General features: G+C 41.4%; 1 protein-coding gene and 2 long non-coding RNA genes across 9 annotated transcripts; 2 read left to right on the top strand and 1 right to left on the bottom strand.

Moving 5' to 3' along the window:
- Positions 1 to 47,006: 47,006 nt before the first annotated feature.
- On the bottom strand, positions 47,007 to 91,227 carry LOC134345398 (uncharacterized). 7 transcript variants are annotated; one of them, XM_063046000.1, is made up of 7 exons: positions 83,085 to 83,384; positions 82,444 to 82,710; positions 80,440 to 80,543; positions 79,889 to 80,242; positions 66,402 to 66,680; positions 51,857 to 51,961; positions 47,007 to 50,007 (listed from the first exon to the last, which is right to left on the bottom strand). In XM_063046000.1, the coding sequence occupies exons 2-7, from the start codon at positions 82,488 to 82,490 to the stop codon at positions 49,916 to 49,918; spliced, it is 981 nt and encodes a 326-aa protein (XP_062902070.1). In that variant the 5' UTR covers positions 82,491 to 82,710; positions 83,085 to 83,384; the 3' UTR covers positions 47,007 to 49,915. The 7 variants fall into 7 exon arrangements, with proteins under 7 accessions (XP_062902070.1, XP_062902069.1, XP_062902071.1 ...); XM_063045999.1 differs by having other exon boundaries at positions 82,444 to 82,707; XM_063046001.1 differs by having other exon boundaries at positions 81,541 to 82,707; positions 83,085 to 83,381.
- Positions 83,537 to 120,084, top strand: LOC134345401 (uncharacterized). Its single transcript, XR_010017681.1, has 3 exons — positions 83,537 to 83,701; positions 101,001 to 101,071; positions 119,815 to 120,084. It is a non-coding gene; the product is annotated as an uncharacterized LOC134345401 (long non-coding RNA).
- LOC134345399 (uncharacterized) lies at positions 104,950 to 114,882 on the top strand. The gene is made up of 3 exons (XR_010017680.1): positions 104,950 to 105,062; positions 113,914 to 113,948; positions 114,061 to 114,882. It is a non-coding gene; the product is annotated as an uncharacterized LOC134345399 (long non-coding RNA).
- Positions 120,085 to 144,179: the final 24,095 nt, after the last annotated feature.

Raw genomic sequence — 144,179 nt, 5'->3', positions numbered from 1 at the left:
AACAATCTCTCTGCTCAGCATTTTGTAGGTAGTGATTCGGGATGACAGGGTACATGAAAATGAACATAAAATCATTGGGGTTAAATGGGGTTCTGAGGCTGGGGATTTTTGCTGCCCTATTTGAGTTGGTCCTCCTTAAGGTTGGCCTTGCCTGGTACAAATTTATTTCCATTCAGGAGGGTCAAGAGGAGGGACTGTTAGATCAATTTTTGGGTTTAGCACATTTACATTTAGCAAATGACTTAAGCCACCAGTCTTTGGGTCTGAGTATAAATTGTGGATTTGATTTTAATGCTCTGAACAATATGTTCACGGACCAGGTAGAGCAGGAAACAGGCACTTAGCTGATTGTCTAAATATGCATGAGTCCAATCAACATTCCAACGCATGGATGCACTTATTTTAGGTGTGATGGTGGGAAGATTGTAAATACGGATTTGTTTGAATTGTCCTGAATTTTTTGTACTTTAGCACATAAAGTGTGTGTGGTACTGCCATGGGCAGACATTTCCACTGAAAGTCTCAATATGATGTCTGAAGTACCTTGTTTTGTTGAATAATGAAGCTGCCTCATACCTACCAGTACTTTTGTCTGGCGACTTCATTCAAGCAACTACAAGCTAAGCAACCTCATGTGAAGCACCTTGTCAAAGGCCTTCTAAAAATCCAAGTACACAACATCCACTAATTCTCCTTTGTTTATCCTGCTTATTATTTCTTCAATGAATTCCAACAGATTTATCAGGCAAGATTTTCCCTTAAGGAAACCGTACTGACTACAGCCTATTTTATCATGTACCTCCAAGTACACCAAAACCACATCCTTAATAATCAACTTGAACATCTTCCCAAAAACAGAAGTTAGACTAACTGGCCTAGAATTTCCTTTCTTCCCCCTCCCTCCTTTCTTGAAGAGCAGAGTGACTTTTGCAATTTTCCATCCCTCCAGAACTTTGAATAATGAATTGATTCTGGAAAGATCATTACTAATGCCTCCACAGTCTCTTCAGCCACCTCTTTCAGAACCCTGAAGCGTACGCTGTCTGGTCCAGGTGGCTCATGTACATTCAGACCTTTCATATTGTTTTTAATAATGTCAAGTCCACATACTTCTCCCCCCTGACGCTGTTGAACTTCCAGCAGAGTGCTAGTGTCTTTCATAGTGAAGACTGATGCACAATACTTATTCAGTTCATCAGCCATTTCCTTGTCCCCCATTATAAACTTCCTAGCATTATCTTCTAGTGGTCCGATATCCACTCTTGCCTCTCTTTTACACTATGTATCTCAATAAACTTTTTTGACCAGCCTACCTTTGTATTCCATCTTTTCCTTTTTCAAGACTTTTTCCAGTTGCCTTCTGTTGGTTTTTAAAAGCTTTCCGATCCTCTAACTTCTCACTAATTTTTGCTCTATTATATGCTCTTCCTTTGGCTTTTATGTTGGCTTTGCCTTCCCTTGTCAACCACAGTCGTGTCATTCTGCCTTTAAAGTACTTCTTCCTCTTTGACATGTATGTATCCTCCGCCTTCTGAATTGCTCCCAGGAATTCCAGCCATTGCTGCACAGCCTTCATCCCTGCCAGTGTTTTTTTCCAATCAATGGATGTGTGCTAGCTCCTCTCTCATTCCTCTGTAATTCCTTTTCCTCCACTGTAATACCGATACAGCTGACTTTAGCTTCTCCTTCTCAAATTGCAGGAGAAATTCTATCATTATATGATCACTTGTCCCTTAACCCGTTAGTCAATTTAAGTTCATTGCACAACACCCAATCCAGAATAACTGATCCCCTAGTGGGCTCAACCATGAACTGCTCTAAAAAGTCATCTCATAGGCATTGTAGAAATCTCTCCTTCTTGGGATCCAGCACCAACGTGATTTTCCCAATCTACCAACACATTGAAATCCTCCATGACTTTCGTAATATTGCCCCTTGGACATGCATTTTCTCTCTGCTGTTGTAATTTGGAGACCACGTCTTTACTACTGTTTGGGGTTCTATATATAACTCCCATTAGGATCTTTTTACCCTTGTAGTTGCTTAGATCTACCCACAATGATTCAACACCTTGTGACCCTATGTCACCTCTTTCTAATGATTGATTTCTTTTTGTACTAACAGAGCCACACCACCCCCTTTTGCCTATCTACCTTTCCTTTCCCTATGATGTGTACACATGAACATTAAGCTCCAAGCTTTAATATTCTTTCGGCCATGATTCGTGCAGTGATTTCTGGATTGCTGCCTGTGCCACACACCAGTGAGGATAGAAACAGGATGATTTGGCAGATAAATGTGTGGCTGAGAAGCTAGTGCAGGGGGCAGGGCTTCAGTTCTTGGATAATTGGGATCTTTTCTGGGAGAGGTGTGACCTGTTCAAAAGTCACGGATTGCACCTGAACCCGAGGGGACCAATATTTTTGTGGGCACTTTTGTTAGAGCTGTTGCCGAGAGTTTAACCTAACTGAGCAGGGGGTGGGAACTGGAGTGAAGGGACTTAGGAAAGAACAGATGGTAAGAAAGTAAAGATAGCGTGCAGTCAGATTGTCAGGAGGGGGAGGCAGATGATGGGACTTAGATGCAGCCAACAGGCTGAATATCAAATCATTAGCAATGCAGAGTCAGAAAGGATAGCAAATATGGTACTCAAGGTCTTGTATGTAAATGTGCGTAATATAAGAAATAAGATAGATGATCTTGTTGCAATATTACAGATTGTCAGGTATGATGTTGTGGCCAGTTATATACAGGCCTCCCCACAGTGGCTGGGAGGTGGATCACAGGTTACAACAGGAAATAGAAAAGGCAAGTCAGAACAGCAATGTTATGGTCGACATCCGAGATTTTAACATGCAGGTCAACTGGGAAAACCAGGTTGGTAATGGATCTGGAGAGAGTGTGTTTGTTTAATGCTAAAGAGCATTATTAGAGCAGTTTGTTGTTGAGCCTACTCGGGGATCAGCTATACTGGATTGGGTGTTATTTAATGAACCAGAGGCGATTAGGGAACTTAACGTAAAAGAACACTTAGGAACCAGTGACCACAATATGATTCTGTTCAACCTGAAATTTGATAGGGAGAAAGTAAAGCAGTATTTCAGTGGAGTAAGGGAAACTACAGTGGTATGAGAGAGGCGTTGGCCCAAGTAAATTAGAAGGAGCTGCTGGCAGGGATGTCAGCAGAGCCGCAAAGGCGTGTGTTTCTGGAAAAATCGAGGAAGGTGCAGGACCTCTGTATTCCAAAAATGAAGAAATACTCAAATAGTAAAATAGTACAACTGTGACTGACAGGGGAAGTCAAAGCTATTGTAAAAGCAAAAGAAAGGGCATACAACAAAGCAAAAATTAGTGGGAAGATAGAGGATTGGGAAGTTTTTAAATACCTACAGAGAGCAACTCAAAAAAATCATTAGAAGGGAAAAGATGAAATATGAAAGCAAGCTAGTAAATGATATCAAAGTGGATAGTAAAAGTTTTTTCCAAGTGTGTTAAAAATAAAAGAGAAATGAGAGTGGATATAGGACCACTAGAAAATGAGGCAGGTGAAATAATATTGGGAGACAAGGAGATGGCTGATGAACTAAATGAGTACTTTGCATCAGTCTTCACTGTGGAAGACACTGGCAGTGTGCCTGATGTTGTAGTGTGTGAAGGAAGAGAAGTGGGTGCAGGTACATTAATCACCCAGATCAGAGGAACTGCACCTTAGGGTTCTGAAAGAGGTAACGTTAGAGATTGTGGTTACATTACTTTTTATGCTGTATATAAATTATTTAGATGATGGAATAAATGGCTTTGTTGCCAAGTTTGCAGATGATACGAAGATTGGTGGAGGGGCAGGTGGTGTTGAACAGGACTCCCCAACCTTTTTCGCACTGCGGATTTGTTTCATATTGACAATATTCTTGCGGACCGGCCGACCGGGGCCGGGGGTGGGGGGTGGGGGTAGGGTTGCCAACGAACAAGAGTAGCAGTCAAATATGGTTATATAAGTCACTTATAAGTCAATAGCATCATAGCATTTTAAGTAACGTTTGGATATTAAACACACAGAACATATTTTCCCCGTATGAACATATAAAATCATTGCAACACACCAATATCGCTGAATCAGTGGGAGCCCTAGGCTTGTTTCCCTGCAACAAGACGATCCTATCAAGGGGTGATGGGAGACAGTGATACTCGAAGGGGGTTCCTTATGTCGAGTCTATTCCGCAATTTAGTTTTCATTGCATTCGTTGCAAAGATATGTTGGAAATGGAAGCAACGTTTTCAGCGCTTTCGTGGCTATCTCAAGATATTTAGCCTTGACTTTGATCCGGAATGCCGGCTGAGATGTTATGTCAAATATGCTTTTCAGCCCACCGTCATTTGCAAGCTCGAGGAGTTGATCTCTTTCCCGCGCTGACATGGATGACGCGCGCATTCAAGATCAACAGTGGGCGTGACAGGGAATGAGGAAAGGTGCAGCTGATTCCTATCGCCAAATCATATCGTTTCCTCGCGGCCCGGTGGTTGGGGATCGCTGGTTTACACCATCAGGTAGGAGGTACAGGAGCTGGAGGACCTACACTCGACGTTTAAGGAACAGATTATTTCCATCCGCCATCAGCTTTCTGAGCATCCCATGAACACTTCCCCAAAATGTTAGTCTCTTTGTGCACTACGTATTTATTTTGATATATTTCTTATTGTAACCTAGTAATTTTTAATGTGGTGCGCTGTACTGCAGCCGCAAAACCCCAATTTTCACGACATATGTCAATGGTAATAAACCTGATTCTGAGTCAGAATCCGGAGTTTTCACTATTCTTACAAGTTCCACAGAGGTCGCTGGGTTGCCGTATAAATATTTCACTGTTTCATTTAAAACTTCAGCATGAGCAGAATTACGAGAATTCAGTTCGCAAATATACTCCGATGAAAACTGGTTGGAGCTGTAACGTGCTGGCTTTTTAAAGAGCTGCATAATGAATAACAAATGTTGCATTTCCGGGCATAGAGTAGAGGGTGTGTGCGTTATACCCCGCACACAGATGTTGCACCCCGTTAGGGCAATGACGTTGTACAGGTGCACTGACCAAATTACATAGATGTAATGTTACAATTTTTCCTCTGAAATTTATTGGAGTACATGGAAAAGTAGGCGAAGTCAGAAAAGTAAATTTAAATTATTTCTACTTGTAATTTGTGGAACGTCCCGCTCAGAGATTGTAAAATAGCTTGCAATCCTCAAAACTGAAGGTTACTCTTGGAGATGCCGTCCGTACGTTGACAACGGGCGAGGAAGGTGGAAGCTGGAAGCCTGCCGAGAGTGCACATGTACCCCACTCGCCGTCACCTGCTTTACTCCACCTGGCCGTCTCCGCTGCGAGTTCCCTCGAGTCTCAGCCACACGCTTCTTGCTTTAACCAAATTTCTCCCGACGGGTGAAAAATGAGCGGGTGATAACGTGCCAAGAGTGTTATTCTCACCAGTGGTTTAAAGACTTGTGTTGCGACTTCCTTCCCAAAAACAGAGTAGACTCGTACAAGCTGTCAACCATCGAGGAAACGATCACACTGAATCAGATTTTGCAGTTAAAGTAACAGAGATTACCGTTAGCTTCTCTGTTAGGTATGAGCAAAAGGTAAAGCGGCCTCAAACGAGAGTATGCTGCTATTCATAAATAAAAATGTAACTGTTTTCTATTCCAGCGCTCCATTTTCCAGCACTGTCAGACGGACCCGATACATTCATTGATACCGTCATAGGACACACAGCTCAGTTCCCTGTGGATATTCAGTATGAAGATCAACTTTTAGTGACATTTAAGTTACTGCTGTCCTTGCCTCGCGGGGAACGTACACATCTCAGAGCTGTCACGCATTATAGGAGGACAGACTGTACTGGAGCGCGAACGGCTTCCCGGTGCTGTCCAATATACAGGTCACTGACAATAAAAGATACGGGATTCAGATGGACTGTTACACCCGATACTTGGTGGACACAAGTGAAAAGATCTTCGATTAGCCTGTGTTTGGTAGGTCACTGGTGGGAAAGGAGGCGCTGCTGAGAAGATTGCTAGTAAACTGCAATCCGGAGACCGGGGAACGTCCGATACGGGATGTGAGGATGATCGAGGATTGCGGAGACGATCCTGGGGCACGACCCGGGAATAGTTATACAGCACGGAAACAGGCCCGATGTCCCAACTAGTCCAACCGACTGAGCTCGGTCCCCATAAAAAAGTTCCTCCTCATGTCCCCTTTAGATTTTCGCCACGCAGCTTATGCCCTTTAGTCTTAGACTTTCCCATCTTGAAAAAAAAACTATCATTAGTCACTTTATCATTAGTCCCCGTGATTTTGTAAACCTCTAAGATTACCAACCAGCCCATCCAGGCTCTCTGCAAACATTAATTGATGAAGAGATGTAAAAACACCAAACTGATAAATGCTTGGTAACATCAGTTCAGGAAATACATATAAAACTTTCAATGTAATAATGCTTGCTGTAATATTTTACTATTATTATTTTTTGGTGCATTAATAGGTCATTGAGACAAAAATTTATGGCAACTTCCAAGGATGTTAATGAAGCAATGAACCGAAACACTGAAATAACACTTTAGGGAAAAGGATTCTGCTCGTGTTGTTTGAACGTTACCATTGAGTGACCAGCAGTAACCAGCACTGACTGTGGAAAATTCTGGAAGGCTGGAAGATCAATGTTCACTATTGCATGTGTCTACAGTTAGATGTATATAATTATATGAAGACAATTTTCATCTCAGCATTTTTAACTTCTCTCTAAAGCAGCGTTGTTCAATCTAAAGTCCTCAAGACAATTTGGTTGACCAACAGAAGAACCTGAGATAATCCACAGAGCAGAGTGGGAGGGGAACGTATTGACGTATTGTACTGGTGAATTTCTGTAGATATGGGGGGAATAGAAGGGTGATTTCTGGAGAAAGATCTAAAGTGTGAGATAGTAGGGGGATCCAGCAATTGATTAGCGGTCTGGGGTGAAGCACGTAATTCATGGCAGAGAGGATTTTGTGTGGTGGGAAATAATATGTGTGAGGAATACCAGTAGTGACAATAAGTTAAAGAAGGTATGTAACTGGAGGAAAATGGATGCCTTGTACACTCCAGTGGTCTATTTAGCTTGAAAACCATTAAATCTCAAAACACCCTACTTCAGAGTTTGGAATATTTCAGAAGGAGTATGGCTCAGTGTCATTGCAGTTTGCACCATCTACAAATTGCAGAAGACTTACTTGCACAGTAACAGCAGAAACATAAACCTACATACTTAACCACCAGAAGACCAAAATCAGCATTCAACAAGCGTATAGGAACAGCACCATCTGCTGGTTCACAAGTCACATTTCACAGCTCATGCTCCATCCCTGATTAGAAACCTATCATTGCTTTTTCAACATTCAATATAAATACGAACAACTCCATAAGGATATGGCAATAATGAAGTTCACACACAATTTATGAAGGATTAGTTGGCAATTGCAATCTTACCAATGACACTTCTCCAATAACTGAACTTAAAAAAAAGTAAATGTGCTATGCTCTTGTCAATGTGCATGGCTGCCAATCTCCATAGCTACAATATGTTAATTTTTGCCTGTGGTCCTTTCTTTCTCCAAACCCAAGTTTTAGCTGAACGCCATTGTGTGATGTCTAATTGCCTAGATTATTTTAGATTTTAGATTATGAGGACACTCAGTCCTCGTTTATTGTCATTTAGAAATGCATGCATTTCTAAATGATCATTCCTCCAGAATGATGTCACAAGAAACACAGCACAAACCAAGACTAAAACTAACAAAACCACATAATTACAACATATAGTTACAACAGTGCAAAGCAATACCATAATTTGATAAAGAGCAAACCATGGGCATCAGGAACAATTTTAATTAAAAGAAATTGGAATTATTTTGCACTTCTCAGGATGTGTGAAAATGTCTCAGTCTATAATATTTTGGGCCCCTTATCTCAGCAAAGGTGTCCTGACATTGGAGAGGGTCCTGGAAATGTTCACGAGAATGATCTGAGGAATGAAAGGCTTAGCATATGAGGAGCGTCGGATGACTCTAGGCCTGTACTCATTGGAGTTTAGAAGAATAAGATGGATGTCATTGAAACCTAACAAATATTGAAAGGCCAAAACAAGGAGGATGTTTCCTTTAGTGGAGGAGTCCAGGACCAAGGGCACAGCCTGAGAATAGAGGGACATCCATTTAGGAAGGAAATGAGGAAGATTTTCTTTAGCCAGACGGTAGTGAATCTGTGAAATTCACTGCCATGGACAGTTGTGCAGGCCATGTTACTGGGTATATTTATGGCGGAGTTTGAGGTTTATTATGTTCTTGATTAATCAGACTGTCAAAGGTTACGGGGAGAAGGCAGGAGAATGGAGTTGAGAGAGATGATAAATCAAACGTGTTGGAATGGTGGCATAGATTTGATGGGCTGAATGGCTTAATTCTGCTCCTATGTTTTATGGTGTTCTAAAGTCCTTTTGAATTTGAGTTACTGTGGTAAGACAGGAAAATGGTGAAGTTCATGAATACAAAGTGAGATCCCTCAAACAGATGTGGCAAAGAAGGAATAATTATTGATGTTGTTGTTCTGCCCAGTTACACTTTGTTTGGGAAATTCATAACTGCTTGCTGTGATGTGGAAAATGTTGCAAGTTTGTTCATTTTATCTTGTATTTTCAATCATCAAGGTAATTTTTTAGTTAACAAAGGTTCTGAGGTAACTCATACAGTTCTCCCCACCTTGGTTCACTCACGCATTGTTCCTGCAATGAACATTCATTTTCCCACAGTACAGATAGCTTTGTTTCCACTTCTTAGCTGGCTCCCATCCTTCATCCTACCACATCCTCCAGCACACCAGCTTTGAATTGTATTGACTATCTACAGGGCATGTTTCATCCATCTTTGGCAGTCAATTCCCAACAAAACATTAAGCAAATCAGAATCTGAGAAGGTTTTCCTTAAATAACTTAGAAAAAGAGGAACATCCCATTCTAAATAACCTTGGTTTGTCTGTGCAACTCTCGCCATCACAGGTTACAGTTGGGTAGTCGAAGAAAGTTTACTTCAAAATATCTGGAGTGAACAGAAAACCACTGGGTCTGTAAATTTCGGCACCTAATTATTTATGATTTTTCAGAACACATACATATTAATCTGCTTACACACTGTAAAAGGACTATAAGATTTGAAATATGACTGAAAACCAAAATATAAAGCCACAGATACTGGAAATCTGAAGTAAAATCAGAAAATACGTCAGCAGGTCAGGCAGTATTCGTAGAAAGAGTTATTGCGAAAGTTTCAGGCTCGTGAACTTTCATTAAAGCCTGGACTTAAAATGTAAACTGTTTGTCTTTCCATTGATGTTGCCTGATCTGTTCAATGTTTTCAACATCTTCTGTCTGGATATTTGAATGTAGGCTCCATATAATTCCTAAAATTTGTGTATACTCATTGTTGTGTTTGACGGTCACCTTGTGTTGCCCAAATGGGACGTCAGAGACAATATTATGACACTGGGGCATGCTTCTTTTAATGGCAGCATCAGGGTACAGCAGGCGTTGCTGTAGCTTCAACAGTCTGAGTTCAATCGTAACCTCTGCTGCTGAGTTTGAGTCTATGGAGTTTGCACATTACCCCAGTAACTACTTGGGTTCACACAGATACTCTGGTTTCCTCTCACATTCCAAAGGCTTGGTGTTATTAAGTTAATTGTCATTACTGTAGACAGGTGACAAGAGAACTGGGGTAGAGATTATGAGTATGTGAAAGAATACCTTACAAAACAAAGAAAAGCAAGTAAAGAAATATTTAATGTTAGTCCAATGTCCAAAAAGGTGGGATTCACCACTTGAAAACATGTAACAAAAATAATTCTTTGGGTATGAAAATGGTACAAATGCGTTTATATATAATTCATTTTCTGTGCTCTCTTTCTCATCCTTACCTCCATGAGATTACAGTACCTTTTGTTCAAAGTTTTTATGGATTTACCTTTCTTGAACTTGTAGTGAATTTACTGAATTTGAAGCTCACACTTTTCTCTTGTGAATGCTTAATTTGGAATCAGAATAATTTTAATATCGTTCTGTCAGTTTCCAATTTTGATTTGTGCCACCTTTAATACCCATAGTGCTAAAAGAACTAATACTAATTAACTGCTCTATATTTCTAGAGCAATCCCATGCCCTTTGATCCCATGAAGGACTTGCTGCATTGGAATTTTCTTTTTACCTACGTATTCATTGAACAGACTTCCGCTTCTTGCCCAAAGTTAACTTGTTTCTCCTTGATAAGTTTTCAAAATTGGAAATTGGGAGGAAACTAGAACACCTCTGTAAATCCCACAGGTGTCAGGGAGAGCAGGGAAACTCCACACAGACAGCAATGGAGATCAGGATTGAACCCTGTGGCACAGGTCCTATTATCGCACCAATTTGCTGTCATCTTCAAAATCATAATTAAATACTTTCATTCAATTATTCTTTTAAATATGATTGAATGCAATGTTAAATCATGTGTTGAAATGAAAATAAAGGATTTGCTTGAGACTAACAGAAGAATGTAATTTTAAAAAAATACATCAACACAATTTTTGTATTTTAACAGAATGAGATCATACTTTTACAATTTTAATGCCATAAACTTATTTGATAGGATATTTGATTTATCATGGTGGCAAAAATTAAGAAACTATTGAAACAGCCTAATAAATTCTTCGTGCTATCTTCAATGGCTAATGAGTGGGTCTAACCTTGGCATGCACATCTAACCAACATGATGTGAAAAAGGCCACATTGCACTAACAGGCGATGAGGCCCATGAAGCAAAATCCCAAAACATGGTAACTGAACAGTGAAGAGAAGTAACACAGACACACAATACTGGAGAAACTCAGCAGTGAAAGAAAGTGTAGATTTGGCTTTTGATCATATTGTCTTCAATATGTCACCACTGCTGTTTCCAATGGTCTATTTTAGAGAGGGGGATTTCAAAAATGTATCTGTTTGGAAAACTGACTGGTTGCATTTGATGGATGGATTTTTTTTTAAATTGAAAGTGGTGATCCTCAATCCCATCTTTGCAATAGATCAGTGACTAACAACTCCATCCCCACGGTTTTCTGTGTGGGTGTGTGTATGTACTTACTTATGAGTTTGTATGTAGAATGCTGGTTTTGGGTATTAACTTCTATTTAGTTATCCAATGCTAACGGTATGAAATCCATTATCAGTGGAAGCTTGAAATATCACTGTAGAACAGAAATCCTGTGCTACTGATTCTCATTCTTCAGCTGGTCAGACTCAATTAATTACTTCCAATTTTAGTTAAGCCTGTTATATAGTTTCGAACAGTGCAAGAACCATTTTGCAGGTATTGGGTAGTTTAGCATGAGTCAGGTGTGAAAATCCATCTTGGTATTTTTCCTTGTATTACCCTGAAAAATGCAAGAGTCATATCTTACTTCTTATTCCTTAAACTTGTCAAATGCATGATTGACATACAAACAAAATGCAAATATACAACCAATTACCCAAAGTGTTCGTGCCTTCCTCCTCATCTAATTGTGGCAAGACAAAGTGCTATTTTTTTCTAGCTTGACTGTTTTTAAGTATCTCTGCTGTTTTGCTGAATATACAACCTCTTGTACATGTTTACACAAGCAAAATAATCCCTCTTGTCCACAAAGTAAAACTCATAAATTCATATTCTTTTATTTTTAATTACTTTTCATATCACCACTGAGTTGAATAACCTCTCTGAAATCTTCCTATTTTGGCACAGTTGTGACATGTAAGGACATCAACCCATGTATTGGTAAGTTATCAGTGAAAAAAAAATGAATCTTAGAAAATTTATAACACATAAAGCCTTTTGGACAATTAGCCCAGTTGAAAAGTACCAACTAGGGGTAGACAGGAAGATAAATTTGCTCTTGTGCACGTTGTTTTTATAATTTGTGAATAACAAAAGGCTTAGGGTTACCATGACTATAGTTTAAATATTATAATCAAGAATACAAATATTTCTGCTACAGATTATTATAAAAACATAACACTTACATGATTTGGAATGCAATTCACGGTCACGACTAAATCATGAAATCTTACAACATAAGCAATAAAATACCCACCGTTGAACTAATAAGGACATCAACTCGTGTATTGGTAAATTATCAGAAAAATTTACCAACCCACTTCATACCAGCACCATCGCCCTGGCTTGGATGGTGGAAATGGCTTACTGGATCCTCTTTCCCAATAAAACTAAACTTTCAAATTCCATCTTTTAAATATGATCTGATATTTAACAATCCCCCTAAAAATCCTGTTTGATTTAATGTAACTGTCATGGTTAGCTAGTATTAATCAACTTTGAGTTAGCATCTAGGACCAGGAATGAGTGGGATGCATGCTACCCTGAGGCTCCTGTACCTTCCTCCTGATGGCAGTAATGAGAAAAGAGCACAACCTGGGTGCAACATCAGATGGTTTTCAGGGAATGCCCTCCTTCAAAGAGCAGGGTTTCCCTTCCTCTACCATTGATACTGCCATCACCCACATTGCCTACATTTCCCAAACACTAGTGCTCACTCCATCTTCCTGCCACCTTAACAGGGACCGAGTTCCATTTGTCCTCAACCCTGATGGTAGATGCTACTTTCTTACAAACAACACTCTCTGTAGATGTGCGTAATGTTGGGGAGGGCTTTACCCGTTATGAACTGGGCCATATCCACTACTATTTGTAGGATTGGCCATTCAAGAGCATACCAGGCTGTGATGCATCCAGTTAATCTATTCTCCTCACTCCCAGCTCGTCCCAACTACAGTCATCTTGGGGGCAGGATGCAGTGGGAATGAGGTTATGGGCATGCAGGGAAGAATTGACTGGGAGAATCACTCTCACTGCCAGCTAGGCAGGGTCTTGGTGCCTGTTGCTGAGATTTGGTGACGAGGTGATGCTATACATGGATAAAGTGCCAACATCAAAGCTACTTTACCTTGGATACACTGAGCTTGTTCCAGGCTGCAGTGTACTGTACATAATCACACCAGTGGAGAGTGTTCTTTCACATTCCTGGTTTTTATTTTACAAATGGTCAGTGTTTTGGAAAGTCAGGAGGTGAATCACTCAACACAGGATATCCAGATATGAACCTGCTGAGTAACTGCAGTAATTATGCTTCTGGTTCAATTAAAATTCTGCTAACTGTAGATTCCAGAATGTGCATGAGGGAATGACAAAGGAAATTTTGTTGACGGGCAAGTAGTTAGACTATGTTATTGACTGATACTTAGGTGTCATGAATTTTACTTGTCACTGGCCAATAGTGTGCAGGTCTTGTAACACATGGGCAATATCTGTAAGAGGAATCATAAAGTTTGTTACCATCTGCAAACATACACATTTTTGACATGCTGAGCAAAGCTCTGAGCATTCTTGATTCTGACGGTGATTTGGTGTGATTTAGCCTGAATTCCCCACTTTCCAGCAGACACCACAGTACTCACTGTAAAATTCCCTTTGCATTTGTGACCCGGCCTCACTATTATTCATTACACTCAGTGTTTCATGAAAAGTGAGAAGACGTTGAACAAGGCTGAACTTAATTGTAAATCTTTGTAAATTGTAATTATTATGCACCATGTCCACTTTATTGAAGTTCCTTTTCTTTGCAGTTCTCATTGGTAACATCAGTGTTATTTTGTTATTTTGTAAGGTTCTAAGTTGTAAGGAAATGTAGAGCAGGCTTGAACCAAAAGCAGAGCAGCGGAGCTGATTCAGCAGTAAATAATATCTTTCATAATAGACTGTAAAACAACAAGCTACATCGGAGTGGGGGGGCACAAAACATGAGAGAATAGAAGCTAAACAAGGCAGACCACAAGGTAAACTTTAAACTGGGAGGGGCCCGCTTGAGCAGACTGGAAGGTGTCAGCAGGAGTAGGCCTGATGAAAGGCAAGCCAGATCACAACCATAGGTTCATTAAGTTGGTGGCATCAAGGAGATAAGAGGAGTTTTTCACAAGGTTGTGTAGTGGAGCTATAGAGATATATAGAGTGGAAACAGGGCCCTAGGCCCCATTTGATCATGTCAATTAAGTTATCTCCCTGTGCTACTCCATTTTTCGGCATTTGACTGATATCCCCCTTTACATTTCCAATCCATGTACGTGTCATTTCCAATCCACGTACCTGTCTAAATTTCTTTTACACATTGTAATTGTACACACCTTTACCATTTTTTGTGGCAGCACATTTTACACACCCATCACCCTCTGTTGTCGCTCAAGTCCCTTTTAAATCTTTCCTTTCTTATCTTAAATCAATGCCATCTAGTTTAAGACTCCCCTATCCTGTGAAAAAAACAGTGATCATTTATCTCATCTATTCTGCTCATGATTTTAACCACATTAACCCCCCTGCTCTCCGGGAGAAAATGCTTGGCCTACCCACACAGTCCACATAACTCAACCCTTCCAGTACCAGTAATATCCTTGTGAAATTTGTTTCTATAGCCTTTCCAGTGTAGCAACATCTTTCTTATAGTTAGGTGTTCAGAATTAAACTGAAGTGCTTCGAGAGGTTGGTCACAACTCATATCAACACCTGCCTGAGCAAACTTCAGTCTTACAATATTATTCATGGATATTAAAATCATGGATACAGACACCATTCCTGGCTATCAGTTTGTTCATGAAAGGAAACAGAGATAACCCTAGGAATTATAGACCGTTGAGTCTTACAACAGTGGTTGGCATACTATTAGAGAAGATTTTTAGAGACAGAACTTATGAGCATTAAGAGAAGTAGAGTCTGATTAGGATCGTCAGCAAGGCCTTGTTACGGAGCAAGTTGTCCCTCATAAGCCTGATTGAACTCTTTGAGAATGTGACAAAACAAATTAATGAAGGTAGAGCAGCGGATGTGGTGTATATGGATTTTAGTAAGGCATTTGACAAGGTTCCCATGGTAGGCTCATTCAGAAAGTCAAGAGGCATGGGATACAGATGAACTTCACTCTGTGGATTCAGAATTGGCTTGCCCACAGAAGGTAGAGGATGGTAGGAGATGGAGCATATTCTGGCTGGAGGTCAGAGGCCAGTGGAGTTCTACAGGGCTCTGATCTGGGAAATAGCAAATGGAGTTCATTCCACGAAAGTGTGAAGTAACACTTTGGAAGCTCCAACTGGATGGTAGAATACAGGGTTAGTGACTGGATTCTTAGAGGTGAGGAGGAAGCGATGGTATAGATCCCTCAAAGTTGTTGTGGCTCTAGAACTCAATCCTACAAATAATGAAGCCTAATACTCCAAATGCCTTCTTGACAATTCTATCAAATTGATAGGGTGGTTAAGCCTCTTCATTGGCTATGTAGAACAAGCCCTGTTCCAAGTCCTCCCTGGTAATTCTCTCCAACTCTTCCTCAGCTACATTGATGGCAGTATTGGTGCTGCTCCATACACCCATGCTGAGTTCATCAATTTCATCAACTTTGCTTCTAACTTCCACTCTGCTCTTAAATTCATTTTGTCCATTTATGACATCTCCCTTCCCTTTCTCAGTCTCTCTGTCTTCATCCCTGGAGTCAAACTGTCAACCATCATCTTATATGAATCTACCAATTTCCACAGTTATCTTGAGTATAGCTCTTCCCACCCTATCTCTTGTGAAAATGCTTTTCCCTTTTCTCAGTTACTTCGTCTCTGCTGAATCTGTTCCAAGGATGCAGCTTTCCTTTCCTTGACATCAGAAATGTCCTTCTTCAAAGAGTGGGGTTTCCCTTCCTCCACCATAGATGCTGGCCTCTCCTACATCTCATCCATTTCCTGAACGTCCATGCTCACCCACCTTCCTGCTGCTGCAACAGTGATAGAGTTCCTCTTGTCCTTTCCTACCACTCCATGAGCCTCCACATCTATTACATCATCCACCACAATTTTCACCATCTTCAAGTGATCCTACCAACAAACACATCTTTCCCTCTTCCCACCCTAACCCCTTTGTGATTCCCTTGTCCATTCATCCTTCCCCACTAATCTCCCTCCTGGCACTTACCCCTGCAAGTGGCCAAAGTGCTACACCTGTCCATTCACCTCCTCCTTCACCTCTATTCAGGGTCCCAAACAGCCCTTCCAGGTAATACAACACTTCAGAGTTGAAGTGATGTCAGAATTAAGTTTTTACACAGAGTGTGGTAGGTGCATGGTATATACTGACAGGATTGGTGGGAGAGGCAGATACGTTAATGACACTTAAGAGACTCTTAGATAGGCACATGGATGAAAGAAAAATGGAGAGCTAAGTGGGAGAGGAGGGTTAGGTTGATCTCAGATCAAGTTAAAGGTTGGCACAACATTGTGAGCTGAAGGGCCTGGTCTCTGCTCTATGTTCTATGTGCAAAATGATAGACCCATTTACATTTGTTATATGGTCATATAAACGGTGATCAATTTGCATGAGGGAATGGAAATTTTGCAAATACCATCAGTGCCAGAACGAGCTTGGGACTTTGCAAGCAGAGCAGTGTACAGATGAAACTAGTTATTTTAAATACATTGTAGTTATCACATGAATGCAAAATGGATGTGTTGATATGAAGTCAAGCTTTTGACACAGTTCTTTACTTAAGTCATAAAGAGTTTAAAATAATCGAACAGCATTAAGTTTTCTTCTATTAATCATCTTTCAGGTCATGGATGTATTTGGCCAGGCCAGCATTTGTTAACCACTCCCATCTACCCTCAAGATTGACAAGACTTCATGATTGTTGTCCACTGCCGCTCCCCAACTAATAAGGCATAGCTTGAGCAATTTTGCAAGGAGGACGGGCCAAATCTCGCTCCACCACATTATCCATCTATCTAATAGAAACTTATCCAAAAAGGACTACTGGCCGTAATTGCTGCAAGAGGTGGTTTAAATAAGTGCCAAGCAAAGGGGTTGAATACATTTGAAGTGTTGACAATTCAGGTTTTTTAAATTTTTGGTTTCTCATGTTTTACAATTTTCCATTTTGGGGCTGTGCTGTAAAAAAAATGAGCAAATGAAAATTCTCAGTTAATTTCATCAAAGTCTCTGGTTGTAATGCCTCCTATGTGAACAAGGCTGAATACTTTTTCAAGCCACTGCAAGTGAATTTCTTGAAGAGATTCTGAATGCTCTGAGTATCCTGCATCAGCCTAAACTTAACGATAGAAGTCTCCTTTAAGTTCTCCCATAGTAGCCTTCGTGGTTATTTTGAATGAAAAATAACTTTTACATAAAACGTGATAGCTGTGTCTGCCTTGTCATAGAGCCTACAGCAACACAACATGGCTACAGGACCTTCAACCCAGTGAGTCCATTCTAAACACAATGCTCACTCAGCCAGTTCTAATTTCCTGTGTTCTACTCAGATTCCTCAGAGCTCCACTCCTCCATGTACGTAACCAAGTGCTTCTTAAAGTATATCATTGTACCTGCCATAACTACTTCTGATAGCTCGTTTCCAGATGCTGACAACAGCTCTGTTGTTGGCCATGTCAAAGGCGATGATGAATCAGCATAAGGGGCGAGATTGAAAATATGGCTGAGTGGTGCCACAGCAACAATCTCTCACTCAGTGGCAGCAAGACCAAGGAGTAAATCAGAAATTCATGAGCCAATCCTCCATAGGGAATCAATGGTGGATAGGGTCAACAACTTTAAATTGCTCAGCATTGTCATTTCAGAGAATCTGTCCTGGGTCCAGCACGTAATTGCTATTACAAGGAAAGCACAGTAGCATCTCTACTTCCTTAAAAGTTTGCAAAGATTCCACATGTCATATGAAACTTAAACAAACTTCTATAGATGTGTGGTGGAGAGTATGCTGACTAGCTGTATCATGGACTGGTATGGAAACACTAATGCCCTTGAATGGAATGCCCAAAAAAAAAATTGTGGATCCAGCCTAGTCCATCACAGATAAAGCCCTCCCCACCATTGATCACATCTACAAGAAGTACTTTTGCTGGTAAGCAGCATCCATCATCAAGGACCCTCACCATTCAGACCATGTTCTCTTCTCACTATTGCGAGCAGTAAGGAGGTACAGGAGCCTCAGGACCTCAACTATATTAAGCAGGTTTTGGTTGTTGGTTGAAGGAATATTATTTACAGTATATATTATAAATAAAGTATCCCATACAGAGCTTTAAATTGTTTTATTTTTCATATACACCTGTAACTTTATATTTAACCTATAATAAAACCTCTAACCCATTAAAACATAAATATTGACCATATATTAGAATTATTAGTATAGTTGAGCAACTTTAACAATTAACAAAGACTATGGAGGGTGGGTGCCACAGAGGTAAATGGAAGTGGGCCATGAGCAGAAAAATATTGAGAACCACTGAATTAGGGAATCAACAATTAACTCACTGAAGAACAGAACAAGTTTTAGGGATGGTGTGGACTGCCTTTGGTTCCAGTTTGGAGAATATTCCACTCTTAATGACTGATCTGCCTGCTTGCTACCAGTATTCATGATGGATGCAGCAATGAGTTTATATCTGTATCAGTATGGAGACAATCAGTGTTTTACTGGCTGGTCAGTGTTAGTGACTAGCTGTTCCTTGAAACTGGACCAGGATTGGAGAGCTGTTAGAGGAAGCAGTCAAGAATATTTACCAGTTTACTTACAAATTTACTTCATGGCTGTTTTTTGCCCTCCTACTTTATTTTTTAAATTCTCTCCTACACATTCTATATTGCTCAAAGAAACTTCCCTCATTGCAGTTGTCTATACCTGTCACATGGTTCCTTTATTTTATTTCTCTCTCCTCCCCCTCTTCACACAGCTGCAGACCCTCCCCACTGTTTGCCATTGTTCTTCTTGCTCCTACAAGTCAAACCCTAACCCTGGCGTTCTGCCCTACCACCACCCAGTTCATCATCCCCACTATCCCAACTCAATGATCACCAGCCTTCCCTCCATCAACTTTGTCTACACTTCTTGAAGCCTCAGTAAAACAACCAACATAATAAAAGACCCCACTCACCCTGGAATTCTCTCTTCTCCCTCCTCTCTTCGGGCAGAAGATACAAAATCCTGAAAGCATGAACCACCAGGCTCAAGGACAGCTTCTATCCCACTGATACAAGACCACTGAACAGTCCCATACACAAGTAGATGGATTCTTGACCTCACACTCTACCTCCTTATGGCCTTGCACCTTATCATCTTCCTGCATTGCACTTTCTCTGTAAATGTAACACTTTGTTTTGCATTCTGTTATTGTTTTCCCTTGTATTACCTCAATGCATTGATCTGATGAAATGATCTGTATTGATGGCATGTAAAACAAAGTTATTTATTGTACCTTGGTACATGTGAGAATAATAAATCAGTTTATCAATCTACACTCCACAATGAGACTCCCAGTTGACTACCAACAACCCGCTCACACTACATCCTCTCTCTGCCTCCTGTTTCTGAACCAGTACAACCCAAGCCACCCGTAATCCCAAGGAGTCTCATCTCATCCAGCAAGGAGTCAGACGGTGATAGTGAAGGGCAGCTATTCAGATTGGAGCCATGTGTTTTGTGCAACAGCGATCAGCTCTGTGCTTTGTTGTCTATATTAATGATTTGGTTGAGACTGTTATTGACACAGTTATTAGGCTCGCAGATGACACTAAGCAATGGTGTGGTGGACAGTGAAGAGGGTTACTTAAAATTATAGTGAGATTTAGATCAAATGGGAAAGTGGAATAAAAGATGGGAATTTAACTGTGTCAAGTGTGAGATGTTGCACTTTGATCAGATAAACCAGGACAGGATTTGAACAATAAATAGCAGAGCCTTGTGAACTGCGAAAGAACAGAGAGACCTAGGAGTACAGGTACATAGTTAACTGAAAATGGAGGCGTAGTCTAGGTCAACAGAGTGGTAACAAAAGCATTCAGCGCGTTGTCTTCATCAGTCAATATCACGATTCCTGTGGCTTGCCATCGAACACTGAGCTTCTCGGGTTTATGAGCACTTGTATTCACTAGTCGTTAGCTTAACTAGAGTTGTTAAACCCTTGTGTTTTTGGTTTAATCTTGTCAAGTTAATTGTGCCTGATTAGTGTTTCCCGCAGTCTATGATTAAATAAAGAGGACTTTCGCTGTAGCTTCGGTGGAGTCATGGTGTTGGAGAGGATGAATTATTGTGGCGGTGTCCTCCCCCACCCCCCCACACCCAGGCGTTGATTCCGACTTTTTATACTTATGTTTTTATTTCTTCCTGGGGATCCTGCCGTTTCTCCGCACCTGGGCACAGTCCTTCATGAGCGCGTCATGACAATCAGAGTAACAGTCAGGCAGAACAAACAATGGTGTTATCAGGACTAGAAGGTTTGAGTTATGTGGTCCCAACTAATCAAGGATTTCGCAGCACTTAAATGTATGAATTAGATTTAATAGTAACCAATGAACTGTTTTAATAACTGCCATCATTGAAATGTAATTAGAATTGTTCTAGTTTTTGCACAGGTCCATAGGCATATAAACAGGGTGAGGGAGGAAGACTATTCCTGAGGATCTAACCTGGTCCCAACACATTGATGTAGTCATAAAGAAGGCAAGACAGCGGCTATACTTTATTAGGAGTTTGAAGAGATTCAGCATGTTAAAAAATACACTCAAAAACTTCTATAGTTGTACCGTGGAGAGCATTCTAACAGGCTGCATCACTGTCTGGTACGGAACGGCTACTGCACAGGACCGAAAGAAGCTGCAGAAGGTTGCAAATCTAGTCAGCTCCATCTTGGGCACTAGCCTACAAAGTACCCAGGACATTTTTAGGGAGCAGTGTCTCAGAAAGGCAGTGTCTATTATTAAGAACCTCCAGCACCCAGGGCATGACCTATTCTCACTGTTACCATCAGGTAGAAGGTACAGAAGCCTAAAGGCACATACTCAGCGATTCAGGAACAGCTTCTTCCCCTCTGCCATCCGATTCCTAATGGACATTGAAGCTTTGGACACTACCTCACTTTTTTAATATACAGTATTTCTGTTTTTGCACATTAAAAAAAAATCTACTCAATATACATAATTCATTTACTTGTTTATTTATTATTATGTTTTATTTTATTCATTATTATTATTATTTTTCTCTCTCTGCTAGATTATGTTTTGCATTGAACTGCTGCTGCTAAGTTAACAAATTTCACGTCACATGCCCGTGATAATAAACCTGATTCTAATTCCGAACAGGCTATTTAAGAGCGACATTAGGAAATGCACCAACAAAACACTTCAATATTGCTTGTTGTATCAAGAGAACCAGAATCCATAATACAATGAAGCTGTAGGGAGGTATTCCAGAAGCACACCAGTTATACCCTAGACTGAATTGTTGATGTTACAACTGAAGATGCACTACAAAACTAACTAGACTTCTGTGACATCCTGTCTAGTACAGGGACTCTAACAATGTAGAAAATTATAAACATGAGAAAGTCTGCAGATGCTGGAAATCCTAAGCAACACACACAAAATGCTGGGGGAGCTCAGCAGGTCAGGCAGCATCTGTACTCATACTCAAAACCACGTCAGTTTGCAGGTAACAGAAAACCAAGAGTCCAGAAACTTGGCGAATAGTCTATCTGTGTTTCCAGCCACTTACTGTTGCGCAATCTGGAAGATCTTTCGCCTTGAACCCTTTCAGTAGAGATGGAGATGTGGAGATACTTTTTACATACAAATCTATATGATGTTCCGTCAAGGCCAGTCAGACCATCTGTTTTTTTTTAATCATTAGATTTTAAATATTTCTGTCTAAAATGTAGAATATCAAAGATCTGACAGAACCTCGATCATCTGCTCATTTACTGAAAATGATGCTTATATATTACGGAGAAAATAGTCAAGGAACAGGTCAACTTGAACGCTAACCTCATTGCCAAAAAAGGAGAATCATTGGCATAGGTCTGGAAGCAGGTTACAATGCATGCTTTTGGTCTGTATTACATCTGGACTCAATGGATGAGGATAAGGCATTTTAATTGAAGGCTCAATAATGTTAAATGTCGCTTGTTAGGACAATATTGTTACTTTCGATCAAAATATGATTATTCTTTTTTAATATAACATTTTATTGTTACTTTGTAGTGTAATATCTCTGAGATACAACAAGGTCAGCCACATGAAAGGGAATCAAAAATTAAGGGACTGAAATGTGGGAAGACCAAATTCAACATGATAATACAGGATCTGGCAAGTGGACTGGGTGCAGCAACTTGCAGGCAAGTCAATGTGGAACTAGTAGGGGTGATTCAAAAGTAAAATAGTGAAAGTTCAAAGCCAGATGTTCTCATAAGGTGGAAGTTAAGACCAGCAGGTTCAAGGAACTTTGGATGTCATGAGAGATTGAGATTTAAAAAAAATAAATAAGAGGGTGAAGAAGGGCACCAGATGTAACTGCTGGGCAAGAATAAGGAAAAGTGGGTCAAAAATCACTTGCAGGGAAATCTTTGTGACAGGATTAATCTGCACTTGAAGGGTCAGGAATTAATCAAAGGTGGCTTTGTTAAGCAAAGAACTTGTCTGACTAACTTGAATGAATTTTTCAGAGGTAATTAAGTGTATCAATAAGGGTGGTGCAATTGCTAGAAACTACATAAGTTCTTTGCCAAGATCCCACATAGGAGACTGGCTAAAAGGTAAGAACCTGTGCGGTTCAGGGCCATATGACACATTGGATCTGTAATTGGCTTGCCACTGGAGGCAGCTGGGATTGGCTGATGGTTGTTTTTTGTAATTTGAAAGCTAGTGACCAGTGATATACCAGGAGCATAATGGCTTGAATAATTGCTCTTCCACACCCTTAATAATCTGGGTGTGATTGTAGCAGGCTGTTTTTGGGAAATCTAATTAGGACTGGGTGTACAGGTAAAACCAAAGAATTACCAGGAAGTAGAGGGCCCTTGGGGTATAAGTGCAAGAATCCCTGAAGACAACAACACAGGTAGATAAGGTGGTTATGAAGGAATGATGGATACTCAGAGAATATAAAAGCATGAAGGTTATGGTATAAGCACGTAGAGTATTAGGCTAGAGCTAAAATACTGTGTGAAGTTCTGGTCGTCGTATAATGAAATGTTGCAGAAGCTATTCACAAGACAATAGTGTGGAAGGAGCATTTGAGGAGATACTACAGAGACTTGGTATGTTTTGCTGGCGTGAAGTGGCGGGGGGGGGGTTGCAGTAGAGTGAAGTGGTTGTGGCAAACAACACCATAGATGTAGGTAAGGTCGATAGTAAGAAATTGTTTCCTTCAGCAGTATCTACAACTAGCAAGCATTGGCCTAAGAAAAGGGGTGGGTGATACAGAGGAGATTTGAGGAATAAGTATTCATTTTCCTGAGGGCATACTCAATAAATCCATAATAGACTAATAACCATAATAGAATCAATGAAAGACCACACCAGCTTGGGTGTTCAACCGGTATGCAAAAACCATCAAATTGTGCAAATACAAAAATATTAATAATAATAATAATAATAGTAAATAAATAAGCAATAAGTATTGAGGACATGAGATGAAGTGTCCTTGAAAGCAAATCCATAGGCCGTGGAAACATTGCAGTGATGGGGTAAGTGAAGCTGAATGAAGTTATTCTCTTTGGTTCAAGAGCCTGATGGTTGAGGGGTAATAACTGTTTTTGAAGCTGGTGGTGTAAGTCCTGAGGCTCCTGTACCTTTGCAGTCCAGGCAGCATCTATGGAAATAAATACAGTTGATGTTTTGAATCAAAACATTGACTGTACTTTTTTCCATAGATGCTGTCTGGCCTGCTGAGTTCCTCCAGCATTTTGTGTGTGTTGTTTGGATTTCCAGCATCTGCAGATTTTCTCTTGCTCCTGTACCTTCTTCCTGATGGCAGCAGTGAGAAGAGAGCATGACCTGGGTGGTGAAGGTCCCTGATAATGGATGCTGCTTTCCTGTGACAAAGCTTCATGTAGACGTGCACAATGGTGTGGAGGACTTACCCATGATGGACTGGGCTGTATCCATTACTTTTTGTAGGATTTTATATTCAAGGGCATTGATGATTCCACACCAGTCTGTGGTGCAGCCAGTCAATATACTTTCTGCTACACATCTATAGAGGTTTGTCCATGGTTTGATGTATATTGAATCCTCTTAAGGATGTAGACACACTGCCATGCTTTCTTCATAATTGTCCTTACGTGCTGGGCCCAGGAAAGGTCCTCTGAGATAATAACACCGAAGAATTTAAAGCTGCTGATCCTCTCCACCTTTGATCCTCCAATGACAACTGGCTCAGGAATCTCCAGTTTCTTCCCCTGAAGTCAATAATCAGCTCCTTGTTCTTGCTGACATTGAACAAGATGTTATTGTTATGGCACCACTCAGCCAGATTTTCAGTCTCCCTCCTATATGCTGATTCATCATCATCTTTGATTCGGCCCATGACCATGGTGTCGTCAGCAAACTTTGATATGGCATTGGAGTCATAAGTATAGAGTAAGGGGCAAAGCACACAGCCTTGTGACACACCTGTATTGATGGAGATTGTGAAGATGTTATTGGCCATCTGAACTGACTGGAGTATGCAAGTGAGGAAATCAAGGATCCACTTGCACAAGGTTGTATTGAGGCCAACGTCTCGAAGCTTATTGATTAGTTTGGAGGAGATGATGGTATTAAATGCTGAGCATGAGTAGGTGGTGGAGGAGGTATGTTCACAACATTTGGAAATATTTAGATGAACATTTGGAACACCATGGCATTAAATGTTATAGGGTGAGTACCGGGAAATGGCATTGGTATAGATAAGGACTGATGTCCAACATGGACAAATGGGACAAAGGTCCCTTTTCCATGTTGCATCACCCTGTCATTTTAGGATCATGGATGACCTCAACTTGGCCTCATAATCTCTCCATAATCTCTAACTTTCTTCATTCAGCTAGCAAATCAGCAGTAATGAATTTTCTTCAGTCTCAATATTGCACAATGTTCTTTTTCTCTGAAGGATGAATTCTTGCTGCTGTTCTACAGCTCTTATTTTTTCTGTCACTTGACAACATTTTCCACAAATATGTCTTTAGTCTTACTCCAATCATACCCATTATATTTGTGACTGAAAAAATACGCACAAGAAACATAGTTAATGGCCTTCTCAGTTGTTTTGGATTTATCCTGCCATTTGATTCCAGAGTAACTTTCCACATTAACACACAAAATGCTGGAAGAGCTCAGCAGGACAGGCATCATGTATAGAAATAAATAGATTGTTAGCATTTTGGTCCGAGACCCTGCTTCAGGACTGAGAAAGAAGGGGAAAGATACCCGAATAAAAAGATGGGGGGAGGAGAAAGAGGCTAGCTGGAAAGTGATAGTTGAAGCCAGGTGAGTGGGAAAGGTCCTGGGCTGGAGAAGAAGGAATCTGATAGGAGAGGGGAGAGGGCCATAGGAGAACGGGAAGGAGGAGAGGATCCAGGGAGAAATAATAGGCAGGTGAGAAGAGGTAAAAGGTCAGAGTGGGGAATGGGGAGGGGGGTAGTTTTTTTTACTGGAAGGAGAGATATATATTCATGCCATCAGGATGGAGAGGGAATATAGGCATTACTCCTCCATCCTGAGGGTGGCCTCCTCTTGGCAAAAGAGGAAGCCATGGACCGACACGTCGGAATGGGAATGGAAATCAGAAATAAAATGTTTGGCCAGCGAGAAGTCCTGCTTATGGAGGATGTTGCGGAGATGCTTGACAAAGCGGTCCCCAAATTTATGACGGGTCTCACCAATATACGATGGGCTGCTTGCAGGGATAAGTGCTGGGAGGGAGATTAGTGGGCAGAGATGAATAGAGAAGGGAATTATGGATGGAGCAAACCTGTGGGATGTGTTGGAGGTGGGGAGGTAAAGATATGCTTACTGGTAGGATCGCTCCGAGTTGATGGAAGTTGCGGAGGTTGATGTCCTGTATATGGAGGCATTTTCTCCTTCAGATGAATAAATTTCACCCCCCCCGACCTTTTATCTCTTCTCACCTACCTATTACTTCCCCCTGAGTCCTCTCTTCCTTCCCTTTCTCCTATGGCCCACTCTCCTCTCCTATCAGATTCCTCCTTCTTCCACCCTTGACCAATCCCACCCACCTGGCTTCACCTATCATCTTCTTGCTAGCCTCTTTCCCCTCCACCCATCATTTTAATTCTGGCTCCTTTCGCCTTCCTTTTCAGTCCTGAAGAAAGGACTTGGCCTGAAAGATGAAGAATCTATTCACTTCCCTAGATGCTGCCTGACCTGTTGAGTTCCTCCAGCATTTTGTGTGTGTGTGTTGCTTTGGATTTCCAGCATCTGTGGGTTTTCTTGTGTTTATAACTTTCTACATTGTTAGAGTTCCTGCAGCAGACAAAATGTTACAGAAATCTAACTAGTTTGTAATGTTCAGTCTGGGGTATAACTGGAGTGCTTCTCGAATGTCCCCCTACCCCCATGTATTATGCATTCTGGTTCTCTTGGTACAACAAGTAATATAGAAGTGTTTTGTTGGTGCATTTCTTAATGTCGCTCTTAAATAACCTGTTCTCTGTTTTCCTCCCTCACTCTGTTTATACATCTCTATTCTGCCTTTGTTCCTGTGCAAAAACTACAATAATACTAATACATTTCAATAATGGCACTTATTAAAACAGTTCATTGGTTACTAGTAAAGCTAATTCATACATTTAATTGCTGAGAAATCCTTGATTATTTTGGACCACAAAGGCTGCAAACACTAATTGATGAAAAAATATGAAGATACCAAACTGATAAATGCTTGGTAATATCAGTTTAGGAAATGCATATCAAACTTTCAAAGAAATAATACTTAGAAATGTAGAAATCTACAGCATATTACAGGCCCTTTGGCCCACAATGTTGTGCCAACTATGTAACCTACTCTAGTAACTGCCTAGAATTTCCCTACTGCATAGCCCTCTATTTTCCTAAGCTCCATGAAACTAAGGGTCTCTTAAAATACTTGCCTCTGACATTCCCCTTGTACCTACTTCCAAGCACCTTAAAACTATGCCTCCTTGTGTTAGCTATTTCAGGCCTGGAAAAAAGCCTCTGGCTATCCACACGATCAATGCCTCTCATCATCTTGTACACCTCTATCAGTTTACCTCTCATCCTCCGTCGCTCCAAGGAGAAAATGCCAAGTTCACTCAAACTACACAGTACTTCAAGTGGGGTCTAACTAAGGTCTTATATAGCTGTAACATTACCTCAACTTTCAAGGATATTAATGAAGCAATGAACTGAAACACCAAAATAACACTGTGGGGAAAAGGATTTTACTTGTGTTGTCTGAATGATACCATTGAGAGACCAGCAGTAGCCAGCATTGACTGGGGAAAATTCTGGAAGATTGGAACATCAATGTTCACTATTTCTTGTGAACTGTTAGATGTATATAATTATATGAAGACAACTTTCTTCATCTCTGGAAACAAACTGTCAAACATCATCTTATATGAACCTACCAATTCCCACAGTTATCTTGACCATACTTCTTCCCACCCTATCTCCTGTAAAAATGCTCTTCCCTTTTCTCAGTTCCTTCATCTCTGTTGTATCTGTTCCAAGGATGCAGCTTTCATCAGAGATGTCCTCCTTCTTCGAAGAGCAGTGTTTCCCTTCCTCCACCATAGATACTGGTCTCACCTGCGTCTCATTCATTTCTGGAATGTCCATGCTCACCCCATCACTGCCTTAAAAATAATAGAGTTCCTCTTCTCCTTTCCTACCACTCCGCGAGCCTCCACCTTCCTGCGCAACTTCCACCATCTCCAAAGGGAACCTACCGCCAAACATATCTTTACCTCCTTCCACACTCGGCTTTCTGCGGGGACAACCCCATCTGAGATGCCCTTGTCCATTCATCCCTCCCCACTAATCTCCCTCCTGGCATTTATCCCTGCAAGCAGCCAAAGTGCTACACCTGTCCATTCCCCTCCTCCCTTACTTCTCTTCAAGGCCCCAAGTAGTCCTTCCATGTGAGGTAGCACTTCACCTGTGAATCTGCTGGAGTCGTCTATTGTGTCTGGTGCTCCCAACGTGGTCTGTTCAACACTGTAGAGACCTGTTGTAAACTGGGGGCTTGTTAAGCACCTCTGCTCCATCTGCCAAAAGTGGAACTTCCCAGTCCCAAGCATTTTAATTCCAATCCCCATTCCGACATGTCAGCCCTTGGCCTCCTCTTCAACTGAGATGAGGCAGCAAAATAGATAACCTCCAACCTGATGGCATGAATATCAATTTCTCCTTCCAGTAAAGCAAAATTTCTCTCCCCCTTCCCATTTTTCTATTCCCCAGTCTGGCCTCTTACTTCTTCTCACCTGCCTATCACCTCCCTGGGACCCCTCCTCCTTCTCATTCTCCTCTGGGCCACTCACCTCTGCTATCAGATTCTTTCTTCTCCACCCCATTAACTTTCCTACCCACCTGGCTTCACCTATCACCCTCTAGCTATCCTCCTTCTCCTCCTCCTCCTACCTTTTTATTCTGGCATCTTCCCCTTTTCAGTCCTGAAGAAGGGTCTTGGCCCAAAACATCAACTGTTTATTCTTCTCCATAGATGCTGCCTGATTTGCTGAGTTCCTCCAGCATTTTAAGTCTACTGCTTTGACTAAGAAGATGTACAGTGTGATGGCCTTCTTTAGTCATGAGATTGACTTCAAGAGATATGAGGTAATGTTGGAGCTCTATAAAACTCTGCTTGGATCACACTTGAAATATTATGTTCAGTTCTGTCACCTCATTGTAGGAAGGATGTGGGAACTTTAAAGAGGGGGCAGTAGAGATCTGTCTTCCTGTGTTAGAGAACATGTCTTAAGAGGAAAGGTTGACCGAGTTAGGGCTTTTCCCTTCGGTGCAAAAGAAGATGAGAGGAGACATGATAGAGGTGTACAAGTTGATAAGAAGTGTAGACAGAGTGGACAACAAGCACTCTTTTCCCGGTGTGGCAATGAGAACTATGAAACAGCATGATTTTTAAGGTGATTTGAGGAAAGTATAGAGGTCATGCCAGAGATAAGTTTTTACACAGACAGTGGTAGGTGCATGAAACACACTGACGGGGAGCTGGGAGAGGCAGATACATTAGTGACAGTTAAATGCCTCTCAGTTAGGCACATGGATGAAAGAAAAATGGAGCGCTCTGTTGGAGGGGAGGGTTAGGTTGATCTCAGAGTAAGTTAAAGTTTGGCACAACATTGTGAGCTGAAGGGCCTGGTCTCTGCTCTATGTTCTATGTGCAAAATGATAGATCCATTTACATTTGTTACAAGGTCGTATAAACAATGATCAATTTGCAGGAGGAAATGGAATTTTTGCAAATACCATCAGTGCCAAAACCAGCTTGGGACTTTGGAAGCAGAGGAGTGTACTGATGAAACTAGTTATTTTAAATATATTGTAGTCGTCACATGGATGCAAAATGGACATATTGATATCAAATCAAGCTTTCATTACAGTTCTTTACTGAAGTCATAAAATGTTTAAAATAATCAAACAACGTTAAATTTTCTTTTATTTGACCATCTTTCAGGTAATGGATGTATCTGACCTGGCCAGCATTTGTTGCCCACTCCTATCTGCCCTCAAGATTGACAAGACTTCATGATTGCTGTCCAATGCCGCTTGCAACTGGCATGGCATGGTTTGAATAATTTTGCAAAGAGGAATGGGCAAACCTTGCTAGATCACATTATCTATCCATCTAATAGAGACTTATCCAAAAGGACTACTGGCTGTAATTACTGCAAGAGGTGGTTCAACTAAGTGCAGAGCAAAGGGGGATGAATACATTTGAAGTGCTGACATTTCAGTTGTTTTAATTTTTAGTTTTTCATACTTTACAATTTTCCATTTTTTTTGTGTTCTGCCATGATAAAAAGGTGCATGTGATTCACAAATGAAAATTCTCAGTTAAATTGATCAAGGTCCCTGGTTGTAATACTACCTATGTGAACAAAGAGTTGGGGCTGAATATTTTTAAGGAGACTTCGATTGCTCTGAGTTTCCAGCATCAGTCTAAACTTGATGATAGAGGGCTCCTTTAAGATATCCAAAAGTAGCCTTCATAGTTAATTTGAATAAAAGAGAAACTTTTACATGAAAACATGATAGCTGCATCTACCTTGTCATGGTGTCCTCCAGCAATACAGCATGGCTACAGGACCGTCAGCCCAATGAGTCTATGCCAAACACCATGCTCACTCAGCCAGTTCTAACTTCCTGCATTCTGCCCATATTCCTCTAATCTCCACTCCTCCAAGTGCTTCTTAAAGTACAGTATATCATTGTACCTGCCATAAACACTTCTGGTGGCTCATTTCCATTTGCTGATGACACTGCTGTTGTTAGGAGAATCGAAGATGATGATGAATCAGCATTTGGAGTGGGGAGATTGAAAATCTGGCTGAGTGGTGCCATAACAATAACCTCTTTGTCAGTGCCAGCAAGACCAAGGAGGAAACCAGAGGTTCATGAGCCAGTCCTCCGTAAGGAATCAGAGGTGGAGAGGGTCAGAAAATCTAAATTGCTCAGCATTATCATTTCAGAAGATCTGTCCTGGGTCCAGCACATAATTGCCATTACAAAGAAAGCACAGGAGCGCCTCTACTTTCTTAAAAGTTTGCAAAGATTCAGCATGTCACAAAAAAACTGTGCGATGGAGAATATACTGACTGGTTCCATTATGGCCTGGTATGGAAACACCAATGCTCTTGAACGGAAAACTCAACAAAAAATTGTGGATCCAGCCTGGTCCATCACGGGCAAATCCCTCCCCACTATTGAGCACATCTACAAGAAGTGCTGTCACAGGAAAGCAGCGTCCATCATCAAGGATCCCCACCATCCAGGCCATGTTCTCTTCTCACTGCTGTGACCTGTAAGGTGGAACAGGAGCCTCAGTGCCTCAACAATATGAAGCACATTTTCATTTCTGGTCCGAAAAATATTATATATATACTGATAGATATATACCATGATGGATGCAACAATGAATCCGTGTCAGCATGCCGAAAATTATTATTGTTTTACTGGCTGGTAAATGTTGGTGAATAGCTGTTCCTTGAAACTGGACCAGTTTTGGAGAACAGTTAGAGCAGGCTTATAGAAGGTGTTTTAAGTATTATCTTAAGGGTACGGGATAAGGAGGAGATTAATTCAAATTTAACTGGATGAACGACAGTCTGAGTGGGCTACATGTCAGTGGAGAGCAATTAAACACTGATATTTTGGGTATGGCCATACTCAAGTGGAAAGGAAAAACTATTGATTGAGAGTTGCGAGAGAGGTGAGATAGCAGTGAGGCAGGAGAGCTGGGGTGATGACAGTGAGAAGGGAGCAAGGAGGATTGGTGGTTGAGAGGAATGAGAGTGGAGGGAAGAGAGAGAGAGAGGAGTTAGAAAATGAGAGTGAGGAAGTTGGGGTCAATGGAAGGGCAGAAGATGGTGGAGAAAGTGTCCAGTGATGGAATGAAGTTCGGGTGTACAGACTGAAGGGATTCTAACTGAGGGGACAAAGACTGGGAGAGAATGGGAAAGGGATCTAAGAGAGGAAATTTGGTGATTAGTAGAGGGGAAAGGTGGCTAATGGAAGATAGAGTGAGGAAATTAGGGGAGGTCAGAGGAAAGTTGAGGAAAATTGCTTATGTCCATCTGTGTAGGTGGGTTGAGTCCCAGTCAGTATCTGTGGATTTCCATGTCAGCATAAGTACACCACAGCACAGCTTGGTCTTCTGGCCTGGGGCAATGATCATATTGCAGTGGGGCTCCACTCTGTCAAGTGTTTATGTAGCTGTTCCACAGTAGCTTTCCTACCTCCACAATCCTCAACAATGTAATCTATTTGCCTGCCTCTCTCTGATCCTTTCACCAAGGCCCGTCACTCCTCCTCAACAAGTTCCCAACTTCAGTGGCATGGTTCTCCTTCCATAATATCCTCCATCAATGTCTTAGAGTCGTACGGCTCAGAAACTGGCCCTTTAGTCCATCACATCAATGCTGACTCTTTTGCTCATTTGCCCTGATTCCCTTTGATTGCACAAATTAAATATCCTTCCATGCATTGCCCATTTAAGTGTCTCTTAATTGTAGTGATTCCAGTGGTAGTGAATTTGAGATATCAACCACGCTTTGTGCTATTTGCAAGCTTGCTAATTGTACCTTCTACATTCATATCCAAGTCATTAATACTTCATTATTAAAGCTCAGTTATATTCTGTCTATAACTTGCTTTCATCAATCTTCGTAGTTACCGCCGAAAAAAATTAAGTCAAATTCATGTAATAGGATTTCCACCTCATAAAACCATGCAGAGAATCACTCATCAACCCATGTTTCCAAATGTACATAAACCCTGTCTCATGGGACTTCCTCCAGTAATTTTTCTACCACAGACACAAGGTTCACCAACCTGTAGTTACCTGGCTTATCTCTTCAGCCCGTCGTAAATAAGGGAATAATATGAGCTATCCCCCAGTTTTCTGGCACTTCACCTGTGGCTGAGTTGTAAAGCTCTATCAGGACCCCAATTATCTCTTTCCTTGCTTCCAACAGCAAACTCAGATGGACTTCTTCAGGCCCTGGATATTTATCAACCCCAATGTGTCCCATGACATCTAATACCCCCCCCCTTCTGTTACCTACTGATCTGCTCAAAAACATCTACCTTCCTCGTCCTAAACTCACTGTCCTCCAGGTCTTTCTCCTTGGTGAATACAGACTTACACATAAGATTACCCCTTTGGTCCCTAAGGATGCCCCTTCTTTTCTTGGCTACCTTCTTGCTCCTGATATGCTCACAGAATGTCTAGGAACTATCCTTAACTTTATCTGTCAAGAATATTTACCAGTTCATTTTCCAATTTATTTCATGGCCACTTTATGCCCTCCTAATTTATTTCTTAAATTCTCTCCTACACATTCTATATTGCCCAGAGAAACTTCCCTCATTGCAGTTGTCTATACCTGTCACATGGTTTCTTTATTTTCTTTCTCCCTCCTCCTGCCTCGTCACATGGATGCAGACCCTCCCCACTGCAGACATCCCACCTCTCTCGGAAGTTCTGGAAGTCTCCTGCATATTAATAGAGGCTCCCTGATGCCTGCAAATTATATACAATGTCCCGGAAATTATTTTCTTTGAGCGAGCGAGTGCGAGAGCGAGCGTGTGAGAGACCACGAGAGCGACAGAGAGAGAGAGAGAGAGCGCACACATGAGAGTGACCACAAGAGAGAGAGAGCATGCGAGAGAAAGCGAGTGTGCATGCCATGGGAGAGTGTTCCAAAAAGTTCAAATATAAATTATACGTCACCCCAGACTACACTAAAGTGTACCCCTGCCTAATAGGGGTCAAAATAATGATGGTGTTGCTCACTGCACTGTTTGCAACAGTGACTTTTCTATTGCCCATGGTGGGTTAAAACTGTAAAAGACATGCTGAGGTGAGTTTAACAGGTGTCATTTGTTCATTAGCATAGCTAACGTTACTTAAACTAGCTGGCTAGCTGCTGAGGAGCTACTCTATTGCAGACATCCCACCTCTCCCAGAAGTTCCAGGAGTCTCCTGCAAATTGATGGTGCTACCTCCCTGAAATGAGCTTTTGCAGGGTGGGATGTCTGCTACTGTTTGCTATTATTCTTCTTGCTGCTACAAGCCTAACCCTAACCCTGGCTTTCTGCCCCACCACCCAGTTCACCATCCCCACCATCCCAACTCAATGATCACCAGCATTCTCTCATCAATGTTGTCTACACTTCTTGATACCTCAATAAACCAACCAACATAATCAAAGACCCCACTCACCCTGGAATTCCCTCTTCTCCCGCCTCTCCTTGGGCAGAAGATACAGTAACCTGAAAGCATGAACCAGCAGGCTCAAGTACAGCTCCTATCCCACTGCTATAAGACTTTTGAACAGTCCTGTACTACAAGTAGATGGACTCCTGACCTCACACTCTACCTCCTTATGGTCTTGCACCTTATCATCTTCCTGCATTGCACTTTCTCTGTAAATGTAACTCTTTGTTTTGCATTCTGTTATTGTTTTCCCTTGTATTACCTCAATGCGTTGATCTGATGAAATGATCTGTATCAATGGCATGTAAAACAAAGTTATTCATTGAACCTTGGTACATGTGACAATAATAAATCAATTTATCAATTTACACCCTACAATGAGACTCTCAGTTGATTGCCAACAACCCACTCACACTATGTGCCCTCTCTGCCTCCTGTTTCTGAAGCAGCACACCCCAAGCCACCCATAATCCCAAACCCAGGTTTCAGTATAATCCACATCTTTCTGCCAGCCTTAACTAACTCCTGAGGGACCACCCTCTTCCTGGTCTCATCCAGCAAAGAATCAGAGGGTGATAGTGGAGGGCTGCTCTTCAGAATGGAACCATGTGCTGTGTGCTCCAGGGATCAGTTCTGGGTCCTCTTTGTCGTCTATATTAACGATTTGGATGAGAAAATATTTGGCATGGTTACTGGGCTTGCAGATGAAACTAAACAATGGTATCATTATCAGTGAAGAGGGTCATTTAAAATTACAATGATATCATGATCAAATGGAGAAGTGGAATAGAAGATGGTAATTTAAATGAGTCAAGTGGTCAGTTGATCAGTTAAACCAGGGCAGGATTTGAACAGTAAGTAGCGGAGCCTTGTGGACTGCAATAGAACATAGAGAACTAGGGGTACAGGTACATAGTTACCTGAAAGTAGAGGCATACTGTAAGTCGACAGAGTGGTGACAAAAGCATTTGGCACAGTTGTCTTCATCACTCAGAGCACTGAGAGGAGTTGGTGCATCATCTACTAGACATCAACGAGATCTCATTGAGAGCATTGAGAGGAGTTGGTACATCAGGTACGAGACATCGTTGAGATCTCATTTTGAATATCACGTGCAGGCCAACTACCCAGCTACAGGAAGGATGTCATTCAACTGACAATGGTCAGGAAGAACTAACAATGGTGTTACCAGGACTGGAATGACTGAGTTATAAGGAGAGCCTGGATGGTCTGGTTGGTAATCTTACAGGTGTACAAAATCATGGGGACTAATGATAAGGTGACTGGTGGCAGACTTTTTTCCGGGATAGGGGAGTCTAAGAGTAAAGGGCATAAGCGTGAGCTGCGTGGGGAAAATCTAAAGGGGACATGAGGAGGAACTTTTTTATGGGGGCCGAGCTCAGTCGGCATGGACCAGTTGGGACATCGGGCCTGTTTCCGTGCTGTATAACTATTCCCGTGTGGTGCGACAGGATCGTCTCCGCAATCCTCGATCATGCTCACATTTGGTATCGGGCTTTTCCCGGTCTCCAGATTCCACTTTCCTAGCGGTACATCGCCGCCCCCTCTCCCACCAGTGACCTACCACAGTGGTCCCCAACCACCGGGCCGCAGAGCATGCGCTACCGGGCCGCGAGGAAGCGATATGATTTGGTGATATGAGTCAGCTGCACCTTTCCTCATTTCCTGTCACGGCCACTGATCAGCCATTACGCATGCGAGGTCATGACCCGCGCGTCATCCGTGTCAGGGCGGGAGGGCGATCAACTCCTCGAACTTGCAAATGAGGACGGGCTGAAAAGTATGTTTGACATAACATCTCTGTCGGCATTTTGGATCAAAGTCAAGGCTAAATATCCTGAGATAGCCACGAAAGCACTGAAAACGTTGCTTCCATTTCCAACATTTTTCTGCGAAGCGGAGTTTTCTGCAATGACTGCAACGAAAACTAAACTACGGAATAGACTGGACATCAGGAGCACCCTTCGAGTATTGCTGTCTCCCATCACCCCTCGATAGGACGGTGTTGTTGCAGGGAAAGAAGCCCAGGGCTCCCACTGATTCAGCGATATTGGTGTGTTGTAATGATTTTATATATTCATACGGGGAAAATATGTGCTGTGCGTTAATATCCAAATGTTACTGAAAATGTTATGATGCTATTGACTTATAAGTGATCTATATAACCGTATAACAATTACAGCGCGGAAACGGGCCATCTCGGTCCTTCTAGTCCGTGCCGAATGCTACTCTCACCTAGTCCCGCCGACCTGCACTCGGTCCATAACCTTCCATTCCTTTCCTGTCCATATAGTTATCCAATTTTTCTTTAAATGATCATACCGAACCTGCTTCTGCCACTTCTACTGGAAGTTCGTTCAACACTTACTTCAAGCGCTCCTGATAATTGACTTATCATTATATTCATGCGATGAAAATATGCGCTCTGTGTTTAATATTAAATTCGTTAGATAAACCCTTTTAGAAACAAAATTGAGTGTATTACCCACTTATCACCTATATTCTGGTAGTGATTAACACCCACCCCCACGAACAGAATCGCCAAAAAGTATTTGCTTTGGGGGGGGGGGTGGAATCGGTAGGTAGAGACACGCATGCGCATAGGTGCTCGCGCTAGGCTTCATGGTCATTGTAGTCTTAAGGGTAAACAACGCATTTGACTGCTACTCTTGTCTGTTGGCAACCCTACCCCACCGCCCCCCTCCCCCGGGTCGGCCGGTCCGCCGGTCAGCAAGAATATTGTCAATATTAAACCGGTCTGCAGTGCAAAAAAGGTTGGGGACCCCTGATCTACCAAACGGACGCAAATCAAAGATCTTTTCACTTGTGTCCATGGAGTTTCGGGTGTAACAGTCATTTTGGATCCCGTATCTTTTACTGTCAGTGACCTGCATATTGAACAGCGCCGGGAACTGTTCGCGTACACTGAGTGACGGCTCTGAGGTTTGTTCGTTCCCCGCGAGAAAGGGACAGCGGTAAGCGGGGATAGTAACTGAACTGTCACTAAACGTGGATCTTCACACTGAATCTCCACAGGGAACTGAGCTGCTTTTCCAACAACTGCATCAATGACTGTATTCTGGTTGAGGTGACAGTGTGTAAGAAAATGGAGCGCTGGGATGGAAAACTTGATAAATGTTAATATTTTTGAATAGTAGTTAGCTTAATTCTCGAAATGTCTTCCATGAAATCAACGTAATCATTTACGAATAGGTCTGAATATTTTTCATATACTGTTTATCTATACCTTGCGGTCTTCCTTTGTGTTTGCGGCGGTGGATTCTAAACGAAATTATTCTGTAGAATAAAATAAAATCGTCGAGAAATGACTTTCCGTTTGGTAAGAATTAATTCAATTCTATAGGCATATTGCGTTGTAAAGCAAGTTATTTTCGAAACGAGAAGCATTGTTGAGCGCTGAGATTTGCAGCACCGTATAAAATAATATAAATAGTAACGGAACTACGGGCTCCTCAATTGAACTTATTTTTAATAGCCCACCGGAATTTCACTGTCACTTCTGTCGCCTTTTCTAAAACGAAGTGATTACAGCTGTTCGGAATTTTGTTCATCTAATTTGAGTAAATGCAGCAACTTCACGGTTATTCAGTTCATTTCCATGAAGAGCTGGACACTGAGTGTGAGAGTCTACAGAGTGTATCTGTGTAAAACAGCAGCGTGCCCTCGCCTGAGGCCGCTTTACCTTTTGCTCACACTTAACAGCGAGTACCGTTAGCTTCTCTGTTACTTTATCCAGTGATAACATTTCTGGGATGTTTGACAGGTATTCTATTCTTGGGAAGGAAGTCGCAATAGCGAGACTTGAAACCACAGGTGAGAATGACATTCTTTGCACGTATCACCCGAGGAAAATCGCGCCTTTAGAAGAATATTTGGTAAAGCAAGAAGTCTGTGGCTGAGACTCGATGGAAATTGCAGCTGAGACGGACGTGTGGAGTAAAGCAGGTGACCTCGAGCGGAGTACAGTACATGTTCAAGTTTCAGTACATCTCTGGGCAGGTTTCCGGCTTCCACCTTCGCCCCTGTTATCAACCCACGGACTGCATAGAACCATAGAACCGTAGAAACTACAGCACAGAAACAGGCCCTTTGGCCCTTCTTGGCTGTGCCGAACCATTTTCTGCCTAGTCCCACTGACCTGCACACGGACCATATCCCTTCACACACCTCCCATCCATGTATCTGTCCAATTTATTCTTAAATGTTAAAAAAGAACCCGCATTTACCACCTTGTCTGGCAACTCATTCCATACTCCCACCACTCTCTGTGTGAAGAAGCCCCTACTAATGTTCCCTTTAAACTTTTCCCCCCTCACCCTTAACCCATGTCCTCTGGTTTTTTTTCTCCCCTTGCCTCAGTGGAAAAAGCCTGCTTGCATTCACTCTATCTATACCCATCATAATTTTATATATCTCTATCAAATCTCCCCTCATTCTTCTACGCTCCAGGGAATAAAGTCCTAACCTATTCAACCTTTCTCTGTAACTGAGTTTCTCAAGTCCCGGCAACATCCTTGTAAACCTTCTCTGCACTCTTTCAACCTTATTTATATCCTTCCTGTAATTTGGTGACCAAAACTGAACACAATACTCCAGATTCGGCCTCACCAAATCCTTATACAACCTCATCAAAACATTCCAGCTCTTATACTCAAAACTTCAATTAATAAAGGCCAGTGTACCAAATGCTCTCTTTACGACCCTATCTACCTGTGACGACACTTTTAGGGAATTTTGTATCTGTATTCCCAGATCCCTCTGTTCCACTGCACTCCTCAGTGCCTTACCATTAACCCTGTATGTTCTATGTTGGTTTGTCCTTCCAAAGTGCAATACCTCACACTTGTCAGTATTAAACTCCATCTGCCATTTTTCAGCCCATTTTTCAAGCTGGTCCAAGTCCCTCCGCAGGCTCTGAAAACCTTCCTCACTGTCTACTACACCTCCAATCTTTGTATCATCAGCAAACTTGCTGATCCAATTTACCACATTATCATCCAGATCATTGATATAGATGACAAATAACAATCGACCCAGCACTGATCCCTGTGGCACACCACTAGTCACAGGCCTCCACTCAGAGAAGCAATTCTCTACCACCACTCTCTGGCTTCTTCCATCGAGCCAATGTTCAATCCAATTTACCACCTCTCCATGTATACCTAGCGACTGAATTTTCCTAACTAACCTCCCATGCGGGACCTTGTCAAAGGCCTTACTGAAGTCCATGTAGACAATATCCACTGCCTTCCCTTCATCCACATCCCTGGTAACCTCCTCGAAAAACTCCAACAGATTGGTCAAACATGACCTACCATGCACAAAGCCATGTTGACTCTCCCTAATAAGCCCCTGTCTATCCAAATGCTTGTAGATTCTGTCTCTTAGTACTCCCTCCAATAACTTACCTACTACTGACATTAAACTCACCGGCCTATAATTTCCCGGATTACTTTTCGATCCTTTTTTAAACAACGGAACAACATGAGCCACTCTCTAATCCTTCGGCACTTCACCCGTAGACAGCGACATTTTAAATATTTCTGCCAGGGACCCCGCAATTTCAACATTAGTCTCCTTCAAGGTCCGAGGGAACACTCTGTCAGGTCCTGGGGATTTATCCACTTTAATTTTCCTTAAGACAGCAAGCACCTCCTCCTTTTCAATCTGTACAGTTTCCATGGTCTCACTTCTTGATTCCCTCAATTCCATAGATTTCATGCCAGCTTCCTTAGTAAATACAGATGCAAAAAACCTATTTAAGATCTCCCCCATTTCCTTTGGTTCTGCACAAAGCCGACCACTCTGATCTTCAAGAGGACCAATTTTATCCCTTACAATCCTTTTGCTCTTAATATACTTGTAAAAGCTCATTGGATTATCCTTCACTTTGACTGCCAAGGCAACCTCATGTCTTCTTTTTGCCCTCCTGATTTCTTTCTTAAGTATTTTCTTGCACTTCTTATACTCCTGAAGCACCTGATTTACCCCCTGTTTCCTATACATTTCGTACAACTCCCTCTTCTTCTTTATCAGAGTTGCAATATCCCTTGACAACCAAGGTTCCTTATTCCTATTCAATTTGCCTTTAATCCTGACAGGAACATACAAACTCTGCACTCTCAAAATTTCCCTTTTGAAGGCTTCCCACCTACCAATCACATCTTTGCCAGAGAACAACCTGTCCCAATCCACGCTTTTAGATCCTTTCTCATTTCTTCAAATTTGGCCTTCTTCCAGTTCAGAACCTCAACCCTAGGACCAGATCTATCCTTGTCCATGATCAAATTGAAACTAATGGCGTTATGATCACTGGAACCAAAGTGCTCCCCTACACAGACTTCTGTCACTTGCCCTAATTCGTTTCCTAACAGGAGATCCAATATTGCATCCTCTCTAGTTGGTCCCTCTATATACTGATTTAGAAAACTTTCCTGAACACATTTTACAAACTCTAAACCATCTAGACCCCTAACAGTATGGGAGTCCCAATCAATGTATGGAAAATTAAAATCCCCTACCACCACAACTTTGTTTCCTGCTGTTGTCTGCTATCTCTCTGCAGATTTGCTCTTCCAAGTCTCGTTGACTATTGGATGGTCTGTAATACAATCCCACTAATGTGGCCATACCTTTCCTGTTTCTCAGCTCCACCCATAAGGACTCAGTAGACAAGCCCTCTAATCTGTCCTGCCTGAGCACTGCTGTAATATTTTCCCTAACAAGCAATGCTACTTCCCCACCTTTCATTCCTCTGCCTCGATCACATCTGAAACATCGGAACCCTGGAATATTAAGCTGCCAGTTCTGCCCCTCCTGTAGCCAAGTTTCACTAATTGCTACAACATCATAATTCCACGTGTCAATCCACGCCCTCAACTCATCCGCCTTCCCCGCAATACTCCTAGCATTGAAATATATACACCTCAGAAGATTTTTACCACCACTCACAACGTTTCTATCAGCGGATTTGCTTAAACTTTCAACATCATTTATTTTCACCCCAGCCACACTGTCAGCTCTGGCACTCTGGTTCCCATCCCCCTGCAAATCTAGTTTAAAGCCTCCCCAATAGCACTAACAAACCTCCCTGAAAGGATATTGGTCCCCCTGTGGTTCAAGTGTAACCCGTCTCTCTTGTACAGGTCCCACCTGCCCCAGAAGAGGTCCCAATGATCCTGAAATCTGAAACCCTGCCCCCTACACCAGTTCCTCAGCCACTTGTTCCTCCTCCAGAGCATCTCCAAGAGTCGCCTCCAGCTTTGAGGGAAACAAGCCATTTGACAATTTCTGAGCGAAATTTCCACAAGATACAAGCAGGAGCAATTTCAATTTACTTCTCTGACTTCTTCACTTACTTTTGCAAGTTTTTGAATAAATTTCAGAAAATAAAACCTTTTTTGCATTACATCTATGCTAATAAATGGGCACGTAGGCACGTGGGCACGTGGCCAAGTGGTTAAGGCATTCTACTAGCGATCTGAAGGTCATAAGTTCGAGCCCCAGCCGAGGCAGCGTGTTGTGGCCTTGAGCAAGGCACTTAACCACACAGTGCTCTGCGATGACACTGCTGCCAAGCTGTATCGGCCCTTGCCCTTCCCTTGGACAACATTGGTGTCATGGAGGGGGGAGACTTGCAGCATGGACAACTGCCAGTCTTCCATACAACCTTGCCCAGGCCTGCGCCCTGGAGAGTGAAGACTTTTCAGGTGCAGATCCATGGTCTTGCAAGACTAATGGATGCCTTTAACTTATGCTATTTAGTCAGGGCATCTGTACAACTTGGTTGCCCTAACGGGGTGCAACAATGTGTGCGGAGTATAATGCACACTATCTATTCTATGGCCAGAAATGCAACATTCATTATTGATTATGCAGCTCCCAAAAAGCGACAGCACTTCTTACCGCTGGTAGCCATTTTTGATCGGAGTATATTTGCAAATTGACTTCTGTTCATGCTGAAGTTTTAAACGGAGTAATGAAATACTTATACAGCAACTTAGCGATGCCATAGAACTTATAGCTGGACTCTGAATCAGAATTAAAGTCAGAATCAGTTTTATTATCACTAACGTATATAAGACCATAAGACATAGGAGCAGAATTAGGCCATTTGGCCCATCGGGTCTGCTCGGCCACTAATCATGGCTGATGCTTTTATCCCCTACACAGCCTGATGCCCTGTCCAATCAAGAACCTATCAAGCGCTGCCTTAAATACATCCAGCGCCTGGCCTCAACAGCTGGCTGTGGTAACACATTCCACAAGATTACTAGCTTCTGGCTAAAGAAGTTTCTCTGCATCTGTCATGGTCCGGTCCATGAGGTCCACATTCCGGTTCACAGTCCGGTCCGTGGACACAGGACTCCGGGTCTTCCAGCTATCCCTTGTTTGAGTTAATCACAGGCACCTGATTCCCATCTGGGGGCTTGGAATATAAGTAGCCTTGGGGTTGAGTGTGAGCTACTGGTTTGTTTTGTCAAGATCCCCTGGGAGCAACCTGCTGGTGGAAGGCTACAGCAGCCAATTGCCATCTTTAGGCTGTGTTGGGGAACCATCCCCTCATGGAGCCTTGCTGTTAGTAGTTGGAGCTGTCTTTGAAGTATGGATTCGGCTGTTTCCCAGGCCAGCTGAGTGGCTGCCAGCTACTCTGAGCTAGGTAGGGATCCGGCTGTTTCCGTAGCCAGCTGAGGTTGCTGGCTGAACTGAGACTCGGAGCTACCCTGGAGCAGAGATGGAACTGTCTGTTGTTCTTTGGTGTTGTTTGTTCTTGTCCTTGCCTCTGGGGTAAGCCAGGCTGTTGTGCCATTGCCCTGGGGGGGGGGGGGATCTGTCTTGTCTTGTCGTCGCCTCCGTGGGGTAAGTCAGGCTGTTCTGCCATTCCCCTGCAGGGGGTGTCTTGTCTTGTCCTTGCCTCTGTGGGGTAAGTCAGGATGTTTTACTGTTGCCCCTTGGGGGTGGGGGATCTGTCTTGTCTAGAACCCAAGCCTTGACGATCCTGCAGCCAAGCTTAAGACCCAAGACCCCAGCCTCAAGCCAAGCTCAAGACCCAAGACCCCAGCCACGTCCTGTCCTGAAGCCATGTCATGTCCTTGCCTGATTCTGGGGTCCGAGCCCGAGGCAAGACCCAGGTTCTGGGTCCTTGTCCAGTCTCGGGCTCGGAGTCCAAGCCTTGTCTCCTAGTCCATGGTTCCTAGTCCTAGTCCTGGTCCTGCTTTCCCTAGCCCAAGTCTGCGTTCTTGTCCCTGCTCATATCCTGTCACATCCCTCCTCCAGTCAAGTCCTGTTCCTTGTACTTCAGTGTCTATGTCTTGCATTTGGGTATGTTCCCAGCACCCCATTGTGACAGCATCTCTTTTTTAAATGGACACACCTCTATCCTGAGGCTATGCCCTCTTTCCTAGACTCTCCCACCATGAGAAACTCCTTTCCACATCTACTCTGTCTAGGTCTTTCAACATTCGAAAGGTTTCAATGAATTCCTTCTAAATACCAGCAAGTACAGTCCCAGAGCTATCAAACATTATTCATATGATCACCCTTTCTTTCCCGGAATCATCCTTGTGAAACTCCTCTGAATTTTCTCCAATGCCAGTGCATCCTTTCTTAGGTGAGGAGCCCAAAACTGTTCATAATATTTAAGATGAGGTCTCACCAGTGCCTTATAAAGCTTTAGCATCACGTCCCTGCTCTTGTATTCTAGACCTCTTGAAATGAATGCTAACATTGCATTTGCTTTCCTTGCCACTGATTCTACCTGTATGTTAACTTTTAAACTTTTAGGGTGCTCTGCACAAGGACTACCAAGTCACTTTGCATTTCAGATTTTTGGATTTTTGCCCCAATAGAAAGTAGTCTGTACATTAATTTCTACTACTAAAATGCAAGACGATGCATTTTCCAACATTGTATTTCTTGCCCCTTCTCCAAGATTGTCTAAATTCTTCTGCAGCCTACGTATTTCCTCAACAGTATCTGTCCCTCCACAAGTCTTCATATCATCTGAAAATTAGACAGCAAAGTCATCATCCCAAAACCGACCCCTGTGGAACACCACTAGTTACTGGCATCCAAGCAGAAAACGATCCTTTTATTCTCACTGGCTGCCTCCTACCAATGCTCTAACTATGCCAGTAACTTGCCTGTACTACCATGGGATCTTGACTTGGTAAGCAGCCTCATGTGGGCACCTTGTCAAAGGCCTTCTGAAAGTCCAAGTATACAATATCTACCCTACATCTCCTTTATCTATCCTACTTGTAATCTCCTCAAAGAATTCCAAAAGGTTCATCATGCTAGATTTTCTCTTAAGGAAATCATGTTGACTTTGTCCTGTGTCACCATAACCTCATCCTTAACAATTGCCTCCAACATCTTTCCAGCCACTGAGGTCAGGCTAACTGGTTTATAATTTCCTTTCTTCTTTCTTAAAAAGTGTAGTGAAATTTGCAATTTTCCAGTTCTCTGGCACTATGCCAATGTCTAGTGATATTTGAAAGATCATTACTAATGCCCCCACAATCTCAACCATGATCTTTTTCAGAACCCTAGGGTGCAGTTCATCTGGTCCGGGTGACTTAGGGTTCACAAATCAGTTTGCTAGGTTTAGGTTTCATTTTAATGAATATTAATGTTTCTTCTAGGTTACATTTCATATTGAATGGTTTACAAACAGAGGTAGTGTGTTGTGAGACTGCTAGCAAAGAGAGGCTAATATGAGGGCAAAATAGAAATGGGGATGAATTGCAATGTAAAAGGTGGACAAAAGCTAAAAGTGAATACAGGACTGAAGGTGTTATATTTGAATGTGTGCAGTATATGGAATAAGGTAGGTGAACTTGTAGCACAATTACGGAATAGCATGTATGATGTTGTAGGCATCATTGAATCATGGCAGAAAGATGACTATAGCTGAGAGCATAACGTCCAAGGATACACATTTTAATGAAAGGACAGGCAGGTAGGCAAGAGGGGGTGGCATGGCACTGTTGATTAAAAAAAAACTGAAATCAAATCATTAGGAAGAACTGACGTATGGTCAGAATGTGTCAAATTGTGGGTAAAGCTAAGAAACTGCAAGGGCCAAATGATCCTAATGAGAGCTATATACAGAACCACAAGCAGTAGTAAAGATGTAGTCTACAAATTACAATGAGAGATAAAAAATGCATGTCAAAAGGGCAATGTTCTGATGGTCATTGGGGATTTCAATATTCAGGTAGATTGGCAAAATTAGGTTGGTGCTGGATCCCAAGAGGGGGGATTTCTACAATATCTATGAGGTGGCACGTGGGGATCAATTATTTTGGATTGGTTGTTGAGCAATGAAAGTTGCAATGAAAGGGCAATGACAATTGATTAGTGATCTTAAGGTAAAAGAATCCTGAGGAACAAGTGATCATAATATGATAGAGTTCATCCTGCAATTTGAGAAGGAGAAGCTAAAGTCTTGTATCAGTATTACAATGGAATAAAGGGAATTACAGAGGAATGAGAGGAGCTGGCAAAAAAAATCCCGTGATTGGATAAGAACACTAGCAGGGATGATGGCTGTGCAGCAATGGCTGGAACTTCTGGGAGCAATTCAGAAGGTGCAGGATATATATGTACCAAAGAGGAAAAAATATTCTAAAGGCAGGATGATGCAACTGTGGCTGACAAGAGAAGTCAGGGGCAGAATTGTGTGGAGTTGACATTCTGAAGGAGAATATTCTTGGGAAAATGAAAGGTCTAAATATAGATAAGTCACTTGGGTTAGATGGCATACACTCCAGGGTTCTGAAAGTGATGGTAGAAGAGATTGCGGAGGCATTAGTAATGACGTTTCCAGAATCAATTGTTTCTACAAGGTTCTGGCAGAGTGGAAAATTGCAAATGTCACTCCTTTCTTCAATATGGGAGTGAGGAGGAAGAATGAAATTATAGGCCAGTTAGTCTGACCTCTGTAGTTGGGAAGATGTTGGAGTTCAACCCAGATAGGAGTGAAGTGGTTCATTTTGGTAGGTCAGATATAATGGCAGAAGATAGTATTAATGTTAAGACTGCTGGCAGTGTGGAGGATCAGAGGGATCTTGGGGTCCGAGTCCATAGGACACTCAAAGCAGCTGCGCAGGTTGACTCTGTGGCTAAGAAGGCATACAGTGTATTCACCTTCATTAATCATGGAATTGAGAGTAGGAACCGAGAGGTAATGTTGCAGCTATATAGGACCCTGGTCAGACCCCACTTGGAGTACTGTGCTCAGTTCTGGTCGCCTCACTACAGGAAGGATGTGGAAGTTATAGAAAGGGTGCAGAGGAGATTTACAAGGATGTTGTCTGGGTTGGGGAGCATGCCTTATGAAAACAGGTTGAGTGAACTCGGCCTTTTCTCCTTGGAGCGACGGGGCATGAGAGGTGACCTGATAGAGGTGTATAAGATGATGAGAGGCATTGATCGTGTGGATAATCAGGGGCTTTTTCCCAGGGCTGAAATGGTTGCCATGAGAAGACACAGGTTTAAGGTGCTGGGGAGTATGTATAGAGGAGATGTCAGTGGTAAGTTTTTTACTCAGAGAGTGGTGAGTGTGTGGAATGGGCTGCCGGCAATGGTGGTGGAGGTGGATACGATAGGATCTTTTAAGAGACTTTTGGATAGGTACATGGATCTTAGAAAAATAGAGGGTTATAGGTAAGCCTAGTAATTTCTAAGGTAGGGACATGTTCGGCACAACTTTGAGGGCCGAAGGGCCTGTACTGTGCTGTAGGTTTTCTATGTTTCTGTGTTTCTAACTTAAGGATGTGGTTTTGGTGTACTTGGAGGTACATGATAAAATAAGTCATACTCCACATGGTTTCCTTCAGGGAAAATCTTGCCTGACAAATCTGTTGGAATTTTTTTTGAAGAAATAATGAGCAGGATAAACAAAGGAGAATGGGTAGATGTTGAGTACTTGGACTTTATTAAGGCCTTTGTCAAGGTGCTGCACAGGCACATGCTTAACTAGTTAAGAGCCCATGGTATTACAGGTTGTTGTTGCGTGAATGAAGTCACCCGAGAAAAGTACTACTGGTAGTTTGAAGCAGATTTTTTATTTGACAAAACAAGGTACAGCAGGCATCGTATGGAAATGCTTTTGATGGAAAGCTCTACCTATGCCAGTACAATGCACACTTTATGTGCTAACGTAAAAAAAAAATTCAGGACAATTCAAACAAATTCATATTTACAATCTTCACACCATCACACCCAAAAAAAGCGCATCCATGTGTTGGAATGTTGATAGGACTCATGCATATGCAGACAATCAGCTAAGTGCCTGTTTCCTGGTCTGCCTGGTCTGTGAACCTATTGTTTAGAACTGCATTAAGATCAAATCCACAATACATATTTAGATATGAAGACTGGTGGCTGAAGTCATTTGCTAAATGTAAATGTGTTAAACCCAAAAATCACTCTAACACAGGTAAGATACTAGCATGGATAAAACAGTGACTGATTGGCAGGCTGCAAGGAGTGCAAATAAATGGAGCCTTTTCTGGTTGGCTGCCAGTGACTAGTGGTGTTCCACAGGGGTCTGTTCTGGGACTGATTCTTTCTACGTTATATGTCAGTGACTTGGATGATGAAACTGATCACTTTGTGGCCAGGTTTGTGAATGATATGAAGATAGGTTGAGGGGCCGGTAGTTTTGAAGAAATTGAGAGGCTACAGGAGGACTGGAACAGATTAGGAGAATGGACAAAGAATTGGCACACAGAATACAGTGTCACGAAATGTATGGTCATGCACTTTGGTAGAGGAAATTTCTGCATTCTGCCAAAATGAAAGGATAGATATCACTATGTTTAATTATTTTCTTGCTTTTTATATTATTTTCTAATATGTTTTACATTGTCAAATATTCTGGGCTAAAGTATTTTTCAGCTGCCTTTTCTTTAAAGTGCCCCAGCTTGCCAGTTTCATTTAAGAAATTTACTTACATCAAAGAATGCTTGTTATATCTCCATGGCTAGGAATATCTTCACTTGTACTATCTCCTTGCCTCACCCAGTTAGCTATTAACACTTATTTTTCTCTGGGCTGATTTGAGTAAGAGCACCAATCCCCGTTGCATTCAAAAACATCAGATGAAGACCACAGCAATGTTGCTGGGGAAAAAAAGCATATCTCACTGAGAGACTAGTATCTGTGTTTCCAGCCATTCTCTGTTATACAACCCCACTGCCCAATTTCTCAAGTGACATGTTTCCCATTCAGCTGTTAAAAGGACATTGAATGAACAGGCCTCCCTCCTGCTTTCTGTCTGTGGACACCATGCGTAGGAAGGCTTTTGATTTTGGAGTTTTATAACATAAGATTTGAGATGTATTTAGTTTTACATAAATCTAAAAATCATTTTCTGAAAAAGATCAAAATGTTTCCATTTGTTCATAGCATTTCAATGGAATTCCTAATTATGTTATCATGAGACTTTAGATATTTTCCCCCTACAGTAGAATGTGCCAGGACATTGTGTTGCAAGGCCTTTGGTGGATTATGGTGTAAAAGTGACAGGCAATTCCACTTATTTGATAGAGAGAATCCTAATATTTTCTTTATCAGGAATTACTCACTAAAGCTGATACTTTTATGTCTGGGGGAAAAAAAATGGTTAACTTAGCCCACAGGATGTCATTTCCAATTCAACAGAAACTTTGGCACAGGTCTGGAGGCCTGGTGAATTGTTCTGGATGAAGCAGAAAGAGGATTCACTTGCTAATCTATTGGTAATGGAACAAAACTGTGAAAGTAAATATGTTATCACAGCTCGAGGCAATAATAGTTTATTCCAGCATCTGCATAGATGATATCCAGATATAGGCTGAATGATTAACAATCACATCTGACACAATATCATTCTAATACAAGCATAATTGCCTCTGACCTGTATCACCCAATGTAAGGTGAAACAACATAAACATCAAAGTTTTTAAACTGCAAAACTCAGTAATATTTATACTTTGAAAGTATGAGACCTTACTTTTACAATTAAAGGTCTATTGCCAGGGAAGTTATTTGACAGTAATTATGATTTGTCTCACTGATAAAAGATAACAAATCCCACTATGGACTGACTCGATTTTCTTTTTCTCCTGGTTTTCATGGTCAGTCAGTACCTGTTGGTTCAGACTTGCTGCCATGCCTGACAAGAACTCAAATAGATCATATTCTGTTGGAAGTAAAGAAATGGACATGGAGATAGATGAAATTCTTGAAATTCTCTCTTGAAATTCTAACGCATTGTGACGAGGAAATTCAGGCACACATCCTCACTCTTGCCATCTACTTTTAATGAAAGGAGGGTAGTCCAGGTGACCTTAGAAACCAAACATCCACTCAACTCATCAACACTTTTTGTTATTGATCACATTATCTGCAGCATGTCACAGTGCTTTTTACAATGTTCAGCCTCATGGGGGTCGATCAACATGCAAAAGTGACAGTAAGGGGTTGGTGGATGAAAATTTTCATTAAAATTGGCAATCATAAATTCCAGTTTTGTGCCCCATTCTCAGTCTTAATCTACAGTTATGCAATGCAGAAAAGTTAATTTCACCCTAACTGACAAATGCGCATGAACATTTAGCTGGAGACACTGTACAGAATGATACAACTGGAAACAATATCCTCAGGTTAGTCACAGTAAATCAAATTTCCTTCAGCTGATGTATTTCAGAAATATAAAGTACCAGGCCTCTTATAATCATCAAATACATCCTCTTGTGGAGATGTATGCTTGGAATTCAGGCTTTGATTTTTTTTGCATTCAGTTGGGCAATGGTAATGCCATGAAACTCATTGTTGTTCCAGGGTACTGTCATACAGAGTTGGTTGAAGGTCACTGTAACTGATCCTCATTCTGCAGCAGTCGAGGTTCACTCATTTTCTTCCAGTTTTCAATTGGTGGCAAACAGTACAAGAATGACTGTCCAGTTAATGGGCTGCTTTTAGCGTGAAACGAAAGTATCAATATATGTGGGTTCAATAATTCCATCTTGAAGAAAAAACACTTTCTCTCCAGGCCTTTTTTTCTCCCTCTCTGAAAAATCCATGAGAGTTACTTCATTATCAAGTTTTTGAAAACTTGCCAAAAATGTGTGACTGTCAGATGATCAGAACACAAGTAAATAATTCATTCCATCTATAAGACACCCATAGTTCTGGCCATGTTCTGGTCTCACTGCTGCCATCAGGAAGGAGGTACAGGGGTCTTATGACCCACACCACCAGGAACAGTTATTACCCCTCAATTGTTCGGCTCCTGAACCAGAGTGGATAACTTTACTCACTAAAATTGAACTGATTCCTCAACTAATGGACTCGCTTTCAATGGCTCTACAACTCGTGTTCACAATATTTATTTATTATTATTATTATTTCTGTTTTGTCTCTGCACAATTTATTGTATTTTGCACATTAGTTGTTTGTCCATCTTCATGTGCAGTTTTTTATTGATTATATAGTGTTTCTTTGTATTGACTGTGAATGCCCACAAGGAAAGGGATCCAGGTAGTATACGGTGAAGTATATGTACTTTGATAATAAATTTATCTTGAACTTTGATCATCACAACCTGCTGTCACTCTCTGCCATTTGTTTATTAGCTTTCTCCTTGAATACATCTGTTGTTTAGTTCAATCTCTCCTTCATATTGATTCAAGTAAAATTCCCCATTGGATATGAAATTACATTTACTAATTACAAATTAACAACTTTCTGGCATACAAGTGGATTTATTATGAGTTTGAGGGATATTTGGTATTGCTTTTGACTGTTTTCCCTATTAATCAGCCTGGGCCCCCCATCTATGAGAGAGTACAGAGGAGCTTTACAAGAACTACAGTTTTTTTTATCTGTGAAGGATAGTTTGGAGTTCTTTTCTTTGGAAGTGAGAAGGCTGAGAGGAGAGTCTTTATTGAGGTGAACAGAACTATTTGGGGGGGGCGGGATTTTGGTGGTTGTGTCTTGATGGAATAATAAGGAAGAACTCACTTCTCTGTTCTGCTGTTGTAAAAGCTACAGGTTGCAGAGTTGCAGTCATTACCACAAATACTAGAAATAAGGAGAGGAAAATGTTGTTCACACAGGATGATTTATATATTCACTAGCAAAGGGGATGATGAAGGCAATGCCTAGAGGTACAGTATATAGCAGGATACAGTGCTGGAATTTCACCAGTAGCTCCTTCTCTGTTGTCTGTTGAGCTGATTGGTTATTGCCTGTGTAAATTTTCTATAATTTATTTTTATATTGCTTCTCACAATTCACCAGTATATGAGCTAATACCTTTATATTTTATTGCTGTACAATACAACTTATCCACAAGGTTGGAATAGATGTTTGAAGCTGTTAAATTTACTGGTGAATTAATGGTTGCAGGAAAAATATAAAGGAATCATTTCCCCAATGTAACAGAAAACAAATAGAAATTGAAATAGACAATATTGTTTTTGAAAAAGAATGCTCTCCATGTTTCAGTCAAATCTCTGACGATGTGCCAAGAAGAGTAGACGGGCAATGCAATGAATGTGACGTGTCTGGAGCTTACAAAGATTTTCAAGAGGTTTAATTCATGGTTAGGATCTAGATATTTCGAACCAGGGGACAAGTAGAAGGTACATGGAGTAAGCTCATTTCAAAACAGGAAGCTAAAAATGGGAGTTGGGAGTGGCTCCTCAGACTGGAACTAGATTTGTAATAGTGTTCTACAAGGATAGTCACTGTTCACCTTGTATACAAACAATTTGATTGGGAAATTTAAAGAAGAGTTTTCAAAATGTATGCGTGGTACAATAACAAAGAGTATAGTTAAAATGAAGACTATAAAAAAAAAGTCAATAATAAATTAGCAGAATGTGCTTACAATTGTAAAAACTAATTGTACTTACTGCATTGTTTATCATGGGCATACTGCTTTATTTTTCGGTAGTTACGTCCAATTAAAAGAAAAATTAACAGCAAAGTTGCTGCAGATATGTAAATGAGGAGGTCACCTAAAGTAGATCAGAGAGAGAGAGAATAATATTTGTAACATACTAAAACAATGATATGGTATGATAATCTAATCTAATAGACATTTATTATTGTTTATGTGATATATCTGAAACATATGTAGTTTGATGTTACTTGGATAATTTGCTTCCCTGGTGAATATACTGTACATTGGCAGACAGAATATTTAAAATCCATTTCAACGTGTCTAGGAAATAAGAACATAAGACCATAAGACATAGGAGCAGAATTGGGTTATTCAGCCCATCGAGTCTGCTCTGCCATTCCATCATGGCTGATCCAGGAACCTACTCAACCCCATACACCGGCTTTCTTGCCATAACTTTTGATGTCCTGACCAATCAGAAAACTATCAATTTGTACTTTAAATATACCATGGACTTAGTCTCCACAGCAGTCTGTGGCAGAGCATTCCTCAGATTCACTACTCTCTGGCTACAGAAAGAAAATCCTTTCCTCTGTTCTAAAAGGTCGCCCTCAATTTTGAGGCTGTGCCCTCTAGTTCTGGATCTCCCACTATTGGAAACATCCTTTCCACATCCACCCTATCTAGTCCCTTCAACATTCGGTAGGATTCAATGAGATCCCCCTGCATTCTGCTAAAGTCCAGTATGTACAGGCCCAAAGCTACCGAACGCTCCCCATATGTTAACACCTTCATTCCTAGAATCATCCTCATGAACTTCCTCTGGATGGTCTCTAACGTATGGGGTCCAAAACTGTTGACAATACTCCCTATGTGGCCTGACTAGATTCCCCTTGAAATGAATGCCAACATTGCATTTGCCGCCTTTACCACAGTCTCAACTTGTAAATTAACCTTCTGGGAGTCTTGCACGAAGACTCCTAAGTCCCTCTGCACCTCTGATGTTTGAATTTTCTTCCCATTTAGATAACAGTCTGCACTTTTGTTCCTTTTACCAAAATGCATTATCATGCATTTCTCAACACTGTATTCCATAGGCCACTTTTTGTCCTTTCTTCCAATTTGTCTAAGTCTTTCTGCAATCCCATTGCTTCCTCAGCACTACATACCCCTTCACCTATCTTATCCAAATCATTGACAAACTATTTGAAAGTTGTGGTCCCAATACTGACCCTGAGGAAAACCACCAGCAGCCAACCAGAAAAGACCCCCTTATTCCCACTCGCTGCCTTCTGTCAGTCATTCCTCTATCCATGCCAGTATCTTTTCTGTAACACCATAGGATTTTATCTTCTTTTATTATGTGTGGTACCTTATCAAATGCCTTTTGAAAATCCAAGTAAATGACATCCACTGACTCTCTTTTTTGTCCATCCTGTTTGTTACTTCCCCAAAGAACTCTAACAGATTTGTCAGGCAAGATTTCCCTTTACAGTAACCATGCTGACTTTGACTTATTTTATCATTGTTCTCCAAGTACTCTGGATCCTCATCCTTAAAAATAGACTCCAACACGTTCCCAACCACTGAGGTTAGGCTAACTGGCCTATAATTTCCTTTCTTTTGCCTTCATCCCATCTTAAAGAATGGAGAGACATTTGCAATCTTCTAGTCCTCCAGAATCAACTGCTCTTTGAAAGATCATGAACAATTAATCTGCTATCTCTTCGGCAACCTCTTTCCGAACTCTGGGATGTAGTCCATCTGGTCCAGGTGATTTATCCACCTTAAAACCTTCCGTTTCCCTAGCACCTTTTCCTTTGTAATAGCAATGGCACTCACTCCTCCTCCCTGACACTCATGGACCTCTGGCACATTTCTAGTGTCTTCCACTTAAGTTCATCTGCCATTTCCTTGACCCCATTACTACCTCACCAGCATCATTTTCCAGTGGCCGAATATCAACTCTCACCTCCCTTTTACTCTTTATATAACTGAAAACACTTTTGGTAACCTGCTTTATATTATTGGCTAACTTGCCCTCATATTTCATCTTTTCCCTTTCTTAAGGCTTATTTAGTTGCCTTTTGTTGGATTTTAAAAGCTTCCCAGTCATCCAACTTCCCTTCACTTTTGCTACCTTATGTGCCCTTTCCTTGGCTTTCATGTAGTCCTTAACTTCCCTGGTCATCTATGGTTACCTACCGCTGCCATTTGAGAACATATTCTACTGTGGGACAGGTCTATCCTGCACCTAGTGAATTATTCCCAGAAACATCAGCTACTTCTGCTCTACCATCATCCCTGCCAGTATCCCCCTTCAATCCACCTGAGCAAGCTCCTCTCTCATGTCTCTGTAATTCTCCTTATTCCATTGCCGTACTGATACATGTGAGTTATGCTTCTCCTGCATAATAATAACTGCAGTATGATTTCAATGATATTATAATTACTGTCCCCTAAGGATTCCTTTACCTTAAACTCCCTAATAACATCTGGATTATTACACAACAGCCAATCTAAAATCACTTTTGCCCAAGTAGGCATAAGCACAAGCTGCTCTGAAAAGCCATCTCAAATGCACTGAACATATTCCCTCCCTTGCGATGCAACACCAACCTGATTTTTCCCAATCCCCTATTGAAGTTCCCCCTTACAATTGTGACATTAGCTTTATAACATGCCCTTTCCAGCTCCCTCTGCAATGTCATCCCACATCTTGGAGGCCTATATATGATTCCCATATCTTTTTTTTACCCTTGCAGTTTCATATCTCCACCCAGAAAGATTTGACATCCTCTGACCCTATGTCACCTCTTTCTAAAGATGTGGTTCCTGCCTGTTCTATCAATTCAAAGTATATTCTTTGATATTAAGCTCCCGACTATGTCCTTTGGTTAACCACGACTCAGTGATACCCACAATGTCATACCGACCAATCTCTAATTGGGGCATGAGTTCATTCACCTTATTCCGAATGCTACATGCATTTAAATAGAGCACCTTCAGTCCTGCATTCTTCACCCTTTGGAATTTGGCCTCTGTGGTACAATCTAACTCTTTGTTCTGACTGCATGTTACCCAATCATTGGCTTATCCTTCCTTACATTCATATTACACCCATCATCTACTTGTAAAGCTGCAGTCTGATCTTCATCTCTACCGCATGGTTCCCATTCCCATACCATATTTGTTTAAACCACTCCCAACAGCTTTAGCAAAGCTGTCCACAAGGATATTGGTCCCTCTCGGATTCAAGTGCAACCCATCCCTTTTGTACAGGTCACATCTGCCCCAGAAGAGGTCCTAATGATCCAGAAACCTGAATCCCTGCCCACTGCTCCAATTCTTCAGCCATGCAATTACCTGCCATCTCATTCTATTCCTATCCTCACTGTCATGTACCCAGAGTAAGAGCTGTAACCTACAAGTACTCTCCTGTATCACTATTAATATTCAACTGAGATAGATGGGCAACAATGTGTTTCTGAGCTTGATCATCATTTTATACTGATCTGTCTCTTTATATTTTCAAGGTTTAGACATTAATGTGATGTCAATGATAACATTCTTAGAATGATATAGTAATCATTGAGGAAAGTTTCTGGGAACCTTTCATGTCTGATAAGCTTTGAATGAAAAGCCAACATTTTTGAACTCAAAAATATAAAGGAAAAGATTCCTTATAAACAGATCTGAATTGTGATATTTGAACATTAATGGTGAAAGACTTTATAATATACACAGTAAGATCACACTGTATCATTGTTCTCAGTGGTGTTTGTCAATGTAGTCATTGATTACAAATCTGCATTTGTATTAACTGCTAATACACATTTCAGAACCAGTAGCAATGGCTTACATTGTTCTATAATCTAGATTTAGGGTGTTTAATCAGAAAATGGTGAAGCTATGAAGTGGACTATGGATAGGCTGCAGAAGTTCAAAATTGCAGTAAACATTCAATTATTACCTTTCAACATTCAATCCTATATAAATCCGTTTAGAGTCTCTGTCACCAAACACAGGTACAGTATACAATTGTTTTAGGCAGCCTTTGAAGACTGGTATCATTATTTAAGGAAAACCAAAGGCTTCCAGATCAAAAAACATAAACTGAAAGTTACGAACAAAGTTGCATGAGGATTGCAAAACATGTGCGAAGCAAACAAAAGTTCCAGGAAGTCTAATAGTTCAATAATCCAAACCAAGTAAATGTGTACAACAGAATTGGGGAAAGATGCTTGTCTTTGTCAAGACTCCCAAGTTATAACAGTTGGAAGCTTCACAGAAATGAATGGAAGATGGGTCAAATGTCAGTACCGCTATGACTTGTATATGTGAACATATTGATTGACAGTATCCTGGCTTATCAGTAAAAAATTGTCAATATATCAAAATAAAAATGGAAAATACAGAAATGCCCAACAGGTCAAGAACATCTGTGGAAGGAGAAACGGAACTGAAATTTCAGGTTCATGACCTCTCTTCAAAACTGAGCCAGTCCTCAATGGGGGGTGAGAGATGGAGAGTCAGTACTTTTAAATTCCTCAGCTTAATCGTTACAGAGGATCTGTCCTGGGTCCAGCATGTAACTGCCGCTACAAAGAAGGCACAGCAGCATCTCTAATTTCTGAGACATTTGTGTAGATTTAAAAAGTGACAAACTTCTCTACATGTGCTGTGGTGAGTATACTGACTGGTTGCATTTTGGACTTTATAGTAAGGTCTGGAAACATCAAAGCCCTTGAAAGGAAAAAATTGCAAAAGGTAGTGGAAACAGCCCAGTATATAATGGACAAAGCCCTCATGATTATTCAGCATGTTTACAAGGAGCACTGTCACAGAAAAGCAGCATCCATCATCCAGGACCCCCCATCCGTCTAGCCCATGCTCGCTTCTTGCTGCTACCATTAGGAAGGAGGTACAGGAGCTTCAAGTATGACACCTCCAGGTTCAGGAACAGTTATTATACCTCATTCATCAGGCTCCGGAACCAGAGGGGATAACTTCACTCACCCCAACACTGAACTGATTCCACAATCTATGGACTCACTTTTAAGGACTCTATAACTTGTGTTCTCAATACTTACTGCTTATTTATTTATTTATTTATTTTATTTATTTATTTATTATTAGTATTGTTCAGATTGCTCACCTTCAGATGGTAAAACCTGATTTAAGGGGCGTAGCCAAGCACACTTATTTCTCAATTTCTGGGAACATTTGGACTGTTCAAGTGGTGTTTACCATTGTGGACATCTCCAAATGTCTCCAATACTGCTGCCCAGGACTAATTGTTTAATGCTACAGTACAGTGACTTTGGGATGATATCAGTTGGAGATGTTACTGTTGGGACAATGTATACCTTGTTCATGTTCCACAGTCTTTCAACTTCCTCTAATTCAGCATGTCTGGTGTTTTTCCGCACTGATTTCTGCAAGTTGTGCATGTTTGGAATGGCTCTATCTATTAAGTTATTCTTGCTTGTTTATCCTGTAACATTATATTTGGATGGTTTCTATGAATTATCCTATCTTTAATAATAGATCAGTCATAATATAATTTGTAGGACTCTGACTCTAAAACTGAATCAGACATGTACTTATAGTAAGGTCTGGTATATTTTCTGATTGTATTTTAAAGCACGTTTTTGGTGAATGATATTTGCTACCTCATTGTGTAAGTAATTGAAATTAAAAACATAGAAACATGGAAAACCTACAGCACAATACAGGCCCTTTGGCCCACAAAGCTGTGCTGAACATGTCCTTACCTTAGAACTACCTAGGGTTATCTATAGCCCTCTATTTTTCTTATCTCCATATATCCATCCAGGACTCTCTTAAAAGACCCTATCGTTTCTGCCTCCACCACCGCCGTCAGCAGCCCATTCCACGCACTCACCACCCTGAGTAAAAAACTTACCCCTGACATCTCCTCTGTACCTACTTCCAAGCACCTTAAAACTATGCCCTCTCATGCAAGCCATTTCAGCCCTGGGAAAAAGCCTCTGACTAACCACACGATCAATACCTCATTATCTTGTACACCTCTATCAGGTCACTTCTCAGCCTCCGTAGCTCCAAGGAGAAAAGGCCGAGTTCACTCAACCTAACCTCATAAGGCATTTTCCGGAATCCACACAACATCCTTGTAAATCTCCTCTGCACCCTTTCTATGGTTTCCACATCCTTCCTGTAGTGAGGCGACCAGAACTGAGCACAGTACTCCCAAGTGGAGTCTGACCAAGGCCCTATATACTGTAGTAGCAACATTACCTCTCGGCTCTTAAACTCAATCCCACGATTGATGAAGGCCAATGCACCGTATGCCTTCTTAACCACAGAGTCAACCTGCATAACAGCTTTGAGTGTCCTATGGACTCAGACCCTAAGATCCTTCTGATCCTCCACACTGCCAAGAGTCTTGCCATTAATGCTATATTCTGCCATCATATTTGACCTACAAAATGAACCACCTCACACTTATCTGGGTTGAACTTCATCTGCCATTTCTCAGCCCAGTTTTGCATCCTATCAATATCCCACTGTAAACTCTGACAGCCCTCCACACTATCCACAACACCCCCAACCTTTGTGTCATCAGCAAATTTACTAACCCATCCCTCCACTTCCTCATCCAGGTCATTTATAAAAATCACAAAGAGCAGGGGTCCCAGAGCAGATCCCTGAGGCACACCACTGGTCACCGACCTCCATGCAAAATATCACCCATCTACAACCACTCTTTGCCTTCTGTGGGCAAGCCATTTCTGGATCCACAAAGCAATATCCCCCTGGATCCCATGCCTCCTTACTTTCTTTTTGTAATATAATTTTTATTGAGTTTTCAAAAAGAATACATGAAAAGATAAAATCTACCCTCCCCCTCCCCTTAACCCTCCCCCCCCCATATATAGTCCTACCTAAAAAGAAAGAAGAGAGGAAAAAAAAAGAGCCGCCTGGGTATTGGAAGGTTTCCACATGCTCCATGGGATTCAAAATAAATTTGGTATAAGTATTCGTTACTTTCCCCAAGGGACCAAGATCTTTATCGGAGCACTTAAATATGCAATCCTATCTTTTGTAAATAAGGGCGCCAAATATTCAAAAATGTTACATATTTTTCTCTTAAATTATAAGTAATTTTTTCGAGTGGAATAGAACTAGCCATTTCATTATTCCAATGATCCATACTTAAATACGAATCAGATTTCCAAGTAACTGCTATAGTCTTCTTAGCTACTGCCAATGCAATTTTTATAAATGCTTTCTGATATTTATTCAATTTAAGTTTCGGCTTTATCCCTTCAATATCACCTAATAGAAATAATACAGGGTTATGTGGAAGTTGAGTTCCAGTAATTTGTTCCAATAAGACTCTTAAATTTATCCAAAAGGGTTGAATTTTAAAACAAGACCAAGTAGAATGTAAAAAAGTACCAATTTCTTGATTACACCGAAAGCATTTATCGGATAGATTTGAATTTAATCTATTTATTTTTTGTGGTGTAATATATAATTGGTGTAAAAAATTATATTGTACTAATCTAAGTCGAACATTTATTGTATTTGTCATACTGTCAAGACAGAGTCTTGACCAATTTGTTTCATCAATATTAATATTCAGATCTGTTTCCCATTTTTGCTTTGACTTATGGGTTCCTTGTTTAATTGTCTGTTCTTGAATCAAATTATACATACAAGAAATAAATTTTTTAATTTTCCCTTTTTGAATTAAAATTTCAATTTCATTAGGTTTTGGCAAAAACATTGTTTGACCCAGCTTAGCTTTTAAGTAAGCCCTTAATTGAAGGTAACAAAAGAAAGTATTATTTGATATTTTATATTTATCCTTTAATTGTTCAAATGACATCAATATACCTCGTTCATAACAATCTCCTATAAATTTAATCCCTTTTTGGTACCAATTATATAAAAGTTGATTGTCCATTGTAAAAGGAATAAGTCTGTTTTGGAACAAAGGTCTCCTTGCTAATAGAGATTTCTGTGTTTCATTATCAACATTTATCTTATTCCATAGATCAATCAAATGTGTTAATACAGGAGATTCTTTCTTTTCCCGTATCCATTTAGATTCCCATTTATATATAAAATCTTCAGGTCTATTTTCTCCTATCTTGTCTAATTCTATTTTAATCCATGCTGGTTTTCGATCATTGAAGAAAGATGCAATAAATCTAAGTTGATTTGCTTTATAATAGTTTTTAAAGTTTGGAAGTTGTAACCCTCCTAACCCAAATTTACATGTCAATTTTTCCAATGATATTCTTGACATTTTACCTTTCCAAAGAAATTTTCTCACACATTTATTTAACTCTTGAAAATATTTCTGCGGCAATTGTATTGGTAATGTTTGAAACAAATACTGTAATCTAGGAAATATATTCATTTTTACAACATTGACTCTACCTACTAATGTTATTGGTAGTATCATCCATTTGTCAAAATCTTCTTGAATTTTTTTCAATAGTGGTAAATAATTAAATTTATATAAATTCTTTACATCATTATCAAGTCTTATACCTAAATACTTTATACCATTTACCGGCCATCTAAATTGGGTTACTAGTCGACATTGACTATAGTCTCCTTTAGTAAGAGGTAAAATTTCACTTTTATCCCAAGTTATTTTGTAACCTGATACCTTCCCATATTCATCCAATCTAGAAGATGATTTATGTAACGAATGTTGTGGGTTTGTTAAGTAGATCAAAACATCATCGGCAAAAAGATTAATTTTGTATTCCTCCTGATTAACTCTGAAACCCATAATATCTGGATCAATTCTGATTAGTTCTGCTAATGGCTCTATCACCAGTACAAATAAAGCAGGTGATAATGGACAACCTTGTCTAGTTGACCTTTTTAACTGGAATGGTGTTGAAATTTGAGAGTTTGTCACTACTTTAGCCTTAGGGTTAGAATTTAAAGTTTTAATCCAATTTATAAAAGATGTTCCTAACCCATATTTTTCTAATACTTTAAATAAAAAATCCCATTCTAATCTATCAAATGCTTTTTCTGCATCCAAGGCTACTACTATACTCTTCTCGTCCCTTTTTTGTGCCAAATGAATTATACTGAGTAGCTGGGTTACATTATCTGCCAATTGTCTATTTTTAATAAATCCTGTTTAATCCATATGTATTAATTTTGGTAAATATTTAGATAATCTATTCGATAAAATTTTTGCTATTATTTTATAATCCATATTCAATAAAGAAATAGGCCTGTATGATGTTGGTTTCGTAGAATCTCTCTTTTGGCAATACTATTACAATCGCTGTTGAAAAAGATTCTGGGAGTTTATGTATTTTTTCTGCTTGACGTATTAGTTCCATAAAGAGAGGAAATAATAAATCTTTAAATTTTTTTTATAAAATTCAGGTGGAAAACCATCTTCTTCTGGAGATTTATTACTCTGGAGTGATCCTAAAGCTTATTCAACTTCTTTTAATGTAAAAGGCATATCTAATCCCTTCTGTTCTTCCAAATTCAATTTTGGAAGAGATACTTGTGATAAAAACCTTTCAATCTCATTAACGTCATTTTGAGATTCTGATTGATATAATTCAGAATAGAAATTTTTAAAGGTTTCATTTATTTCAAGAGGTTTATAAGATATTTTATTTGCCCTTGTTCTAATTGCATTTATTGTTTTGGAAAAGCTTGTTCTGTTTTCAACTGCCAGGCAAGAATTTTCTGTGCTCTCTCACCTAACTCATAATACCTTTGTTTAGTTCTTATAATTGCTTTTTCCATTCTATATGTCTGAAGCGTATTATATTGTAACTTCTTATTGACAAGTTGCCTTCGTTTTTCTTCTGACATATATCTTTGAGATTCTTTTTCTAATTTTGTAATCTCTTTTTCCAATTGATCTAGTTCTGCCATATATTCTTTCTTAATTTTAGATGTATAACTTATTATCTGGCCCCTAAGATATGCTTTCATCGCATCCCATAATATAAATTTATCATCCATTGAATGAAAATTTGTATCCAAAAAAAATTGAATCTGCTTTTTCATAAAATCACAAAAATCTTGATGTTTTAATAATGTTGAATTAAATCTCCATCTATAAGACACTTCTTCCTTATCAGCCATTATTATTGTCATTAATAAAGGAGAATGATCTGATAATATTCTTGCTTTATATTCCATATTTTTCACTCTGTGTTGAATATGCATTGATAATAGAAAAAAATCTATCCTTGAGTAAGTTTTATGTCTATGAGAATAGAACGAATAGTCTCTTTCTTTAGGATTGATTCTTCTCCATATATCAAATCAAATTTAAATCTTTCATCAATGATAAAGTTAAATTTACTACCTTCGATTTTATAACAGCCTTGATTGATCTATCTAAGGCTGGGTCTAAGCAAAAATTAAAGTCTCCACCAATTAATATTTTTTCATGTGCATCCGCCAAATTCAAAAAAGCTTCTTGTATGAATTTTGTATCATTTTCGTTTGGTGCATAAATATTCATAAAAGTCCATAGTTCAGAAAAAAGTTGACAATGTATAATCACATATCTCTCCGCAGAATCAGTTATTACATTTTGTATTCTAATTGGTACGTTTTATTGAACAAAATTGCTACTCCCCTCGCTTTTGAATTAAATGAAGCCGCAACAACACTACCCACCCAATCTCTCTTTAGTTTCTGATGTTCTGTTTCTGTTAGGTGCGTTTCCTGTAAAAAAGCTAAATCTATCTTCATTTTTTTAATATGTGTTAAGATTCTTTTTCTTTTCACTGATCCATTAAGCCCGTTAACATTAAAACTCAAAAAATTCAATAAATTAGTCATTATTCTTAACAAAGTTACTCCAATCTAAAACATTACTTATCTTCACAACTCTCATAGTTCCTTGGGGAATCACTTTAAACTTCACCATGTTGCTATGTGTTTCCCTCCCAGCCCTCCAGGCAAAAAGAAAGGATACAAAAAAAGAAAAAACAAAATACCCCCCCACTAATGTTGTGAATGAAAAGATACACAGCACTACCCCCCTCCATTTTACGGGTCGTGGCTAAAGCCACGCTTGCACACATGATTAGCGTAGCAATTGGTCAGTGCTTCCTCCAGCTCCCCCGCAACAAAAAAAATTATATATATATAGACAAAATTAATGTTACTATTCCCAACTAATATTCCTCCAATTTTAACCTTCCTTACCCCACCTCATATAATTAATAATATATTTATACATTCATCCACCTTCAAAAATCCAACAAGTCCATTCTTTGACCCAATCTTCATCTTCAATCTATCTCGCTCCCCTGGATTTGTTCTTGTATCTGGTGAATATTCAGAGAATCTCGCACAAACTGCTCCACTTTCTGGTAGTCATCAAAAAATCTTTTTTCTCCACCAGGCAAAAAAATCTTCAAGGTTGCAGGATAACGCAATATAAATTGATAACCGTGATCCCAAAGGGTTTTTTTCACTGGATTAAATTTCTTCCTTCTCTTCAAAAGTTCATAACTTATATCAGGGTAGAAAAAAACTTTGTTCCCTTGAATCATCAATGGCCCTTTTCTATCCTTGGCAGCTCGAGCAGCTGCCTGTAGAATCCTTTCCTTGTCTTGAAATCTTAAGAATTTTATTAAAATCGATCGTGGATATTAGTCATCTTTTGGTTTTGGTCTTAGAGCTCTATGTGCCCGCTCAATTTCAATTGGTTGAACCTCCTCTTCCAATTACAAAACTTCCGGGATCCATCTTTGAAAAAATTCTATTGGTTTTTCTCCCTCCGTACCTTCTTTAAGACCAACAATTTTAATATTATTATGTCTACTGAAATTTTCCAACATGTCCACTTTCTCCAAGAGTCGATTTCTTTCCGAGTTCCAGACAAGAAGATCATTTTCTATTTTTTCCACTCTATCATTCATATGCCCCATTGCTCTTTCCATCTTCTGAAGCTTCTTATCCATTTTGTCCTGTCTTTCCATAGCTTTATTATAGCACATCTTCGTATCTCTAAGCTCTTCTCTTACTTTTCTTAGTTCAGCCGTTAATTGCAATATAGCCTCTCTTATGTTTCTATCATCTCCTTTACTTCCAATCGCTTCCAATTCTTCCTCCTCTTCTTCATCTGTGTTCTCTGCAGAATCCAATTCTGACTCTGAGTCATTTTCAATTGCTGTGGCTGTCGGTTTTTGTAGTTTGAGTTGTGTCGATTTGCACATGCGCTCTTCTTTGCGCATGCGCATTTCCGGCATCTTCGGAGAAACTGCTACCGCCGCCATTGCTCCCTGTTCTACCGAAGGAGATCCAACCTGAGTCCGAGGCTCCATCGTTGCAGTAGGCCCTTTTTTCTTCCCCTCTCGGGGCTGCTTCGCAACAGCAGACTTCTTTTGTTGCGGTTTAGGAGGCATATCGTAAAGTAGTCTTGCAAAGTTTATAAATAGTTTTCAGAAAGTATTCATTAACTTCGTTTTGTTTAAACGGTACTTTGCTGATTTTTTACGGGAGAGCTGGATTTACATGTCTCAGTCCCATGTCATCACGTGACGCCCCCCCCGCCTTACTTTCTCAGTAAGCCTTGCATGGGGTACCTTAACAAATGCCTTGCTAAAATCCATATACACTACATCTATGGCTCTACCTTCATCAATGTGTTTAGTCACATCCTCAAAAAATTCAATCCGGCTCGGAAGGCACAACCTGCCTTTCACAAAGCCATACTGACTATTTCCAATTATATTATGCCTCTCCAAATGTTAATAAATCCTGCCTCTCAGGATCTTCTTCATCAATTTACTAACCACTAAAGTAAGACTCACTGGTCTATAATTTCCTGGGCTATCCCTACTCCCTTTCTTGAATAAGAGAACAACACCTGCAATTCTCCAATCCTCCGGAACCTCTCTCATCCTCATTGATGATGCAAAGATCATTACCAGAGGCTCAGCAATCTCCTCCCTCGCTTCCCACAGTAACCTGGGGTACATCCCGTCTGGTCCCGGTGACTTATCCAATTTGATGCTTTCCAAAAGCTCCAGCACATCCTCTTCCTTAATATCTACATGCTCAAGCTTTTCAGTCCGCTGCAAGTCATCCCTACAATCGCCAAGATCCTTTTCTGTCGTGAATACTGAAGCAAAGTATTCAGTAAGAACATCTGTCATCTCCTGCGGTTCCATACACACTGTTCCACTGTCACACTTGATTGGTCCTATTCTATCACGTCTTATTATTTTGCTCTTCACATGCTTGTAAAATGTCTTGGTGTTTTCCTTAATCCTGTCTGCCAAGGCCTTCTCATGGCCCCTTCTGGCTCTCCTAATTTCACTCTTAAGCTCCTTCCTGCTTGCCTTATAATCTTCAAGATCTCTATCATTACCTAGTTTTTTGAACTTTTCGTAATCTCTTCTTTTCTTTTTGACTGGATTTACAATAGCCTTGTACACCACGGTTCCTGTACCCTACCATCCTTTCCCTGTCTCATTGGAATGTATCTACACAGAACCACACCCAAATATCCCCTGAACATTTGCTACATTTCTTCCATACATTCCCTGAGAACGTCTGTTTCCAAATATCGTGGATGCCATCAGAAACATCCCAGACCTTGGTACCTGGGAGGCAAACTACCATCCACATTTCTTTCCTGCATCCACAGAATCCCCTGTCTGATCCCGCTAACTATAGAGTCCCCTATCACTGCTGCCATCCTCTTCCTTTCCCTACCCTTCTGAGCCACAGGGCCAGACTCTGTGCCAGAGGCGCGACCACTGTTGCTTCCCCCATAGAATGGATTTGTAGAATCTTGTGTTGTTTCTGGTTTCTCTGTTGCATTTTCTGCTTTTACTGTCTTTGGTCTTCTATTATGGCTTTTTCTTGATAATTAACCACTATGTCCTGTATGGCCACAAGGAACCTCTGTTTCGATACATATGACAACCAGAACTTATCTCTTTATGAGAATTGCAAAGGTTCAGCACCCTCTAAGTGAAGAAATTGCTTCCCACCTTATCCACAGGAGATTTACCAGGATGCTGCCTAGATTAAAGATGCCTCACGAGGAAATGTTCATCAAGAAAGGTCTTTTCTGTTTGGAGTGAAGGAGGACAAGAGGTGACTTGATAGAGGAGTATATGATAAGAGGCATAGATAGAGTGGAGAGGCAGCACCTTTTTCCCAGGACAACATTGGCTAGTATGAGGGGGCATAATTGCAAGATGATTGGACGAAAGTATAGGGAGGATGTCAGAAGTAGATTTAGTAGAGAAGTATATGTGTAGAATGCAGTGCCAGAAATGGTGGTGGAAGTGGATATATTAAAGACGTTTATGAGACTCTTAGATAGGCACATAGATGAATGATAAATGAAGAAGTATGTGTGAGGGAGGAGTTAGAGTGATTTTGGAGTAGGCTAAAAAAATCGACGCAACATGTCCAGTACTGTGCTGTACTGTTCTATGTTCTGTTTTATATCAAGAGAGAGGATAGTTGTGAGTACATTGGAAGAATCTAATGCAGCAGTATGAACAAACTTTATTCATCATACTTACGTGCAAAATTATTTTGATTGCACAACTCTGTGATAGTTAGATCATTACTTGCATTACTGACTCTGTTCTTCACTATGCACCTGAATGTGTATTGTTTCCACTCATTCTCATGGTTCACCACCAGTTCCGGCCCATGTTCTGTTCTGTTGGTGCTTTCAGACAGGAATAGAATTTCCCAGTGGAATGTAACATTTGCTCTATTGGAGACAGAGCAGCTCAGAGTAATATTTGGAGATGGACATTTCCAAATTGGTGTTATCACCGGCTTCAAAACTGGTTCTGAAATGAGATAGTTGATAGAAGAATTATGCGATTGTCCTTTTACAAAAGATACAGCATAGTAATAAACCCTTTCCACCCAATGAGCCCACACCACCCATAATATGGACACCTGAATATAAATGACAATAAAATATAAAATAAATAAGTAGTTTGAAAGAGGAACAGTGAGATAATGTTCATGGGTTCATGGAAAGTTCAAAAATCTAATGGTGGGGGTGGGGGTGGGTAGAAGATGTTCTTTAATCATTAAGTGTAGGTTTTCAGGCTCCTGTAACTTCCCTCTGATGGTAGTAATGAGAAGAGAGCATGGCCTGGATGGGGAGTTCCTTAATGATGGATGCTCCTTCTTGAGACATTGCCTTCTGAAGTTCCTGGATGGTGGTGAGGGTTACGCCCTTGATGCAGCTGGCTAAGTCGACAAACCTTTGCAGGCCCTGTTGATCCTGTGCATTGGAGCTTCCATTCCAGGTGGTGATACAACCCAGTTAGAATGCTCTCCATGGTACATTTGTAGAAACTTGCTAGTGACTTTGGTGACACACCCATTCTCCCAAAGGTTCTAATGAAGTAAATCTACTGGCAAGCCTGCTTCATGATTGCATCAATATGTTGGGCTCAGGATAGATCCTCTGAGATGTCAACGCCCATGAACTTGAAACTGCTCATCCTTTCCACTGTTGGTCTCTTGATGTTCTCCTGACTTTCTTTTCTTGAAGCCCAGAATGAATTCCTTGGTCTTGCTAACTTTTAGTGTAAAGTTGTGTTACAACACCACTCAAACAGTTGATCAATCTCACATCTGGTTTTGCAATGTTCTGTCTAGTTTTTTTACAGCTGTGAGGACCAACTTTGAGCAGGAAAATTTTACATGGCCTGAAAACTGTGTGGCACTTTAAATGGATTCATGTGTATGAATTTCTTGCACAGAATGCATAGAAACATTAATTTTAATTGCTAACATAATGCTATCAATTACCAAATTGACTATATCAGAGTTGGACTTCTTTTGTGCATTGAGCTTCATTCTTGCTTTGCACTCTTTTGGAGTTCCAGTTAACGTGAAAAATTCCATATATTTTCTGGTTGCATAATTTGCTATCCGCATCCACAGGAATTATCTGATTAAAACATTGTTTGAAATAATCTAACTTACATTCTTCCTATTTTTTTTTCACAACTGAATTCAACCCCAGCTTTCACTTCTGCACAAAATGGTGCATATGATATCGCCAGTATATTGATATGTAAAAATATTGCCTTTTTTATTTTTAGATTTTGATACAAAGATGATATTTCAGTATCTACAAGTTGCAAATGCCATTCTACCTTAAATTTTGTACAAGCTTTGTTCTTTAAAGCATCTAACTCTTCTACTTTTCTTTTCGACATCTTTAGGATACTCATAATAATGTTTTTGAAACAATTAACAAGGTAAGTTGAAAATATAATTTTAATGAAATAACCACACACAAATAATTTTTAGAATGAAATCTTGTTCTAACAATTTTGATTTTTTGAAATATTACTTACTGAAGACATCACAGTATATAATTTTTCACACAAACCATTACTCAAAACATAAGTAAACAATTGCAGGCAGTCTAGACAACTGACAGGCACAATGAAAAAGTAAGATGTTTTGACTAGACGGTGTTAAATTCCTCAACACATTAATTACAGAGTATTTCACAATTATATCAACATAGATTTCAAAATTAAATTAGAATAAATTCAAAATTACATTACCATTTTGTAAAAGAAAGTTCCAACTGTGGCAACAAAGGCTATGTGCGTAGAAGCATTTCGGTTACTGTGCAGCTTAGAGGAAACAATGCCTGTATGGCTCCTCATCGACATCTGAGATTCTGCCGACAACAGTAGTGAACAGCGAGAGGAGAGAGAGCAGTGCACTGCCCGTGCGCAGCCCTCCGGTGAAAAATGATATCGTATCTGTTCAATAGGGGCCATGGACAATTCTGATCTGATGGAGACGGATGTGAAAGCACAGAGGAACATCTGGAGAAATTTCTGAAATGCTCGTTCACTGCTGTCGTTACTGCATGGTCGCGAATCTTCCGGAGGGAAGGCCTCAAAATCTCTGGCTTTGCCTGTTGTTGGTGACTGAGATTGAGGTCAAATTGTTTGGACAGAGATGGCGCTTAGTACTCTGTGTCGGAGAGCTGATTCGGAGGCTCGAAGTTTTCGGATGACTCAAAGACTGATTGTGGCCAGGGAGAGTTTTTCTTCCTTCTCCTGTCTGCGGAGATGTGGGACATTTGAGAGACTTTGAACTTTTTACTGTGCTCATGGACTTCTTCAGCAAGGTATGGTATTGTTGCACTGTTGTAACTATATGTTATAATTATGTGGTTTTGTCAGTTTTTTCAGCCTTGGTCTGTCCTGTGTTTTGTGATATCACACCGGAGGAAATACTGTATCGTTTCTAAATGACAATAAAAGAGGACTGCGTGTCTTAATCTAATTGGCAAATTTATAGATGTTTGAGCTGTGCCTAGCCACACTGTCATAAGTACTGAGACAGTAGAGCAATATTTTATGCCAAGCAACCCATATGTCTTCTTCACCACTCATTTCACCTGTACTGCCACTTTCAGGGATCTGTGGACTTCTACTCCAAAGTTGCTTTGTTCATCAAACTCCCTGAGGTTCTACAACCACTGGATATATCCTATCCATTTAGATCTTCCAAAATTCATCACTTTACACATCAGAATTAAATTCCATCTGCTGTTGCTCAATTCAAGTTTCTAACTGAAATATTATGCTTCTTCCGTTATGTCATCATAAGACAATCGAGGCAAGGCTGCGCAAGCATGTGGACGTCAGCAAGTTAGAACAGCGAGACGAGTTTAAAAGATGTCAGCTTTATAAACGGGCATATGGTAAAGGGAGACAGTGTAGGAGGGCTTTTTCTCAACGGGGCTTTGGTGATAATGGGTCAGGGTGAGGTCAGTTACTTGCTAATGTTCTGTACTGGTTGCAGATGTGGGAAGTCTGGGGGACTTATAGCCTCCCGGATAGCCATATCTGCGCTAGGTGCATCGAGCTGCAGATCCTTAGGGACTGGGTTAGGGAACTGGAGATGCAGCTCGATCTTTTGTCTGGTCAGGGAAAGTGAGGAGGTGATAGAGAGGAGCTATAGGCAAGTAGTCACACTGTGGCCTCAGGAGACATAATTGGTTTACGTCAGGGAAGGGCAAGAGTCAGATACTAGAGAGTACACCTGTGGCTGTCCCCCTTAACAACAAGTACTTCTGTTTGAGTATTGTTGGGGGGGGGGGAAATGGCCCAACTGGGTGAAGCAACAGAGGCCACTTTTCTGGCTCAGAAGGGTAGGGAAAGGAAGAGGATGGCAGCAGTGATAGGGCACTCTACGGTTAGAGGGTCAGACAGGCGATTCTGTGGACATAGGAAAGAAACACGGATGGTAGTTTGCCTCTCAGGTGCCAGGGTCTGGGATGTTTCTGATTGTGTCCACGATATCCTGCAGTGGGAAGGAGAACAGCCAGAGGTCGAGGTACATATTGGTACAAACGACATAGGTAGGAAAAGGGAGGAGGTCCTGAAAACACACTACAGGGAGTTAGAAAGGAAGTTGAGAAGCAGGACCTCAAAGGTAGTAATTTCAGGATTACTGCCTGTGCCATGTGACTGAGTTTAGGAATAGAGAGAGGTGGAGGATAAATGTGTGGCTGAGGGATTGGAGCAGGGGGCAGAGATTCAGATTTCTGGATCATGGGGACCTCTTTTGGGGCAGGTATGACATGTACAAAAAGGACAGATTCCAAGGGGGACCAATATCCTGGCAGGGAGGTTTGCTGAGGCTGTTGGGGAAAAATATAAACTAAATTGCTGGGTAGTGGGAACCAAACTGAAGAGATGGAGGAAGGGGTGGTTGGCTCATAAATAAAGAAAGCTTGTAGACAGTGCAAAAGGGAGGATAGGCAGGTTATAGAGAAGGGATGCGCTCAGATTGATGGTTTGAGTATTATGAACAAAGCGGATGAGGTTAAAGCGTGGATCAGTACTTGGAACTATGATATTGTGGCCATTACAGAGACTTGGATGGCTCAGGGGCAGGAATGGTTACTGAGAGTGCCAGGCTGTAGATGTTTCAGAAAGACTGGGAGGGAGGCAAGAGGTGGATGTATGGCACTGTTGATCAGAGATAGTGTCACGGCTGCAGAAAAGGAGAAAGTCTTGGAGGGATTGTCTACTGAGTCTCTGTGGGTGGGAGTTAGGAACAGGAAAGGGTCAATAACCCTACTGGGTGTTTTTTATAGACCATCCAATAGTAACAGGGACATTGAGGAGCTGATAGGGAGACAGATTCAGGAAAGGTGTAATAATAACAGGGTTGTCGTGGTGAGAGATTTTAATTTCCCAAATATCAATTGGCATCTTGTTAGTGCAAGTGGTGTAGATGGAGTGGAGTTTCTTAGGTGTGTTCAGGAAGGTTTCCTGACACAATATGTAGATAAGCCTACAAGAGGAGAGTCTGTACTTGATCTGGTATTGGGAAATGAACCTGGTCAGGTGTCAGATCTCTCAGTGGGAGAGCATTTTGGAGACAGTGATCCAACTCTATCTCCTTTACCATAGCATTGGAGAAGGACAGGAACAGACAAGTTAGGAAAGAGTTTAATTGGAGTAAGTGGAAATATCAGGCTATCAGGCAGGAATTTGGAAGCATAAATTGGAAACAGATGTTCTCAGGGAAATGTACGGCAGAAATGTGGCAAATCTTCAGGGGATAATTGCAAGGAGTTCTGCCTAGGCACGTTCAAATGACAGGGAAAGATTGGTAGGGTACAGGAACCGGGATGTACAAAGGCTGTTGAAAATTTAGTCAAGAAGAAAAGAAAAGCTTATGAAAGGTTTAAAAAAAAAACTAGGAAATGATAGAGATCTAGAAGATTAAAAGGGTAGCAGGAAGGAGCTTATGAATGAAATTAGGAGAGCCAGAAGGGGCCATGAGAAGGCCTTGACGGGCAGGATTAAGGAAATCCCCAAGGCATTCTGCAAATGTGTGAAGAGCAATAGGATAAGACGTGAGAGAATAGGACCAATCAAGTGTGACAATGGAGAAGTGTGTATGGAACTGGAGGATGGAAGTTGATGGAAAAGATCCTGAGAGGCTGGATTTATGAACATTTGGAGAGGTATAATATGATTAGGAATAGTCAGCATGACTTTGTCAAAGGCAGGTCGTGCCTTACAAGACTGAATGAATTTTTTGAGGATGTGACTAAACACGTTGATGAAGGTAGAGCAGTAGATGTAGTGTATATGGATTTCAGCAAGGCATTTGATAAGGTACCACATGCAAGGCTTATTAAAAAAGTAAGGAGGAATGGTATCCAAGGGGACCTTGCTTTGTGGATCCAGAACTGCCTTGCCCACAGAAGGCAAAGAGTGGTTGTAGACGGGTCATATTCTGTATGGAGGTCAGTGACCAGTGGTTTGGCTCAGGGATCTGTTCTGGGATTCCTGCTCTTTGTGATTCTTATAAATGACTTGGATGAGGAAGTGCAGGGATGGGTTAGTAAATTTGCTGATGACACAAAGGTTAGGGGTGTTGTGGATAGTGTGAAGGGCTGTCAGAAGTTACAGCAGGTCATCAATAGCATGCAAAAATGGGCTGAGAAGTGGCAGATGGAGTACAACCCAGATAAGTGTGATGTGGTTCATTTTGGGAGGTCAAATATAATGGCAGAATATTGTTTTAATGGTAAGACTCTTGGCAGTGTAGAGGATCAGAGGGATCTTGGGGTCCAAGTGCATAGGACGGTCAAAGCAGCTGTGCGGGTTGACTCTGTGGTTAAGGAGGCATACAGTGTAGTGGCCTTCATTAATTGTGGAATTGAATTTAGGAGCCAAGAGGTAATGTTGCAGCTATATAGGGCCCTGGTCAGACCCCACTTGGAGTACTGTGCTCAGTTCTGGTAGTCTCACTACAGGAAGGGTGTGGAAACCATAGGAAGGGTGCAGAGGAGATTTACAAGGATGTTGCCTGGATTGGGGAGCATGCCTCATGAGAATAGGTTGAGTGATCTTGGCCTTTTCTCCTTGGACTGACGGAGGATGAGAGGTGACCTGACAGAGGTGTATAAGATGATGAGAGGCATTATTCATGTGGATAGTTAGAGGGTTTTTCCCAGGGCTGAAATGACTAACACAAGAGGGCACAGTTTTCAGGTGCTTGGAAGTAGGTACAGAGGAGATGTTAAGGGTAAGTTTTTTTACGCAGAGAGTAGTGAGTGCATGGAATGGGCTGCCGGCTGCGGTGGTGGAGGTGGATTTGATAGGGTCTTTTTAGAGACTCCTGGATAGGCACATGCAGCTTAGAAAAATAGAGGGCTATGGGTAACCCTAGATAATTTCTAAAGTAAGGACATGTTCGGTACAGCAGTGTGGGCCAAAGGGCCTGAATTGTGCTGTAGGTTTCTATGTTTTAATCCAGTTCACTGCTGTGGTGCTCCTCCTTTGGCTGACATGTGGTAGGCTCCAGAGATGCAAGCGACAAAGTATAAGTGATTAACATGAATTACAACTGTGTTTCCCTGTACCCTTGTTCCAAAAATTTTTTGGTTGTAATGAACCTTAGTCATATACACAGAGATCAGTGTTCAGTGTTGGGCTAAAGCCATATCTGTTCCTCATGAATTCATTTTACAAATAAGGAATCTTGTTCATTCAGTACCCAATTGTAGTTTAAAAAAGATTAGGCAAGGACAGGGACAAGGTAAAGGAGCATCAGTGAACTCAGAGGTCAAATTGCTTACTGTCCTTAATTTCCTAAATACCTACATTCTCTTTTCTTTATGAATGTTCTTTATGCTGAACTGCTGATCGATCTGCCTGCACACTACCTGTATTATCGCTGGAGGCCACAGATAATGACATATTTACCATCATGTCAGAATGGACAGGTTCAACATTATAATATTTGTACCTCTTAGTGAGCAGCTTCTCTCAGAGGCAATGACAAATGCTGGACCTTTGTCACTGGATCATGATGAGAAGAGGGCTTTTTTACTCTCTGTAGCGACTCAAGGATGAAGTCCAGATGTGAGGAAAAAAAAAGTAGGAGTTTGGTTCAGATTAGCTGGATTTGAGGATGGCCAGCAGTCTGGAACACTGATGGCTGGGACTGCCACATGCCCAGGGGGAGGGAGTTGGTGATGGAGAGATAAAGGTTAGTTGAGGGGTCAGATCTTGGTGAAGGAAAGCACTGAAGAGTGGGTTAGTGACTTAGAGTTGGAGATAGGAAATTAATAGAGAGAATGTTCAAATGGAGAGAAAGTGTTATGGAGGATGATAGTACAAAGAGGGAAGGCAAGGATTTGGGAATGGGGTGTCACAATGGTGGGGCATTTGGAGCAAATGTGGACCCAAATGCAAGACACATCTTGTGAGGTTAATTAGATTGAGTTTGTTGTTTGATACCTGGAGAGCGAAGCAGGAATAACGAACTGGACGAGGACTCTGGACTACGACGAGGCTGGGACTAGGTCTGGGCTAGGACTCAGAATTGGATCCCAAAGCTAGAGGAGACATGAAGAGGCTAGGGTATGGACTCTGAGCCAGAGACTGGGCAAGGACCCAGTACCTGGGTCTTGCCCCGGGCTCGGACCCCAGAACTAGGCAAGGACATGACATGGTCTAGGGAGAGGAGGAACATGGGAACACAGAGCCTCGGTCTCAGAAGAGCAGGTACATGGAACCATGGACACATACACGGAACACAAAGTCGGGACCCCTCCTTGGGTACAGGACATAGGGCCGGGACTCATGACCCCCCGCAGGGCAATGGCAAGACGGCCTGACTTACCCTACGGAGGCGAGGACAAGACCAACATGAAAGAACACCAGACAGGACCCATCTAGCTCTGGCGATAAAACTAAACTGAAGTGCAGGCAAGGGCTGCAGACAAGGGCTAGAGGCGAGAGGGGCAGAGAAAGGATTCAGACAGAGGGGTAGGGCAGGAATCACAGACCACCGGGGCCTGGACTTGACTCGGTGCTTGGATGCCGCCGGGGCTGGGACTTGACTCATAGAACAGCACAGTACAGGCCCTTCGGCCCACAATGTTGTGCCAACCCTCAAACCCTGCCTCCCGTATAAGCCCCCACCTTAGGTTCGTCCATATACCTGTCTAGTAGTCTCTTAAACTTCACTAGTGTATCTGCCTCCACCACTGACTCAGGTAGTGTATTCCACGCACCAACCACTGAGTGAAAAAACCTTCCTCTAATATTCCCCTTGAACTTCCCTCCCCTTACCTTAAAGCCATGTCCTCTTGTATTGAGCAATGGTGCCCTGGGGAAGAGGCGCTGGCTATCCACTCTATCCATTCCTCTTATTATCTTGTACACCTCTATCATGTCTCCTCTCATCCTCCTCCTCTCCAAAGAGTAAAGCCCTAGCTCCCTTAATCTGATCATAATGCTTACCCTCTAAACCTGGCAGCATCCTGGTAAATCTCCTCTGCACCCTTTCCAATGCTTCCACATCCTTCCTATAGTGAGGTGACCAGAACTGGACACAGTACTCCAAGTGTGGCCTAACCAGAGTTTTATAGAGCTGCACCATTATATCGCGACTCTTAAACTCTATCCCTCGACTTATGAAAGCTAACACCCCATAAGCTTTCTTAACTACCCTATCCACCTGTGAGGCAACTTTCAGGGATCTGTGGACATGTACCCCGAGATCCCTCTGCTCCTCCACACTACCAAGTATCCTGCCATTTACTTTGTACTTTGCCTTGGAGTTTGTCCTTCCAAAGTGTACCACCTCACACTTCTCAGGGTTGAACTCCATCTGCCACTTCTCAGCCCACTTCTGCATCCTATCAATGTCTCTCTGCAATCTTCGACAATCCTCTAAACTATCTACAACACCACCAACCTTTGTGTCGTCTACAAATTTGCCAACCCACCTTTCTACCCCCACATCCAGGTCGTTAATAAAAATCACGAAAAGTAGAGGTCCCAGAACAGATCCTTGTGGGACACCACTAGTCACATTCCTCCAATCTGAATGTACTCCCTCCACCACGACCCTCTGCCTTCTGCAGGCAAGCCAATTCTGAATCCACCTGACCAAACCTCCCTGGATCCCATGCCATCTAACTTTCTGAATAAACCTACCGTGTGGAACCTTGTCAAATGCCTTACTAAAATCCATATAGATCACATCCACTGCACTACCCTCATCTATATGCCTGGTCATCTCCTCAAAGAACTCTATCCGGCTTGTTAGGCACGATCTGCCCTTCACAAAGCCATGTGTCCCTGATCAGACCATGATTCTCTAAATGCCTATATATCCTATCTCTAAGAATCTTTTCCAACAGCTTTCCCACCACAGACGCAAGGCTCACTGGTCTATAATTACCTGGACTATCCCTACTACCTTTTTTGAACAAGGGAACAACATTCGCCTCCCTCCAATCCTCCGGTACCATTCCCGTGGACAACGAGGACATAAAGATCCTAGCCAGAGGCTCAGCAATCTCTTCTCTCGCCTCGTGGAGCAGCCTGGGGAATATTCCGTCAGGCCCCGGGGACTTATCTGTCCTAATGTATTTTAACAACTTCAACACCTCCTCTCCCTTAATATCAACATGCTCCAGAACATCAACCTCACTCATATTGTCCTCACCATCAAGTTCCCTCTCATTGGTGAATACCGAAGAGAAGTAATCATTGAGGATCTCGCTCACTTCCACAGCCTCCAGGCACTTCTTCCCACCTTTATCTCTAATCGGTCCTACCTTCATTCCTGTCATCCTTTTTTCCTTCACATAATTGAAGAATGCCTTGGGGTTTTCCTTTACCCTACTTGCCGAGGCCTTCTCATGCCCCTTCTTGCTCTTCTCAGTCCCTTCTTAAGCTCCTTTCTTGCTTCCCTATATTCCTCAATAGACCCATCTGATCCTTGCTTCCTAAACCTCATGTATGCTGCCTTCTTCCACCTGACTAGATTTTCCACCTCACTTGCCACCCATTGTTCCTTCACCCTACCATTCTTTATCTTCCTCACCGGGACAAATTTATCCCTTACATCCCACAAGAGATCGCTAAACATCGACCACATGTCCATAGTACATTTCCCTGCAAAAACATCATCCCAATTCACACCCGCAAGTTCTAGCCTTATAGCCTCATAATTTGCCTTCCCCAATTAAAAATTTTCCTGTCCTCTTTCTGTCCTTTTCCATAATAATTATAAAGGCCAGGGAGCAGTTGTCACTGTCCCCCAGATGCTCACCCACTGAGAAATTTGTGACCTGACCCGGTTCATTAACTAGTACTAGATCTAGTATGCCATTCCCCCTGGTTGGCCTGTCCATGTACTGTGACAGGAATCCATCCTGGACCCACTTAACAAATTCTGCCCCATCTAAACCCTTGGAACTAATCAGGTGCCAATCAATATTAGGGAAGTTAAAGTCACCCATGATAACAACCCTGTTATTTTTGCACCTTTCCAAAATCTGCTTCCTAATCTGCTCCTCTGTATCTCTGCTGCTACCAGGGGGCCTATAGAATACCCCCAGTAGAGTAACTGCTCCCTTCCTGTTCCTGACTTCCACCCATATTGACTCAAAAGAGGATCCTTCTACATTACCCACCCTTTCTGTAGCTGTAATAGTATCCCTGACCAGTAATGCCACCCCTCCTCCCCTTTTTCCACCCTCTCTATCCCTTTTAAAGCACTGAAATCCAGGGAATATTGAGAATCCATTGCTGCCCTGGTGCCAGCCAAGTCTCTGTAATGGCCACTACATCATAATTCCATGTATGTATCCAAGCTCTCAGTTCATCACCTTTGTTCCTGATGCTTCTTGCATTGAGGTACTCACATTTCAGCCCTTCTACCTTACTGTCTTTACACCATTTATTCTGCTTCTCTTTCCTCAGAGCCTCTCTGTATGTCAGATCTGGCTTTACTCCATGCACTTCTTTCAATGCCCTATCGCTCTGGGTCCCATCCCCCTCACAAATTAGTTTAAACCCTCCCGAACCATGCTAGCAAACCTATCTGCAAGGATATTGTTCCCCCTCGAGTTCAGGTGCAGCCCATCCAATCTGTACAATCCCAGAAGAGATCCCAATGATCTAAAAATCTAAAACCCTGCTCCCTGCACCAACTCCTCCGCCACGCATTCAACTGCCATCTCCTCCAATTCTTACCATCTCTGTCACGTAGCACTGGCAGCAATCCTGAGAACGTCACCCTTGAGGTCCTGTTCTTCAGCCTTCTGCCTAATTCCTGAAACTCACACTTCAGGACCTCATCCCTCTTCCTGCCTATGTTGTTGGTCCCAACATGTATCACGACTTCTGGTTGCTTCCCCTCTCGTACCAGGATGTCGTGCACCCGGTCAGAGATATCCCGGACCCTGGCACCCGGGAGGCAACAAACCAAGCGGGTGTCCTTCTCACGTCCACAAAATCTCCTGTCTGCTCCCAGACTATAGAGTCTCCAATGACGACAGCACTCTTCTCCGTCCCACGCTTTTGCACCACAGGGTCAGACTCAGTGCCGGATTTTTGACTCGGTGCGTGAATGCCGCCGGGGTCGGGACTTAACTTAGAGCCTCCGGGTAGTGGCGAGCTCTCGACTCGCCCCAGGAACAGTAGACAGCGGTTCTTGATTCCCTCCGGCGGGTTACTGACGGGAATCTTTGCAGGCTCGCTTTGGCGAGGTAACTTGACAGGAGTGCTCCGGTGAGAAAAGGCGAATTACCGGCACTCGCTTCGGGCGGAGACTAGGCTTGCTCCGGCCAGATGACACTGGCACGCAGTACCTTTAGTGACTTCACAGATGCTCCCACGCCGAACAGCTGAAAGCCGGAGACTATAAGCTACCGGTTCAGCCGAGAGTAAATTGCCTCAAATCACCAAGGCCGAGGGACACTGGAAAACAGGGAGTCAACGGTCCGGATCGTAACATAAACAAAGTAAATTTAAAGAGACCCCGATGCGAACCGTGACATGGGTTGGGGTGAAGGGATCAAAATGAGCTAAGAGGCAATTAGGTAAAGTGAATTCTGAATGCACTCAGCAAGTCAGGCATCATCTATGGAGCGGAATAGCCAGTCAACGGTTCGTATGGAGACAGAGGGAGGGAAGGTGCAGTTAGTTGAGGATGTCAGTGGGAAGATGACAGAAGTAGACAACAGAGGCTAAGAGTTAAGGGAGGGCGATGAAGTCAGCGGGTCAGCGTGTATATGTTAAATCAATCTATGAGTGTGTGGGTGAAATCTCTCCACATACATCACAAGTGAGGTTCGGTGTCTGTGTGTATCCACTGTTGGCTCCAGCACAGCCGATACTCCATCTGGCTTGGACCCAGTGGCCAAGGACTAGCTATTTACTCCGTCAATCCCGTGTGACATCTGCTCTGCAGTGACCATCTACGTCAATATAATTCACACACAGATATTTTCTACTCCGCCATGTTGGAAGCTACTGACATTCGGATGTCACGTCTCCGCATCCCCTAATTCACCCTCGACCCTCTCCGTAACCCCTTCGGCCAGCCCTTGTTCTTCTCACCACTGTTCTCCTCCTACCTCGATTTACCGTCCCATTCTCCGTCCTTCAGCAGCCCATCGCCCTTTACTCTCTCCAGTCCCAACTGATATCCTCACCACTGCTCTTATACTCTCCCCAAGGTCTCCAACTCCCCACAGCCCTCCCGGCTATTCCCCAAGCTGGCTTTCCTTTCCTTCTTGCACAACTCCATCCGCTCCCTCCCCCACCCATCTCTCTGCCACCCGTCTCCACCCCTTCGTCCCACCGCTCTTTCTTCCTTTGCACCTCACTCTGTTCCCCTTCCTTCCCTCTGCGACCCCGTCATTCCACTGTCCTCAACCCTGCATTTCTCGCCTTAGTCCCGGACTCTCCTTGGCTCCGGGTACTTTGAACCGAAGCTACAAACCCAGTCCCTGGCACATGTTTCAGCATTACCCCTACACCCTTTGCCGGGGCCGAGCCTCCCTCACCCGGCAGCTGGTGCCGCCCGTATGCCGCAGCCTGGCGCGCTGTTGCAGTCCGACCCGAACCTGGATCACCCCCCGCACCAGGCTTCTCTCGGTCTCCTGATACTCTCCACGAAACCTGGGTTACCGGTAAACCACACCACTCCCACACTATCAGTTACTCACCGAACACGCGCAAGTCGTAGATCTGTTTCGCTGTGGTCATTGAGGACTCGTGGTAGCAGTCGATTTGGGTCGCATATCGTTTACTTTCATTAACCTGCACTTTGGACAGCACCGGGGAACCATTCGCGCTCCAGTACAGTCTGTCCTTGTACAGCGGGTGCTGTGTCCCAGACAAGTTCATTCCCCGCGAGGCAAGAACTGCATCAACCGGGGATAGTAACTGAAATGTTACTACAAATTGATCTTCGCACTGATTCTCCACAGGGAAATGAACATCTTGTCCAACGATGGCATTAATGGTTGTATCGGGTTGGGCTGAGATTTCTGAGCCACAGAGTGTGAGAAAATGGAGCGCTGGAATGGGACAGTGTATTATATTAAAATGATAAATGTTAATATTTCTCAGCAAGCTAGCTTAATAATTCCCAAAATATATTTCCGGAAAGCATGGTACACACCATCACACTGAAGAAATCCAGTTAGCTAATTCTGTATAAACACACTAAATTGTTGTTTATCTGAATACCAGTTAGCTTACATTAGTGTATTACCTGAGAGCACTGCAAACATCTTCACAACGAAGCACCAAATCACTTTATAGTGTGAGGCCTCTCTTTTCCATACTTGTGTTGGTTGGCATGTAAAGGAAATTAATCTGTAGGACAAGATAAAACAGTTGAAAAATAAGCGTCCATTGGCGAGCATCTGAAATTCTTCATATTTTGCGAGGCAAGAGTTCAACATACAATATTATCGAGGTTAAAAACAGTTGGAGAAGAGCTTTAATTGATCACAATCACCAGGAAATGCACTGTCACTTTTAAAAACACAACAGCGTTTGGACTGACTTTCAGTGTGTGTTTTGTCCCGTGAAAGTGCAGCAACTTCGCCTCATTCAAAACATTTCCATGGGGATCTGGACACCAAGTTGTGACACCGCTAATAGAGAAACAGCAGCAGATGTTCATTTGAAGCCCATTCACCGTTAGCTCTCCTAACGGCGACTCTCCTTAGCTTCGCTGTCACTATCACTGTGACATCTGGTCAAATGTGATTATTACTGGGGTGTTTGACAGCTTCCTTTTGAATTGGCCAAGCAACCTATTACAGAACTGCACTTTACAGGTGCGTTTATTCTTTAGTCTTGGATAGGGAATGAATCAGAGACTAGCCGAGCGCACGTCGGATTGGTTAAGTTTCGGAAAGATTGCGCGGATCATTAAGGTGAGGTATTTGGAGAGGCCTGTGGTTGAGACCAGAGGGACCTTATAGCAGACACTGCCTTACAGAGGAAGACAAGTGGCCTCGAGCTTGGACAGACTTGTTCGCTCTGGGGCAGGTCCCGACTCTTATCCTCCTCTCCCCTATTAACACACGCACAGACCGACTGCGGTCAGGAAAGAGTCACTTCCAACTTTGAGAGCAACACGTTACTGTACAACCAGAAAAGCTTTCTACAAAATACAAGCAACAGAAAGTTCCAATTTAGGGTATATATTAAATAGTTTAAAAGTTTATTATTTTAATTTTAGGTAGTTATTAATAACTGCCGGGCAATCTGTATTCATTTTTTACATTCTAATTTTATCTCAGTACAAAAATATAAACGGCTTTGCGTACTGTAATTAAAGTAAATAGAACATTTTAATCACCATTTACTGTTCTTATACACATTTTCTGGGAGACTTATTTAACATTACATCCATAAAATTCCACCGTTTCCCGTTTCACACGAGGGGATGAACTGAAGAGCCCAAGCGAGGGATCGGTTGTAGGCTGATACCGATGTCCATTGCGGAAAATGACCCGCGTTCACCAAACTCTCCATCACTCGGCACGTATCATGGTGGTCGTGATTTTAAATCGGAAGATAAGTTTTTAAGGGGAGTGGGTGGGTTCGATAACAATCTTTTGTCTCCTTTAGTTTGCTCATACTCGAATATAAAGACCACAATTTGTGTGAAATATTTAGATATTCGAGCATCCCCCGCAGCGGGAAGGAACAATAATTGTCATTTTTGTTATTTCAAACGTATCTCGCATAAATTAAAATGAAGGATGTCACTGTGATATCTCTCATGAGATTACTCCAAGCAAAGAGTGAAAGGCGGACTAAAGAAAGTTGTCGGTGGTTGTAAACCTTTTGCCACAGGAAACTTTCACCAATTGAGGTAAATTGTCCCAGCAAAGAATACCAATAACAACAGGATTCAAATACAACACGCACGAAGGTTCTGAACATTGAGCGATGGTGAATCTGGATACATCCTTACTCATCTTGAACTCATGGACAACTCGCTCTTATCGTCTCATTATCAAGAATGCAATTGCCAAAACATTATATTGCTCAGCTGTGGTGTTTTCCTGCATAGAAATGAGCTTTATGTGTTGAAGGAGTAAAATTTAAGAGATACAGATAATTTTGCTAACCCACTTTGTAAAGTAAATAATTCTCTAAAATGGGAACCTTGATTGAGACGGAGAAGGAAACGTGTACAACCATAGAGCGTACTGTATATGTTTTACATGTTAACCAGCCGTAAAACTCAGCGCACTTTTTAACAAAAAAGAGCTCCCTGGGGACCTCGCCTTTCATTAACATGGTCCCCGAGAAGCTTCGCCTTTAGGTTTTAGATTGATAAATGTTGCAGTTCTGTTCGGCAACAATCCGCGAAACAATGTCGTTGCTGCACAAAGTAGAACCGCTAGTTCCCACCGACAGGAGCTTTGCAGCGAATTGAATTCTATCCGACGGGTCCAGCGGTGGTTACTTATCTAACTGTGCCTTTTACAGGACCGACTTCTCGAAGTACCCCGGGCTGCTAGGCAGAGTGGAGAAAAAGAGAAGGTGAAAGAACTGAAATCATAGTGTAATTATGTGCATTATATAACTGGACATCTGCGTAGGTCGCACTAAAGTATTTGTTCTCTGACACATTTGGAACAAGTCAGTTCCTTATTATTGGACCAGTTAGTTTCAGAGGCCTGCAACCGCAGTTAATGTACCTGGTAACCATTTAATATAAATAGTTAATGGTTTTAAGTACGAACTCCGGTTCACTGCGTTCAAGAGAGAGAAATTAAAGCGATACATTGAATAGTTTTCATTTAAGACTACATTTCCTTAAAGTTTGGTCAAGTATTATTATTCGCAAACTTTTTTTTATTCCAGGAAATATAAGGAATAAAATATCACCTTTGTCAGGAAAGCGAAGATAGATTTGTCTACCTTCTGAACGAAAACCCGACGCTTCTGCTTTGTTTTAATATTCTTCGTGCTATCTAATTATTTTCAGAAACGCATTCAGCTGATTGTAAATTCTGGACCAAAGTACGTTCTCCGACCTTCTCTCTTCAAAATTTCATCTTGCAAATAAAATGTCCAACCCCTGCTAAACAAGACTACATTTCGCCAGCGTCGGTAACAATAAAATAATCGGTGGACTCGGGGGTGTGACTTGTGTTGAATATTGAGTGGTTACACTTACACTGTCCTATGGTGATTCCGAGATGCGGATACTGGAAAACAGTACGTGACACTGACCTGAAAATCATACAGAAACTGCTCTTTACTAAACCAATGAGCGGCACTCAGACCCGCTCAGATAATCTTTTACTTCCAACTTTGCAAGTTGTTTCCTCTTTAGCTAGAAGTTCTCAGGCGTCAAGTTCTGAAGAATATAAGAATGAGATAATTTCCAGAGTGAGGTCAGGAGCGGGAAAAGTATGCTTTGAATCTTTGTCTTCATACAAGATGCATTGATTTTATATCTGGTAATGTTATTGGATCACATAAAAGACCAACCTTGAAAGGTCAGCAATCTATTTCATGCATTAGTTTTAATCATGATGTAAGTAATTGATTTAAGAACTTCCCTAACTCAAGGCTATAGCCATAGGATTGTGATGTTCGGTCCATCCTCGCAGCAAGGAATTCACCTTAGGGTCATATCTAGTACAAATTTGAGGAGATTCCTACATGCATTTTATTGAAGTAAGATTTTATTTCAGATTCGGACAGCAGAACTATTTTTTTTGACGTAGATTTGAGGGAGATCAAACTAATTGTTATTCACATCCCTTAGTCCAATCTACGTGACACCCCCATCCATTGGACTCAATTAGCATTTTAAAACAACTAATTAGCAATGTTCAATTTAATCATGCAATTAATTTAATTATCATATTATTGTTAAGTTTCAGGTGAAAAATATTGCAACCATGCAATGCAATTTCACCCACTTTGCAGCTAGAATTTTCTCCATCTGCATGGTTGTTGTTCATTTCTTTAATTCCCCTCTTGCTTATTCAAGCTAGTTTTAGTGTTGGGTCGGTTGTTTTGATGTTTACCTCATACTAAAACCAGTCTCTCCACATTGGAAAACAAAATACTTAGAGTCTAGTGTTTTTGTTAAGAGATATCATCTGTATTTACAGCCACTTCCTGTTGTATTAGGTTACAAAGAACGTATTGTATCGTCCTACACATTTTCCATTCCGCCTTTGAAAAGGTCCTTACATTGAATGGCACTCCAATTCTGGTTGTGGAGACTTTGTGTAGGAGGGCCTTTTGCTTTCCATTCTTTTAATAAAGATAATGTATTATCTTTATTTGTACAAAACTATAAACAATTTTTCAAATATAGGCCTGTATGAGTGTACTCTAATCTCCATTTGTTTGAATATTCATAGATAATTAGATACTTTATTGATCCCAAAGGAAATTACAGTGTCAAAGTCACTGCAAGTGCGCAGATAGACAAATATTAGAAGAAAAGTAAGAAAGAATAAAAAAAAGTTACCTCAAACAGTCTAACAAGAGGGAATCATCACTTCCCCAGCTTTTTGTGACTCATTATAGAGCCTAATGGCTGAGGGTAAGGACGACCTCATATAGTGATCTTTGGAGCAGCTGAGTTATATGCAACTCTGGTGCAAATGCATGCTTTTCCATGAAATGCATACTTCTGTAGTTATTATGTATCAGTTATTTCTGTTTAAAATAGAATCACAGAATGTCACTAGTCATGTAATTTTGCTAGGTCCTGTGTGAATTGTGGAGTTGGAGTGAAAGATGATTTCAATCAATATCATTTGGAAAGGAAGTCTCTGAATTTTCTCTTGACTTAAGCCTATATGCTGGAACTGATGCTTCTATATATAGAGAAATCGTCAAGGAGCAGCTCAGCTTGATCCCATAACCTCATCCGTATTTACAGAGGTGCTTTGGTTCATGTCAAGTGGCTGATTACTTGTTCATGTTTTGTATTGAATAAGGAGAGCATAGAGGGGGGTAAAAGTACCTTAACTTAAGTCTCAACAATGTAAAGCAGCTTCTGGGACTGCAGTAACACTAGTGACCAGAAGCTGCTGATGATTCATTTTCCCATGTCACTCTTACTGGAATTATCATGTCTGCAGCTGCTGTACCTAACTACGACTTTCAGGTTTTTACCTCGATGATCAAAGCAGTCACCCCTGTATAATTCTCTTTTGAATCAGGACATAAGATTTGGATGATGGAATTGATAGTTTTGTAGCCAAATTTGTGGATAATGAAGTGAAAATTCAAAAATCTTGAGGTGCAAAGGGAATTGGGAGTCCTTGTGCAGGATTCCCTAAAGGTTAATTTGCAGGTTGAGTCAGTGGTAAGGAAGGCAAGTGTAATATTAGCTTTCATTTTGAGAGGACTAGAATATAGAAGAAACTTCTGAAATGCCTTTTTCGCTGCTGCTGCTACTGTGTGATCCAGAATTTCCGGAGGAGAAGGCCCCGAGTCCTCGGCTTTGCTTGTCGCTTGGCAGCCAGGGCAGAGTTGAAGCGCTTGGCAGAGGATGGTGCTCGGGAGGCTGTATCGGAGGGGCTGGTTGGAGGCTCGAAGTTTTCGGACGGACTCAGAGTCGGCTGTTGTCAGGTGCTTCCAATACATCGGCAGTTGCCGGCGCCTGGAGGCTTATGGCAGGGAGAGTTTCTCCCTTTTGCCGCCTGCTATACTATTGGAAGTCAATCGGAACTTTGAGAGCTTTGTTTTACCGTGCCCATGGTCTGCTCTTTATCAGATTATGGTATTGCTTTGCACTGCTGTAACTATATGTTATAATTATGTGGTCTTGTCAGTGTTAGTCTTTGGTTTGTCCTGTTTTTTTGTGATATCACTCTGGAGGAACATTGTATCATTTCTTAATGCATGCATTTCTAAATATCAATAAATGAGGACTGACTGTCATAATCTAATCTAATCTAATCTAATATAAGCAATGATAAATTGTTGAGGCTTTGTAAAGCACTGGTGAGGCCTCACTTGGACTATTCGGAGCAGTTCTGGGCCACTTATCTAAGAAAGGATATGCTGACATTGGAGAGGATTTAAAGAAGGTTCACGAAGATGATTCTGGGATTGAATGGCTAGCCATATGAGGAGTGTTTGATCACTCTGGGCCTTTATTCACTGGAATTCAGAAGAATGAGAAGTGACTTCATTGAAACCTATCAAAAGTTGAAAGGCCTAGATAGACTGGATGTGGAGAGGTTGTTTCCTATGGTGGGGCTATCTAAGACCAGAGGACATAGCCTCAGAATTAGAGGATGTCCAGTAGAATGGACATGAGGAGGAAGTTCTTTAGCCAGTGTGGTGAGTCTGTGGAATTTGTTTGTACAGGTGGCCGTGGTGGCCAAATCATTGGGTATATTTAAGGCAGGGTTTGATTGTTTCTTTTTAGTCAGGGCATGAAGGAATATGAGGAGAAGGCAGGACATTGGTGCTGAGAGGTAAATGGATCAGACAGGAAGAAATGGTGGAGGATTCTTGATGGGCCAAATGGCCTAATTCTGCTCCTATATCTTATGGTCTTAAGACTAGGCCTGATATCCTGAAAGAACACAAATTCAGCAATGGCAAGTGTGACATCCAAGCACCATGCAGTTGATGGTCTATTTGATTTGCTTCTATGATATTTGAATATAAACTATTTGGATGAATTTGATTTATTTTGCATTTTGTGAACAGGGATTCTAGACAACTCAGTTTGTTGAGTGGTTGAACATCACTGGACCAGATTACTTAGAGTTACAATTGGTTCTAAAGTATATCTTTAGTACTATGTCTGCGATGTGATTACATTTAAAACATCTTCAATGTGCACCCAGCTCCTTTAAACATTGCATTTTGCAGCTGGTGCACACTGCAGACACCGTTTCATAAATAAATATGAGACTCACAACAACTCTGAGGGATTGCATTGTTAATTGTCTGTAAAGGAAACTGGAGCATTTCTCTCTGAAGCATGATGCACGAAGTATTGCCCTCAGGACTTTAGGGCTGGCCTTCTGACAGTCTGTTGTGCAGTATTCCCAGACTCAAGGCCATCTATAAAATGCAGTGCTATTACGTGGTTCGGTCAATCTGTAGCAGCACCTCTCAAAAGTGTACCCTCTCCAACAGAGAAGTTCAAAGGAAGCAGGAACACCACTACCTGCAGTTTCATTTCCAAGTCACATACTGTATAATTCAGTTATAGAAACATATTAATGTTCCTTTATCACTTACTGATATCTCTGTTTGAATGCACTCACCACGTGGACTTCAGTGAATCAAGAACAAGGCTCACTCACACTCAACTTGTCAAAGATAATGGCAATAAATGCCAGTCTTGCAGGTGACACCACTAACCCATAACAGAATTTCAAATAAGTAAGCACTTTCTGCTATTTGATGTCACGGCATATTTCTGCAGTCTCCGTTGCTACCATGTCACACCTGCACAAATATGCCAGGAATAATCTTGGACTGCGGTTTTTGCTTCACAAAGCCCAAAATTTAGTTCATCCCCTCAGCAGTGTGGCACCCAAGTAATTCTTGAATGATTTTCAGAAAAAGAACTTGCATTATTTTGGCACGGACTAGAAGGGCCGAGATGGCCTGTTTCTGTGCTGTAATTGTTATATGGTTATATGTTAATTAAGTTACATTTGTCAGAATGTGGCAAAGTGCCTCAGAGTCAACGGAGTTCTTTTGAATTTGAATCACAATGGTATTATAGGAAAAGAAGTAGTCAACTGGTCTATAGTGAGGTCCCACAAACAGAGATATAGCAATGTAGGAATAATCATTTTCTGGGTGCTGTTGTTTTGCATATTTACATAATTTATTCTGGAATTTCTTAACCATTTGCTGTGATCATAAAATCTTCCTAATTTGGAAAATCTTGGAAAATGGTTACCTTACATTGCTATATCTCTGTTAGATCAGTTTATCTCGTCTTTATTTTTTTCAGTTAGCTGAAGTTCTGAGGTACTTCACACAGTCCTCTCCACATTGTCTCACTCCCACATTGTTCCTCTATTGAACAGTTTGTGGTTACAGTGCAAACAGTTTCATTTCCTTTTTTAGCTATTCATTTAGCAATCATCAGCAGCTCAACTTTGAATATAATTAAATAGTTTTGGTGTGGGAAGTTTTCATCCAAGCATTAGAAATCGAGGTCTATCACAACATTGAACTAATCACGATCCTTGAGATGGATATGTCTCCAAAGATATTGAAGAAGAAGGTTCTTCTGATTCTAAGTCAAGCTGGTACTCACAGGTTACTATTGTGCAAAGGTTACTTTTGATTAACTTAAAATAGTGTCAGTATTGAATGGTATGAAAGAATGACTACCATGTCTGTAAATGCTTATGCCTGATTTATCATGATTTTTGAGTGGAGATGTCACAATAGTGTGCTTGTTCACCGGAAAACTGCAAAGGATTTAAAGTATAACTTCTCCTGGAAATTAGAGTTCATACTTGATTTGTGCATCAGATGAGTAGTCTTTATTACTCAAACAACAAATCAGAAGTCACCAAAAATTTGTGAGATCGGGACATCCTTGATTTAAGAATAGGGTAAGAATGGGATGATTTGGCAGATGAATGTGTGGCCAAGAAACTGGTGCAGTAGGCAGGGGTTCAGGTGCTGTGGGATGTTGGTGGTGAAGACAGTGTAAAAATGTTCAGTGGTTGCCAGAAAAGACCATAATGCCTGACCCAAGCAGAGAGCTCATTGTGTTGTATTGATATGCCTAATCCCAATCCTCTGCCATATCTGTGAAGCCTCTGGGCAAACAAATCAAGAGATATGTGATCTATAGTTATTATTTCACAGAAATGTGATCTGTTTCAAGGGCCAAAAGTTAATAAACTGACATCCTAAATAAAAACACTTGGCACCATGCGGCTTTTATGTTGCATACTCCTTGTTGAACTATGAGTAAATAACACAGGTAATATATTGTGGCATGTTGATCTCATTTCTGTTACGGAACAAATAGATGGTGACATTTTGATAGATTTAGTACATGCATGAAATATGATAGGCAAGTTAGATTATGGGAGGCCCAGTGACCCAAGCTGTAGTGCTGTTGCCTCTCAGCTCCAGTGGACTGTGCTTGATCCTGAACTCTGCATGGAGTTTTTCGTCATGTTTTTCTCGTGATCATGTGGGTTTTCTCCAGCTTCTGCAGATGAAATAAAAGGCAGCAAACCAGAGATTACTACCCTAGAGGTCTTACTTTCAGCTTTGCACCTTAAGTGGTACTCTGTGCTGGCTGCCCATTTCCTTTCCTTGTGACAGTCACCCAGTTACAAGCCTCCTGCAACCTAGCTGTGACAACCTTCCAGTAGCTCCTATCTAACACTTCCTCAGTCTCCTGCATGAGCCAAAGGTCATCCAGCTGCAGCAGCAGGGACTTAAAGTGTTTGCCTTGGAGCTGCATCTCGCTGCACTTGGCGTAGATCTGGTTATCTGGGAGGTTGTAGGTCTCCCAGAATTCCCACATCTTACACAAGGACTATTAGACTACTCCTGGAGTCAGTCTCACGGCTCCAACTATACCCTAACTAATGAGGAATGAAGAAGAAGAAACTTAACAGATACTTACCTTGCCCAAACCTGACAACCCAAATACCAACACTCTCGCCTCTCCCAGTCTGACATGGATCCAGTCCACTGCTTTTTTAATCTCTAATTGCGATAAGTTCTGTTTCCGTTATTTATCCACTCACAGAATGTATTAGGACATGGAAGTGTCACTTCCTATTGTGTATTTAATACCAGTAATATTTGAGTAATACTATAAATATATTGTTTGAGTTAGCATTCTTTATTTATTTATATAATTTGTTATGGATTATATGTAAAAATACGTGAACTGCATGCCCCATTACGCCACCACGTGATACGCGTTGCCTTCTCTAAAGTACAAATGAAGTACAGGACTATTTCTCGGCTCTCTTCTTTTCCTTTCAATTACTTTTTATAGTTGGAGGTACAAAACATAGCACTTACAAATTGCATGATTTCTAAAAAGAGCTGTCTACAAAATTACAAGCAAAAATAATATGAAAGTTGGAGTACACATTTTTTTGCTGAATTTGCCTTTTTTTGTATGTTCGAGGGTCAGTGGCTGCAATGGTTGTTGAATTAGGTTTGCATACTGTGTCCAGATACTAATTTAATCAAAATATATTTAAAATAACTGAGATGTAAATAAATACTATATTTAGGTTACCAATTACAGGAGCACAAACAGATCTTCCGGGTGTTCTGTCCTTTTAATTCAACGTGAGTTCATGACCGTAGCCGAATGGATATACACGTTGAATATAATTACCGATGTTTTCTTCATGCCCAAGTTTCATCATTCAGTAATAGTTATCCAGTCCTGTTCACCCAACAGTTATTTTTACCAATTTTAATCGGGATATATTCCGACCAGAAAAAGATATTTTTGAGGTGACGATGGATAGATAACCATCTCTTGTATCATTTCTTTCTAATCATCTCGCGGTTTACAATTTGAGTCAAATAATTAAATATTTTAGCAATAACGTACAACGGATGGAAACAGTGGTTATCAGTTCATTATTTCTCAAGGTTTAAACGTCTCTCGCATCAGATTAAATAACAAATATCAATGTAACATACACTGTAAAATGACATGGGACAGATTACGGCCATGGACGCTGGGGAACAAAACAAGGGCGGTAATAGCAAGACTTTCGCCAAGTGAAATAATGGACAATGCTAATGACAACATGGTTCTATGAAGCCTTTGCACATGCATGTAACAGAGCTAAGAACATCTGATCAATTCGTTGCGCATCGAATTTTATTTTCTTTGTTGGAGGAGTAAATTTAAAGGAAAGTTAGTAATTAGTTTACCAACCTATTTAAGTTCTCTCCAAAAGAAACCCGGGTTCAGACAAGGAGGAAAGGAAGTTCACAATTGTTCTTTTTGGATACATCCTACTGATGCCCGTTCTAAACTGCAGCTCACATTAGACAGTTGGTGTCCGACTTGTAACTTCCATGCTAAATATTATGAACCAGTTTTAAAAGTCTCTCTCTCTCTCTGTCTGTGAACACGATGTCTACCTTCTGTAAACTGGATTTATATCTGCTCCGTAAACGCAGTTCAGAGCCGGACTCGGGGTGTGAAGTTTGTTGAATTCTGACCGGTCACACTTCCGCTGACCCATGGTGTGCTTGAAGACAGTAAATGACGGCGATCTGGACTTCATGCAAAATGTGCTCAAGATTAAAATACCGGGCGGCAGCCGGCAACGTTGATATACACTTTTCATTCCAACTATGTAGGATTTTGTTTTTACTTCCTTTTTTTGTTGTTGGAAATAGTTAATTATCAGAACGTATAAACGTGTGAAATACACCCCCGCGGAATATAAAAATGAAATAATGTCCGAGTTCATTCAGACTGAGGCCAGGAGAATGAAAGGTATGCTTTTAATCTTTATCTCAAGATGTTTTGACTTCATTTATCTGGATGGTACTATTGGACCTTATAAATGCGTAAAAGTAGTGCGGTTTGTCTATTGTCTTACAACATTCTACAAATTGTTTACCGGGAATCTCTAGATCCGGGTCCCAGTCATAGCATTGCAAGGTTTGGCCAATCTTTAGAGTAAGGAATCAATCTTGGTTGCTCTGAAGAAATTCAGCAGATTCCTACACATTGACGAGGTGTCCTGTGATACCCCAGTTTGGGAGAGTATTTCCCGGGATAGCTGAACTGCTTTTGTTTCAGAGCAATCTCTGAGGAGAACAGACTAATTATTACTTCGCTGAAATAATTTTAGCATGTTGTGAATATTAACTAATTAGTAATGTTTACCTATAGAATGTAATTAAATTAATGCATTACCATATGGCGTTTCCCTTAAATCAGCCAAGACATGGAGCAAGAGACATACTTGCCTATTGTTAGTTAAAAGTTGATTGGCCAATAAGCTCATTTCCAGCAGCTAATAAAATATAGTTAGGGACAAAGGGAGTGACTATTTAGGAGCTAGTTAGTTTGATTGCAGTTGGAGCAAAGGACTGCACCTACTGTAGGGAGTTTTCTCTCAGGGAGGGAGGGAGGGAGAGTTGGTTGGTTGGTTGGTTACAGTGGCAAGAAGCAATGGAGAAGATGGAGGTTGTGAAGATGAGGTGGTATTGGGTGACAGGAGTTGTTTGGAAGAAGGCAAATGGCAGGTTTCTGGGAAATGGAAAATCAAGCAACCTTTTGAAGTTTGTAGTAGCTTATTTTCCAGTGTTGAAGGCAGCAGGCAGGATATAAATGAAAGAAGGCAAGAAGAGTTTAAGGATTTGTTGAGTTTTGAATGTGGACCTGTTTCTGATATCAAGCCAATTAAACTAAGGATTTGAAAAAAATCATCAGGAGATATTGTGGATGCAAAACCTTTAAGAGATGGAATACTCTTAGTATTTTGTAAAGATAGTATTTGAGATTAAATCTCAAATTAATCAGATTTATAATCAAGATGACCGATTGATACTTGATCATGTGGGGATTAATCAAATCTTCTGTGATTTTTATTCTTCCTTATATCAATTAGAGTCTCCTTAAGATTCTAAATATATGAATGATTTTTTAGATAATCTAGATTTCCCTGAGATTTCGCAGGATATGTCTTCTATGTTAGATACTCCCATTACCACGGATGAGATTAAGAATGTTATTTTCTCTATGAACTTGGGGAAAGCTCCTGGCCCTGATGGGTTTACCGTAGAATTTTATAAATGTTTCGCTCCTTCATTAATCCCTTGGTTCTGTAGGGTTTTTGAGGCTTCATTAAAACTTAGTAAACTTCCTGACTCTTTCAATAGAGCGTCAATCTCTCTAATATTAAAGAAGGATAAAGATCCTGCTCAATGTGCATCTTATAGACCAATATCTTTATTAAATGTTGATTCTAAAGTTTTTTCTAAGTTATTAGCAAATAGGTTAGAAAAAGTACTTCCTTCTATTATTTCGGAAGACCAAACGGGTTTTATTAAAGGTCGTTATTCTTTTTATAATATTCGCACATTGTTAAATATTGTTTATACTCCCTCACAAAATGTTCCTGAGTGTGTTATCTCTTTAGATGCTGAGAAAGCTTTTGATAGAGTAGAATGGCCTTATTTATTTAAGGTGCTTGAAATGTTTAATTTTAGTTCGAAATTTATATCCTGGATTAAATTGTTATACCATTCTCCTGTGGCCTCGGTCCGTACTAACTCTTTAAGTTCACCTTTTTTCCCTCTTTTTCGAGGTACTCGACAAGGCTGTCCTCTTAGTCCTTTATTATTTGAAATTGCATTAGAACCTCTTGCAATTGCCATTCGAGAATCTCCAAATATTACTGGGATAACTCGGGGCTTAAAGTCCCATAAAATATCACTCTATGCTGATGACTTACTTTTATATATTTCTAACCCTCAAAAATCCATCCCGGCTGTTTTAGAGTTATTAGCACAATTTAGTTTCTTTTCTGGTTATAAATTAAATCTTAGTAAGAGTGAACTCTTTCCGATTAATAAACAACTTCCCTTATATCATAACTTTCCATTTAAATTGATTAATAATTATTTTTCATATCTTGGCATTAAAATTACTTGTAAATGCAAAGATTTATTTAAGATTAACTTTTTACCATTAATAGACTATATTATTCAACTTTCATCTAAATGGTTTCCTTTATTGGTCGTATTAATGCAGTTAAGATGTTTTTTTTGCCAAAATTTTTATATATATTTCAAGCATTACCAATCTTTGTTCCAAAATCTTTTTTTGACAAAGTTGACTCTAAAATCTCTTCATTTATTTGGCAAAATAAAAACCCGAGACTAGGTAAAATACATTTACAGAAAGCTAAGAGAGATGGAGGCTTAGCATTACCTAACTTTAGATTTTATTATTGGGCAATTAATATTCGACATATGAAATTCTGGTTACTTGACCAGGATATACTATCCATTCCTAAATGGGTAGCATTGGAATTACAATCTGTTCAGGGTTATACACTTGGCTCTATTTTAGGTTCCTCTCTTCCTTTTGATTTGAAACGCCTTAAACAGGTGTCTAACCCGATAGTTAAATATACCTTACGTATTTGGTTTCAATTCAGAAAGTTTTTTGATCTTAATCAATTTGGGTTAGCTATTCCTATTTTAGGTAACATTTTTTCCTCCCTCTTTTACGGATCGTGCTTTTCAAATTTGGAAGACTAAGGGTATTTCATGGTTTTTGGATTTATTTTTAGATGGTTCCCTTATGTCTTTTGAACAATTATCTAATAAATATAACTTATCAAGAATACATTTTTTTAGATACCTACAAGTTAGAAATTTCTTAAGTACTATACTTTCTTCCTTTCCAATGCTTCCTCCTACATATATTTTAGATACTATAATTAACCTTAATCCATGTCAGAAAGGTGCATTGGCTATGATTTATAATATTATTATGAAACTTAGGAAAGCTCCATTTGATAAGATTAGGGTAGATTGGGAACAGGAATTGGGGTTTATCATTTCTGTGGATGACTGGGGGCAGATTTTACAATTAGTCAATACTTCCTCTATTTGTGCGAAACATTCCCTAATTCAATTTAAAGTTGTTCATAGAGCACATATGTCCAAAGATAAATTAGCGCGCTTTTATTCTCATATTAATCCTTTTTGTGATAGATGTCCGGGGCAGATAGCCTCTTTAACTCATATGTTTTGGTCTTGCCCTACTCTGGAAACTTTTTGGAGAGACATTTTTTATATTATTTCCAAGGTATTGAATATAGATATCTCTCCTCATCCTATTACTGCTATCTTTGGACTACCTAAAATTTCCAGTAATCTTTCCCCTTCAGCCCATAGAATGATTGCATTTCTTACTTTAATGGCGAAAAGATGTATCTTACAACATTGGAAAGAGCTTAATGCTCCATCTACCTTTTTTTGGTTTTCTCAGACGATATTATGTTTGAATTTGGAGAAAATTAGAAGCAATCTTTATGACTCCTCATTTAAATTTGAACAGACCTGGAGATCTTTTATTCAATATTTTCATTTAATGTAATATATACCCTTCTTGTTTTTTTTTTACTGTTTTTAATGGCGGTCGGGATTGAGGACGTGATTTTAAGTTTTTTTAACTCTGTTTGGTTTCAAGTTAGCCCATTGCTTTGCTTTGCTTTTAGTTAGTTGCACGGTGGGTTTTTTTTTTCCTTTTCTCTATTGATATATATATATATATATATATATATATATATATATATATATAAAAATTAGTATACTATTATGTTACCTTGGTACGTTATGTTTAAATTACATTGTAGTATTTTTTTTTGTAATAATACCTTCTGTAATTTTATTATATTCTAACAGTGTATTAGTGCCTATATGGTTTACCTTTATGTATACTTATTCAATAAAAAGATTTAAAAAGAAAAGAAAGAAAGAAAGATAGTAAGCAATGTGAGAAAGCATTGGAGTTAAAAACTGGGAGGAAGGGAAGTAATAGGAAGAAAACACCAAGGAGTAATCTCTAGAATGCCTCTAGATGTATCCATGAACCAAGTTAAAGAAGAACCTTGTCTTGGGAAAGTTTTGGATGTTAAATGTTTAAAAGGGTTTCATGGTGGAATTAGAACAGACAGCTTATTGGTGTTGATGAAATTTGATGGTAAAAAGGAATCAATTTAGGTTATTGCATTTGAGTCTATGTGCTGTGCTACCTGAGGTGTTTTCAATGCCAGACAATTGGTCATATGTGTAAGGCTAAAAAGCTGTGTGGTAGGTGTGATGAGAACATGATTAAAGCAATTGTGGAGAAGGTTTTAGGCTAAGTTGTAGGTCAAATATGATGGCAGAATATAGCATTAATGGTAAAGCCCAATTTATACTTCTGCATCAAATGTACACTGTAGGTACCACATACCCTACGCCGTAGGGTGACGTGCACCTCCCCAAAAATGTAACTCGTGCGTCGCGGTGACACAGACCGCAACAACTGTGATTGGTCCACTTGGTAGCATCGCATTTCCTCCTACGCATTTCTGGTTGCTTTTCTCTGCCATATCTGTACACTGATGCGAAATAAATGGTTAGAGGTGATGAACCAAATCGTCAAATCTGCCTGCCGACATCTGAAAATATTTGAAATGCATTTCCTCGTCCATGTCTCTCATGAAGAAACTCAACACAGTGGCATAGAAACCCCACCGCCAACTAGCAATTTGGCGGTGAATTGCAGAGCGATGCAGACACAACTATGCATGCTCACTATGGCGTAGGGCTAAGCAAAAGTATAAATCAGGCCTACGTCGTAAGCTACGGTGTAGCCCGTACATTCAAGTATAACTCAGCCTCAAGTATAAATAAGACTCTTGGCAGTGTGGAGGATCAGAGGGATCTTGGGGTCCGATTCCATAGAACACTCAAAGCTGCTACGCAGGTTGACTCTGTGGTTAAGAAGGCAGACGGTGCATTGGCCTTCATCAATCGTGGGATTGAGTTTAAGAGCCGAGAGGTAATGTTGCAGCTATATAGGACCCTGGTCAGACCCCACTTGGAGTACTGTGCTTGGTTCTGGTCGCCTCACTACAGGAAGGATGTGGAAGTTATAGAAAGGGTGCAGAGGAGATTTACAAGGATGTTGCCTGGATTGGGGAACATGTCTTATGAGAATAGGTTGAGTGAACTTGACCTTTTTTTCCTTGGAGCAAGGGAAGATGACAGATGACCTGATAGAGGTGTATAAGATGATGAGAGGCATTGATCATATGGATCCTCAGAGGCTTTTCCCCAGGGCTGAAATGTCTAGCACAAGACGGCATAGTTTTAAGGTGCTTGGAAGTAGGTACAGAGGAGATGTCGGGGCAAGTTTTTCACGTAGATACTGGTGAGTGTGCGGATTGTGCTGCCGGCGGTGGTGGAGGCAGAAACAATAGGGTCTTCTAAGAGACTCTTGGATGGCTACATGGATCTTAGAAAAATAGAGGACTATGGGTAAAGCTTAGGTAGTTCTAAGGTAGGGACATGTTCGGCACAGCTTTGTGGGCCAAAGGGCCTGTATTGTGCTGTATGTTTTCCATGTTTCTATGTTTCTAACTGTGGAGGAGAACATGGCACTCTTTATGTAGGATGTCTAGTATATAAGATAACTGTGGAAGTGCAGTGTGCTTGGGTGGAAATGGGCTCTGTAGAAAATACAGAAGGCAGTGTCAATGTGACCTATTAATATCCAGAATACAGGTAATTTAAAGACAGTGTGTAAATTGCACAATTGTATAACAATGGTATTCTGATTGTTGATGAATTAAAGTTTGCCGCTTTCATGGCAAACGTGATAAATTGTACAGGACAAATAATAAGTAGGACGGAAAAAAAATTAAATTTGTTTTAAAACATTCAGGAAAACATCTAGAGATAAGTCTTAACTTTAGAAGTTATTAATGATTCCTAAAGACAGTAAGGTAGAAGGGCTGAAATGTGAGTACCTCAGTGCAAGAAGCATCAGGAACAAAGGTGATGAACTGAGAGCTTGGATACATACATGGAATTATGATGTAGTGGCCATTACAGAGACTTGGCTGGCACCAGGGCAGCAATGGATTCTCAATATTCCTGGATTTCAGTGCATTAAAAGGGATAGAGAGGGTGGAAAAAGGGGAGGAGGGGTGGCATTACTGGTCAGGGATACTATTACAGCTACAGAAAGGGTGGATAATGTAGCAGAATCCTCTTTTGAGTCAGTATGGGTTGAAGTCAGGAACAGGAAGGGAGCAGTTACTCTACTGGGGGTATTCTATAGGCCCCCTGGTAGCAGCAGAGATGCAGAGGAGCAGATTGGGAGGCAGATTTTGGAAAGGTGCAAAAATAACAGGGTTGTTATCATGGGTGACTTTAACTTCCCTAATATTGATTGGCACCTGATTATTTCCAAGGGTTTAGACGGGGCAGAGTTTGTTAAGTGTGTCCAGGACGGATTCCTGTCACAGTATGTGGACAGGCCGACCGGGGGAATGCCATACTAGATCTAGTACCAGGTAATGAACCGGGTCAGGTCACAGATCTCTCAGTGGGTGAGCATCTGGGGGTCAGTGACCACCACTCTCTGGCCTTTAGCATTATCATGGAAAAGGATAGAATCAGAGAGGACAGGAAAATTTTTAATTCGGGAAGGGCAAATTATGAGGCTATAAGGCTAGAACTTGCGGGTGTGAACTGGGATGATGTTTTTGCAGGGAAATGTACTATGGACATGTGGTCGATGTTTAGAGATCTCTTGCAGGATGTTAGGGATAAATTTGTCCCAGTGAGGAAGATAAAAAATGGTAGGGTGAAGGAACCATGGGTGACAAGTGAGGTGGAAAATCTAGTCAGGTGGAAGAAGGCAGCATACATGAGGTTTAGGAAGCAAGGATCAGGTGGGTCTATTGAGGAATATAGGGAAGCAAAAAAGGAGCTTAAGGGACTGAGAAGAACAAGAAGGGAGCATGAGAAGGCCTTGGCGAGTAGTGTAAAGGAAAACCCCAAGGCATTCTTCAATTATGTGGAAAAAAAAGGATGACAGGAGTGAAGGTAGGACCGATTAGAGATAAAGGTGGGAAGATGTGCCTGGAGGCTGTGGAAGTGAGCGAGGTCCTCAATGAATACTTCTCTTTGGTATTCTCCAATGAGAGGGAACTTGACGGTGGTGAGGACAATATGAGTGAGGTTGATGTTCTGGAGCATGTTGATATTAAGGGAGAGGAGGTGTTAGAGTTGTTAAAATACATTAGGACGGATAAGTCCCCGGGGCCTGACGGAATATTCCCCAGGCTGCTCCACGAGGCGAGAGAAGAGATTGCTGAGCCTCTGGCTAGGATCTTTATGTCCTTGTTGTCCACGGGAATGGTACCGGAGGATTGGAGGGAGGCGAATGTTGTTCCCTTGTTCAAAAAAGGTAGTAGGGATAGTCCAGGTAATTATAGACCAGTGAGCCTTGCGTCTGTGGTGGGAAAGCTGTTGGAAAAGATTCTTAGAGATAGGATATATAGGCATTTAGAGAATCATGGTCTGATCAGGGACACATGGCTTTGTGAAGGGCAGATCGTGCCTAACAAGCCTGATAGAGTTCTTTGAGGAGATGACCAGGCATATAGATGAGGGTAGTGCAGTGGATGTGATCTATATGGATTTTAGTAAGGCATTTGACAAGGTTCCACACGGTAGGCTTATTCAGAAAGTTAGATGGCATGGGATCCAGGGAGGTTTGGTCAGGTGGATTCAGAATTGGCTTGCCTGCAGAAGGCAGAGGGTCGTGGTGGAGGGAGTACATTCAGATTGGAGGAATGTGACTAGTGGTGTCCCACAAGGATCTGTTCTGGGACCTCTACTTTTCATGATTTTTATTAACGACCTGGATGTGGGGGTAGAAAGGTGGGTTGGCAAATTTGCAGATGACACAAAGGTTGGTGGTGTTGTAGATAGTTTAGAGGATTGTCGAAGATTGCAGAGAGACATTGATAGGATGCAGAAGTGGGCTGAGAAGTGGCAGATGGAGTTCAACCCTGAGAAGTGTGAGGTGGTACACTTTGGAAGGACAAACTCCAAGGCAAAGTACAAAGTAAATGGCAGGATACTTGGTAGTGTGGAGGAGCAGAGGGATCTCGGGGTACATGTCCACAGATCCCTGAAAGTTGCCTCACAGGTGGATAGGGTAGTTAAGAAAGCTTATGGGGTGTTAGCTTTCATAAGTCGAGGGATAGAGTTTAAGAGTCGCGATATAATGATGCAGCTCTATAAAACTCTGGTTAGGCCACACTTGGAGTACTGTGTCCAGTTCTGCGCCTCACTATAGGAAGGATTGGAAAGGGTACAGAGGAGATTTACCAGGATGCTGCCTGGTTTAGAGAGTATGCATTATGATCAGCGATTAAGGGAGCTAGGGCTTTACTCTTTCGCGAGAAGGAGGATGAGCGGAGACGTGATAGAGGTGTACAAGATAATTAGAGGAATAGGTAGAGTGGATAGCCAGCGCCTCTTCCCCAGGACACCACTGCTCAATACAAGAGAACATGGCTTTAAGGTAAGGGGTGGGAAGTTCAAGGGAGATATTAGAGGAAGGTTTTTTACTCAGAGAGTGGTTGGTGCGTGGAATGCTCTGCCTGAGTCAGTGGTGGAGGCAGATACACTAGTGATGTTTAAGAGACTACTAGACAGGTATATGGAGGAATTTCAGGTGGGGTCTTATATAGGAGGCAGGGTTTGAGGGTCGGCACAACATTGTGGGTCGAAGGGCCTGTACTGTTCTGTACTATTCTATGTTCTATGTTCTAACAAGGAGCAGTAAATAATGTTCAGACTTCAAAGGCTGGTTGTTAATGGTTTATCAAGTCTTACAATGGAATGCTGGAAGTTTGTTAGCTAATGGTCAAGTGTTTATTGAAGATTTACCAAATAAACTTCTGTTATATATGTGCAGGAAACCTAGATGAAACCTTGCCTAGGTTTTAAGATACAACGTTATGTTGACAAAAGACACAATCAGAAAATGGTGAGTGGAGGAGGAGTGGCTACCTTTGTCAAAAATAGGATAGCACATAGAGTTTTGGATATTGGGGTTGTGTGTGAGTCAATTGTGGTTGAAATTTTGGGAAAAAATAGTGAAGTACAGATATTGTATTTTTATAATGCTTGTGAAAGATTCCAATTTGATATATTGGAACATGTGTGTGGAAATGGAAAAAATGGGTTATATGGTGTGGGGATTCTAATGCTCATTGTACATTGTGGTTTTTGTAGTGACACAAATGTGAATGGGCCCGTGATGGAAGACTATCTGGAAGAAAAATGTTTGGAGTGCTTGGATGATGGTAAGTGTACAAGGATAAATCTACTTAACAGCACTGTTTCTGCTATAGATCTTGCACTGGTATCTGAGGATGTAGCAAGTTTGTGTAACTGGGAAGGGTAAAATGATACAACAGTGGAGAGTGATCATTTCTCTACTATCTGTACAATGGGAATTGATGGGTTTTAGAATAAAGTATCTCATATTCCCAGATGAAATTTTCAGAAAAACTGAAAAAACTGATCATTTGGTTTTGGAGGATATAGAGTTGAGTCATAATACATTGTGCTCTGTACTCAACTCAATAGCTAAGGAGTCACTTCCAGAACTGTGGGAGGTAACAAAAGGAGAGCTATTCCCCGGTGGATTGATGAATGTAAAGGACCTGTGAAGGAGGGGCATAAAGCTTTTTGGAAAGCTAGGCACTGTTACTCCTGCTCATCTTTCATACAACATAAAAGAGCTCAAGCTATAGTTAGTAAAGTAGTGAGATGGACAAAGAAAATGTATTGGAGAATGTACTGTGATAGCAACGGGAAAGAGATCCAGGCAGCGGAAGTTTGGGGTATGATATGGAAAATGGGGGATGGGATTTAAAAAACTTTGATGCATTACCAGTCTTGCAGTTACTGACTGTTTCTTTAAAAAAAAAGCAGAATTACTAGCAAAAAAATGTCAGTCTACATAGTTCAGCCAATTTAAGTGAAGAAGAGAACTCTTACAGAGAAACAGTTTTGGAATGTAATCGGAGTGGGGGGTGAAAAATATTCCAGTTCCTGTTCGGATGTCAAATTTGCATTGTCTGAACCTAGAAGGGCTACTAATGGTGTTGGTCAGACATCACCTGGGAAAGATTATATTTGTTACAGTATGCTTACAGTTACCAGTTTTGAGACCTGTGTTGATTTTGAAATTTCTTAATACAATATGGGTTGAAGGGCAAATTCCTGCTTCCTGGAATTAGTGGTTGTTATCCCTATATTGAAACCAGATAAGGATCAATCAGATCCTTTCAGTTATAGGCCTATTTCACTAAATTCACATGTATGTAAGTTTATGGAATGAATGGTTATAGCAAAGCTTTCTTATTTTGTGGAAAATTAGCTGCATGTCAATCTGGATTTCATAGAGGATGACTATGGACTCAATGTTAAATTTGGAAACTGTTATTTGTGAGGCCCAAGTTAACGAAGAATCAGTGGTAGCAGTTATCTTTGATGTAGAGAAAGCTTATGATAGAATATGGACACAAGAATTGCTGCTTAAACTGGAAAAATGAGAATAGGTGGTAGAATGTTCAATTTGATTCAAGTTTTTTTATGTGATAGAAAGATACAAGATAGGGTGAGGATAAAATTCTTCAAGGGGTATGAGACCGAGAATGGGACTTCACAGAGGAGTGTGTATAGCCACTCCTTTTTAATATTATGATTAATGATATTTTCTTAAGTGTTCAGACATTTCCAAATCTTAATATGATCATGATGGTGCTGTGTTGAAGAGAGGCTGGAACATTAGACCCACAATTGATCTCAAGTTGTATGGTAAATCTTTTAAACAGGAGTCAGTGGTAAAGTTTCCAGGTATATGGATGGACACAAGTTTAACAAGGAAGCTATATGAGAATAAGATTCCAGGGAAGTGTAACGATGTGTTCGGGTGTTTAGTTGGGTGTGATTGAGATGTGAGTAGGAACGCACTTAAATGTATATCACTTTAATCAGATCTGTCTTTGACCAGGGATCCGGTGCTTACGGATCAGCCTCACTAGCACTCTTAAAGCCCCTAGATAAGGTTGAAGCTCAAGCATTGAGATGATGTTGTGGTGCTATTTAATCATGCCCAGTTTTTGGCATTCCTTGTTGAAATGGGTGAAGAACCATTACATTTGCACAGGTTACAGTTAGCAATGGTTTTGCATTAACGTAAGAGGATATAAAATTGATCATCCAACATTGACGACATTAGTAGCGTGCTGAGAGCACTGTATTTGTAAGCTGTTTATTTTGGGTGGATGGGAAATGAATGCTCTCAAAATATTGGGTTGTTTAATGTGGATTATGGTCAGTGTCACGATGTGTGCTGGCAATGTAGGAACCCAAGTGTGGAGGAAAGGCAGACTCTGTTGCAGAGACAGCGACCATAAGAATTCCAACAGCCGAGTGACACAGCGAGACGTACCATTTTCAAAACAAGGACCCCACAATTAGTGCTAATTGGACATCTGCTTAAGTAGTCCAAATAACACCAAATCTCTGAGCCTAAAAATTAAACTTAGCAAGTTAAGCAGAGAGCACCATAAGACCGCATTGCAAAGAGCAAGTTGCTTGAGAAAAGCACAAAGAAATCTAAATGATAAAAGACTCATTAAACAATAATTAACCAACGCAGGTGCTCTAAAGACCTTAGAGTACAATGCTCTCCGGCTCCTCACACAGGCATGAAGAGCTCCTTCCACCCAGTATACCCCTTTCTGTCACTCCTCCATGCTTTTTCCCTTTGCCTGAGTTGATTTAGGCCTTTAGGAAAAAGCATGGAGGACTTTTTGATATTTGATTGAGTTTTATTTGGTGGTGGTGGTGGTGGGGTTGGAATTTAGAGGGTATACTTCTGTCTCTTAGCACCACACTCCAACTCAGAAGGTGGCAGGGATGCACCTTGTGTTGGTCTGCCAACCACAATTAAACTTTACAAAAAGGGAGATGTGTTTTGTAACTTCAAAGCATTAGACTAACTCAAAGGAAGACACAGGAGTCCGAGATGTTAAGTCTAACTGTTAATTTTAAGTAATGTGTGCATGTATCACATGGTAGTGTGATGACATGTGCAATTCATGTATTTATATGTATAACCTAATGAATTATGAAATGAATTCATAATTCTTAAACAATATATTTACAAGATCAGTCAAATATTACTTCAGTATTAAATACACAACACTCCTTCCTGCTTAGCTATAAACTCCAACTCAATAGAGAATGCATCTCTACTATATACACAGTATACTATGTAATACCATTACTATATACAGGCATCCACAGCATAGCACATTTTAAATTGTTCCATTCAGGCCAAAAGATTTAATTGCTGTGGAGGCTTTCTTACACTGTGGGATAATGTATTTCCTGACAAGAGGGATCACTCTGCTTGGCAGATGAAACGTGACTGTGAAACAATCTCAGGTTCTGGGGCCTCCTCTTTGGTGGTTGTAGGATTTGACTCTGAGACTGCAAGTAGTTCTGACAGCTCTGGACACTTATTTTTCTCCTTCCTTTTTCTTTCTTTAGTTCGTGCATCTTGATCTTGGGGAGGTGCATTTAGTTCACCGGAGTATTCTTACTAATCCTTCTTTTGCTCCCTTTACAATCTGATCTCTCCTCTTGGTTTCCTCCTCCACAACATCATCTGAAAAATCCTCTGTTTTCATATCTCCATTGACTCCTTTCTTTTTGGCCTTTCATTCACCCATCTGGGGTTTGGTCTTTGCAAGCAGCTTTTTGTCATGCAATAACCTTAATACATGCAGAGTAGATTCTAGTTCTGTATACTCACAAAAGCTGAATACTTGCAACTTTCCAGAAGCTCCTCGAGCTCTCTCCCAGCCTAAAATCAAGGACATTTTGCAAGTTAATAGCTTATTAACATATCAGAGATGTTCTCAGATATGTTGCCCGCCAAAACTGTTTTAATCGGGTCACCACTTTTGTCACTGTCACGATGCCTGTGAGCAGTATGGTCCTTCCTTGGTCCAGTATGCTTTCCAACCAGGGACAGAAGTTAACACCAACATCTGTTTGCCCTCTGCTGAGCAAAGGTTCACGGTGTACAGCATGGAGACCCCTGGGGCATTATCCAGTATCTTTCTTAATTCACTTTAGGTGGCTTCATTGCAGAAGATGTGGCTTGAAAATAGTGGATGGATCTCCAATCAAGTTGTAGTTGTCTCAGCCAATCACACGCCCATAATGCTGGTCCTCCTGTGTTACTGCATATAAGCTCCATGTGGCTTGCTGGTGATTGTATTTCACTGTTATGAATGTCATTTCCATAGGAGTTGTTATCTTTTCTCAGGTATAAATTCTTTGTTGGATATCTGCAGGCTTCAATTTAATATCTTCAAAATGCCACTCAAACACATTTTGTGGAATGACTGAACCAGTCAAGCCCCAGTGTCCAATTCCATTTTAATTAATTTACTGTTTACTTCTGACATAAGCCATATTACTTGTCTATTGTTAGTTTTCACATTGTGAATCTCAAGGCTATCAGTCCTGTGTCACTTCCATCATTATCAGACTTTTTCTCAATAGTGCTGTTCTTAAAACTGCAATTTGACTTCTTATCTTTTTCTCTTCTCTGTGCAGTCTATTTATTTTTGTCTACCTGCCGTGCTCCTTCTATGTGTCTTACTTTGTTGCATTTTCTCCAAGTTTCACCTTTAAATCTGTGTTGGTCTGGTGTATGTGGGCCTCTGTCACAATGGTAACACAATTTATTCAGCTACGCCTGTTTCTGTTCAGATGTTGCAATTACGTTCACGCTCACTTTCATCTCTAACTGCAACTCAATCATGTCTCTGTCTGCTGTTTTCATTGATACAGCAATTTACTTGCTTCACTTATGAGCCATTTTTGAAAGATTCCTTGTAAGATTCCACAAACTAAACAATCTCTCAGTACATCATTAAACCCATTACTGAACTGACAATGGTCAGATAGTCTCTTCAATTCAGCCATGCATGCTGAAATGGACTCCCTTTCTTTTTTCCACTTATGGAACCTAAAGCTCTGTAATCAACAATGGCTCCGGTTCTGAATGTTCCAGCCTTATTTTTAACAATATCAACAAATCTCATTTCCATTGGTTTGGTTGGACCAGTCAAACTTCAAATTGAACTTTAGACCTTTAAACCTAATGCAGACAAAATATTTGTACTCATTTCTCATTGGCTATTTTATTTGCTTCAAAAATACTGTTGAAGTAACTCATTACACATAAGCAAGTTATCTGTTGAGCAATCGAATGCATCAATCTTTCCAATGTAGCCGGCCTTTTCGGCTTGTTTTAAAATAACTATTATCATCCGGTACTTACACTTTACGAACCCGTGAATTCTTCCATTTTCTGACTTTTTAAAAAAAATAGTCAATTGTGTCTCGAAGAACACCTGCTTGCTTTCTTCCCCCTAACTCAACAGTTTCTGCACCTGCTGGGCTGCTTTTTTTTACCTGCTGGGCTGCTTTTTTTAGTTAGAACATCTTGAGGCACTTCAACTAGTCAGTAACAATCTCGGGTTCATTTTTAAAATGCTTTGTCGCCATTGTTTTGTTTTTTTAACTTCAAAACATTGAGGCAATTCAAAAGCAGGCACAGGAGTCTGAAGTGTGAATCTAACTTTGTTTACTTGAAGTAAGACGTGCACGTATCAGATGGTACTGAGTTGATGTGTGCAATTCACGTATTATACATATAATCCAGAATGAATTAATGGAGCAAACAAGAATGCTTCATCAAAGAATATATTTACAAGATTACTCAAATATTACTGAAATATTAAATACAAAACAGAAGTGACCATTTTAGAATGGGTCAGTGTAATTGTGAGGTGCTGAGGAGGAGGATCAAGCGCCTTCAGAGGTGGAGTAAGTGGACCAGATAAAGAACATTTTTAAAGTGGGAAGTTACAGGTAAGGATTTATTTTGTTGCTCTTTCATAGTCCTTGGTTCAGTGTAGGTAACATGATAGGTAGGATAGTTTAATGCTCCTCTTAAAAGTTCTGGGAAGTGAGGGAACCTTATGGTCTCCCTGATGACTTCATCTGTGGGAACTGTAGCCAGACACAGCTTCTGAGATCAGATCAAAGAACTAGAGTTAGATCTGGAGGTACTCGGGTTCAATGGGAAATCTGAGGGTTTCATCGATGACTTTTACTGAGATGGTCACACGCAAGGTACAGGCTTCAGATAGATGGGTGACCACCAGGAGAAGGAAGCTGGGTAGGCAGTCATTGCAGGGTCCCCCTGTAGCCATGCACCTCAGTAACAAGTATATCCCTTTGGATACTGTTGGGGGTAGTAATTGACCTATCAGAGCACAGCCAGGTCAGTGGCAGTGGCTGGCTCTGAGATCCAGTAGAAAAGGGTAAAGTTGGGCAGAGCAACAGTGATAGTAGACTCACTAGTTGGAGGAAAGACAAGAGATTCTGTAGCTGTTTATGTCAGGAATGCACGATGGCTCCCAGAGGGGTTAGTTTCAAGGATGTCTCAGAGTGGCTGCAGAACATTCTCAAGTGAGTAAGTGTGCAGCCAGATACTGTGGTGTACATTGGCACCAATGATATTGGTAAAAAGGAGGAGTTCTGGGAGTTAGGAAAGAGGTACTTGAAGATGCAATATCTGGATTACGTCTTGTGCCATTTACTCCACCAAACAGAAATAGAAATGTGGAACTGATTAATACATGGCAGAGGATCTTGTTCAGGGGACAGGGTTTCGGGTTCTTGATCACAGGAACCTCTTCTGGGACAGCGATGAACTGTACAAGAGGTGAGGGTTGCACCTTAATTGAAAGGTAACCAATATCTTGGCCAGGGGTTTGCTAGTGTGCTCTAAATGGTTTAAACTAGTTTGGAAGGGAATGAAAACAGAGATAGAATGTATGGGTTGAAATGTGTGTATTTTAATGCTAGGAGTATTATGGGAAAGAGTGAACTTCGAGCATGAATCAGTACGTGGAACTATGATGTTTTGGCCAGAACAGAGACTTGGTTGAAAGAGGGACCCAAATAGTTGCTTAATGTTCTAGGATTTTGACCTTTCACAAAAGATCGAGAAAGAAGTAAGGAATAGTGGAGCGGATGTGTTGGTGGAGATTCACTGCTAATTAAAGACAATATTACAGCTGCAATCAATGGGGATATAATGGAGGCTTCTTGCACTGGGTTGAAATGGGTAGAGCTCAAAAATAAGAAAGGTACCACTGCTCTGATAAGATTATAGTACAGACCACAAAGTAGCCATTGAGACTTTGAAAAGTAGATATTCAGGCAGATTAGGGAAAGGTGCAAAAACAAAAGCATCATAGTTGTGGGGACTGCAACATCCCTAATATAGACTAGTGCAAGAGTTTTAGGTGGGGCAGAATTTGTTAGGTACATCCAGGAGGATTTCTTAAATCAATATGTAGAAAGTGCAATGAAAAGAGGGGCCATATTTGTCCTGGCGTTGGGTAGAGCCTTTCAGTGGGAGAACAGTTAAGGAAAAATGACAACAACTCCTTACTTTTTAAGATGGCTATAGATAAGGATAAGTATAGACCTTGCAGGAGAATATTAAATTGGTGAAGGGAAGGCCATGTGACTATTAGGCAGGAATGAAGCACAGTTAATTTGGAACAGCTATTCATTGGCAAATTTTCATCTCACTTGTCAATAAAGTTTAAACATCAAGTGCACAGACTTCAGGACAGGTACATTCCAGTAAGAAGTTGGGAGAAAGTTGGAACTGTAAGTGAACCTTGAACGTTGAGAGAGATGCTGAATTTACTAAAGAAGAAAAAAAACTGATACATAAGGTTCAGGATGCAAAAGTCAAACAGAGCCCTTGAGGATTATAAAGACGCTAGGAAGGAACTTGTGAAGGGAAGTAGAAAAGCCAGGCAAAGGATATAGTGGGATATAGATCATTTGCAGATACAGGCAGAGAAATGGGAGATGGAGTTCAACCCAGCCAAATGTGAAGTGTTGCTCTTAAGGAGATCAAATACAAAGAGACAATATACTGTTAATGGCAAGACCCTTAAGTATTGATGTGCGGTGAGATCTTGGGGCTCAAGTCCATAGCTCAGTGGAAGTGTCTATGGTGGTTGATAGGGTGGTAAAGAAAGGATATGACATGCTTCCTTTATTTCCCTAGGAGTTAAGTTCAAGACGGATAGTGAAGTTGCAGCTTTATAAAACTCTGATTACTAAAACCTAGATTACCACATTCTTTCCTGGTGGCCTCATTAAAGGGAGGATAGTGCAGCTTCAGAAAGAATGCAGGAGAGGTTTACTAGGATTCTACTTGGATTAGTGGGCATGTGCTGTAGGGAGATGTTGGACAATCTTAGGTTGTTTTCTCTGGAGCAGTGGAGGCTGAGGGAAGATCTGATAGAGCTTTATAAGATTAAGAGGCATAGATAAAGTAGAGAGACTGTATCTTTTTGCCAGGGCATGTGTTTAAACTGAGAGGAGGTAAGTTTACCAGAGCTATGTGGGACAACTTTGTTTTTACAGTGGTGGATGACAGGAATATGCTGCCTAGCTTAAGGTGGAGGCAATTATGATAGAAGTGTTCAAGAGAATCTCAGGCTCATGAATGTGCAGGGAATGGAAGGATATGGATATTGTGCAGGCAGAAGAAATAGTTTAATCCATTTGATTACTACATTAATTAGCTTGGCCCAGCATTCTGGTATAAACGTCTGTTCCTATGCTGGAGTGTTGGCTGGACTGTTCTATGTTAATGATCAGTTTGTTTCAAAATTCTGGCTGAGAGATTTTCACACCAAAAATGCTCTCTCACTCACTGATCTCCTATGTGGTTAGAATCAGTGTAGGTGTTGTTTACTGCACCTTATGTTCATTTGGTTAGCTATTTAGCATACTTTTAATGCTGCGTGGGCTGATTTGATGTTCTCTAAATTATACCCAAGTCAGTTTGCAGTTAACAGAAAACCAAGAGTCCACAAACTTTGCTAATAGTCTATCTGTGTTTCCAGCCACTTCCTGTTGTAGAATGTGCTTATTTATCGCCTCACATATCTGCTGAAATGATATAGGCATACCCAGAGGTGTCTGTGGAGAGCTTTGGGAGGATTTTTCACCTTGAACCCTTTCAGTACAGATACATATTGTTCAGTTCAGGGCAGTTAGACCATTTTTTGGACAGTATGCAGGCTACTTCAGTTTACTTCATACTTCAGAAACTATTAGACTGTACATATTTTTGTTTAAAATGTAGAATGTCAAAGACCTGATAGAACCTCGAACATCTCCTCATTTACTGAAAATGATGCTTATAAATTACGGAAAAAATAGTCAAGGAACAGGTCAACTTGATCCATAACCTCGTTGTCAAAAATGGAGAAACATTGGCATAGTTCTGGAGGCAGGTTATTATCCATGCTTTTGGTCCGTATTACATCTGGACTCGATAGATAGAGAAAACCTACAGCACAATACAGGCCTTTTGGCCCACAAAGATGGGCCAAACATGTCCTTACGTTAGAACTACCTAGGCTCACCCATAGCCCTCTATTTTTCAAAGCTCCATATATCCACCCAGGAGTTTCTTAAAAGACCCTATTGTTTCTGCCTCCACTACCGCTGCCGGCAGCCCATTCTATGCACTCACCACTCTCTGCGTTTATATAAAATAAAAGTTACCCTTGTCATCTCTTCTGTACCTACTTCCAAGCATATGAAAACTATGCCCTTTCATGTTAGCCATTTCCGCCCTGGGAAAAAGCCTCTGACTATCTACATGATCAATGCCTCTCATCATCTTATAGACCTGTATCAGGTCACCTCTCATCTTCCGTCGCTCCAAGAAAAAAAGGTCGAGTTCACTCAACCTATTCTCATAAGGCATGTTCTCCAATCCAGGCAACATCCTTGTAAATCTCCTCTGCACCCTTTCTATGGTTTCCACATCCTTCCTATAGTGAGGCGACCAGAACTGAGCACAGTTCTCCAAGTGGGGCCTGAGCAGGGTCCTATATAGCTGCAACATTATCTCTCAGCTCCTAAACTCAATCCCATGATTGATGAAGGTCAATGCACTGTTTGCTTTCTTAACCTCAGAGTCAACCTGCGCAGCAGCTTTGAGTGTCCTATGGACTCGGACCCCAAGATCCCTCTGATCCTCCACACTGTCAAGAGCATTACTATTAATACTATATTCTGTCATCGTATTTGACCTACCAAAATGAATCACCTCACACTTATCTGTGTTATCTGCCACTTCTCAGACCATTTTTGCATCCTATCAATTTCCCACTGTAACCTCTGACAGCCCTCCACACCACCCACAACACCTCCAACCTTTGTGTCATCAGCAAACTTACTAACCCATCGGTCCACTTCTTGATGCAGGTCATTTATAAAAATCACGAAGAGTAGGGGTCCCAGAACAGATCCTTGAGGCACACCACTGGCGACCGACCTCCATGCAGAATATAACCCGTCTACAACCACTTTTTGTCTTCTGTGGGCAAGGCAGTTCTGGATCCACAAAGCAATGTCCCCTTGGATCGCATGCCTCTTACTTTCTCAATAAGGCTTGCACGGGGTACCTTGTCAAATAACTTGCTGAAATCCATATACACTACATCTACTGCTCTACCTTCATCAATGTGTTTAGTCACATCCTCAAAAAAATGCAATCAGGCTCTTAAGGCACGATCTGCCTTTCACAAAGCCATGCTGACTATTCCTAATCATATTAACATAGAAACATAGAAACATAGAAAATAGGTGCAGGAGTAGGCCATTCGGCCCTTCGAGCCTGCACCGCCAGTTATTATGATCATGACTGATCCTCCAACTCAGAACCCCACCCCAGCCTTCCCTCCATACCCCCTGACCCCCGTAGCCACAAGGGCCATATCTAACTCCCTCTTAAATATAGCCAATGAACTGGCCTCAACTGTTTCCTGTGGCAGAGAATTCCACAGATTCACCACTCTCTGTGTGAAGAAGTTTTTCCTAATCTCGGTCCTAAAAGGCTTCCCCTCTATCCTCAAACTGTGGCCCCTCGTTCTGGACTTCCCCAACATTGGGAACAATCTTCCTGCATCTAGCCTGTCCAATCCCTTTAGGATCTTATACGTTTCAATCAGATCCCCCCTCAATCTTCTAAATTCCAACGAGTACAAGCCCAGTTCATCCAGTCTTTCTTCATATGAAAGTCCTGCCATCCCAGGAATCAATCTGGTGAACCTTCTTTGTACTCCCTCTATGGCAAGGATGTCTTTCCTCAGATTAGGGGACCAAAACTGCACACAATACTCCAGGTGTGGTCTCACCAAGGCCTTGTACAACTGCAGTAGAACCTCCCTGCTCCTGTACTCAAATCCTCTCGCTATAAATGCCAGCATACCATTCGCCTATTATACCTATGAACAATCATATCAGTCACAAATTCTGCCTCTCAGGATCTTCTCCATCAACTTACCAACCACTGTAGTAAGACTCACTGGTCTATAATTCCTGGGCTATTTCTACTCCCGTTCTTGCATGCTCAAGCTTTTCAGTCTGCTGTAAGTCATCCCTATAATTGCCAAGATCCTTTTCCGTAGTGAGTACTGAAGCAAAGTACTCATTAAGTACTTCTTCTATCTCCTCTGGTTCCATACACACTTTTCCACTATCACACTTGATTGGTCCTATTCTCTCACATCTTATCCTCTTGCTCTTAACATACTTGTAGAATGCTTGGGGTTTTCCTTAGTCCTACCCTCCAAGGCCTTTTCACAGCCCCTTCTGGCTCTCCTAATTTCTTTCTTGAGGTCCTTCCTGATAGCCTCATATTTCCCCTTACTCCAATTAAGCGCTTTCCTAACTTGTCTGTTCCTATCCCTCTCCAATGCTATGGTAAAGGAGATAGAATTGCGATCACTATCTCCAAAATGCTCTCCCTCTGAGAGACTTGCCACCTAACCAGGTTCATTTCCCAATACCAGATCAAGTACAGACTCTCCTCTTGTAGATTTATCTATATATTGTGTCAAGAAACCTTTTTGAACACACCTAACATACTCCACCCCATCTAAACCCCTCACTCTAGGAAGATGCCAATGGATATTTGGGAAATTAAAATCTCCCACCACGACAACTCTGTTATTATTACACCTTTCCAGAATTTGTCTCCCTATCTGCTCCTCGATGTCACTGTAACTATTGGGTGGTCTATAAAGAAAACGCCCAGTAGGGTTATTGACCCCTTCCTGTTCCTAACTTCCACCCACAGAGACTCCATAGACAGTCCCTCCATGTCTTCCTCCTTTTCTACGACTGTGACACTATCTCTGATCAACAGTGCCACTCTTTTGCCTCCCTCCCTGTCCTTTCTGAAAGTTCTAAAGCCTGGCACTCAAAGTAACCATTCCTCTGAGCCATTCAAGTCTCTGTAATGGCCACAACGTCATAGCTCCAAGTACTTATCCATACTCTAACCTCATCCGCTTTGTTCACAATGCTCCTTGTATTAAAATAGACACATCTCAAATCATCGGTCTGAGCGCATCCCTTCTCGATCACCTGCCTATCCTCCCTCTCGCACTGTCTCCGAGCTTTCTCTGTTTGTGAGCCAACCACCTCTTCCTCCGTCTCTTCAGTTTGGTTCCCACCCCCCAGGCAATCTTAGTTTAAACTCTCCCCAGTAGCCTTAGCAAAACTCCCTGCCAGGATATTGGTCCTCCTGGGATTGAAATGCAATCCGTCCTTTTTGTACAGGTCACTCCTGCCATAAAAGAGGTCCCAAAGATCCAGAAATCTGAATCCCTGCCCCATGCTCCAATCCCTCAGCCACGCATTTATCCTCCACCTCACTCTATTCCTATAGTTGCTGCTATGCGGTACAGACAGTAATCCCAAGATGACTACCTTTGTGGTCCTGCTTCTCAATTTGCTTCCTAACTCCCTATAGTCTGCTTTCAGGACCTCCTTCCTTTTCCTGCCTTTGTCATTCGTACTAATATGTACCACGACCTCTGGCTGTTCTCTTTCCCACCTCACGATATCTTGGATTCGATCAGAAACATCTTGGACCCTGGCACCTGGGAAGCAAACTAACACCCGTGCTTCTTTCCTGTGTCCACAGAATCGCCTGTCTGACCCCAATCAGATGAAGATAAGGTATTTTAATTTTAGGGTCAATGATGTTCAATCCTCTTGTTGGACAATATTACTACTCTTGATCAAAAATGCGATTATTATTTTTAATATAACCGCTATCATTACTTTGCAGTGCAATATCTCTGAGAAGCAATAAAGTAGGCCACATGATATTGAATCAGAAATTAATGTCCTGAAATGAGGGATGACCAAATTCAATACAAGGCAGGACCTGGCAAGTGGACCAGGAGCAGCATCTTGCAGCATGTGAATATGGAACCAGTAGGAGCGATTCAAATGTGGAACCGTGAAGGTTCAAAGCCAGATGTTCTGTTAAGGTGGAAGGTAAGTCCAACAGGTCCCAGGAATGTTGGTTGTCATGAGAGATTGAGCTTTTTTTAAGTAAATGGGAGGGTGAAGAGTGGCACAAAACATAACTAGTGTGAAAGAATAAGGAAAACCCCAAAACTGTTTATGTATGTTAAAGGTATGTGGGTATTTGTGGAAAAATATAGCCTTATTAGAGACCAAAATGGCATTCTCTATATAAAGTGGGATGATGGAATGAGAAATCTTTATTTAAGATCTCATGTTTATTAAGCAGAAGGACAGAGAAAGACTTGAACAAATGATCATTGATGGATGGTTTTTAATGTTTAGCAGGCTTAAAGTGGATAAATTTCTAGGGCCTGATGAGATGTATCTCAGGTTGCTTTGAGGTAAGGGAAGAGTTGGTGTGGCACTGACTAATTTTTAGTTCTTCTCTGTCCGTGGAAGAACTGCCAGATATCTGGTGGCTAGTAGTTCTCATTTCTTTGTCCAATGTGAACAGCATGGATAAGCCAGTAGGTCCAAAATCACTCGCAGGGAAATTATTGGGAAATACTCTGAGCAACAGGATTGGATTTCACTTGGAGAATTGGGAATTAAAAGGTAGTTAGCATAGCTTTGATAAGAAGAGAACTTGTCTGTCTAATCTGATTGAATTTTTCAGAGGTAATTAAGTGCATCAATGAGGATGGTGTAATTGATAGAAACTACATAGGGTTCATCAAGTCCTTTGACAAGATCCCACATAGGAGACTGGCTAAAAGGTAAGAACTCATGCTGTCCAGGGCCATATGGCATATTGAATCTGTAATTGGCTTGCCACTGGAGGCAGATGGGATTGGCTGAGGGTTGTTTTTTGGCAACTGAAAGCTTGTGACCAGTGATATACCAGGAGGATAATGGCTTGAATAATTGCTTTCTTTAGTCTCAACGTTGCACAATGTTCTTTTTTTTACTAAAGGACTAATTCTTGCTGCTCTTTTTTCTGTCGCTTGACAACATTTTTCATCAACATGTCTTTAGTCTTACATGTACACCAATTATGCCCTTTATTACCTCAATATTACCATTGCTGATTTTACTTTGGTAACATATTTGACCCTTGTTTAATTTTAAACTACATTTTGGTGCCATCACTTGGACTAGCTACTATTGGCTTTATAATACTGTAGTTCCAGACTCTAGTCTTGTGTCAGCTGATCTGCACTTGGAACTTCAGTTACACTCTTAACTTCTAGATTTGATGATCCAATATACTCCTGGCCACACTAAACATGAAACATAACAAACTGAGCACTTGAAGAATATATTCTAACCTTCAAATTCTACCTTGGTGCCCAGGGCAGTTTCTAATCTCAAACACAAAATAATCTGCAGATGCTGTGGTCAAAGCAACACGCACAACACACTGGAGGAACTCAGCAGGTCAGGCAGCATCCGTGGCCAGTAGCCATCCACTTCAACTCTGCTTCCACTCCCATTCAGTCCATACATGGCCTCCTCTACTGCCATGATGAGGCCAAACTCAGGTTGGAGGAGCAACACCTCATATACCGTCTAGGTAGTCTTGAGCCCCTTGGGATGAACATAGAATTCTCCAACTTCCGGTAATTCCCTCCTCCTCCCTTCCCCTATCCCTATGTCACTCTGCCCCCTCCCCCAGCTGCCTATCACCTCCCTCTTGGTTCCGCCTCCTTCTACTACCCATTGTGTTTTCCCCTATTCATTCTTCACCATTCCTGCCTATCACCTCCCTGCCTCCCTTCCCCCCCACCCCTTTAACTTTCCCCTTACTGGTTCTTCACCTGGAACCTACCAGCCTTCTCCTTCCCACCCTCCCCCCACCTTCTTTATAGGGCCTCTGCCCCTTCCCTCTACAGTCCTGACGAAGGGTTCCGGCCCGAAATGTCAACTCATCGTTTCCACGGATGCTGCCTGACCTGCTGAGTTCCTCCAGCGTGTTGTGAGTTTCTAATGTCACTTTGCTCAAAGTGAGGTCAAGATTCAACAATCACCAAACTCAGCAATGGTGAATATGATATCAGTGACTGGAAAAAAAAACACAAGAAAGCTTGGTTAATGACCTTCTCAATGGCTTTACTGACTTTGTGCAAGCTAATTATTTGTGTAGGATTTATCTTGCTTTTTGTGGACAGAATGCCAGAGTAACTTTCCACATTAACACACACAAAATGCTGGAGGAACTCAGCAGGTCAGGCAGCATTTATGGAAATGATAGTTAGTCAACATTTCAGGCCGAGACCCTGCTTCAGGACTGAGAAGGAAGGTACCTGAAGATACCTGGATAAAAAGTTGGGGGTAGGAGAAGGAGGCTAGCTTGAAGGTCCTGGGCTGAGAAGAGGGAATCTGATAGGAGGGGAGAGAAGACCATAGGAGAAAGGGAAAGAGTAGTGGATCCAGGGAGAAGTAATAAACAGATGAGAAGGAGTAGAAGGTCAGAGTGGGGGGGGGGGTGGAATTTGTCTACTGGAAGGAGAGATAGATATTCATGCTATCAGGATGGAGAAGGAATATTAAGTGTTTCTCCTCCATCCTGTGGTGGCCTCTTCTTGGCACAAGAGGAGGCCACGGACTGACACGTTGGAATGGAAATGAGAATTAAAATGTTTGGCCATCATGAAGTTCTACTTGTGGTAGATGTAGTGGAGGTGCCTGATTAAACTGTCCCGAATTTATGACGGGTCTCACCAATACAGAGGAGGCAATACTGGAAGCACTGGACAATAGATGACCCCAGCAGATTCACAGCTGAAGTGTTGCCTCACCTTGAAGGACTGCTTGGGGCCCTGAATGGAGTTGCGGGTGGAGGTGTATGGATAGGTGTAGCACTTAAGCTGCATGCAGGGTTAAGTGCCGGAGGGAGAGAGAAATGGACAAGGGAATCGCCGTCGGTGTGAACCCTGCGGAAAGTGGAGGTTGAGGGGTGGTAAAGACGTGTTTAGTGGTAAGATCCCTTGGGAGTTGGCGGAAGTTGCGGAGGATAATGTTTTGGATGAGGAGGCATTTTCTCCTTCAGGTGAACAAATTCCCCACCGCCCTATCTCTATTCCCCACTGTGACCTTTCACCTATTTTCACCTGCCTGTCACTCCTTCCTGGGTCCTCTCCTCCTCTTCTTTCTCCTATGGTCCACTCTCCTTTCCCATCAGATTCCTCCTTTCCAGCCCTTGACCTTTCCCACCACCTGGGTTCACCAATCACCTTCCAGCTACCCTCCCTCCCCTCCTCCCACCTTTTTTATTCTGGCATCCTTCCCCCTTCCTTCTCAGTCCTAAAGAAGGGTCTTGGCCTTAAACTTAAACTCTCTATTCACTTCCCTAGATGCTGCCTGACCTGCTGAGTTCCTCCAGCATTTTGTGTGAGTTGCTTTGGATTTCCAACATCTGTAGACTTTCTGGTGTTTATAACTTTCTACATTGTTAGAGTTCCTGCACCAGACAAAATGTTACAGAAACCTAGCTAGTTTTGTGGTGTATCTACAGTTGTAACATCAACAGTTCACTCTGGGGTGTAACTGGTGCTGCTTCTCGAATACCTCTCTGGAGCTTCATTGTATTGTGGATTCTGATTGTTTTGATACAATGAGGAATGTAGAAGTGTCTTGTCTAATGTCACTCTTAAATAATCTGTTTGCGGTCTTCCTCCCTCCGTTTATATGCCTCTACTCTTGCCTTTGTTCCCATGGAAAATCTGCAATAATTCTAATTACATTTAGTTTATGGCAGATGTTAAACATTCAGTTCATTGGTTACTAGTAAAGCTAATCTACTGAGAAGTCCTTGATCAGTTGGGACACTTAGGCTGCAAACACTGATGAAGAAATATAAAGACACCAAACTGATAAATGCTTGGTAACATCAGTTCAGGAAGTGCATATAAACCTTTCAAAGAAATAATCATTGATGTAATATTTTACTGTAATCATTTTTGGCACATCAGTAGATCATCAAGACAAAAATTTATGGCAACGTCCAAGGATATTCATGAAGCAATGAACAGAAACACTGAAATAACACTGTGGGGGGGAAAAGCACATGTGTTTGTTGAGGAAGTATGTGAACCTCTGGGGTAATGCCTTCTACAAAAGCTATTTGGAGTCAGGTATTCCAATCAAAAGATGAGATTGGAGTTGTGGGTTATAGAGGTGCCCTGCCCTATAAAAAAGACACTAACCTGTGTTACTGACAGAGCCTGCTCTTAAGAAAGATCTGTTTATGTGCTTCATGCCCCAATCAAAATAACGTCCAGAGTACCTTAAGAAGATTTGTAGTGATGCACAAAGCTGGAAAAGGCTACAAAAGCATTTCTAAAGACCTGAGTGATTGTCAGTCCACAGTAATAGAAATGGTCTACAAACTGAGGAAATTCAGTACTATTGCTACTCTCCTTAGGAGTGGGGGCCCTGCAAAGATCACACCAAGAGCACGTGTAATGCTGAAGGAGGTGAAAAATAACCCGAGGGTAACAGCAAAAAGACCTGCAGAAATCTCTAGAACTTGTTAAAGTCTCTGTTCATGCATCCGCTCCAAGAAATACACTGAACAAGAATGGTGTTCATGGAAGGAAACCACGGAGGAAACCACTGCTCTCCAAAAAAAAACATTGCTGCACATCCTAGCTTTGGAAACGACCACCTGGATGTTCCACAATTCTTCTGTGACAATGTTCTGTGGACAGATAAGACAAAAGTTGAACTTTTTGGCAGAAATGCACATTGCTATATTTGGAGGGAAAAAGGCACTGCACACCAACACCAAAACCTCATCCCAACTGCGAAGCTTGGTAGACGGTGCATTATGGTTTGGGGCTGCTTTGCTGCGTCAGGGCCTGGGAAGCTTGCAATTGTTGAGGGAACAATTAATTCAAAATTGTATCAATAAATTTTACAGGAGAATGTCAGGGTAGCAGTCCATTAGCTGAAGCTTAATAGTCGTTGAATTATGCAACAAGACAATGATCCGAAAGACTAGAGTAAATCACAGCAGTATGGTTTAAAAAGAAGAAAATTTGTGTTTTGGAATAGCTGAGTCAAAATCCTGACCTTAATGCTATAGAAATATTGTGGAAGGACCTGAAGCAAGCATTTCATTCAAGGAAGCCCATCAACCTCACAGAGTTGAAGCAGTTTTGTAAGGAGGCATGGCCTAAAATTCCTCTACACCGATGTGCCAGTCTGATCAAGTTACCAGAAATGTTTGATTGAAGTTATAGCTATATGCGCGGGTTACCCCCAGTTACTGAAGGCAAAGGTTCACATACTTTTTCCAATAAATACATATAATATTGGATCACTTTTTTCAATAAATGAACGAGTGTAATGTATTTTTGTGTTATTTATTTAATTAGGTACTCTTCATCTAGTTTAGGACTTGTGTGAAGATCTGATCACATTTTGGGTCATATGTATGCAGAAATAAAGAAAATTCCACAGGGTTCACAAACTTCCCAGCACCACTGTAATTATATGAAGAAAATTTGCACCACTGTAATGATATGAAGACAATTTTCACCTCAGCATATTTAACTTCTCTCTAAAGCAAGGTTACACAAGACAACTTGGTTGGCCAGCTGAAGGACCTCAGATGATTCACAAAGCAATGAGGGAGAGGCAAGTATTGTACCTGGGAATTTCTGGAGATATGGGGATGAGAAGGGTGATTTCTGAAGCTGGATCTAAAGTAAGATAGTAAGGGAAATTCAGCAATTGATTACCAGTCCGGGGTGAAGCACATCATTCATGGAGGAGATGATTTTGAGTGGTGGGGAATGGTATTTGTGAGGGATATCAGTGGTGACAATAAGTTAAAGAAGCATATAACTGGGGGGAAATGGATGCCTTGTATGCTGCACTGTCAGTGGTCCATTAGCTTGAAATGAATTAATGCTTACCCTGTTTCAGAGTTGAGAATTTTCCAGAAGCTGTATGGGTCGGTGTTGTTGCAGTTTGCACCATCTACAAATTGCAGAAGACTTACTTGCACAGTAATAGCAGAACCATCAAACCTATATCCTTAACCACCAGAAGACCAAAATCAGCATTCAGCAATTGTATAGGAACAGCGCCATCTGCAGGTTCAAAAGTCACATTTCACAGATCATGCTCCATTCTTCTTCAGAAACTGATCACTGTTCTTTCAACATTCGATGTGAGTATGGACAACTCTATAGGAATATGGGAATAATGAAGCTCACACCCAATTTATCATGGAATTGTTGGTAATGGCAATCGGTGCTGGTCCTGCCAATGACACCACTCCAATATCTGAACTTTGAACAAAAGTAAATGTGCTCTGCTCTTGTCACTGTGCATGGCTGCCAGTATCCATTGCCACCGTACATTGTTGCCAGAATTAATTTTTACCTGTGGTCTCTTCTTTTTGCAACCCCAAATTTTAGCTCAACCCCATCACGTGGTATCTGATTACTTTAGGACTGATTTTAATAGTCTATAATGTTTTGGGCCCCTTATCTAAGAAAAGGTGTCCCGGCATTGGAGAGGGTCCTGGGGACGTTCAGGAGAATGATCTCTGGACTGAAAGGGTTAAGCATATGTGGAACGTCTGATGACTCTGTGCCTGTACTCACTGGAGTTTAGAAGAATGAGAGGGGATGTCATCGAAACTTATTGAACGTTGAAAGGCGAAAATAGTGGATTGGACAGGCTACTTCCTTTGGTGGGGGAGTTTGGCACCAGAAGGCACAGCCTTGGATTAGAATGGAGATGAGGAAAAATTTCTTTCACCAGACAGTGGTGAATCTGTGGAACTCATTTCCAGGGACAGCTGTACAGGACAAGTCATTGGGTATATTTAAGGCGGAGTTTGATAGGTTCTTGATCAATCAGGACATTGAGGCAGAATGGAGTTGAGAGGGATAGAAAATCAACTATGGTGGAATGGCAGATCAGATTTGATGGCTGAAAGGCCTGTGACGAGAATACACATAAATTAAGATGTTTGCTGGCCTGGGCTTGTACCAGTGGCATCAGCAGTGGTCTGCCACCTGTCCTCAGGGGAAGGAGAGATAAGGAACAATGAAGCAGCATCTGGAGATGTGTAATGAAGGGACGGGAGAGAGAGCTGTCTAGAGCGGCTCCCCCTTTGAACCCTGAACTGTTTGAAGTGATGGACAGACGATCTGGAGATGTGTAATGAAGGGACGGGAGAGAGTGCTGTCTGGAGCGGCTCCCCCTTTGAACCCTGAACTGTTTGAAGTGATGGGCAGGCGATACCCCAGCAGGGGGATAAAAAGGGACAGGTTCGCTAAGGCAGGACACACACGCCACCCGAGGTAACGAGACCCTGGAAGCGGTGCGCCTCTCACAAGTCAGTGGGAAGCTCTTCGACGGCTGATCGGGGGATCAGCCTTAAACACACAGGGTGGAAAGGTACGATCAGCGGGAACCCGGTGTGTGTCCACCCTCGCTTGGGTGCCGGGTTCACTGCAGAGGATCGACCGCATCTGGAGGAGGGGTCACAGTCGGTGACCTCAGGTGACATCACAAAGGACCCGCCCGAAAGCTGCTTGTGAGCAATATCGCAGGTCTGTGAGCGGAAGCCGTGTCTGAATGATCAGTCGTTCCCGTTCTCTCTCTCTCTCCTCCCACATTGTCCATCGCCACAGCAACGATTACTGTGAACTGAACTAAATCGAACTGGACTTTTGTGTCACTTTGAAATTGGTCATTTACCCCTAGACAATGATAGAGCTTGATTGATGCTGTTATCTTAATTCTGTGCACATGTGTGTTTATCATTGCTGAACTGTTGCATTTATTATCCTTTCGATTACTGTGTTGCTTGTTTCTTTAATAAAACTTTCTTAGTTCTAGTAATCCAGACTCCAACTGAGTGATCCATTTCTGCTGGTTTGGCAACCCAGTTACGGGGTACGTAACAGGCCTAATTCTGATCCTATGTTTTATGGACTCATCAAGTTCTTTTGAATTTGAGTTATTGTGGTAAGATAAGAAAATGGAGAAGTCAACTAATACAAAGTGAAATCCCACAAACTGATGTGGTAATGAATGAATATTTCTTGATGTTATTGTTCTGCTCATTCACATAGTTTGTTCTGGAATTTCTTAGCTTGTTGTGATTTGGAAAATGTGGCAGGTTTGTTCATTTTATCTTGTATTTTTAATCTTCAAGGTAATTTTTTAGTTAACAGAGGTTCTGAGCTAACTCATACAGTCTTCCCCACCTCAGGTCATTCACATGTTGTTCCTCTAATGATATTTCATTTTTCCCACGGCACAGAGCAACACGTACAAAATGCTGGAGGAAGTCAGCAGGCCAGGCAGCATCTAAAGAAAAAGTACAGTCGATGTTTTGGGCTGAAACCCTTCGGCAGGACTGGAGGGAAAAAAGCTGAGGAGTAGATTTGGAAGGTGGAGGTAGGGGAGAAAGAGACGCCAGGCGAGAGGTGAAACTTGGAGGGGGCAGGATGAAGCAAGGAGCTGGGAAGTTGATTGGTGAAAGAGACAGAAGGCTATGAAAGAAAGAAGAAAGCTGTGGCCGGGGGGGGGGGGCGGTGGGGGAGAAGTACCAGTGGGAGGTGATGCCACCAAAGGCAAGGAGATAACATGGGAGAGGGACAAGGGGATGGGAAATAGTGAAAGGGGAGAGGTGGAGGCATTACTGGAAGTTCATGCCATCAGGTTGGAGGCTACCTAAACAGGATATAAGGTGTTGTTCCTCCAACCTAAGTGTGGCCTTATCCTAACAGTGGAGAAGGCCATGGATGGACATATCGGAATGGGAAGTGGAATTAAAATGGGAGAACACTGGAAGATCTTGCTTGTTCTGGCAGACGGAGTGTAACTGCTCGGTGAAGCGGTCTCCCAATCTACGTTGGTTCGCTCTCCCCTCCACCCACCTTTCACATCTACTCCTCAGCTTTTTTTCTACAGTCCTACTGAAAATGTCAACTGTACTTTTTTCCCATGGATGCTGCCTGACCTGCTGAGTTCCTCCAGCATTTAGTGTGTGAGTGTGTGTGTGTGTGTGTGTGTGTGTGTGTGTGTGTGCGCGTGCGCGCGCGCGGTGGTGGGGGGCTTGGATTTCCAGCATCTGCAGGTTTTCTTGTTTCCTACAGTACAGGGTTTCATTTTCACTTCTTAACTGACTCCCATACTTCATCCTACCACATCTCCCAGCAGATCAGTTGTGAATTGTATTAACTATCCATACAGAATATTTTCACCCATCTTTGGCTGTCAATTTCAATCACAACATTAAGTAAATCAGAATCCAAGAAGGTTTTCCTCAAATAGTTCAGAAGAACAGGAATATCCCATTCTTAGTAACCTTGGTTTGTCTGTACAACTCTCGCCATCACAGGTGACAGTTGTATAGACAAAGTTTATTGCAAAATACTATCTGGAGTGAACAGGAGACTACTGGGTCTGTAAATTCTGGCACCTATTTATTTATGATTTTCACAACACACACACATTAATCTGCTCACACAGTGTAAAAGGACTGTAAGACTTGAAATATAGCTGAAAATCAAAATATAAAGCCACAGATGCTGGAAATCTGAAATAAAATCAGAAAATGTGGAAACTGTCAGCAGGTTAAGCAGTAGAGATGGTGAAAGTTTTAGGTTTGAGAACATTCATCAAAGCCTGGACCTGAAAGGAAAACTTTTTATTTCCATTAATGTTGGCTGATTTGCTGAATGTTTTCAACAGTTTCTATTTGAATATTTGAATGTAGGCTCCATATAATTCCTAAAATTGGTGTATACTCATTGTTGTTTTTAATGGCCAACTTGTGTCGCCCAAATGAGAAGTCAGAGGCAATATTATGACACTGGGACATGCTCCTTTTAATGGCAGCATCAGGGTACAGCAGGCGTTGCTGTAGCTTCAACAGTCTGAGTTCAATCGTAACCTCTGCTGCTGAGTCTATGGAGTTTGCACATTACCCCAGTAGCTACTTGGGTTCACACAGATACTCTGGTTTCCTCTCACATTCTAAAGGCTTGGTGTTATTAAGTGAATTATCATTACTGTAGGTGGGTGACAGGAGAACTGGGGTAGAGACTTTGTATGTGAAAGAATACCTTGCAAAACAAAGAAAAGCAAATAAAGAAATATTTAATGTTAGTCCAATATCCAGAAAGATGGGACTCACTACATGAAAACATGTAACAATAAAGTTCTTAATGCATGAAAATAATGCAAATACATTTAAATATAATTCATTTTCTGTGCTCTCTAGTTCTGTAACCTCCTTTCTCATCCTTAACTCCACAAGATTACAGTTCGAACTTCTGTTCAAAGTTTTTATTAATACAACTTTTCTGGACTTCTAGTGAATTTACTAAATTTGTGTTACTTTTGGAGTTTACAATTTTCTCTTCTGAATGCTTAATTTGGAATGGGAATAATTTTAATATTCTGTTAGCTGGCGTGACATCTGGGAGATGGAGGGATCTTGGCTAAGTTTTGTCATCAGAGCCACTTATGACCTCCTACCCACACCCTAGAACCTGAACCAGTGGTGGGGAGAAGTGGTGTCAAGCACCCGGATCACGAAGGCACATTTTAACAGGATGCACCACGAGCCTCACCCAGGGGCGGTACATTTGGCGGCATAACCAAGTTTTCAGACAGCTGGCATCAATCTTGGAACAGAAGCGAATCATCACAAATGCTCTCCCACAAACATCGGCAGGAAGTGTCCACATTACACAATTTGTACCAGAAGGCCAACCTCCAGAGCACCATATAACATCAAAAGATGTAAGCGTTCTGCAGGTTGCTCGGGATTGGAAAATGGATGTGGACTTGGAAAAAAAAAGCTTGTGTTTCCCCCAGACATTGCGGCTACAACACTCCAGCCAGACATGGTCCTGTGGTCCACAACAGCCAAGCTGGCATATGTTGTGGAATTGACAGTACCATGGGAAGATGGTGCCGAAGAAGCTTATGAGAGGGAAAAGACCGAGTACTCTGAACTGGCAACTGAAGCTGCCCAGAATGGCTGGAAGACCAAGATTTTCCCTGTAGAAGTGGGATGCAAGGGATTCGTTGCTACACCTACGACCAGTCTATTGAAGAAGATGGGGGTGAGGGACACTCCCTCCAACAAGCAGTCAAGTCCTTGTCAAATGCAGCAGAAGAAAGCAGTAATTGGATTTTGATTAAAAGGAAGGACAACAACTGGGCTGCAAAATGAAGACAGGCGGGTATGGAACGGAGGTGGATGTATCTGAGACACCAGGTAGCACCGTTGCGCCCTCTGGAGACGTCGTGGGCTTATCAACGAAATGTCAAAGAAGGATGCCCACCTGATGACCCCGATGACGTACCTACCCTCCCTCCTTGTCACCACTCCAAACCCACTGCCAACATCGAGAGTGCCAACTTACCATAGGGATTGAAACATCAAGTCCTAGTAGCTCTACTGTCAGTTTCCAAATTTTATTTGTGCTACTCTATTACCTGCAATGCTAAAAGTAACAATTTCCAATTAACAGGAATTCTGCAGATGCTGGAAATTCAAGCAACACACGTAAAAGTTGCTGGTGAACGCAGCAGGCCAGGCAGCATCTCTAGGAAGAGGTGCAGTCTACGTTTCAGGCCGAGAATTAACCTGGCACTGCTCCATACTTCTAGAGCAATCCCATGCCCTTTGATCCCATGAAGGACGCTGCATTGGAATTTTCTTTTTACCTATGTATTTATTGAGCTGACTTTCCCTTCTTGCCCAAAGTTAACTTGTTTGTCTTTGATAAGTTTTCAAAATTGGAAATTGGGAGGAAACCAGAACACCTCTGTAAATCCCACAGATGTCAGGGAGAGCAGGAAAACTCCACACAGACAGCAATGGAGATCAGGATTGAACCCTGTGGCACAGGTCCTATTATTGCACCAATTTGCTGTCATCTTCAAAATCATAATTAAACACTTTCATTCAATTATTCTTTTTAAATGATTGATTTGCTTGAAACGAACAGAAGATGTAATTTTTAAAAAATACATTAATACAATTTTGTATTTTAACAGAATGAGACAACACTTTACAATTTTACTGCCATAAAGTATATTTGATTTATCATGGTGGCAAAAGTTTAGAAACCATTGAATCAGCCTAACCAAATTCTTCCTGTGTCTTCACTGGCTAGTGAGCAGATGAGTAAAGCAGCCTATTGGGTCTAACCTTGGCGTGTACATCTGACCAACATGATCTCAAAAAGACCTATGAAGCAAAATCCCAAAACATGGCAACTGAACAGTGAAGGCAATTAACATAGACACAAAATGCTGTGAAAGAAAGTGTAGATTTGGCTTTCGATCACATTGTTTTCAATATGTCAGTAATGCTGTTTGCAATGGTCCAGTTATAGAGGATAGGATTTCAAAACTTTACCTGTTTGGAAAGCTGACTGGTCGTATTTGATGGGTGGACTTTTTTGTTATTGAAAGTGGTGATCCTCAATCCCATTTTTTTGCGTTAAGTCGGTGACTAACAATTCCAGTCCTATGGTTTTGTGTCTGGGTGTGTGTATGCATCACATTTTATCTCAACAGAGCCAAAGTAGATTGTTATTCTTAACATGCAGATGTGCAACATGGAAAAGCATTTCAGTCCTATGATGCAAATGAACATGAAACTGCTGATCCACATTGGAGAAACATGCACACAATCAGCAACAATATCCTCAGGTTAGGTGAGATATGATTTTCTTCATGCGATGTAGTTTGCTTTCAAAAGTCTATCTCATCAGGCTTCTCATCAAACATTAATATTTGCTGAAGAATGTGTATGTGGATTGCTGGTTTTGGGTATTAACTTCTATTTAATTATCCAATGTCAAAGGTATGAAATCCATTGTCAGCGGAAGCATGGAATATCACTGCAGAACAGAAGTCTTGTGCTATTGATTCTCACTCTTCATCGGGTCAGACTGAATTAATTACTTCTCATTTTAGTTAAGCCTCTTACATAGACTCAAACAGTGGAAGTGCCATTTTGCAGGTATTGAGTAGAGTTTAGCATGAGGCAGATGTGGCAAATCCATCTTGGCAATTTTTCTTCAGGCCCTTGTATTACTCTGAAAAATATAAGGGCTTTATCTTACTTTTTATTTTGACATGCAAACAAACTGCAAGTATATAGCTAATTAGCTAAAGTGTTTCTGCCTTCCTCCTCATCTAATTGTGGCAAGACAGGGTGCTACTCTTTTCTCATGATTGGTTTTCAATATCTCTCCTGCTTTGCTGAACCTCTTGTACATGTGTATGTAAGTAAAATATTCCCTCCTACCCACAAAGTAAAGCTTATAAATTCATATTCCTTTATTTTCAATGTTTTCATAGCACCATTAATGCACCACTGAACTAAGAAGCCTATTTGAAATCTTATTTTGGTACAGTTGTGACATGTAAGGACATCAACCCATGTATTGGTAAACTATCGGGGGTTGGTGAAGAAATAAGTTATAGAAAATTTATAACTCATGAAACCTTTTGGCCAGTGAGTCAGATGAAAAGTACCAACCCACATCCACTAGGAGTACTGTGCTCAGTTCTGGTCACCTCATTACAGGAGGGATGTGGAAGCCATAGAAAGGGTGCAGAGGAGATTTACAAGGATGTTGCCTGGATTGGGGAGCATGCCTTATGAAAATAGGTAGAGTGAACTTGGCCTTTTCTCCTTGGAGCGATGGAGGATGAGAGGTGACCTGATAGAGGTGTATATGATGATGAGAGGTATTGATCATGTGGATAGTCAGAGGCTTTTTCCCAGGGCTGAAATGGTTGCCACAAGAGGACACAGGTTTAAGGTGCTGGGGAGTTGGTACAGAGGTGATATCAGGGGTAAGTTTTTTTACTCAGAGTGGTGAGTGTGTGGAATGGGCTGCCGGCAATGGTGGTGGAGGCGGATACGATAGGGTCTTTTAATTAGACTTTTGGATACGTACATGGAGCTTAGAAAGATAGAGGGCTATGGGGAAGTCTAGTAACTTCTAAGGTAGGGACATTTTCGACACAACTTTGTGGGCCGAAGGGCCTGTATTGTGCTGTAGGTTTTCTATGTTTCTATGTAATACCAGCACCATTGTCCTGGCTTAGGTGGTGGAAATGGATTTTTTTTGATCCCCTTTCCTTATAAAATGAAAGCTTCAAATTGCATCTTTCAAATATCTAATATTTAACAATCCTCCTAAAAATCCTCAAACAAGAGAAAATCTGCAGATGCTGGAAATCCGAGCAACGGACACAAAATGCTGGAGGAACTCTGCAGGTCAGGCAGAATATAAGGTGTTGTTCCTCCAACCTAAGTGTGTCTTCATCATGACAGTGGAGGAGGCCATGGATGGATATATCAGAATGGGAAGTGGAATTAAAACAGGTGGCCACTGGGTGATCCTGCTGGTTCTGGCAGATGGAGTGTAGATGTTCCCTGGCCTGCTGAGTTCCTCCAGCATCTTGTGTGTGTTGCTCCTAAAAAATCCTGGTTGATGTAATGTAACTGTCTAGGTTTAGCTGGTATTAATCAACTTTGAATTAGTATCTAGGACCAGGAACGAATCTGAAACATGTTATCAAAATAAGAGATACTAATTGGATGATTTTATTTTTCATAGGTAATATTCCATTTACATTATTAACATTTGAACTGATTTAATAAGAGATATTCACACCATAGCCTGAAATAACACACAGAAAATGCTAGAGGAACTCAGCAGGTCAGGCAGCAACAATGGAGATGAATAAACCGTCAACATTGCAGACCGATAACCTTCCTCAGGACTGGAAAGGAGGAGGGAAGATACTAGAATTGAAAGTTGGAGGTGGTGGGGGAGGGAGTAGGGGAAGGAGAATCAGTTGGGAGATGATAGGTCAGGCCAGATGTGTGGGAAAGGTGAAGGGCTGGAGAAGGAATTGATAGCTGAGGATTATGGACATATGGATTTGTGAAAGGAAAATCATGTCTGACGAATCTCATAGAATTTTTTCAGGATGTAACTAGTAGAGTGGATAGGGGGGAACCAGTGGATGTGGTATACTTGGATTTTCAAAAGGCTTTTGACAAGGTCCCACACAGGAGATTAGTGTGCAAACTTAAAGCACATGGTATTGGGGGTAAGGTATTGGTGTGGGTGGGGAATTGGTTAGCAGACAGGAAGCAAAGAGTGGGAATAAACGGGACCTTTTCAGAATGGCAGGCGGTGACTAGTGGGGTACCGCAAGGCTCAGTGCTGGGACCCCAGTTGTTTACAATATATATTAATGAATTGGATGAGGGAATTAAATGCAGCATCTCCAAGTCTGCGGATGACACGAAGCTGGGTGGCAGTGTTAGCAGTGAGGAGGATGCTAAGAGGATGCAGGGTGACTTGGATCGGTTGGGTGAGTGGGCAAACTCATGGCAGATGCAATTTAATGTGGATAAATGTGAAGTTATCTACTTTGGTGGCAAAAATAGGAAAACAGATTATTATCTGAATGGTGGCCGATTAGGAAAAGGGGAGGTGCAACGAGACCTGGGTGTCATTATACACCAGTCATTGAAAGTGGGCGTGCAGGTACAGCAGGCGGTGAAAAAGGCGAATGGTATGCTGGAATTTATAGCGAGAGGATTTGAGTACAGGAGCAGGGAGGTACTACTGCAGTTGTGCAAGGCCTTGGTGAGACCACACCTGGAGTATTGTGTGCAGTTTTGGTCCCCTGATCTGAGGAAAGACATCTTTGCCATAGAGGGAGTACAAAGAAGGTTCACCAGATTGATTCCTGGGATGGCAGGACTTTCATATGAAGAAAGACTGGATGAACTGGGCTTGTACTCGTTGGAATTTAGAAGATTGAGGGGGGATCTGATTGAAACGTATAAGATCCTAAAGGGATTGGACAGGCTAGATGCAGGAAGATTGTTCCCGATGTTGGGGAAGTCCAGAACGAGGGGTCACAGTTTGAGGATAGAGGGGAAGCCTTTAGGGCCGAGATTAGAGAAACTTCTTCACACAGAGAGTGGTGAATCTGTGGAATTCTCTGCCACAGCAAACTGTTGAGGCCAGTTCAGTGGCTATGTTTAAGAGGGAGTTAGATATGGCCCTTGTGGCTACGGGGGTCAGGGGGTATGGAGGGAAGGCTGGGGCGGGGTTCTGAGTTGGATGATCAGCCATGATCATAATAAATGGCGGTGCAGGCTCGAAGGGCCGAATGGCCTACTCCTGCACCTATTTTCTATGTTTCTATATTAGAAAGGAAAATGGATGCACTCCAAGGGGAGTTGATAGGCAGGAGAGGAGAAGTAGTAAGAGGCCAGGGTGGGGTATAGGAAAGAAGGGAGAGGGGAAAAAACTACTAGAAGGAGAAAGCAATTTTCATGCCATCAGGTTGGAGGCTACCTAAACAGAATATGTGGTGTTGCTCCTCCACCCCGAGAGTGGCCTCGTTCGTGCGAAAGACATGTCTGAACGGGAATAGGGTTGGAATTTAAATGGTTAGCCACTGGGAAGTTCTGCAGGGGTGCTTGACAGAGCAGTTTCCCCCAATTTGTGTCTGGTCTCACAATGTAGAGGAGTCTGCATTAATGTCCTCAATAGTGAAATGTTGCCTCACCTGGAAGGACTGTTTGGACCCTGAATGGAGGAATGTGAGGAGGTAAATGCGTAAGTGTAGCATATCTGTTGCTTGCAGGGATATGTGCCAGGAAGGAGATTAGTGGGGACGGATGAGTGGACAAGGGAATCATGGAGGGAGGGATCCCCAAAAGCAGAGAGTAGGGAAGAGGTTAAAATGTGTTTGCTGGTATGATACTGTTGAGGATGGTAGAGGTTGTGGAGACTCGTGTTGAATATGGAGGGACAAGGGGTATCTGTGAGGACAAGTGGAACACCATCACTGTTAAGGTGGCAGGAAGATGGGCATGCACTGATGTTTGGGAAGTGGAGATGTGGATAATAGCAGCATCAATGGTGGAGGAAGGAAAACCCTGTACTTTGAAGGAGGAGATCTGAAAACTATCTGGAGTTGATTGTGTCAAACAGCATCTGGGGAGATAAAAGATAATTTTTCCAGCAGATTCTTTGTACTCCAGGCTCCAGTATCTGCAGTCTCTTTCCAATTCAAATTTATTGCCAAGAGTACGAGTACATGTATGCAAAGGAGCAATAAGGAGCTTACTTGCAGCAGCATCACAGGAACATAGCATCATATAATCAGTATAAAAGTATTAATTAAACATTAATTTATACACATTTTAACAAGAAAACACAATTAGAACAAAAGACAATTTTACTGCAGAGTGATTGTAGTGTTGTTAAACTGCTGTGATTGTAGTTTTGCCAGTCGGTTCGAGAGCTGAATTGTTTAGTGGCAGTAGCTGTCCTTGATCCTGTTGGTGTGGGACTTCACGTTTCTGTACTTCCTGACCACTGGCACTGTGCAAAGATGGCATTGCTAGGATGGTGGGAATCTTTCATTCATATTGCTGTCTTGAGTTGTGCCCCCCCCACCCACCATAGATGGCACCTATGGCAGGAAGGGATGTTCCCATGATGTATGAAGCAAAGTCTGCAGTGCCTTGTGTTCCTGTATGTTCAGATTGCACACCACACCATAATGCATCCGGTCAAGACAGTTTCAACAGGATGTCTGCAGACATTTGTTAGTGTTTGGGGGCAGGCCGAATCTTTAGTTCCTAAGAAACTAGAGATGCCGGTGATTTATTTTGTTACTGTTCAGAAATATTAGTTGTGCTTCTCTTCACTCCACACTGGTGGTATGATAAAAGTTTTCAGATTGCAAAAAAAGCTGATGCTTTTTCCATCAAGGGAGAGTGAGGGGAGACCTGACAGACACAGAATCACGGAGGAACTAGGTAGGGTAGATAGGAAGATAAATTGTTTTTGTGCATTTTGCTTATAATTTGTAAGTATAAAATGACTTATTTTAAAAATTATCAAGAAATCAACCATTTCTGTTAACATTTACATGATTTGAAATGCAATACGCAGTCAAGACTAAATTATGAAATCTTACAATGTAAGCATTAAAATACCCACCCTTGAACTAATACTGCTGTCTTGCAGTTGTATCCCATGATGGGAATTATTCTTTGTTTCCTTTATTGCCAATGGCCTGTTTTGCTTTACAGCAGATGAACATGATTAAACCTGCAACTAAGGGCAATGTTGCCGCAAGTAAGAACGAGTGACATTTCTGACCTAAAATAGATCAGAGAGAATATTTTTGTAACAGTGCTTTGATTGAAAAGCCATATTATTGAGCTCCAAAAAAATGCTCAGAGAAGATGGAAGAGGCTTGTTAATCCCACATGGTCTGTATGGAGGAGACGTAAATAAATGGAGATGAAGGAAAACTCAGCAAGAGAAAGAGGGAAGTAGAACAATTCATACTGGGGCTATGAAATAAAGACAAGAAATATAAAGCACTGCAGATGTTGGAAATCTGAAATAAGACCAATGCTGGGTATTGCTGTTTAGGTGACAGGTTGAGTTTATAGCAGGACCAGTAAAATATTTTTGGTAGTTTGAAATTGTTGAATTTGATCCTCAAAGCTGGAGGATTGGATTGCTTCAGGTTGGAAAATTACCTGTTATTGGCAAACTTGGATACACTACATTCTATACTTTATTTTAATCAGATCCTGCCAGTTGATTGCCCACTATCTCTATTCTTTCTTTCCTATTTTCTAATTTAAGAACAAAAGAATATGAGAGGAGGAGGCCACCAGTAGACCCTTCAAGCCTGCCCCACATTGCTGATCTATGCTGGCCTTGCCTCCTCTTGTTAGTTCCTCATATTCCTCAATTCCCTGATCTTACAAACAAAATGAACTGGCTGCCTCCACCTTCTGGCAAAGAGAATTTCAAAGATTCACTGCTGTCTGAGAGAAGATATTTCTATATATTTCAGTTTTAATGACTGGCCCCTTATTTTGCAGCTATGTCCTTGTGTTCATGACTCTCCTACTTGTGAAAACATGTTAACATGTATTCTTTCAAACCTTTAGGATTTTGTATGTTTGAATAAGGTTGCCTCTCATTCCTTCAAACTCCAAATTGCTTCACTTCTCATTTGACAATTCACACATTATAATTTGGCCAACCTCAAAATCTACAGTTTAAAGGATCCAAAACAGTGTACGGATTTCCAGATGTAACCTCACCAACAGACTGCATAACAATAGCAAAGCCTCCTATTCTTAATCTTCAATCTCTTTTCAATAAAAGCTATTTATTTATATGCTATTTTCTGCCTTAACTACTTGTTGGACTTGCTGGCTATCTTTGTGATTAATATACTGAGGCACTTCGATCCCATTGAGATAATCCACTCTTTTTATATCTCTTACCAAAGTGCATAAGCTCATACTTACCCACATTAAATTCCATTTGCCAGGTTTTCACTCAATCACTCCTTGAAATACATGCCATTGCAGAATCATAATGTCTTTATCTCAACATGCATTTCCATCTATTTTCACATCTATTTTAAACTTGAAAGCTTTACATTTTGCTGCCTCCTTGAGTTTGTTCCATCCTCAGGTTCAAAATCACTTTTCCACCCCTCTTTCCGAAGATTAATTTCTACAATAGTCACAAACCTGATTCTGAAGCATCAAGAGACTGACTTTTTCACATTAACTATCTGGTATCTATTTTCCATTCCCTCATGTCAACTAACATGTAGGAAACTGGTAGTTCCCAAGAAATGCCAGAGAACATTTTCCAGCGAATTTTAAAATCAAGTGTTAGAGCAGGGAGTGTCCTTAAGCAAGCTTTGAAATAAAGTAAAATCATGAACTTTTAGGGCAGATGACCAACAGCTTGTTCAAGGAAATAAATTTTAAGGAATGACATAAGAACATACAGTAAGTACTAGAAACAGGAGTAGATCATTCAGCCCTCACACCTACTCCACCTTACAGAGTGATCAAGGCTGAATTTTCACCCCCTGCCACATTACTTTTGGTTCCCTTAGTGTCCGATAGTCTATCAATCTCTGACTTGATTATACTCACAACTGAGGCTGCACTGGTCTTTGAGATGGAGAATTCTGAAGACTTATTAGGTGAAGAAATTTTAAAATTAAATCCTGCATGGCTGAACCCTTTAGGTGGAGACTATGTGATACTTAATTTTCTAAATACCCTATCCTTTATCTACCAAGTCAAATCCAGTGAAAATTTGGAGTATTTCAACAAGATTACCTCTATTTTACTTTAAGAGAATAGAGAGATGGTCCTTGTAATGTAATTTGCCTATTGCATGAAGCAACCTAGTGAATCTTTGCTATGCACTCTCCCTGTTACAGGTCTATGCTTCTGTATAAAGGGAGGACAAACCATTTTGTAGTGTTCCAGCTGCAGCCATACCAGGGCCCACCACTAATACTAAAAGGAAAAAGGAGGAAAAAAAGATCTTGAAGTTAATATGAAGACTGCCATAAACTGTTAGTGGAGGATTAAATAACATGGGCTGTTCCAAAAACAGGAGGAGAGCACTTCAGATTATACTGTGAGGAACTTACAGGAGTAGGGAGAAGTAGAAAACAAGTTGAAAATGCTAAGTTAGAAAAGTTTAGAGCTGGTAACAGATAATAATAGTTTGGCAAACTCAGATGTGAAGAGTGAAGAGGACTTTTTGTGGGTTTCAGATGAGTACACATTGATGGACCGGAGACTTGTCATGAGTGCAATCCATACAGATGTAGATTTAATACTTACATGCAAACTCCTTTCCATTGCACAGCTCCGTGATTGTCTGCTCAGTGCATGCGTTACTCACTCTGTTCTTTGCTGTGCACCTGAATATGTATTTTTCCTCTTCAGTCACATTGCTTATCACCAGTTCTGGCCCATCAAAGGTTCCATTGATGCCTCCGGATAGGGATCGAATTTTCCAGTTGAATGAGACATTTGTTCCATTGGAGGCAGAGCACCTCAGAGCAATATTTGGAGATGAACATTTCCCAGTTTTTGTTATCAGGGGCTTTGAAACCGGTTCTGAAAGAGTTAGAGGTTAGAAAAACATTGATTCCTGGGTTTCATCATTTTACTCTGTTGGAATTAATATTTAGAAGTGTGTAGAAATCTCTGGCCCAGGATCTGTAGCTGTAGGAATAGTAAAAGTGGGTCTATTCATTAGTACTTTTTTGTAAGATTGACAGCAGCTTCTGCATTCCCTAGAATTATATATAGGAATCTGGAGGTTGCTCACAGTGCTTGTTGCTGACGGTGTTAGAATAATCAACACAATCACTGGTTACATATTTTTAAAATCCGATTTCCTTCTGTTAAAATAATAATAATGATGAGCTTGTCAGGTCACTCGTCTGAGTGCTCCTGGTACCATGTAACCCAGTACTACCTGTCACACGTTCGGGTGGTCGGCGACTAAACCGGATCCCCCACCAGGCTTGCCTGCTGAGGAGGGTGGCTAGACACCCTACAGGACGAAAAACAAGACCTGTCAAAGGGCAAATGAACCCTCTCATAGGGTCAACAGCCATCTAGCAAACACGTGCCATGAAGCACGGAAAGGGCATCCCTTGCATTGAAGCTTGGTCTGGCCATTCACTGCAACAGAACTTCCCCCAGCCGTCTTGGACCCCACTATGCTGCTGGATCCGGGAGGGGATGTCGAGAGGGTGGGTCTGGACCTGTGCAACCCCCTACTCTCCTAAAATCCACTCAGGCACACACTGTTCCTTTCTGAGGAGTGGGGTAAACCCCACTAACTGATTGAAAGGAACCATCATCATCCTATGGGATGGATAGCCAGAGAGAGAATGATGAGCTTGATGGGGAGTTTAATGCTGGGCTGTGTCAGGGTGTCTTGCACAACTATCTTCCTATCCCTCAAATTAATTTTATGAAATCTGGAGGCTCACTCACTCAGCCCAATTGTCACAATAAAACATTTGAATGAAGATGTGGGCTTCAGGTACAAGATCAGTGATGAACTTCCTGAATATTAGAGTAAGCTGAATAGATTGCATGGGCTGCCTTTCTTCATTCTAAATATCACCCACATTACTACAGGATGGCACAGGTAGCAATAAATTTGCTAACTTATTAGAATAAGCACAATCAATACCCTAATATGCTCTAAATCTTTGTACACAGGACTTTTCGTTTTTTTTCCCCCCATCGGCGTCGAGAGAGTCAGGACTGCGCAGGCGTGTGACGTCATGGAGGGAAACGAGGAAGATTTAAAAGGAACGCAGCCTTATATAGCGGGCAGTGGAGTTTGTGGGCTGCAGAGTGAGCCGGGAGCAGATTGAAGGCTTAAGGGCTTTGGCTCAACAGGCTTAGGCAGAAAAGGATGAGGCGAAGTGGGTATGGTTATTCATTTTTTTCCCGTTACTTGAAGAGGGGGAAGTATGAGTGTGAGGGCAGCTTGTTGTTCTCAGTGCCGGATGTGGGAGGAGGTGGAGTCTCCAAGCCTCCCAGACACCCACATCTGCGCCAGGTGCGTCGAGGTGCAGCTCCTAAGAGACCGCGTTAGGAAACTGGAGCTGCAGCTCGATGATCTTTGTCTTATCAGGGAGAGTGAGGAGTTGATAGAGAGAAGTTCCAGGCAGGTGGTCACACCGGAGCCACGGGAGGCAGACAAGTGGGTCGAGGTTAGGAGGGGGAGTAAGAAGAATGAAGTAATAGAGAGTACCCCTGTGGCTGTGCCCCTTGACAATAAGTACTCCTGTTTGAGTACTGTTGGGGGGGGGGGCGGACACCATACCTGGGGGAAGCAACACTGGCTGTGCCTCTGGCACAGAGTCCAGCCCTGTAGCTAAGGAGGATAGAGAACGGAAGAGGAGGGCAATAGTAATAGAGGACTCGATAGTTAGGGGGTCAGATAGACGATTCTGCGGACGAAGTCAGGAGACCCGGACGGTAATTTGTCTCCCTGGTGCCAGGGTCTGTGATGTTTCTGATCACGTCCAAGAGATCTTGAAGTGGGAGAGAGAGGAGCCGGAGGTTGTGGTACATATAGGTACCAATGACATAGGTTGGAAAAGGGGAGAGGTCCTGAAAGAAGAATATAGGGAGTTAGGAAGGGAGTTGAAAAAAAAAGGATGACAAAGGTAGTAATCTCAGGATTACTGCCTGTGCCACGCAATAGAGTAGGAATGCAATGAGATGTAGGATAAATGTATGGCTGGGAGATTGGAGCAAGGGGCAGGGATTCGGGTGTTTGGAGCACTGGGACCACTATTGACGCAGGCATGACCTGTACAAAGGGGACGGGTTGCACTTGAATCATAGGGGGACCAATATCCTGGCGGGGAGATTTACGAGGGCTACTAAGGAGACTTTAAACTAGAATGGTTGGGGGGGTGGGAGATGGAATCAAATTAAGGAGACTAGGAGAGGGGAGGTTGATGCAAGGGAAAAAGAAGAAGAAGAAGAAGATAACAAAGTTGTTTGCTCAATTAAGGATAAACAGAGTGGGAGGTGGAGAGTTTCTTAAATGCATCTATTTTAATGCTAGGGGCATTGTAAGAAAGGTGGATGAGCTTAGAACATGGATTGATACCTGGAAATATGATGTTGTAGCTATTAGGACTTCTTCAGGACAGCTTTTGTTGGTGGAATAGGGTGAGGATGGCTAATTTCCATAGGTAAAATTGAACACAAGAAAACAGAAGGACATGGCCCATCAAATCTTCCCTGGCTTCTAATACAACCATGGCTGCCCCACCTGAGGCCTCAGCTCCTCTTCTGTGGCAATTCTCCATGGCACTCATTTCCCTGATCTTTCAAAAAATTTACCTCTCCTAATTGTATCCTTTGAGCTACCTCCACAACCCTCTGATGTAGAGAAACCCCAGGGATTTATCAAGAAGAAATTTCTGTGCACTTCGGCTTTAAATGACTGCAACATAGCTGGTAGTTACTTTGCCTTGTTTGAGACTCTCCCGCTATTGGAAGATTTTTACCATCTATCCTCTCGTGCCTCTTAGGATTTTTATACTTCTATAAGATCACCCTTCTTTCGTATAAACTTCAAAGAATACAGATTTTATTTCTCCTGCTGCAGGATCATGAACTGAGAGATCAACTAGCCCTCTAGCTCCACAGATGCAGTCTGGCCCATTAAGTTCCTCCAGTGGTTTGTTTGGTTTTTATCCTACTTTATTTGTGATAAAGCAATCTTTTAATCCTCAATTTAACCCATTGAATTTTCCTGGACTGCCACCAAAGCCAGCGTAGCTGTCAACAGTTTTGGGTCCCATATCTCAGAAAGTATGTGTTGTCATTAGAGAGAGGCCAGAGAATAGTGAATCTGTGGAATGCTGTGCCACAGACTGCAAAGGAGGCCAGGTCCGTGGATATATTTAACGTGGAAATTGATATTTTTCAGATCAGTCTGGGCATCAAAGAACATGGCAAAAAAAAAAAAAAGCAGATGTATGTGGTTGGGTGGGATCTGGGATCAGCCATGATATAATGGTTATGCAGACTCAATGGGCTGAGTGGCCTAATTCTGCAATGTCTTATGGTCTTGTATCCTTTCATAAATATAGGTACTATAACTGTATGCAGAAGTAAAATGCTTACCTATTTTTAAACTGCAAACCTCTTACTACAAAGGCCACTACTTGCTGCATCTGCCTGCTATCCTTTGTATGAGTCCTGCACAAGAACTTGTAGATCCTAAACAACACACACAAAATGCTGGAGGAACTCAGCAGGGCAGGGAACATCAACGGAAATGAATAGATAGTCGATGTTTCGGGCCAAGACCCTGCTTCAGGACTGAGAAGGTAGGGGGAAGTTGCCAGAATAAAAAGGTACAGGAAGGGAAAGAGACCAGCTGGAAGATGATAGGTGAATCCAAGCAGATGGGGTAGGTCAAAGGGTGGAGAAGAAAGAATCTGATAGGAGAGGAGAGTGGACCACAGGAGAGAGGAAGGAGGCGGCAATCCAGGGGGAAGTAATAGGCAGGTGAGAATAGGTAAAGGTCAGAGTGCGGAATAAAGGTAGAGGGGTGAGGGGAAAATCTGTTAACCAGAAAGAGAAATCAATATTCATGCCATCAGGTTAGAGGCTACCCAGACGGAATATAAAGAGATTCCCCTCCAACCTGAGGGTGGCCTCACCTTGGCACAAGAGGAGGTCATGGACTGACACGTCAGAATGGGAATGTGAATTAAAATGTTTGGCCACTGCAAAGTCCAGCTTGTAGCAGGTGGTAAGAGGTGCATGACAAAGTGATCACCCAAATTAAAATGAGTCTCTCATTGGGAGGCCACATCGGGACCACCAAACTCAATGGATGACCTTAGCAGATTCGCAGGTGAAGCATTGCCTCACCTGGAAGTACTGTTTGGGGCACTGAATGGAGGTGAGGGAGGGGGTGCATGGGCAGGTGTATCACTTGGGCCTTTTGCAAGGATGAGTGCCAGGAGGGAACGAATGGACAAAGAATTTGGGGAAGGAGTGGTCCCTGCAGAAAATGGAGAGTTGGGGAAGGGGAGGGCAAGATAAAGATGTTTAGTGGTAGACAGAAGTTGTGGAGGATAACATGTTGGAAGTGGAGGCTGATGAGGTGGTATGTAAGAAGTGGAACTCTATCACTGATAGGGTAAGCGTGGATGTATGGGAAATGGAGGAGTCTTGCCATCTTTCTCAATTCACAAGTACTGTGTTTTGATTCACTTTACCAAAATACAGTACCTCATACTAGACTTCATTGCTGAATTTTCAAATGCTCACTCAACCTATTCCTATCCTGCTGCAGAGTACAAATATAATCTTCAGCATGCCCTCCGATTTATTTTGTCATTTTTAAATTTTAGTTTAGGTGGAGTGTGAGTTATCACTTGTGGGTGAATACACATGTATAAGAGAATGGTTTCCAATTATGTGTATTGGACCCCCGTATAAATGGACCATTGGACTTGGTCTCCACACTGTCAAGTCCTCTGGTATCTGTTTATTCCCCTCCATAGATGCTGCCTGGTTCCCAAGGTTGTCATACCAAGAGTGGTAGTGGGGATAAGCTCCCACTACCTATAAAGTGCTCCAAATAGTGTGCATCTCTAACAGCGTCTGACAACCAAGTCCAATTCTTGGCCTACACTGTGGCTTAGCAGAACTGTTTCTACCGACAAGAGAAGGGGCTTAAGGCGGACCACTGGCGCCTCAAAACCAGTTCCTTTGGGCAGGTAGGGCTCATCAGCCTTGGATGGCAGCCAGCCTAGAAGGAAAACTCTGATTTTTAAACCTCCATTACCTTGTGGCCATACCCACCCATGGGAAAGGATTTGTGAGTAAACCCTGAGGAAGAAATCTGGAGTCGGGGTCCCTAAGGCAGTTTGATATTGTTTGCAACTTCTCTGGCAACCTCTGGGATGACACTGGTGCCAAGCTCTATCAGTGCTTGCCCTTCCCTTGGACTACATCAGAGACGTGGACAGGGAGAACCCACTGCATGGGCAACAGCTAGCCCAGGCTTCTGCCCTGGAGAGGACGCTGTCCAGAGGCACAAACCCATGATCCCCTGGGATTGACAGCTGCCTATGCCAAGATGCTGCCTGACCTCCTGATTTTGCCCAGCATTTCCTGTGTTGCCCTGTGGTGTTTGATGAGTAGCGACTACTACCTTTTAATACAATTTACGTGCAGGCACTTCACACTGTTCTCCATATTGGAAGCTGCTCATTCAATCTGAGGAGCTGCCTGAGAAGGAAATCCATCTTCTCCATATTTTTTCATCCCACATTCCTCCCACTGATACCCTAATTTTTGTCCCCAACCCACTCCCCATCTTCCTGTATGGTTGACCCCACCTTCATCCTTTCCTACTTCCCAGCTTCAACAAAACCCTGCTCTCTTCCCTTCTCTCCACCGAATACTTACTTACCAAATACATGCAAGTCGTAGATCATTTTAGTTGTGCCCGGTGAGGATTTGTGGAAGCAGTCGATTTGGGTCTCGTATCGTTTACTGTCATTAACCCGCACATTGGACAGCACCGGGGAACCATTCGCACTCCAATACAGTCTGTCCTTGTACAGCGGGTGCTGACTCTCAGAGATATTTGTTCCCCGCAAGGCAAGGGCAGCAGCAACCGGGGATAGTAACTGAAATGTTACTACAAGTTGAGCTTTACACTGATTCTCCAGAGGGAAATGAACATCTTGTCCAACGATGGCATCAATGGTTGTATCGGGTTGGGCTGAGATTTCTGAGCCACAGAGTGTGAGAAAATGGAGTGCTGGAATGGGACAGTGCATTTATATTAAAATGATGAATGTTAATATTTCTGAACAGTTAGCTTAATAATTCCCAAAATGTATTACCTGAAAGCACTTTAAACATCTTCACACTGAAGAACACCAATTAATTCTTTATATGTGCGCTCAATAGTCGGTTATGCTTAATAGTTGGTTTCTGCGGTAGGATGTGAAAAGGGTTAGTGTTTAAGTTCACCTTTTAATTATCTTTCAAATATACACATGTACACAGTCAAACAAAAGAGCATTCTTTCGGGGCCAGGTGCCAGATCGTAAAGTGAATTAGTCTGTGGAGCAAAATGAAATTATCGATTAACAACTTTATCTTTTTATGAGAATTTAAATATCTTCTTATTGAGTTTTAAAGCATTTCATTTATAAATTGCAAAGCACTATTGGGCAGCAGGCATAACAACACACCATGCAATTGTTGGAGAATGCGAGTTTAGTTAATTAAAGGCACCAAGGAAGCTTACAGTCTTCTGTGCAAGTAAGGCAGCTTTACATCATTCAAAATATGTCAAGCCAGCCACCAAGTTGTGGTCACAGTTAACAGAGGCTCGGCTGTGCATAACCAGCTACAGATGTTCCCCTGAAGCCACTTTACCATCTGCACACACCTAGGTTCTCTGTTACATTAACTGCAATGTCAGTCCAATGTGATCATTTCAGGGATGTCTGACAACCTACGTTTGAATTGGGCAAGTAATCTATTGTTACACTTTGTCAACCTCATGTGCGCTGATGGTTGACTATCCTAGTCTCAGGTAAAGAATCCACAAAAAATGATAATTAAGGTGAGAATAATGCTGATATACTATCTGATTAAAATAATGCCACAGTCTGACACATGGAGAGAGAGATATAGTGAAGCAAGAGGGGCATAGATCAGGTCAGGGGAAATTTACTGCCTCTTTTATTCAGTCTGGGGCAGGTTTAGGCTTTTATCAGCTCTGTTAATCTGCTCAGACCACAGTCAGTCAAGAAAGATACTCCCAACTTTCAGGGTAACAGATCATTTAAAGTTGCACTTTCAACAAAATATAAGCAAATTTTCTTCAGTTTAGAGTCCATATTAAACTTTTATGATTAAATCTTTTAATTTTAAGCATGCACAAATATCAGGAAATCAGTTCCCATTTCTGATTTAATCTCGGAAACAATATAAACAAAAGTAAAATTAGTAATGGCAAAATTATTGTGAATTTTCTTGCTATGATCCTGATATTAATCCAAGCGAAGAGTTTAAACAAATTAACACCATAGCCAAAATAAATAACATGTTTTAATCACCATCTACAGGAATACAAGCAAGTGTTTTGGGAGACTTATTTATCACTACGAATGTACAATTTGACCGGTTCCTGTCACATCTGTCAGGACAAACTCATTGGCGCAAGTGGATGGATAAATGTCAAGTATGTCAAGTATCATCACTGATGTCTTTTTTATGCCCAATATGACCACATTTTTATGCCCAATATGACCACATTTTTATGCCCAATATGACCAACATTCTAACACCTGATCACCAGCGCCCATTGGAATATAGTCCTTTTTTTTTATTAAGTGCTTCTGTGTGCACGCGTATGTATGTTTGCTCTGGATGGGAGGGGGTTGTTACTACATCATTTACATAGAACAGTACAGCACAGCAACAGGTCCTTCAGCCCACAATGTTGTGCTGAACCAGATAAAAATTATAAAACCCTAAAACTAATCCCTCCTACCTACACAATGTCCATATCCCTCCATATTCTTCATATTTATGTGCCAATCCAAACATCTCTTAAAGGACTCTAATGTATTTGCCTCTACCACCATACCAGGCAACACATTCCAGGCATCTACCTCTCTCAACAAAAACCTTACCCTTCACATCCCCTTTGAACCTAACCCTTTTCACCTTCAAAGCATCTTCTCTGGTACTGGCCATTTCTACCCTGGAAAAAGATGCTCCCTGTCTACTCTAATCATGCATCTCAATCTTATAAACCTCTATCAGATCTTTCTTCCGCCTCGGCTGCTTCACAGAAAACAACCCAAGTTTGTCCAGCCTCTCGTGGTAGCACATGCCTTCTAAGTGGGACAACATCCTGGTAAATCTCTTCTGCACATCCTTTCTAAAGTGGGGCAACCAGAACTGCATGCAAAACTCCAGATTTGGCCTTAACAGAGTTTTATAAAGATGTAACATAACCTCTTGACTTTTGAACTCAGTACCTCAACAAATAAAAGCAAGCATTCTATAAACCTTCTTAAACCACCCAATGGACTTGTGTAGCCACTTTCATGGAGCTATGAACTTGGACCCCAAGATTTCTCTGCTCAGCAACACCATTAAGAGTCTTGTCCTTAGCAGTGTCTCCTTGCATTTGCCCAACCAATGTGCAAAATCTCTCACTTTTCTGGGTTAAACCTCATCTGTCATTACTCTGCCCGTATTTGCATCTGATCTATATCGCACTATATTCTTTGCCAGTCTTCTACACTATATACGACAAATCTTGCTATCATTCACAAACTTACATCTACATTTTTCATCCAGGTCATTTGTATACATTACAAACAACAGAAGTCCCAGCACAGATCCCTGCAGAACACTAATTACAGACCTCCAGCATGAATAAGTCCCTTCGACCATTACCCTCTGTCTTCAAAGTGCAAACCAGT

This window comes from Mobula hypostoma, chromosome 4, assembly GCF_963921235.1.
Source record: "Mobula hypostoma chromosome 4, sMobHyp1.1, whole genome shotgun sequence".
Classification (NCBI taxonomy): Eukaryota; Metazoa; Chordata; class Chondrichthyes; order Myliobatiformes; family Myliobatidae; genus Mobula; species Mobula hypostoma.
This window is presented reverse-complemented; position numbering and strand designations above follow the sequence as displayed.

Bases quoted from the DNA above. Each gene is read 5' to 3' on its own strand.
- LOC134345398 (XM_063046000.1), bottom strand. From the start codon at position 82,490: ATGTTAATGAAAGGCGAGGTCCCCAGGGAGCTCTTTTTTGTTAAAAA. The intron at 80,243-80,439 runs GTAATACACTAA...GTCCCATTCCAG, and splicing joins GATGTTTGCAGTGCTCTCAG to CGCTCCATTTTCTCACACTC. The intron at 66,681-79,888 runs GTGAGTAACTGA...ATCTCATTTCAG, and splicing joins CTACGACTTGCGCGTGTTCG to AACCAGTTTTGAAGCCGGTG.